Source organism: Lepidochelys kempii, chromosome 5, assembly GCF_965140285.1.
Source record: "Lepidochelys kempii isolate rLepKem1 chromosome 5, rLepKem1.hap1, whole genome shotgun sequence".
NCBI classification, from domain to species: domain Eukaryota; kingdom Metazoa; phylum Chordata; order Testudines; family Cheloniidae; genus Lepidochelys; species Lepidochelys kempii.
Genome location: NC_136384.1, coordinates 133,071,536 through 133,204,915, shown reverse-complemented (window position 1 = coordinate 133,204,915; position 133,380 = coordinate 133,071,536). Strand labels below are relative to the sequence as shown.

Below are 133,380 nucleotides of genomic sequence, written 5' to 3'. Positions count from 1 at the left end.
TTTACATAGCCATTTGTTTCCACTTAATTTCTCTTGATTTATTTTGTAATCCTAAAAAAATGTAACCCTCATTTGAAATATAAAGGAGAGCAAGAACATCTTTAAACTGGAGTCTGTTTGAACACACCACACTTCGAGTGATGAGTTCCAAAGAATCTGTGCCTTTGACTACACTCTCCTGATTTGTTTTATTGCAACAATAGCAGTGAAGATACAATACGCTCATTCAAAGTGTCCCAGATTGTTTTACTGCAGAATGTGGACATTCATCCTGTAAAACAGTATAACCGTATAAAATAGTTTGTATGTTATGCGTCAGTTCATAATGTAGGCGGCAACAATCCCTTTTCTCTTAAATATGAACTTTCTGCATTCCTGGTTGCAATCTACTCTGCTGTACAGAAAAGTTCACATGCCACTGTTAGGAAATGGTGTTATCACTGACGTTCCATTGTACAGTGATTAGTTCAGTTGATTGGTTCAGTATTACATACCCTCCTATTCTGTCAGCCAATCTGTCACTCCTACACAGAAAAAAATTAACCCTATTTTGACCAAAACCTGGAACTCTCTTGAAGCTAGCGGGCCAGGGCTTTAGCTGGTACAAATCAGAGTAGATCTTCTGAAGTCATTTTACACTAATTTACACCATCTGAGGACACAGCCTATTAGTGGGAACATGAAACAGATTTAGAAACACATCATAATTGTAACTGTTACAGAGCGATCTGCACATGCCGCTTTCTCTCATTCCATGTGTTCTTCAGGTATTTCATCTCCTTAATTATGATGCCCTTTAGAACGGGACTTTGTATTTTAAATTGTATATGCGCATTATATCTTTATGAAGGCTAAAGAATGATAAAGCTATGTATCTTGTAGTTAGAACGAAGACTGATAATACAACTATGGGTTTAAAAATAAATGCAGTACTTAACACTTCTGTGCACAACTTCTTAAAGGTTACTCTGAATCTGTAGATCCATTGTGCCCATAATCACTGATAACAAGGGTTATCAACCGTCTTTTTCCCAAACAGTGCAAAACCAAATAATAAAAGTCAGTGGAGTTTAAAAATCAAATCTGCTTTTTGCTGGAGCTAGAGGGAATCCAGGAGTTCAAACAGCAGGCCACTGGAGGGCAACACCTAAGCTCAATCAGGAGCCTTAGGCTAAAGTTTATATTGCCTTATTTTTTATGAGTTACCAGTAAAACCAAATCCCAGGAAGGGGGACAGTTTGGGGTCCAAATGGCCTGGGTCAAAGCCCACTGAAGGCAAAGGGAGTCTTGTAATTGATTTCATTGGGCTTTTGATCAGTCCCCGACTCAGGGTCTGAATGCTTTGTCTAAATTCAAGCACAAACCATCAGATGCATGTGCCTTCGCCAGTGCCGGATTAAGGTATAAGCTAACTAAACTACAGCTTAGGTCATCGCAATAGGAGGGGCCTCTAAAACAGAAAAAACAGAATCCATTAAAAATTTTATCAAGATCAGTTGATAAAGGCGATATGGGGAAAAAAAGATTCTCTCTAAATATAGACATTTTCATTCAAATCTGACAAAAATATACACATCTGGCTACACAAATACCCTTACCCTACCCTTACCCTTCACTAATTGTTCATTATTGACAGGCGGGAGGCCAGGGCTGAGGGGAAAAAAACGACAATTGCACTTGTAAAATTAGTATTTCTACAAGTAAGTCTGTTAGCAGTCTCCTAAGGCAGTGTTTTGTTGGCCAGCTGCTACTGGTAAAATTATGACCGTGCCCTCACAGTTTATTTAAATAAATAAATAATCTCACTGCTGATAAAATCGGGAAAAATGTGAAGTCAGAGATGGCAGTGTCGTGAAGCCGTCCTGCATAGCTCATACTTGTATGTTAGCGTGTTCTTTCTCCTTTTGACCTGTACATACGGACAATAGTGTATTTTAGTGCGCACGCCACTTTCTGCGTCATGCGCTATCCATGCTTCACATGGACTTGGGTCGAGTGGATCTTGAGGAGGATACATTTTTGTTGGCTCCCCTCCGTCAGTTTTGGGAACCTTCACAGTAAATATCAGAGAGTGCTGACGAGGGGATAAATAGAGGGTTTTGAGAGAAGTGAAGGAAGACAAAGCCCTGGCTGGGATGATTTAGCTGGGGTTGGTCCTGCTTTGAGTAAGTGGTTGGACTAGATGACCTCCTGAGGTCTCTTCCAATCCTAATCTTCTATAATTCTCTGATTCTAAGATATACATATATATCAAAATATTTTGAGTACTTGGTGAGCAAGTTATTTGAAACTATGTGCATATGTGATTTATAGGCTATTAAAGCTTATAATATTCATTATATTTGCTTGAATATAGGCTAGTGTTTCTCACTTTCTCAATGCCTGTCTCGAGATTACCAGTCTTTTTTCTGGTAAATTCTTTCTTTCTCTTTCGCACATACAGCCTGTTGTCACTCTGTTTGTCTGAGGTTTTTACTCGAGATTATTAGTGGTCTTGGGGGAGACAGAGGATAGAGAAGAGAACATGAAGAGAGATGTCTGCCTAGAGAAAAGACTGGGATTTTCTGCTCGGGGGGTTTGGAGCGCACAAGATAATATTTTATTATTGGTAGTATGCTCTGTAAAAATTCTTATATAGACTTATAAATTACATATCATATGCATAATACATTGTATTTTTATATTATGGCAAAAGAAAAATCCCAACAATTCATTGTTTCGTAGCGAAAATTAAATCAGAATAAATATTTGTAAATATATTTTATATATAGTCTGGATACACTTTGTATTTCCCTAACAAAATTAATCAAATGTTTTTTCATTTATTCAAAGAAGGATAATTTTCCTTATTCATGGTGTAAAAAAAATTATATATCCTCTCTTGTTTTCATGTGAGAACATAGACAAAATAGCACTAACTTTCACAGAAATATCCTGGTAAAATAACACAGGTTTTCGGCATATATATATGAATAAAAATATTATTTGTTGTATAGATATATACATCTCAATATTTATAATATACAATTATTTTTTATTGGTTTCAATAAAAACTTTCTGCTACTAATTTTAATATCAATATTAGGTATTTAAGCACAACCTCCTATAAAAACAAAACAAATCAATTTGTTGGAACAATACAACCCGCATACAATTTACTGATGGTTTGCTTATTGCCTGGGTGTAATTCATATCAATATAAGTAATAGTTGAGCTTTAAGCTTGTGGGTGATCTGCATCCTATATCCTCTATTGCCTCTTAGACAGAGGATAGAAGATGTCAATAGAGGATACAAGAGTGTCATTGCGTATTCAGACAAGGAATTCCACAATTTAGATGCCCCAACAGAAAAGAAAAATTTCCTGAGAACTATTCTAGTAAATTGTATTATTTCCTATATTATTTTTATTTTTTATAGTGTATTGTTTACTTCCACTTTACTTACATGCGCAATTAGTTCAAAGAATGTGTCTAAAATTTATTTCTCTCATGATGCCATTGTTACAGAGAGGGCTGCTGAAAATGAAGATTATTATTCTATTTTTACAGTTTCGCTTTTGTATATACACAAATATAAAGCTTTCATGTTTATATATTCAGTGTCCTTTTTGTGAAAATAATAAATACTTTCTTTTTATGGTGTGGGGCCTCTTACACTTGACATAGTTTAGGGCCTCACAATGTCATAATCCAGCCCTTGCCTTCCCACTTCAAAATTATGCTCAAGGTGAGGATTAAACTGTATACCTTTATGGGGAGCTTAGAGCCTTTTATAGGTGTTATATACATAAATCAGTGGTGGGCAACCTGCGGCTCGCGGGCTGCATGTGGCCCATCAAGGTATTCCACTGGCTGGCCATCAGACAGTTTGTATACATTTGCATGGCCACCCGCAGCTCCCAGTGGCCACGGTTCGCTATTCCCAGCCAATGAGAGCTGTGGGAAGCAGCGCGGACCGCAGGGACGTGCTGGCTGCCACTTCCCACAGCTCCCATTGGCCTGTAATGGCAAACCGTGGCCACTGGGAGCTGTGGGCGGCCATGCAAAAGTAAACAAACTGTCTGGCAGCCTGCCAGCGGAATACCCTGATGGGCTGCATGGGATGGCCGCAGGTTGCCCACTACTGACATAAATCTAAAAGATAAATACTTGACAGGTAAACTTCCAGGTCATGTTTCCAGTATTGTGCCTATTCTCTTTTTTTCACAGTGACAAATTAGAAATCTGAAAAAAAAAGATTAGGGGCTGGGGAGAAAAAGTCTTTCAACAGCTCTGCTCTGCTCTGATCTTCCGAGAAGAGCCAGAGATGGCATGCTAAAGGAGTATACACTGCATATGGATCAAAACTCTCTGCATTTCCATTTTCTGCAAAAGTGCGCTCTCTCTCACCATCAGGAACAATTTGAAAAACTTCATAGTAACTATTGAAGCTGATTTCAAATGAGAATAGAATGAAATAAGATCTCTGAAAAAGGTGGACACTGAAAGAAAACAAGAAAGATCAATATTGCTTTAGAATTCTGTCGTATAAGAGAGTCTGGTTTGGATAATCAATCTAAAGTATGAGAGGGGACACGGACAAAGAAAATGGTTTTCAAACTTTTTGGTGTCGGGTATTCCATAATACATATTTTTCATTCTCTAATTTCATATGAAATCCCCACTGTACCAGGGAATGTGGGCCCTTTATAGGCACAGCCAGGCCTGTTCCACTGCTACGAGTTATCAGCCCCTTAAGTTCAAAACGAGGCATTCAGGGTGGTGTGGTACTGAGAAGGAGCCCCTGACTGGACCCAGAGTAAGACATAAAAGCTCCCTGCCTCAGTCTGAGGATGGGAGAGCCAGCTGTTGGGCTTCTGGATGTGAGTGTAACTAGGGTGTAGGTAGGCCTGGTGTTGAGCAGCTGACGGAGAGAGAGATGGCAAAGGGGTCATGGTGGGAAGTAGCCTGTGGAAGCTAGAACAGGTAGCTGCTCCTCTGTATGCAGAGTCTAGGGGCTTGTTCCTGGTCTAGAGTGAAGGACTGGGCTTCCCTATATCTCAGCTGCACATTATGGTGAGTGGCAATCAGGTTAAGCAGAAGCCACCTGTGAGTACGTGAAAGAATTCAGAGCTGGTTTATCTGCAAACTTGCACTGAACTAATTACTTCTGTTTTATTATTGTGTTATTGTAGTGCCTAGGAGCCCTAACCATGAACCAGGAGCCCATTGTGCTAGGTGCTGTACAAACACAGAACAAAAGACAACCCCTGCCCCAAAGGGCTTGCTTGAATCCACACCTCTTGTTCTTTCCGTGTAAGTCTTTGTGTGAACACTTAGGGCGTGTCTCTATGGAGACTTAAGGCAGGTTTACACTACAAATTTACAGATTGTAGCGTATCTAGTGGAGATCCTGTAAGCCAGTAGTTTTCAAACTTTTTTTCTGGTGATCCAGTTGAAGAAAATTGTTGATGCTTGTAATCCAATGGAGATGGGGATGAGAGGTTTGGGGTATGGGAGGGGCTCAGGGCTGGGGCAAAGGGTTGGTATGTGGGGGTGAAGGCTGCGGGGTGGGGCCGGGAATGAGGGGTTCAGGGTGTGGGAGGGGGCTCTGAGCTGGGGCAGTGGTGCAGGAGGGAGTCAGGGCTCTGGGCTGGGGGTGCAGATTCTGGGGTGGGGCCAGGGATAAGAGGTTTGGGGTGCATGAAGGGGCTCAGGCTTTGGGGGGGCTCAGGGATGGGGCAGGAGATTGGGGCACAGGCTTACCTCAGGTGGCTCCCAGACAATAGCGCAGTGGGGGTGCAGAGGCAGGCCTCCTGCCTGTCCTGACACCACAGACCACGCTGGACCCCGGAAGCAGCCAGCAGCAGGTCCAGCTCCTAGATGGAGGTATGCAAGTCACTCTGCGTGGCTCTCACCCGCAGGCACCGCCCCCTCCCCAGCTCCCATTGGCCAGTTCCCAGCCAATGGGAGTGTGCAGCTGGTGCTCGGGGCAGCACACAGAACCCCGTAGCCCTCCTGCCTAGGAGCCGGACCTGCTGCTGGCCGCTTCCTGGGCACAGTGCGGTGTCGGAACATGTAGGGACTAGCCTGCCTTAGCCAGGCAGCACCACCGATGGGACTTTTAATGGCCTGGTCAGCAATGCTGACCAGAGCCGCCATGACCCAGTCCCTTCCATTCCATGGTTTGAAAACCACTGCTCTAAGCCAATGGGAGAGAGCTGTCCTGTCGGTTTAATAACTCCACCTGCCTGAAAGGCGGTAGCTATGTCAGCTCGAGAAGCTCTCCTGTCAACATAGCACTATCTACACAAGGGGGTTAAGGTTGGTATAACTACATTACTCAGGGATGTCAATTTTTCACACCCCTGAGAGACTTAGTTATACTGAAGTAAGTTTGTAGTGTAGACCAAGCCGTAGTGGTTTGAGCATTTGCTTGCTAAACCCAGGGTTGTGAGTTCAATCCTTGAGGGGGCTGTTTAGGGATCTAGGGCAAAAATTGGGGATTGGTCCTGCTTTGAGCAGGGAGTTGGACTAGATGACCTCCTGAGGTCCCTTCCAACCCTGATATTCTATGATTGATTCTGTGATTAGAAATTCCACAGTGTGCTTTGACCTTCTGCTGTTTTCAGTATGTCAGGGCTCACTAGGAAAGTTTTAGGTTTCAGAGTAACAGCCGTGTTAGTCTGTATTTGCAAAAAGAAAAGGAGTACTTGTGGCACCTTAGAGACTAACCAATTTATTTGACCATATGCTCAAATAAATTGGTTAGTCTCTAAGGTGCCACAAGTACTCATTTTCTTTTTAGGAAAGTTTTAGTTTGCAGTAGTAGAGCCCACATGACCAGCTTATGCTTGGTAGGCTAGTTCGCTCTACAGTCACACCCTGGCTTGCTGCTCACTAAGTTTCCCTAGAGACAAGCCCTTATTTTGAAATAAAGTGTCTTATTTTGGTGTAGTTTATTAAAAAAACCCAGTCAGCTTAACCAAAATTGAAATCAGATCCCTTGCTACAAAAGGGGAGCATCCACACAGACTTGCACCCATTGTGCAACAAAGGCGTGAATTAAAACAAACTTGCACCCATTGTGACAAAGCTCTGTCCTTGCCTCCATGGGTCCCATGTTTCCTGGCGGATTTTGCTAGCCTCAGAGGCTCACTGTGACCCTCCACATAACCCTTCTTTCTCTAGAGACAAGGGTCACAGTCTACTGAGCCATTTTCATCATAAGCCAGCGAGGGAGGTGAGGAGAAGTTATCCTTCCTTGCACAGAATCTGTTGTCTCCCAGTCTTAGTGATTAATCAGGGGGCAAAGGTGCGGGGAGGCACCCAGGCCCACCCTCTACTCCGGGCTCCAGCCCAGGGACCCTAATAGTATCAGCTATGGTAGCTGACCTTTTAGAAACATGACACGTACAATTCCCTGGGGTACTTCCCCCACAGCAGCCCTCACTTCCTCAAGCTCCACTTCACCCTTACCTCAGGGCCTCCTTCCTTGTGCCTGATATGGTGTGTACTACTCAGCCTCTCCAACAGCGCAACTTCCTCCCACAGCTCCTGACATGCACACTCACCTGACTGACGTTTCAGCCAGCCCCTGATTGGCTTCAGGTGTCCCAATCAACCTAGCCTTCTCCCTGGCTTCTGGAAAGTTCTTAATTGGCCCCAGGTGTCTTAATTGACCTGGAGCATCTTCCATTTCACTTAACCTGGTACCAGGGATTTGTTTAGACTGGAGCTAATATATCTATCTCCCACTACTTTTCTATAGCCATCCAGCCTTGCCCCGTCACACCATATAACTATGTCTGTCCAGCCAAGGCCTTACTGACCAAGAGCTTTTATGATTGGTGCTCTTTCTTTGAGCAGAGTCAAAAACACCAGAGCACCTACCAGTCCATGGACTACTGGGAAATGGTGCCAGTGATGCTTCTGGGTGTTGGAGAGGTAGGTGACATCCACACACCTCACTGAGTAGGGAATGCCACAGAGCCTGGCAACATCAAAAAAACAGATAGGGCCAGCCCTTAACAATTAATGTGTGTGTGTGTGTGGGGGGGGGGGACATGAGGCTTGGTAAGGCAAATGGCTTATTGCACACAGTTTTTATTGAATAAAGACCAGGTCTAGAAGGCTGTTCATTTATATGGTTTTAAAATAACAGACTGGATCCACTCACACAGGCAAGAATGAACTGTTTTATGACAATATTGACCACCTTTAAGTATGAGACACAGGATACCCAGTAGGTTGCACAGTATACATGGTGCCCAAATCTCCTCGTGGAAGGAGAGTGAAGGAAGGGGGAAGTTCCAGAACAGCCTTTTGATTAGTCTTAAATTAATCTATCTCCTTCTGGCATTCTGCTTGAGGAAAAGGCAGTGTGATGTTTTCTCAGGTCATCTATAAAGCTATCCAGAGATTGTCCTGGGTGAGCTGAGAGTTAGGGATAGTAGTGCTCACACATCGCTAGATTAAATTACCACTTCTGCTGTGACAACTACCAAGCAGGTGACTAAGCATGGTGTGCTGTCACTACTGCTTATGATAATAAACCAGCAAATTTGATTATTTCACGACTATATTGTCCTCCCTTTCTCTTTGTTGTATCCACTTCTTGTCTCTCTCAGATGCTAAATTTGTAAGCTCTTTGGGGCATACCTCTCAACTGGATGCAATGTGTAACAAAGACCAAAATGAGGGACAGAGGAAAGAGTCATATCCCATACTGAAAAGACTGTGGAATTCACTCCGATAATGGGATGTGCACTGGGGCACAGGTTTTTAAAAGTATTTAGTCATTGCTGTGTTCAGTGTTGCAACCTCTAGCTGATTTAGACCCCTAAATATCATTTTCAAATGGGATTTAGGCACTTAGGAGCCTAAATCCCATTGACAATCAACAAAGACTTGTTTAAACTTTAGAGGAAACAATTTTTAAACACACAAACATGCGTCCTAGTTACTATGTATGCAACCCAAATCTTGCATCATTAGGCAACTGTTGGAGAGGCTCAGAAGGAAATTGACTAGAAAGTGACGCAAGCACCAAAAAACAGTAATAACCCAAAGTGGTTTGTGTGCGCCAGTGATATAGCTAAGGAATTCTCTCTCTCAGGATAGAGGCTATCTTCAAATCCAGCTGTGTCCCCTCGACTGCTTTGAAAATCAACACGATTTTTAAACCTACCACTTCTTTTAGACGGAGAAGTTCATATTGGAACAAGCTGACCTATGCTGAAAAAAATACTTCTGAATCTAGTTTCCTTGGCATTGAAGGCTTCGCCTTAAGCCATGTAGCCCAGCAGAGCAGTCACTTCTCATTTTAAAACAACATTTTGAAATGCCCTGCAGCCAGGAGCAGAAACAGGAGAAAAGAAGGGGAGAAGAGACACAAATAGGGGAGGAGAGAGAAAAGCAGGGGAGAGACAAGGAGATAACAGGGCAGTGAGAGAAGGGAGAGGAGCTTTGCCTCAGAGAAGCAAGGACTTCTGGGAAGGATTTTTTTAAAAAGGTTATAAATTACATTTAAATCGACAATGGGGGAGGAGCAGGTAGGAAAAGATGAGCGCAAACATGGGCCCTGATCCTGTGCAGGCAGACATCTCTGCAGAGATTTACCAGCAGGGAGCTGCTTGCTAAATAGAAAAGGAGGACTTGTGGCACCTTAGAGACTAACCAATTTATTTGAGCATAAGCTTTTGTGAGCTACAGCTCACTTCATTGGATGCATAACTTGGAAAATACAGTGAGGATGTTTTTATACACACAGACCATGTATTACCAGCAGGAGAGTGGGGTGGGGGGAGAGAAAGCCTTTTGTAGTGATAAACACCCATTTTTTCATGGTCTGTGTGTATAAAAACATCTTCACTGTATTTTCCACTTTATGAATCCGATGAAGTGAGCTGTAGCTCACGAAAGCTTATGCTCAAATAAATTGGTTAGTCTCTAAGGTGCCACAAGTCCTCCTTTTCTTTTTGCAAATACAGACTAACACGGCTGTTACTCTGAAGCTTGCAAAATAGAGACCATGGTTAGTAATCCATATTGTTTTTTAAAAAACATAGACATTTGATTTTTTTAGAAAAATGCATTGTATACATGGCTGTGTTTTCCGCTGATTAGAAATCAAGGAATGTTACAAAGTCGCTATTAATAAACAATAGCAATCTGCATATCTCTATCTCTTTATCCAAGGCTCTCTAAACATTTCACAAACGGAACCCTGCATCTTCAATGCCCAATTGCTGCTGAAGGGGCACTGCTTTTATCTGACTTAATTCAGTACCAAACTGGTTGTGCCTGCTGGTGGTTAACCAGGATATTAGGCTGTGGCTATTGAACCAATGAGAATGCAGGCTTTCCTAAAGCCATTTCTTAATGAGGATTATCCACTGTCCTGTTAATAGGCTCAAGACATTCTAATCCTGGTCTTGTGCTGCAGACTGTTTTGTTACCCTCGTCAAAAAAAGTGAGAATGGACATTTATTTGCATTATGCACGTCGGTCGCTATTCTGTCTGCAGCTGATCTATTGAATCAGAGTCTTTCAAATATAACAACAAAGATTTTTGAGGCCTGGCTTACCTGAACCCATTACCTTTAACTGGTGAAGGTGGTTGAGCTTTAGTAACTCAGATTATTGCAAAAGCTCAGCAGATGGCACTGTAGAACCACAGGCCTGAAGAGTAGGATGATGCAGATGGGTTAATGTATGTAGAATACGCCCAATATACAAGTGCTGTAACTTCAAAGCTTCTTATGTGCCCTCTGTTTAGTACAGCAAGCAGTGAAGCCTCACTTATTGAGTTATAGGCTGGGGCCTGAAAACTTACTGGGAACACAATTGTCACATGGGTGGTATGGAGACCGGGGATCGGACATGGGATTCCGATAGGCTAACGGGGCCATATTCCTGTTAGAGAGCAGTTGATGGTTGTGAAAGAACGAATCTGGCCCACGGAGAAGGCTTGGAACAGCAAACCATAGCAAACATAACAATGTCCTACACTGTTAATGCCCAGCAGAAATAAATACAACAAGCTGCATACAGACATAGCTGAAAGACAAAACAGGCCAGATGCTTGGCTGGTGTAAATTGACAAGACTCCATTAATGGAGCTACCCAGATTTACACCAGATGATGATTGAGCCAGAGGGTGGCTCTCTCAAAGGAAGTCCCCAGTACAAAGATTACAATTCTGCCCAAAAGAGACGTGCCCAAAGACGGGATTTTGCAAGAGCCCCTGCTCTGTTGCAGTGTGCATGCCCTTGCCTGTATGCTTACAGACCTCAGAACGCAAGGAACTGGCTGGCTTGCTGCTAATGAAGCACAGACATTCATTGCTTGCAGCACCAACCATTCGACCTGCTGGCTAGCTGAGTGCATAGGAGACTGGCAATTTGGGGAGCTGTTTTAACCCCATCCCTGCCAGAGCTCATAGGGGTGTCCCTTCCACCGAGCACAGCAAAATGCACAGGGAAATGCAGCCAACCAGAGCCACAGGGAGTTTATGTGAGAAGTCTGTAAGAGGTTGGAGATGAGATGAAAACTGACTGAGTAACCTCCGGTAACTTAGCGACACCAAAGCTGTGGATAACCCTGCCACTGGGGTGGACTTCAGGGCTTGAGCTATTGTCTGAAATGGGAACCACTGACTCTTACTGAAGAGTCACTGTCCTAAGTATTGTACTGAATATCTGAGAAAACAACATGGTTTTTACCTCTGCCAAACGGTGGGAAGAGAATGAGGAACCCTGGTTCCCCTAACCTCTACCCAGAATCGCCAATTGGGGCACATGGAAGAAAAAGCTGCTCCATAGAAAAGGGTGAAGTCACTTGCTCCCCTAAGCAAGAGGGCAGCAAGGGAGGAATTGTGAGTTTGTGTCACAACTTTGTCCTGGGGCAGCGCAGTTCACACACTGCCCCTTCTTGGCTCACAATCATAAAATACAAATACTCGCTCTTATCCAAAATGTGTCTCTGTCTAATCGCAGGCAACTGTGTATCCCGGCTGAGCCTGCAAAACTCCAGTTTTATTGAATGTTTTGGGGGTCCCCTTAGACTTTCAGAAAAATAAAGGTTCACCTGTTGCAAAGCCAACCACACAAGGAAGCATTTGTTAATTGCACCATTCTATAGACTGAGTAGACAACATAGAGAACACCAGCTTTGTCGGTCCTGGATACCAGTGCCTTCATTATAGCCACACAACCCATCAGTTGTGAATGAAGGGGTTCCGCTTATCAGGGGAATACACATTTTTTGTCCTTGGCATAATTATACCCTATACCCTGTACTTTAAACTATAAGGAAAATGTATCTCTAAAAATAGGAATCGCCTGGCACAGGGCAAATGAACAAACTTGTGCTTGTCCTTTAGCTAATTTTGCAAATGTACAACAAACAATTTTAATGGTTATCAGGTTTACCCCAGAATTCAGACTATGCCCATCACTGTGATAAAGGAGTGCCTTCCACAGCATGGTAGTCTGAACTTATGAGCATGTCCCTTTGGTTCTCTCCTGTGTTACAATAACTCCTTTTGTTCTCCAATTGTTTCACTATCTCATCTCATTCCTACTCACCAGAAATCGTTAGTGCCATTCTTTGCCTCCAAATCTCTTTGTGGAAAGTCCAGCAGAGGGTGCTGTGAGATCACTGCAGTAACAGCTGCTTCGGTATACACAGTTGGCTCATGTGCTTTTGAGGACATCTGCCTAACAGTGGCAAATTTAAGAGACTGTGATTTTTCATCTTGGTGGGTCACACTCTGGCCCCTGAAGCTCCTTTATACTATCTGACCCAAAAAAGTGACATGAAAAAAATGCATTTTTTTCCATCAGGAAAATGAAATAGTCTCCATATGTAAATGTCATTGTACAACACTGGGTCTCAAGACTTGTCTTTGCAGCCTTCCTAACCAGACTCCATGTGTCTGTTCCCTCCCCACTGTATATTCCTTTAACAGGATTTTGGAAGCTGCTTCTGGAGCCTGAGAAATCCCACAAAAAACCTGAGTCTGAGGCCAAATGCCTGAGGTGAGGCAGGTATGTTTGTGTGGCTCCCCTTCTCCACAAAACACTGAGTCTGTTGCCAGCAAGATGTGGCCCTTCAGTGCTATTAGAGCGTTTGTATGATGCGCAGCAGAAATCAAGATGTCAGCTCAGTGTATATTGCCAGATTGGAATGTACTGGAGAATCTCCATTAAACTTCCTTTCTAGTTTAAAAAAAGAAAAAAGGTGAGGGGGGGCTCAGGTTGTCAGTGCACCTGTTTAGAGAAGGCAGAGGCAGTGCCAACGTGTGGCTTAGCACACAGAAAAGTAATTTTTTTGGACCTCTTTAGGGTCTGATCCTGCGAGAGGCCAGGGCTGACTCAGGAGCCATTCAGCTGAAGGACTGAGCCTTTAACTTGCTATATCCTTAGATAGCATGATGCACAAACAAAAGCGGAGCTCAACAGCAGAAGAAAGCAGGGTACAAGATAAACACTTGGACACACTGACTCCTGGGTTTCCGTAGAAGTGTGGTGATGGAGAACTCTTTAATGGACTATCAGAAATGTTTTAGATTGAATCTAATTCATGCATAAAGGGGACAGATAGCCTAGATCTGGAAGGCTAACTTCTTGCCGCGTCTTGGAGCACAATAATCGGCATGTTAATTTAGGTAACCAGAGGGGAAATGACATAGGCAAGGACAGAAACAGGGGCCAGGTCATGTCCCAGCAAAGCCATCGAGGGGACAGTGGTGCTTTCTCGCCTGATTTTGGGCTAAGCCAGTCAAAGACAAGCTTCTTATCTGCTAACATGGTTTGCAGCTCTCATAGGCCCTGGCACATCTGGCATGGGGATCAGGTCAGGCGCCCGGACCACAGGCAGTGGGAAACAAATATTGACAATCTGACCCTTTTGAGATGGGAGGGGGGAATAGGGCCAGTTAATGATTTCAGGGATTTACTGTGCAGGAAATTTAAAAAATAGAAACTTGATTGTGACAAACTGGAACCTAAATCTTGGCGTTGAGCATTCCAGGTGACACTGCAATGCAGCAAGCTTACCTAACTGCATCGTCCAGGGGTCCCACGCGTGGCTTTAGAACAATGGAGCAGGTGCTGAAATAATGGTATCAGCGGCACAGGGGGTTAGCAGTGGTGCTGGCAAAGAAGGACCGCACCATCCCTCCTTTCCAACCCCAGCGGGTGCTCTGGGAAGTTTTTGCTCTTTTCAGGGCACCCTCTGCCAGCAATGGTGCTGTAATACATGAGTGCTGGCAGCGAGTCTCACGAGTGTTTAAATTTAGTTTGGGGGCTTATGACTTAACACTGCCAGCAGGGTGGAATCAGGAACTGGTTCTGGAGAAAGCCTACTGGTGGCAGCTCTCCAGAAGCAGCTGCTATTCCACTCCCCTTGGTGGTTTGTTTAGCACCTGGAGTACACCCAGGAATAAGAGGAGGAATTTCTTTTTTAAAGGAAAACTCAGTGAGGAAAAATATCAGGCAACTGCCTAACAATGTATTAGTCTAGAGAATAGTATCTCAGCGTTCTGTGACTTCCCTTATTGCTTGGGAGGTTCAAAACTGGATTGGACAAAACACTGAGATGTACTGTAGGAACAATCTTGTAATGCCAGGAGGATGAATTAGGCACCCTGACAGCTCTCTCATCACTAATGAGATCCAACAGCACCGGGAACCCCTATTCACTGCATGTCTTAAAGTAATCAGACAACAGTGACATTTTGGTCCTGATTCCGCAGTTAGCTCGAGATAGTTAATTTCCCAGTGGAGTCCGTGTGGCTCTGTAGGGGTTTCCGACCATGCACAGCTCTTTGCAGAATCAGGGCATTAAACATATGTCATTGGGTTTCAGAGTGAACATCCACGGTAAGAACTGGATGCTGTTGACTCCTCCCCTTGTAGTTTCAGACTCAGTAAGGCCACCAGCGCAGCCAATGCGCTCATGTAGATGGGGCCCAGCCATGTCCTTATGATCATGTTAAAACCCAGCTCAGTCCAAGGCTTTCGGCTGGCTATGGGGGCCAGTTAGGTCTGGTCTATCCTGAAGCTGTAAACCAGTTGTAACGGGGTCTGCGGAGAACTGTAGTTAGGGTGTCCTGACTTACTAGTTGGAATGTGTGTGAGGTCTAAGGTGGTGTTGCCTTAGTGAATGTTGGAAAGGTATCTCCACCGTGGCCAGAGTTAGACACAGAATTATAAAAAAGAAACCTCAGTGTCTGCAGAAATGAATGGATCACTTCTGCACCGGCGCGGGACCGAGAAGAGGTACAGCTCTCCTTGTCGTGAAGGGGTTTCCAGTAGAGGCAGGGTTTACACTTTGGTTCAGTGGCTCTCAGCACCTCTACTATAAAAATTGTTCCAGCCCCCCTGCACTTGAGAAGCATTGGAAAAGTCATCTCTGTCTGTCCCTTCAAATCCCCGTGGCTACTTGCACTGTATCTCCACTATCAGTATTCAGTCTTTCCTGGCTGGTATCTAAAGCCCCGTCTTGTGCTAGGAAACAGAACCGTGCCTGAGAAGTGCTGAATTGCTACTGGAGACAATTTGTGCTCGTGCAGACAGGACAAACCCATTGAAATGGACCCCAGCAAGTCCAGCAATTAGAAAATTCCTAACTCCTAGTTATTAAAAAAAAAAACCCCATGATGAAAATAATTGCAACGGAGTAATTTGAAGGCTTTTCAGTTGGTGACAATATTTAACATTACTCCCATTAATCAGCTAGTGTAACTCCTTGTTTTATTTGAATTCTTTTTTTAATTCACTTAATTATGAGATTTTGTGCATAGGCCTTGAGCTGGCTCTCTGAACAGGGATAAATTTCACTCAGTGCATTCCGTTATAGGCAAAGTTAGCAGAGATTCTTGTAGGTAAGGTTGCATAACACTAGAGCTGGGCTAATATCGTTTTTTTAGTTTTCTTGCAAATTTTAAAAAGTCAGAAAAATTTTGTTTGGGGTTGAACTAAACATTTCTTTTGACTTGAAATATTTTGATTTCAAACTTTTACTTTTAAAATTAAAACTGAACAAAATTTTGAAGTAGTTATTTTGAACTGAAAATTAAAAACATTTTGTTTCGACATTTTCAAAACAAAAAACTTTTGACTCTATCAGAATATAATGGGTTTTTTTGGCGGGGGGCGGGGAGGGGCAGAGGAGAATTTGACCAAAACAATTCAGCAAATTTGACATGAATTAACTAAGTATTTTGGCTAACCCAAATCTGAACTTTTTGACAAAAGAAATTTCAGTAAAAATAAAGTATTTCCCAGCTTTACCTAGTACATTCCATTAGCAGTCCCTTGTCTCAACTGTCCAGAACTCTGCCAGAGTGTTAGGCAGGCAGGCAGCTAGAATCCATGCCAGATATCTACCTCAGGATGATGTTGGAAAGTTCTGGCAAAAACGGTTCAGCTGCTTCCACGATGAAGGAAAAGGATGTTATTTTGGCTTTGTTAAATTCTGGCAACCGTTTTGCTGAGATGCTCTAATGCCTCTAATGCTTCAGAGCAAGGAATTGACATTTGACAGGACAGGTGGATCACCATGGTTCCAAAAGGTTGCCCCTTGTCACCTCTGTGAAAGTCTACCCAAGTCTGGCAGAATGAAAGGCCTCTGAAAAATGCCATTTGTACACACGCAGTAGGGGCTTAGTAGAATCTGGCAGCTAGTCTCCAAATAGTCCGTGTACACTGAGATGCTCCACCTACACATCTCCTACATGCCGACAGTACTGAGCATGTTCCAGCTCCTGGCTGCAGGGCATGAGCAGGATTTTCTCTGTAATTTCTCATTTCAACTCCAGGAAGTAATCCTGGGGGGAGGGGGACTAATTAGTATGGGATCATGTAATTAAAGACTATATGATAATGCACGCACACCTTAATTCCGGCACTTCCTAACTTGAGTGGTTGACTTTGCAACCTTAATATTCTTTTGACATAGGGTTCGAAGTCAATACATTAAACATCCATATCTATCCGTCTGGTCACAGCCATTCAGATTTGAGTCACTTCAAAGCTTTTTGTGATACTCTGTTCAAGGGGCAGTGTTCAGACTTCTCCCATCTCAGAGTCACCCCCTTGTGGCAAGACCTGCTGTTGCAGCAACTCGTCCCCATTTCTCCTCTGGACTCCAGTGGCCTGCACAGTGGCCCTCCAGCTAGGTCACACTGTGGTTCTGCCCCTTCTGAGGTACTCCAAAGTCCAAAATAAACCCCAACAAATAAAAGTGGGCTTAGTTCTTTCTGGCTTCCTTACAGAGCACTGCCTCTCACGGCTATCTCCCTAGTCATCTGGCTCTTCCTCCAGCCAGGTGGCCATGGGGTTTCTCCCTGAAGTCCCATCCTCAGGTTGGAGCCTTTTCCCAGTCTCCCCCCAGGCTGTCTGCCTTAGGGCTTGGCCTTCTCCTGGACCTTCTCTCCCGATAGGAGAGCCTTTCCTCTTACTGCAGGCTCCCTTCAGAGCCGTTAGCCTACAACTCTCTATCTCCCTTGTATCACCCTGCACTCCTTCCTTTAGGAACCAACCAGTCTGATCCTCCCTTGTTGCAGCCAATCCTTCATTACCTGTCTCCCGTCCAGGTACCACAGAATGGGCTATTTGAGCTCTCCAGCTCCCTTTAACCCTGTCACTGCCAGCGTAGGGTTTATACTTCCCAGCACAGACAGTCTGCGTAGTACCCCACAAACATTTGTTGTTGTTGTTGACTCTCATTTGGGCAGGATCAGCTAATCTAAAATTGGGAAAACCCTACTCGTATTCTTCCCACAAACAAGTGTTTAAAGCCACATTGATTTTTTTTACCTGAGCCCCCATGAAAACATTAATTTACACTAGTGGGTCGGGATGCATCGTGGCGCCTGATGCTGCAGACCTCAGTCAGACAAAACTCTTCCTCCTATCAGTCACGTCAGTGGGAGTTTTGCCGGAGTAAGGGAAGGAGACCGCTGCCCATCAGGCATATAGATTGTGATGTTAATGATGTGGGGCACCCAGCTGCTACATTAACAGGGCCATGGAAACTCTTGTATAAGTAAATAAGGGTGCATCCGCTGTGGATGCAAACATTAGTGTGTGTCCATATTCCCTCTGCATGTCTCTGCACAAAGGTCCAGCAGAGACAGCACACACATGCATAACGTGAAACTCTAGTGAAGCCAAGGGGACTAGGAGCGTATTTGAGTGCCTTGCGGATTGATGTTAAATTGAGTAAATGCCCTGCCAAGGTAGTTGAGAGACAACATTGCTTCTTTATAAGCACGGCCATTTCCTTCACACCGATAATCTGGGCCACAAGGAAAATGAATTACTAGTGTGTGTTAACTGTTGTTTAGATGAACACATGGTCCATATGTTAGGAAACATGGATTTGGTGCTTAGGGGTGTTTCTGCGATGCTATGCTGGAGCCAGGCTCAGTAGTTCAGAAACCTTTTCAGAATGGCACTTTATCGTAGCACCAATTTTATTTCTCAATTGCCCTTGCTAGCCAAAGGCTATTTATTTCACGGCCAAGTTGCAAAGCAGTGGCTGGCTAATTGGCTATTTAGTTGGAATATTTTTAATTCCTGCCAGGTTTTTTATGATCATTGCATGTTGTGATTACAGGAGCAAGGAAATGATAATAGATGAAGCGGCAAAGCTCTAGAAACACAATGCTGTACGTCCCTCGTCATGGGCTTTGCCCTCAGGCTGACACACGCTGGCAGTACATAGGTTGCAGGATGGAGACTGGAGCTGGTATTTTGTACGGACAATTAACCGTCTCACTCAGCAAAGGGGAGGGCTGTTTTTCTAAATAAACCACAGACTATTTCACTGCAAGATATTTGTCACTGCTACCCCCAAGACTCTGCTAGCTTTTCTAACTAGACACGTACAGTCGAGAGCTTAACTTGCTTGTGTAATTCCACATGTAACTTTGTATTAGCTGCACTAGTGCAGTAATTGTGTGCCCAATTTGCACACACATTTGTTCATGGATCTGGCATCAGTTCCCTTCTTTTCCAGCATTGGCTCTGGGTGTTGCAGGGCCTCTTGCAAGGTAAGACACCCAAGAGTCCTATCAGCACCGCTCCCATCACCTTAAATCTCTGTATTGCCCACAATTACTCTAGCCCCCTTCTTATATTGTTGTGTCATGTCTTGCTGCTTAGTGCCATTTCCATGTCCCCTACAGTCCCATCTGCAAAGGCTTATGCGTTCGAGCTGGTTAGAAAAGTGTGAACCCTGGAGATTGTGTAAACACCCTTTAACTTAGAATTCTTTGAGGTTGGCTGTTTTGCTTCTGCAAAGGAGCCTTTGGTCACTTCTTCCACCTCTCTTTCCTTTAAAGATGACCTGCAAAGTGAGGGTGTGGGCAGGGCCGGCTCTAGGTTTTTTGCTGTCCCAAGCAAAACATTTTTTGGCCGCCCCCCCCCCTTTTTTTGTGGCTTTTACACGTTTGCACGTTGCAGTTTTTTTTTGTTTTGTTTTTTTGACTGTTTAAAATTTAAAAAAAATTAAAACAGAAAATTTGTAGTTAGTGAAATAAAACAATTTCCTACTCGTGTACTCCTTTAATTTTAACAAAATCACAATTACAAACAATTTGGGTTCAACTATACACTGTCATGAAAAACATTAGCGTCTTTCAGTGCACCCAGTTTCTCATAAATTAAAAGAATTTATAACAACTGAATGTTTCTGGTTTTTATACTTGCGTCGTCTTTTAATAATTCAGTGAAATCTAAATTTTTTGCAATGGTCCTTTCAATTGAAATTCATGCGAGTCCTGACAAATGATTTTGAGACACGGTGGACTCATATAATTCTTTAGTAATTTCAGTTTTGAGAAACTCCGCTTACCAGAAGCCACTGATACTGGTAATGTTAAAAGAATGCATAATGCTAGAGCAGTGTTTAGAGTGAAAAAATCATTTCTTGCTATAAATTCTAATACTTTTAGGAGGAGAAAGTTTTAGGACTTATTAGCTCAGATAACGCTATTAATTTATCACACAATTCTACTCCATCAATGTCAGCAGCGTTATCAGTACTGAGTGCTCAATGCAGGTCTTGGCAGTGCTTCAGGTCATCTTTGGAAAACTGATTTTTAATATTTCCAATATCATATAAAAATTCAAAAGTTTCCCAATGACCATGCAACTGATAAAATCTTTCTTCAATGGATGTTACAGCTACATCCAAAATACAATAGAAACATTCAACTTTAACCCTTTCTTTTGGATCAAGAATAGGATCATCACGAGCCTCGTAACAAAACTGTCTTGGTTTTTTTTGAGGATGAATGAATTGTTGAGGTGCAAATGTCAGTTCAAAATCAAGATCCTCTGCTATTGTTGTTGCTTCTTTGACAGTTTCTTCAAATCCTTCATCTGAACGGTATTTTTTAAAATATTCCAGCATTTTATTCAAAATCATTTTTGCCTCGGATATGTCTATGGTTATGTTCTGCATAACTTTGCTAGTCAAATTAATTTGATTTAGAATATTATGCCAAAGAACTGTGCAACATGAAGATTGAAACTGCATCATTTTCTGAGCCAATGTTTCAGCTTCATGTCGAAATAAAGGATCATACGACAAGTCCTGGCTTATTTCCAATAGTGCATCGTAAATCTCTCCTGATGAATATTGGAATGGTCTAATAGCGTCTATCCTGCTTTCCCATCTAGTTTGACTTAGAGGTTTAAGTTTTTGTTCAAGATGCTTCTTCAAGACTGCCCAGCGGTGTGTGGAAGCACTAAAAAAGTTGTAAATTGCTTGCACTGTGGTAAAATATGAAACGGCATTTTTAGATGATTTGGCGGCATCACTGACAACCAGAGTGAGCGAATGCGCATGGCAAGGAACGAGAAAAGCTCAATTATTTAAACTTAATATTCTTTGCTGTACACCTGCATGTTGTCCTCACATGTTCGAGCTGTTTGACAAGCCAAACTCATGATCCTGGGGAGCTTGATCCATGATCGTGGACCACATGGAGCTGGCAATAGTGTAGATGTGAACAAAAAATGAAACAGTTTCTGCACAGTGTAACTATCACTTCCATTTTCAATCAGGGTTCACTTTCAAGTTGGCTGCAGTGTAAATCCAGATAATTCAGACCTGCATTTCTAGTATGGGTTTGCTTCTTTTTAAAACTGCAAAAAAGAAACACCCCCTTGTTATCATTTGTATAACCGTAGCGCTGAGAAGCCCCCATGATGGACCAGCACCTAGCTGCGCAGTGCTACTTTCCTTGTATTGCTGTCATCTGATGTATTTCATACTCTTCATTTGTCATCTAATTGTTCCTTGTTTACCTTGAATGCAATAAAATTTAAGAAAATACAATGTTGGGACAGATCTTTGAGCCCAGTACAGCTTTACATGCCCTAAATAAAGCATAAGGTAGACCCCTCTGGGTTGATTTATCCAGCCACCCGAACTGACAGTAATCAGGCAGGAGACAAATAAATGGTTGAACAGGTATTTCACACTAGAATGCCTTGGACATGAAATCACAGCCCTGAGTCAGCCACAATCCCAGAAATAATGACAAAAGGCCCTTCTGTTTAAATTACGTTTCTGACAGGTTTTAGACATCAGAGTCCCCACTTTAAATGCAAAGTCCTAGAGGAATAAAAACTCTGGGCAACAAAATGTATATTGGGTATTGATGTCAGCGATGGAAGTGGATGGGATGGGTCTGGTTGCTTCTCTCCAAATCTCAGGCTCAAATGTGGGTCCCAAGTCATGCTCTGGCTTTAATCTAAAGGCCTCCCAGTTAGAACATGGGAGACAGCAAGGATGGCCAGCAGACAGGGCACTACCCTGTGAATCAGCTCTTCTCCGCTCTGCCACAGACTTCCTGTATGGCCATGGACAAGTAACTTAGGCCCAGATCTGCAAAGGCACCTCACTCCCATGGCAATCAGTTGAGGCTCTGGGCCTTGGTCTCTCTGTGCCTCGTTTCCCCAGCACACAGGGGGATTGTGTAGATAAACACATTAAAAATTGTGAGGTGCTCAGGTATTACAGCAAAGAGAGACTCCTGAGCTAGAAAGAGAGGTAGACCTAAGGCTCTGTATAAACTCAAAGTGAGGGAAAAAAGCCTCCAGTTGACCTGGGTAGTCAAGGGATCAGACCCAGATTGCGCGGCTTGACTAGTCACTCTAGGAAAAAGAAAAGGTATCTCAGAGCCATGATGCTGGTTTGCTGCCAAGGCTGTTACACTGAATTTCACCAGGGTTTGTCTACAGGGAACAAGTTCTTTGTACGTCTGACTTTAGTAGAGAAAAGTGTTCACGGTTTTTTTTTCCGGGGGAACAATAGTCGCTGGGTATTTTCATTCTTAGGGTAGTTCATAAATCCCTGCTTTCTTTTAGAAGGTAAAACTATGGAGGTTTTTAAGAACAAGATAAACACCTGTCAAGGATGGTCTAAGTATACTTAATCTTCCCCAGCATACAGGCTGGACTAGATGACCTCTTGAGGTTTCCTCCAACCCTACATTTCTGTGACTTCTATTTTGTAATTATACTTTTGTCTTTCCTTTGATGCCTTGTCAGGGTACCAAATGCAACCCTGAGCACTACATGGACATTTAATGAGCTACTCTAGTGAGTCAAATATTTGTAGATTTTAAGACCAGAGGTACAGATTTGGTCTTGATATTGCCAAATCTGCAACATGCGTTTATCGGTAAAATCAATCGTCAGGATAAACTTTTTGCCCCATAGTCTCGACTTGTCAGTGCCAGAGCTGGTCCCATGTGGGTTGTTTTGCAGACAATGTGACCCAGGGTTAAACACTGATTATTGCACTTTGACGATCTTGACTGTGGAATTCTGTGTGTTCCAGAATGACGCAGTTGTGTGTGTTGTTGCTTTTTCATTTCTTGTGCTCTCCTCTCCTACCTTCTCCTACGTTTCACGTCTCTCTATTCCATACTCTCACTTTCCCTCCTGTTAATATTTTCCTGGTGCTCTCTCTTGGTTTTCCCTTACCCTCTTCTCATTCTTTCCCTAAACCATTTTCCTCTTCCTTGTACCTAATACCTCATCCATCTTCCTTCTCCTCTACTTCTGGTTCCTGTCCACCCTTCCATCTATTTCCCTGGGTTTCATCTTCTTAGTTCTATCCCGCTGGTTCCCATTCTCTTTGCATGCTCATCACAGGCTTCCCTCTGAGCCATCCCAGGTCAAGCTCCATTTCAGGTCTCCAAGCTTGTTCTCCCCTTCCAACCCCCATCCCCATTATCCCTGTCCAGATCTCCCCAGGCCCATCCTCTACGCCTTCCCTTTTCCTCTCCCCACAGAGGTGCAAGTCAATTTTGGTTCAGAAAAAAAAAGGAGTCAATGCTGCTCCCAAGGCAGCGCTGGGGGCCTCAGAGCAGCGATACCACAGAGGGAGTTGAGGCAGATGGGGAGCCGGCCTGTGACGGTCTCAGGGCCTTTTCCTGAAGTCTTTACACCTGCAAAGCTCAACAGGAGCCAGCTGAGTTCCGAATGACCTCAGTGTGAGCATGCAGTTCCATGCTGGTCCCAGGCCGTAACCACCATGAAGCCAAGCTGAGCAGCTTAATTGCTGACAAACTGTGAATGAGATACTCTGAGCCAAACGGACGTGGCCTTGGGGCACCATCAGAGACATTACAACGCACTGAGGCCCAAAGGCAAGCTAGGTCGCGTTGTGTGGAGTGGCAGGCAGGCAGAGCTGTCTCACCTGTCCGTAGAACACCTAGCACACGGTTGGTGCTCGCCAGCGCACGCACACACAGCATTATAACTGAGGATGTTTGGTCCCTTGGTGTCACTTTAAAATGGAATTTCCCAGTTAAAATGGACTAATTTAGGGGTAGTTAGTTCCACCACATGAGGCCCCATCTGTATGCAGGAGTCCAATGTTCTGATTGGCTGATCAGTCCTTTATGCCTCCTAATTGTATTTAGGGATTCTTCACAATGGCTTTAACGTCAAGGTTTGAGTTGGCAATAGCTTCCAGTTAAATTAAAGCCTCCGAAGCATTGCATTTGCAGGAAATAAAGGATAACGGGGAGAAAACACCGCTCTGCATGGCTTGTTATAGTCCATTGAGAAACCGGCAGTAACGAGAGGAAATTTATAGCTATCATGCGGGGAAAAAGGAGGGGAGCTCTCTGATCCCACTGAACTAGGCCGCAGTGAGGTGCTCAGATATGATCTCATAAGTTACCTTTTATAGAACATCTTTCATCTGATCTCAAATAACTTAAAGTGGGTGTCCCATTTACTACCCACTCATGTTCTGGGGGCAAGTAACATTACCCTATTTTACAGATGGGAAAAGGGAGGCACAGACTCACTCAAGGTCACATTGCAGGCTGCAGTAGAGAACGCAGGCCTCCTGAGTCCAGTTTCCTATCCACAGAAGTATGCTGCCTCTTTGCACTCCCATCCTTGCTCTGCTACTTGTCCTCTTGGGCTTTGATCCTGAAAGAGCTTAAAAATGTGCCATGAGACTCCAAGTTAAGCACATGTATAAAGCACTGAAGAACTGGGGCCTTAGATTGTAAAATCTTCAGAGTGGGGACCATGTCTTTGTCCGTGTACAGCACCTAACACAATGGAATACCGATCTTTTGAGCTCTAGGTACTACTGTTGGTAGTAATGAGGTATTACTATGAGGAGCATGGTCTAATATTAGAGATGCCTTTTTAAGCCTGGGGGCATTAGAATAACATGCTCATGCATATTTGCTTGCAAACGTGTTATTTCAGATAGAGAGGAACTGGACAGACATCTGAACATATTTGTTTCCTGCTTATATAAGGAAAAAAAGGTGTGCATATAAGAAACATGATGGCTAACACATTTTAATATCCAAGTGGGGATAGACCACATTGTAGTTCTTTATTACATATACCATCAGGGGAAGTTTAATCTAGAGCCAAAATCTGCCCATCAAGCCCAGTCCCGCTCTCTACTAAGCCACCCTGTAAGGGACAGCATCTTATGAGCCAACAGAATAGACACAAAAGTCTTTCCTATAAAACTTTATTCTGATACATAAAAAAATTCTATACATTTGTTAGACTAAAATACAGTTTGCATCAGTATTCTGCCACAGTCAGTTTACACAGAAAATCTAATATTAGATCAGAACTGTTAATTTCCCTTCCCTCCACCATTTACAATTTTCATTACAACACATTTCAGGTTCTCAGACAACAATAAACAGCATCACGTTAACTAGTTTTATTCCAAAAGGAGGTGGCATTCCATTGGAAAGAAGCGCACTTCTTAGTAAATGGACCAGCAAGATTCAACATTAATTGTTAATACACTCCATGGGTTTGATCCCCTTATTAGAAGTATGCGTGATCTGGATGAAAAGCCTGCACCAGGATGAAGTAGTGGTAAAGACTGTAACAACGCCATCTGCAAGTACTTAAGCCATGTTTGGTCTGTAAAACCAGTATTTCCAAACAGATTTTGACTCCCTGCTTTTTTGGTATCAAATATAGTAACTCTCTGTGATACAATCCAAACAGTACAAAAATAATGCCAATCTGCTGGTAGACGGCTGCACCTTCCTTATTGCCTACTTGCTAAGAGACCATAAAAGAGGAAAACCAACACTTGCCAAACTGCAAGAGTATATATATATATGCTTTCTGAGACACTAAGAAGGGTCTGACCTCTTTATGCCTATGAAACTCAGCTGTGAAGGGCTCCAGGAAACTTTTGTCAATGCCTATCTGGTCTGCAGAAGTAAGTAAAATCCTGTTGACTGGTTTGTTTAGGTAGCAGGGAAGGATTAAGGCAGGCCCCTTGCAATACTGGGGGTGGGCACCAAGGAGTTAGTGGACAGCAAGCAGCAGAGCACTCATCTAATGGCTGCCATCTACTGCCAGTGTAGGATTCCTAGACACATGCTGGGTCCAGTCTGCCCCCTTGGGGCCCACAACTATGGAAGGGAAGGTGGACACAGGAAGGGGCTGGATGCTGTGAAACCCCAGTTTAGCCAGGGTGCATGGCACACACTACTCAGGCTTTGAGGAAGGAAACTGGAGGCTATTTTGGAGAGGAAGGAGGTAGCTAAGTTGTGGATCTGGGCCATGTGTCATTCTAATCCACTGCTGTTCTGGAGACATGTCCCTTCCCAGCTACCGACTTTCTACCATCACTCTCTGCTCCTGGATCACAGACATGCTTGTTTTAATCACAGTGAAGCCAGGAGGGCAACACCTGCAGCCTACATGTTGAGTGTGGGAGTGGACAGCGCTGTGGGCCAGATCCTCAGCTGCTGTACATCAGTGAAACACCATTGTCTTGAGAGCAACATTTACACCAGCTGCAGATCTGACCCTGTAAGAATGAGCGTTAGCAAATGTAAGTGCAGTACTATTTCGCAGAGAGCCTCCCCTTCCCCTATTTTCTCCCAGACCTCGCCTCACCCCTAAAATTAAACATGTACCAGTCATCTTGTTTCCTTACCTGTTAAAAATCAAGGTCATTACCTACAGCCCTGTTGAAGCAAGATGTATTCCCTACTTTACTGTGGCCAAAGAGCTGTGGTTGAGACCCATCTCAGACCCTGAGCAGTTCAGCGAGGTCCACCAGCCAGCTAGTGATTCCCAATCTTCTTGGTGCAGGAGGGGATCACTTGTGACATAACTGTGCTCGGGTGTATCTACGTTTTACCATCCGTTCTCTCAGCTCATCTCTTCTAGGGCTTCCAGCTTGTAAAATAGATAAGCATTTGAAGTCTAACTCATTGCCATGTTTGGGGTTGGGAAGGAATTGTTCCCCAGGTCAGATTGGCAGAGACCCCTTCCTTGGCAGCACAGGGCACTTGTGTTTGAACTACAGTAAATGGTGGATTCTCTATAATGTGAAGTCTTTAAATTGTGATTTGAGGACTTCAGTAACTCAGCCAAAGCCTTGGTCTAATGAGTCTATTACAAAGAGAACTTCCTTCAAAATGGCAGGAAGGAAACTAGAGTTCTTGTAAACCAAGCACCACTCAGATTTGCTTTACAATGTACCACTCACCCAGGAGACAGCATGTGGTGGAGTAAGAGCCTGGTCTGCTCACACTACATTTAAGGGTGAAACTCCCATTCTTTCCCCCTCTCTTTGCACAGATGTTCCAGGGAAGGAGGGTTGGAGGCTTCTTTTTATTCTGCTCATGTTAACTTGCATTGCTTTGTTAGAAATATATTACTCCGCAGCAAAGAGACCTTGCTGACTGCCTCTCTGGCCTTTTTCTGCTGAGTAGATCCCCTACCTTACACCTGGGCTCTCACTCTCCTGGTAAAGATCTACCCAATCCCAACATTATAGTAAGTGAAGTATTTTTGCATTAGGAGCAAAGGAGGCGTGGAACTCCCTCTATCAACAGGAATTGCGTTCCTAAACTCTTCTGAAAATCCCAGCAACACACATTTTTACCTGCCAAGAGAAGCACTGTCTCATCTTGTGCAAGTTAATACCTGTACTGCAGGCATTGCTGTTCTAGGGGTCGGTGCTGCCTTTAACTGCTGCAGAGAAAACAACCTTAAGGTAGTTTTAAATTGTTTGCTGCTTGTAATTTAATCTACCTATGTCTTCCGTCAAATATTTCAGAGACCAAAGCATTCTTTGAATTTATTTAAAGCACTGCAGTTCAGTTTTCAAGACTGGTGGTGGTTCTGCTTTAAAACCTTGCAGCAGTCTTAGTTCCCTGTTAAGGTATATCCACATTTCTACAAAATCTACCAAAGGATCAAATCCTGCCTGGCTTATTTGAACATCAGTTGGAACCAATTTCAGCAGTAAGACAAAACAGGTTTTGATCCCATAGTACTTGGTCATTTGTTTTTTTTTAATAGAATTTCTACCAACAATTTTTATAGGATTTTCGCTGATTCACTATGGAAATTCCAGACAACCATCTGTTCTAATTCCTCTGAAATTTCCTGTAGAGAACAGGTATAGTCAGAGCATTATAATTTGCATGTTTTCCCCTTTGGGGCGAAAACTTGCCCAAAGAGTTTTAATTGTTCAAAAGCTATTTCTTTCTTTAAAGAGAATGTTAGGTGGCTAAATCCATTGAAAAAATAAATGGAGTCAAATAGCTTAATGTGAATAGGAAAGTATTTTCATGATTTTAGAAAGTCACTGAAAATCATTTTGGCTTGGTTGCATTCTCTTGCTACATTGAAGTTAAACTTTGCAGCACTATGGTACACTAACAGTTGTCAATGTTTTCCATAACACATCCCAGGCTACAAACAAAACAGTTGAGACCCCAGCCCTCTCTAATCTATCCATAAAGGAAAGTAGCTTGAGAATACAGGTGGCTAGACAGCATATGAAACATAGAAACTTACTAGTCTCTGCCCATAGGCAATAAGAAACAGCAAGTGTCCACAAAGACATTGTTTAAAAAATACATTTAAAAGTGACTTAACCGAATGTCTTTGTTATCAGAGTGTGCACAATGTTTCAGACACATCTGTTAGTTTTAGAGCTGGGTTTGGGAATATTAAATTGAAAAACTACAGGCTTTGTTCAGCCATAATGTAGCTCAGGACCTATTACTAATAAACACTTTATGAAACTGATGCTTAGATTAGGAAAATAGTGACTGTATAAGCACAGGCCAAGACTTTCAAAACTGGGCGCTTAAAGTTAGACACCCACTCTTAGATCTGGTCCACAGTACTTCTTAAATGACTATTACTTAACACAATGTGTAATATGCATGAAGACCAAAATGATCACTGTTTGGTGATTATATACTATACAAAAGTCTGCTAGATGCATCTTACTCTGAATCCACAACATACATTCATAGAATACATTTTAACTGCTCAGAGCAAGCCATTAAAGTGCATGTCATGAGGGCACGTTAGAAAGAAACTCAAATCCTGGCAGATCAGTTGGTCGAACTTTTGACTCAGCTGGGACTCTCGTCTCTACCATTCTAGACTGGGAGAGCCACCAGCCAGTGTGCTCAGCAATAGGGGGCGTCTTGCTGCAAGGGAGTTGCTTATTGCGGGGAAAGCCCTTTCAAAAGGCAGCTATCACCAGCAGAGGGAGTTATACAGAAACTACTGGAGAAGCCCTGGAGAAGCACTAGATTAGTTGTGAGTAAATGGGGCCCATAACTGGATTTTCCAGGTTGAGTGAGTCCCACTTAGGTGCCTCTCTTCTTGGTCACACACTAACAACAAGACTCTCTTGAGCTACAGAGCCAAATGAAAGCTGTACATAAGACAGACCTGCCAACAGGCACACTTGGGGTTGAATGCAACCCCAGGAATCAAACTAAGAACAGGGGCTGGGGATGCATCTTGAGTTGTTCGCATCGCATGCTTAGAGGCTAGCTGTGGAGCAGTGCTGAGATCTCCCAGGTGGCGGTATGTCCTCCCAAACATGGCAAGTGCAATGACTGCAACTGCTGTGAGGAAGAGGGGATGGTCTCAGCAGGAGATAAGTGGCTCAGAACAAAGCGGTGGGGAAGCACCTTAAATCACCCAGTCAGTCCAGGTGATCTCCTGAATCACTGCCTTGGGGAGGCGAGGATGCCCTTGTCACATGCTGAGGTCAGTGGGGCAAAGGGGACCTGGCGCACAGCTGCTTGGTGCCCCTATGCTGAAAGAGAAATATAGAAATGAGAGCTTTTCCGCAGGTAGGTGTGTTCTCCCTGTGGCCAGCACATTGTCCTTAAAGAGGAGGGTGAGGCAGGAAGGGCCGGACACTGCTCGGCCTCCACCTGAAGTGTAGCGGACAAGTCTTCTGATCTTTCAAGCCCACGTGACCAAAGCTAGGAGTATGTTGCATAACGTGCTACAATCCAAATGTGCTGTCATTCACCCAGGCTAGGATTTTAAATCCAAGTTGACCTGGTTGAATCGCTAATCCTGCTTGCTTACGCAGAGTTTTTAAGCATCAGGGGCATCCTAAGGAGATGGCTTCTCCAACTTTATCCTTCTCAGCCACCCCCTCGCCAGTAAGAGTCACCCAGTGCAGGAGGGAATGGTAGCACTGACACTAGCTTTGATAACCAGACAGGAAGAAATGTCTAAATCCTTTATCACTGTCAGTGCCCAGTGTCTCAGCTGCCACGTGTAGATATTACTGCAGGAGAAATCACATTCCCACTACCCTCATTATCAGGATAGGCAATGAGCGTCTAAAACTTGCTCTGCAAGCAACTTTCTCTAGAGACTTGTTTTCCGCCTCTCTCCCCACACACAAAGGAGGGACTAGGAAGGAAGAGGACAGCTTGTAGTCTGCTGCAAAAGTAAGTTTCAAAGAGCATCCAAAACACTGAAGTGCCGCTACAAGCCTGCGTGGGAAAGGAATGCTTCTGAACAGCCAGGGCATTTGTGATCGTTCAGTAAGGCATGACCCTACTCTGTAACTGAAAAGCATGCTGTACACACACTAAGGAATGGTACACTTGAATTGATTGAGAACTTCATAATGATAGATAACTTGAAAATTACAGCTACCCATACAAAAGTGTTGTCCATAACGTCTACACACTGTGATAATAAAACCAATTTATTTGTAAAACAGGCCCTGTTATAAAAATGGTGCACAGGCAAGTTATACAAAAATACAAAATTTGTTTCTGATTACAGTTCCAGTTGTAAGTTAACTGAAAAGCACCCCCTCCCCCCACAGCTTCCAGGGAGCAGAGAACCCAAAGTTGTGGAACTTTTCATGGCGGGAATCTGATGTTAGGTCATCAAAGTGAGCAGAATCCAAGGCTTCCGTCAGAGCACGTCAAATGACGTCTTCAGAAACAGGGTGTAAGCTGCAGTCCCTGTGGAGTAGCTAGGTATATGACAAATCCTTTTCTTAGCTTTGGAATCCAGTTTCTATGATCCTGCTGAGCCAGTATTTAACTTGCTGCCAAACCCCACTGATCTATGCAAGTATTGAGTGTCCAAACTCCAGAGCTGCAGCTGAGCTATTGCACTTTTGGCCGTTGATGTAGCAGAAACTCCTTCCGTGCACAAATGAAGGCTGCTCTAACGTCTTCCAAACGTCCTGACAGATTCATGTAATTTACACTGAGAGACCTACCCAGTGCTCCAATTAAAATCCCAGACTAAAGCCCTGATCCAGTTAATGCTTACACAGGTGCATAGCTTTACTTACACGAGCAGTCCTGTTGAAGCCAATGGAACTAATTCCTTGAATAAAGCTACACAGTTGCGTAAGTGTTTGCAGGATCAGAGCCTAAGCCAGTTTTTTGCCCTCAGACAGCTACAGTTTATTTATATTCATACTGTTTGGTTTGTGTTATGAAAGGGGTAAATCCTTTTTATTAATCCTGATCTTTATTGCAAGAAGTCTGAAAAAATTGAAGTATCAAATGACTTATAGAAACAGAAGTAGTTAGCTACCACTGGAACTGTTAAGAGCACTCATTAATTAAAAAAATACAGGATGCCTTTTACCTTCAGCAGCAGTTTAAAGGTCCGATCCTTTGAAAGGAAGCACATAAGCAAACAGTTGCTGATAAAACCCTGGTGGCATTAATCGTATGCTTCTCCACACATCCCTCTTTAATCCATTGCAAAGCTTAGCTGGAAGGGCTGCTCTCCTTCAAAAGATTTTCTTGTATGGAGTGAACAAACCATTGAGGCATTATTTATTCTTACAGAGCTCGTATTTAGTGCAATAAGTTTAAAAATTCTGCTCTGAAATATTAACTTTACATTAACAAAAATAGTTTTCTTAAAAAATTGTAACAAAAAGGAGTATATAGCATGAACAGATCGTGAGTTCTTAGCAAATACACTAAGCATTTACCATTACAATAAGCTGAACAACGGAGTATTAGCATTCATATCTGGTAAGCTTCAGGAATGAAAATTTTTAAACACTTAAGAATTAAAATGAACAAGTTCTCTTATGGTCAGTGGATAACTTTAGATACCATGGCAGTGTCATTTCCAAAGAAATGCTTACCTACCCTTTCCTGTTTTACCCACCTGCTACAGTACATACTAATATGAATGAGAAAACAGCCCAGGCCTGGCCATTTACATTTACACTTCCCAAATCTCTCTGGAGTTAAATAAAAACAACTTACAATACTCTTTGTACAGTTCGTTTCTCTCCCCGTGTCCAGCATCCTTATATCTAGTCATGAATGAATCATGAGGACTATGGCTAAGGCTGAGTTTTAATGATCAGTTTGTTCGACTGCTCGTTTGGAGAATCCATACTCTTCCAAGGAGCCTTATGAAGTGCAAAGGAGGCTACTGAACTCAAAGGGAAAAATAAAGTAAAATGGAAAACAGTTGCATATAAAACTCATCCTTCCCATTTTCTGGTTTCTCTTTCATAGAAATGCAGGGGCTCCCACAACATCTAAATACCTGAGGAGTTGGTTATTTTGATATCTGAAATTTATAAACAAAACAATGTGTAACCCCACTAGGCCCCATTAGGGTTGGTGGGTCAAATGACTGACTACAAATGAGTTATATTTATGACTCTCATTGAAACCCTTTTAAAAATACCTACAATTTTAATTGTTTTTTAAATCTGAAGCATTTCCCCAGAAGTCACTGATGCATTTGAGTTTAAATATAAAATCCTAAAGGAGCCGATTTAAACATAATTCTCGGTTACATTGCAATTTTGAGGGACACCTGATAAATCTGATACTCTACCCAATAGTTTTGATTTAATTTTTTTTAAAATAACTGATTCCTCCTCTAGATTGTATCTTAATCAGATAAGAATCTTAACATTTCCATGACCACAATGATTAAAAAAGGAACAATGATAAAGTTGCTTGTAAAAGCCACCCGTATGAAAAGAGTACATGTTTCACAAAAATAATCATTAAAAAAAGTATTAAATCCCTGTTCCTTTTCTGATTTTGGCTGTTTAGTTATATATAGTGTTTTGGAATGTCAATGGGTTCCATAATGGCTGGCTAGTTTCAAGATGAACTTGCTCCAGGGGCCTAGAAAACAAAGTCATATAGTATAGTCTTAGACACATGGCAATGGACAACTGAAGAAATTGATCCAAAAGGATCACTACAAATAGTAAAGTTTGAAATGACTTGTTCTTGAACCTACACAGTCTCTTTGGATATGACAACTCCTAAATGTTTCCACTCAGATTTTTAAGAAGTGTAATTCTAGGTAGCCATTTAAATTTCTGAACTGATCCTTCACACTCTTGAGAGAAGAAAAGGAGTACTTGATGCATCCGATGAAGTGAGCTGTAGCTCACGAAAGCTTATGCTCTAATAAATTTGTTAGTCTCTAACGTGCCACAAGTACTCCTTTTCTTTTTACGGATACAGACTAACACGGCTGCGACTCTGAAACTCTTGAGAGAGATTCCCTCTACTTTATAAATGAGGGAACTGAGGCAAAGCAGTGAAGGCCCAAACTCCCAAAAGTGGCCTTTAATTTTTGGGGACTCCACTTTAGGAACAGAGGAAATGCTGGACCAGATCAGAGCTATGGGTCCATCTTATCCAGTACCCTCTCTGATAATGGTCTTCAGAGAAAGATGCAATGAATTTCACAGTAGGCAGATGTGTGATAATCTGCCCCGCCCCATGAAGGTTTTATCCTAATCTCTAATAGTTAGAGATGGGCTTCAACCCTGAAGCATGAGGTTTTAGATCCTTTCCAAAAGGTCAGCATTAACTATTAGAGCTCTGGATGTTCTCATTATCCATATTAGTGGTCAATTCCTGCTTTTCTGGACTCCATGCAGCTGAAATTAGGCACCCCAAAATTGGAAGCCACTTCAGAAAATATGGCCTGATGATTTGTGCAAGACAATCAAGTTAGTATCAGAACTGGAAATACAATGTAGGAGTTCCTGCCTTCCTGTCCCACGCTCACACCATCTCTCTAGCAATCCTCTGTAAGGAACTAAAAGATAAATTTCAAAACCTGAGTGGCCTAAAGGTAGGCTCCTAAACAAGAGGCCTCACTTCCAAGGGTGTTGAGCATGCAAAGCTCCCTCTGAAGGCTGTGGGACGTGCAGTCTCTCTTTTCACAGGGTCTACCGATGGAGGTAGGAACCGAGCTTAAACAACCAAGTCTGAAAGTGCTGGACCAACAGCTTTTAGTGTCTTTAGCAGTGTGCACTAGCTAGAAGGTGGACGTTATTAGGACACTACTTGATATAAACCAGTACTCTGAATTGGGAGTGGAGTAAAAAGCTTTAGGTTAGGACTTTCAACGCTGCTTAGAAGATTTGGACACCTAATTCCCACTAATTTTAATGGGAGCTGTGCATACCCTTAGATAGATTTGAAAATCCCAGCAGTTGCTTCTAATGTTCACTTAGTTGGAATTACTCCTTGAAGAAAATGGTAGATCATACATATGAAAACTTTCTTGTTCTATAGTTAGATATACAACAGCACTTATGCTTTAACAAATACTTTAAGGTGGAGAAAGGCCAGTCATGGCTAAAACGTTGGCCCTCCAGAAGACTGTGCAAGGGGAAGTTTGAACTAAACCACACATGAGTGAGCCAAACCACTGTCACTGGACTAAGTGTCTATACGCTGTGGAAGTTGTGCATTGGAATTACTCTGCACAATTCTAAAGACGACAACAGTAACCAACTCTTGGCACCCATAATAATGAAAGACCATTTCTAATCTAGGTTGGTATGCTAGAACTGACTGTATAAATAACGTAGCGTAACACGCCTCACAGCTACAGAGTTGATCAGAGAGCAGGGACTCAATCTTCCTAGGTCCAAATGCTGGCACAGCATGGCATTATATATGCCATATTAAAAAGGAATTTTCTACTATAAGGAAATGTATTTTGATTTCATTACTTTTTATGATTTAAAAGAGTTACTACCTACTGTTGGAGGAATCAACATAAACCCCACTATACCCCATGGCAGGTACTGACGTAATAGGAAACGCTGTTCTAGCATCAGTATTAACAGGATCATCTCTAACTAGTTCAGTCAGACCTGCCCATCTCTTATTACACAGAAAGCCTGGCTCCCAGTTCTCCAAGTCCCAAGCTCACCTTGCAAGATGGATAACTCCATTATCTGTATTAGTTACAGATGTTCCTTATTACAGGATACTTAAACATGCAATGCCTTTCAAATAGGCACAGCGTGAGTGAAAACAGCTGGTGGTTAAGACTTCAGAAGCATAAGTGATGCATTGTCCCTGTATCTGACAATGTGAGATGGAAAGAGAGAGCGCAAGAGACAGCAACATAAATAGTTAGCAATAAAAAACAAACAACTGGGAGAAATGTTATTTTAAGCAGGTTGAAAGGAATCGCTGTATCCAATCCCTCGCCACATTTTAAAATCATTTGGTGTGACCCTGACGTGCATGGCCCCATTGTTTTAGGAGTCAGCTCCTAAGCGTCCTTCAGGCTTTTATATTGAATGCAAAATTCAGAATTTAGTTCACCAATGGAAAGAGGATTAAGTTGGGCTATGCTAGTAATTAATCATACACCCTGCCCCACAGATCTTACAAAATAAGACGACTGTCTTCTGTGTGCACCAACTAGCGTGTAATGGGCACTGCTGCAATCCTGATCCTAATTCAACTGATTCTTCCACTGTAGTTCTATTTCACAAGATACAGTTCCTTTCAGCTTACTTTTACAGGAGATGGTCTCAGCTGTGACAAAAACTCTGCCATCCAGGTGATAGGCAAGCTCACAAACAGAAAAAGCAGAACATCTTGAGTGATACAAAGAACAAAAACTTCCCCTGAAGAAGTGCAGTCAGTAAAGACAGAGAGGGAGAGGAAGTAAAAGTGAAATTCTTGGAGGATGGCCACCTCCTCATCTGCACCTACCATTGGTTTTAGCTCTCTGCCTTCAGCTCCACCTCCCCTGCCAGATTCTTTCATTGATTTTCTACTGTTCTCCACAAACTCCTGCAAAATAAATCAAGTGGCTTAATCTTTCTTCCGCTGGTTGTATACTGAAGTACAGCCAGGGAATGTGCAAGCTGATGGCTCACATATAAAATTCCCTGACAACGTCACAAAAAGTAATCTGTTCTGCCCCAAGAAGTGAACAAGAAACAAGAGATACCACCTCCCTCTGTCTCTTACCCCTTTGGCACTCAGATTTCCCACATAGGATCAAGAGATTCTTCAGACAGTATTAACCATCCTGCCTGTACAAACTATCACATTTACCATGTCCCCACCCATCCCTGGCATCCACATTCTGATGATGGCACAAAATAAATACAGACCCCAGCCATTATATTCTGTCCAGTTAAAGTAGTATGTAGTGTTACAACTCTATCAAGCTGTTGTAACAGAAAAAAATACACTGGGATTTCATTTTTACTTCTAGCAATGCCTTCCTAGTTTTCTCTAATCCCTCAGAACACAATTTCTCAAAACTTTTCCACATCCAGGGTCTCATCTTGTGAGATTTCCTTGCCCCCATGGACACTGCCTTTTCCATTTGTTATATCATCAAATGGAAGCAGCCAGGCATTACACCCTGCTATTAAAGATATCAGCAGATATACTATAGCTCTGTAGTATTTCAATACTTCTTTCTATTGTAAAGGTGCAAGCATCACGTAGGAAGTTCCATGCCACTAGTACTTTGATATCTATCGCATAGATGGGGTGGGATCTGAGTTATTACAGCAAATTCTTTCCTGGATACCAGGCTGGTGAATCTTGCCCATATGCTCAGGGTTCAGCTGATCACCATATTTGGGGTTGGGAAGGAATTTTCCTCCAGGGCAGATTGGAAGAGGCCCTGGGGGTTTTTCGCCTTCCTCTGCAGCATGGGGCACGGGTCACTTGTTGGAGGATTCTCTGCTCCTTGAAGTCTTTAAACTATGATTTGAGGACTTCAATAGCTCAGACATAGGTGAGAGGTTTATTGCAGGAGTGGGTGGGTGAGATTCTGTGGCCTGCATTGTGCAGGAGGTCGGACTAGATGATCATAATGGTCCCTTCTGACCTTAATATCTATGAATCCCTTTGTTGTTTACAATTCTGCGGCCAATCTGAACATTGATTCTCTGCACACACGCACACGCCCGTGCACACAGAGTGATCTTTCTAAATTTCATGTGCTAGATTATATATAGTGATCTTACTAAATTACCTGTGCTACGTGAGTGTAAGGTATTTTCAATTATTATTCTATATTTGATATCAATGGAATCAGCTAGTATTACTTACTATACAACCTATGGCACTACACAACAGAGGTTTAGGGTTACAATCCTGACACACTTCCCAACAAGTATTCAGAAATCAGAATGTTAAGAATAATTGGGATTTGAGTCTCTCTCTAGTTTAGGCATGAGAAAACATTTCATGCGAAGTGAGAAATGGACTCCATGGTTACTTATAGCAGATAGAGAAATAGGAGCAAGGAAATTCTCTCTGAATTCAGTCTAATGTTGGCTTTAAGAGGGTTTTTACTTCCCCATTTCTAGTATATCAGATGTACGTGGGGGGAGGGGGAGGGACATTTAAATAAAGAAACTAAGACCATGTCTACACTACCACTTATGTCAGCAGAACATATGTCACTCGGGGTGTGAAAAAAACGCGATGCTTGCGAGCATCTTTGCGAGCAAGCTGGCTAACCTAGTGAGGAGGGCTTTAAACTAGGTTCACCGGGGGAAGGAGACCAAAGCCCTGAGGTAGGTGGGGAAGCGGGATACTGGGAGGAAGCACAAGCAGGAGCATGTGAGAGGGGAGGGCTCCTGCCTCATACTGAGAATGAGGGGCGATCAGCAGGTTATCTCAAGTGCCTATATACAAATGCACAAAGCCTGGGAAACAAGCAGGGAGAACTGGAGGTCCTGGCAAAGTCAGGGAATTATGATGTGATTGGAATAACAGAGACTTGGTGGGATAACTCACATGACTGGAGTACTGTCATGGATGGGTATAAACTGTTCAGGAAGGACAGGGAGGCCAGAAAAGGGGGGGGGGAGGGGAGTTTCATTGTATGTAAGGGAGCAGTGTGACTGCTCAGAGCTCCGGTATGAAACTGCAGAAAAACCTGATTAAGTTTAGAAGCCTGAGCAACAAGGGTGATGTCATGGTGGGAGTCGCTATAGACCACCAGACCAGGGGGATGAGGTGGACGAGGCTTTCTTCCGCCAACTCACAGAAGCTACTAGATCGCAGGCCCTGGTTCTCCTGGGAGACTTCAATCTCCCTGATATCTGCTGGGAGAGCAATACAACGGTGCGCAGACAATCCAGGAAGTTTTTGGAAAGTGTAGGGGACAATTTCCTGGTGCAAGTGCTGGAGGAACCAACTAGGGGCGGAGGTCTTCTTGACCTGCTGCTCACAAACCGGGAAGAATTAGTAGGGGAAGCAAAAGTGGATGGGAACCTGGGAGGCAGTGACCATGAGATGGTCGAGTTCAGGATCCTGACACAAGGAAGAAAGGAAAGCAGCAGAATACGGACCCTGGACTTCAGAAAAGCAGACTTTGACTCCCTCAGGGAACTGATGGGCAGGATCCCCTGGGAGAATAACATGAGGGGGAAAGGAGTCCAGGACAGCTGGCTGTATTTTAAAGAATCCTTATTGTGGTTACAAGGACAAACCATCCCGATGTATAGAAAGAATAGTAAATATGGCAGGCGACCAGCTTGGCTTAACAGTGAAATCCTTGCTGATCTTAAACACAAAAAAGAGGCTTACAAGAAGTGGAAGATTGGACAAATGACCAGGGATGAGTATAAAAATATTGTTCGGGCATGTAGGAATGAAATCAGGAAGGCTAAATCACACCTGGAGTTGCAGCTAGCGAGAGATGTTAAGAGTAACAAGAAGGGGTTCCTCAGGTATGTTGGCAACAAAAAGAAAGCCAAGGAAAGTGTGGGCCCCTCACTGAATGAGGGAGGCAACCTAGTGACAGAGGATGTGGAAAAAGCTAATGTACTCAATGCTTTTTTTGCCTCTGTCTTCATGAACAAGGTCAGCTCCCAGACTACTGCACTGGGCAGCACAGCATGGGGTGGTGGCCAGCCCTCTGTGGAGAAAGAAGTGGTTCGGGATCATTTAGAAAAGCTGGACATGCACAAGTCCATGAGGCCAGATGCGTTGCATCCGAGAGTGCTAAAGGAATTGGCGGATGTGATTGCAGAGCCATTGGCCATTATTTTTGAAAACTCACGGCGATCGGGGGAAGTCCCGGAAGACTGAAAAAGGCTAATGTAGTGCCAATCTTTAAAAAAAGGGAATGAAGAGGATCCTGGGAACTACAGGCCAGTCAGCCTCACCTCAGTCCCCGGAAAAATCATGGAGCATGTCCTCAAGGAATCAATTCTGAAGCACTTAGATGAGAGGAAAGTGATCAGGAACAGTCAGCATGGATTCACCAAGGGAAAGTCATGCCTGACTCATCTAATTGCCTTCTGTGATGAGATAACTGGTTCTGTGGATGAAGGGAAAGCAGTGGACGTGTTATTCCTTGACTTTAGCAAAGCTTTTGACATGGTCTTCCACAGTATTCTTGTCAGCAAGTTAAAGAAGTATGGGCTGGATGAATGGACGATAAGGTGGATAGAAAGCTGGCTAGATTGTCGGGCTCAACGGGTAGCGATCAATGGCTCCATGTCTAGCTGGCAGCCAGTATCAAGTGGAGTGCCCCAAGGGTCGGTCCTGGGGTTGGTTTTGTTCAATATCTTCATTAATGATCTGGAGGATGGTGTGGATTGCACCCTCAGCAAGTTTGCGGATGACACTAAACTGGGAGGAGTGGTTGATTCACTGGAGGGTAGGGATAGGATATAAAGCGACCTAGACAAATTGGAGGATTGGGCCAAAAGAAATCTGATGAGGTTCAACAAGGACAAGTGCAGAGTCCTGCACTTAGGACGGAAGAATCCAATGCACCGCTACAGACTAGGGACCGAATGGCTAGGCAGCAGTTCTGCAGAGAAGGACCTAGGAGTTACAGTGGACGAGAAGCTGGATATGAGTCAACAGTGTGCCCTTGTTGCCAAGAAGGCCAATGGCGTTTTGGGCTGTATAAGTGGGGGCATTGCCAGCAGATCGAGGGACATGATCATTCCCCTGTATTCGACATTGGTGAGGCCTCATCTGGAGTACTGTGTCCAGTTTTGGGCCCCACACTACAAGAAGGATGTGGAGAAATTGGAGAGAGTCCAGCGAAGGGCAACAAAAATGATTAGGGGTCTGGAACGCATGACTTATGAGGAAAGGCTGAGGGAACTGGGATTGTTTAGTCTACGGAAGAGAAGAATGAGGGGGGATTTGATAGCTGCTTTTAACTACCTGAAAGGTGGATCCAAAGAGGATGGATCTAGACTATTCTCGGTGATAGCAGAAGACAGGATAAAGAGTAATGGTCTCAAGTTGCAGTGGGGGAGGTTTAGGTTGGATATTAGGAAACACTTTTTCACTAGGAGGGTGGTGAAACACTGGAATGCGTTACCTAGGGAGGTGGTGGAATCCCCTTCCATAGAAGTTTTTAAAGTCAGGCTTGACAAAGCCCTGGCTGGGATGATTTAGTTGGGGATTGGTCCTGCTCTGGGCAGGGGATTGGACTAGATGAGCTCCAGAGGTCCCTTCCCACTCTTATATTCTATGATTCTATGACATATGTTTCGCCAGCTTAAGTGATAGTGTGCACAGCTTCTCCCGCAGACATAGTTATCACCACTCATTGGGGGTGGTTTAATTATGTCGACGGATAAGCTTTCACCTGTTGGCATAGATCTGTGATGTAGCCGCTCTTATAGTGGCACAGCTGCATTGGTACAGCTGTGCCACTGTAAGGTCTCTAATGTAGACATCTAGTGTAACTGCAACATGGCCTACTTTGTCCCTGTCAGATGAGGGCAACTTGGGCTCAGAGACATACTCCAGGGAGGGGCTGTAAGTGCCGCTATTTGAGGACTCAGAGAGATACTGTCTGAGCAAAGGCTGGTTTGTCGGTCTGGGTAAGAAACACCAACCTGGGCACTATTGACGTGAGTCATATTTTCCTCTGTAGCCAAGAGAAAGGTCTCTAAAAAAGGCTGACCCTGGGGTTTTTGTGCTGAATGGCATCAGAAGCTTGCACTAAATTCTTTATAGATAGTAGAGTTCCTTTGACTCAAGGCAGAGGGGAGGAAAACTAACGTACCATGAGAATTTTATCCATGTAGAATTCTCTACCAGGGCTTCCATCGTTGTATTTTGTATCAATGGCAAAACATAAGAAGAGGACATCCACGACCATTTCATAAATTGACAGGAAGCAGTGAGCAACCAGGAAAGCAAAGAGGCAGACAATGATGAGAGGCAGCACCCACACTGTGTAATCCCGCTGGTAGTTCAGCAACATAACCCCTGCCAAGCCTGTGCTGCAAACGATCAGGACCTGAAGCAAAGAAAACAAAAAGACAAGAATGATTGCAGAAGCCGTTGGATTATTTTTCATGTACGTGTGCACAGACTTTAATCTCACAGGTGTAGGAGAACTGGATGCTACAGTGTCACTGACTCCACCACAAGACACTAAATATGACTAAAACCCAGGTGCCGCTGGATCCAGCCAGAGCTGTTTTCAATGCTGTGCCTGCGCAGAGGAGAATACCATCTCTTCAAAGCCCTAAAAGCTAATTCACATGAGTAAATACAAAGCTGTCACTTACCCATTGTTTTTTGGGGGGGGGAAGAGGAGAAGATACCCTAGTAAGACAGAACCTTACTCTGCTGTTTTGTCAGTTTATTCAAATGATAAACTCCTCGGGTCAGGGATCAGTTCTAGGTCTGTACTTTTTACAGAATATAAAAATTAGTATACCCAGATCCATCAACTAATATGCTTTATAATAATTTTGCTTGCAAACACACATTTTGACAAAATATTCCTTCAGCTTGTTCCTGTCCCTCCTATTTGCAACAGGAAGGCTGCTAAGAATTACCTTGTGTATTAGGTCCCCACTGTAAAATAAGCCTTATTTCTCACACTAATTTTAACAGTGTAAGGCATTTCTACATCTCTTTCAGGTAGTTTCTCAAAAATTAGCATGAGTGGCCCTATGAAACGTCATATTGGGTGTCAATGTAGTTTTTATGAACAATACACCATATCTCTGCATTTAAAAAAATCAAACACTGCAAAATAGGTCAGTTTCCACTGTATTATTCAGATATTGCATTAAGCTGAAAGAAGAACGGGGCTGGTCAGGCAGCACCATGGAGCTAACACTGTTGTTTGGTAGTCCGCACCGCTTATTTAAGCATTACTGCCACCCTTCTGTTCACCCAATGATCTGAAAGCCATTTTTTGATGGAGACATTTCCTGTCATGTTAGAGTACTCCAGGGAACTGCACTGCTCACTTCAATACCCCCAAGGCACCTGTATCTTCATTATGTGCTCATTCCCATCACTCTGTATTGATTTGTTTATTTACTGGATTAGAAAACCACACTTAAGAGTTCAGCCCGCTGTAATCTGATTTAATACATGGAGAGGAGCATACAGAGGACAGACAGTTCTTTCCATGAAGGGCCCCAATGCTGATGCGTACTTGTGGGGCTACATCTGAGGCGGCTGGACTAGTATTTAGTAAATACAAACACAAAAAGTCAGCCCAGATGGAACAGTAACGTACTGGGTTCTGGTTTTTCCTGAAGAAATAGAAAATGGAGCTGCAACAGCAGTTCTTAGTAATCTTTCTACCTTGGAATATACTTGATCCCAACTCTTTCCTCTTTACTCCCACAATGGGCAACTCCCAGCTGCCAATACAAGGTCCTGCTGCCTCCCATTCCACCCCTACTACAAGGGCTGGTTGAAAAGGGGTAACTTCTTTCTGAAGGAAAACTGAGGTTTGATGAAACAAGTTGTTAGGGGAATTGTCGGCTTTCCTTACATTTTAGATTTTTCAATGGAAAACCAAAAACTTCTGGTCAGACTTTTTTCAGCTGTCCATTGTCAAAGGAATTTTCAGCTGAACCCCTGCAACGCGCACTGTCTGACCAGTCTTACCCACCACCATCCGGAGAGTCTTTTACACTTCCCTTTCCTGCTCACGGCCCTCTAAATCATGTTCCTGACTGGAAACAGCAGGATGGAATGGGTCCCAGCAGTGGGCAGTGGGAAAACAAGCTCTCAGAGGCACAGTGTAGCTGCAGCTACAATGTACAGGGAAGGTTTCCGACAGCAAGCAGGCTTGTTCCAGGTCTGTAACAGTACACCCCTGAGGCATACCTTTCCCAGGAACAGCATGAAGTCTCCCACTGTGTTTATGGCAGCCACTCGCAGAGCATTCTCCACTAGAATGACAAAGGCATCCTTTGCTGAGGTGCAGAAGTTGGTGCTGTTGATAGCTGTGGCTGTATATGCATTCTGGGGGAAAGCAAAATGAAGAATTAGTCACAGACACACTGTCTCTTTTCCTTCAACATTCCCCAGAGCTCGTGTTCCCAATATCTATCTACCTGCCAAGAAATCATCTGCTACGGCAACAAGACTTTCTCCTTCCATCCCCTTCCACAACAGGGAACACAATGTCATGAGACACTTAATTTAATAAGAGATCTTTAAAGGTACAAATCTAATCAATAAATAATGAGGACTCAGTAACATGACACTCACTTTCAAGACAACCAGCTCCATCCCAGAATTAGGGAGGAAAGGAACTGTGTAATGAAAAATCCAGTCAGTGCTCACTGCTGATTTCATAAACAAAAAAGGCAAGGATTTGTGCTGGCTTTTGAGCCAGTCACGGCTCACCTTGAAGCTGCGAAACCAAGTCCCCCCAGGGCAGTAGTTGACTCAATAGACAGAGAACAACAGAGGAAGGAATAACCATTTTTCCACCTGCCTTGCTTATTCTTGCCATATATATCAGTTTCACAGCAAAATGCTAGTGGAAAAATCATTTGGAATCTCGCTGCAGGAGTAGGAGATGAGCAATGACATTACTACCTAGTTAAGCAGCTGGACAAAAAAGCTCTCTCAGGACATACAATAGTTTGAGGGTCATGTGTTTCAGAGAAGTTGCTTTCTAGATGTTGGAAAAGAAAGCATTTTTAGTTCTGTCCAGCATCACTGACTAGGTAAGGCATAGGTAACAAAGACAATTTCCAATAATTACACACTTCACTAACAATCTTCATCAAGACAATTCAAAAACAAGGCCTGGTGAGGGCAGGCCAGGACTATGCCCACGCTAGAACTTTATGGTATGCTATAAGGTTTTGTCTGGTAGTTTCATCACAACTCTGAAAACCAAGCTTTGAATAAGGCAGCTTCCAAAAACGTATCTTGTGGTTCTACAAGGAGTACAAGTTCTGAACGACTTTAATCTGACCCAAGGGGAAAGTGAGCTCGCTTACAAAGGTAGCTGGGTTCACAATCATATAGTTTGCGAAATCAAAGAGGGAGGAGCTCCATCATACAAAACGTTTGTCTCAAATTTGAGAAACAAATCGAATAGTAAAAAAGAAATTTATATTAACAGACTATAGCACAACTCTCCCACAAGGAAACAGATATGACTAAACAACCCATCACAATTCACAGTTGTTCTCCTTCTTTAGATAATGCTACACTGAAGCTGGGAGGTATAATTCAGGTCGATGTACCCGTGACAGCTCTGCTCAAGTTAGCATGCTAAAAATAGCAGCGTGGCAGCTGAGGTGGCACCTTGGGCTAGCCACCCGAGTACATACTCGGGATCTCAGACGTGGTTAGACTCTGACACTAGCCCGACCTGCCATAGCTACCCTACTATTTTTAGCACACGAGCTCAAGCAGAACTAGTATGTATACATCTACCTGAGATAGGAACTGCACCTCCCATCTGCTGTGTCGACATAGCCTTAAAGGAAGAGACTTAAAAGAAACACATTTTCTCAAATATGTGATGCTCAAATATTAAAAAGGAGAAAAGCTCCACACTCTGTTATGATAAATACACTTTCAGACTTAAATGTACCTGGGGAGAACGGGTGCCGGGGGTGTTGTACTCAGCCATTAAACTAATGCTATATTGCTTAGACACGATTAGTCATTTTTAAAGGACAAAATGTCTTTTCCAGAAAGAGAAATGTGGACAATTTTTCACACAGGCGCTGTAAATGAGGACTAATGTAATGAGCCTCAGTGAGATCACAATGTACTTTAATTTCAGTAATGGGGACATGACTGAGGTACATAGGTTCAATCAAGTTCCAAAGTACAATTTAACATGTGTCAACTTCAGGAAAAAATTACTCCATCTTCTGGTTTAAGACTATCCTTCCTCAAACACATAAATTGTCAGCCTTTATATAAAAAGTCATAGTATATAAAATCTTACCTGATTTAAGTAAGTCAGGCACTTTTCTAGACACCAAAGGCAGCAGATGCAAGCTTTCAGCATACATCGAGCACAGGCATTTTCCTAGCATGGCAACAGGGGAAAAAAACCCAAATACATTAAAAAACCCCCAAAGGACAAAGAACATGAATGACCATTACATTTAAATGCATGGGCTATACTTTAAGGGCTGAATATTCTGAAATCAGCCCGTAAGTTTCATGAACACACTTACTTTTTTGGTCAGAACTTAGGATCAAATTTCAAGCATTTGGAACCCAGTATTTTAATAAGAAGTAGGTTTCCCTTACTTTTCCTTTGAGTTGGGAATGAATATACATAAGGATCATTCGTGGAATCTTCACTAATGTGATAATGAAAGAACCTTTTGCCACTGTTCCTAGGTGGTAACAGACAAGGCGATTTACTGATGCCAGAATAGGAGTAAATGGCAGATTCCGTTTCTCCCTGTGGAAAATCAGCAGAGAAATAAAATAAAGCAGTATCATCAATATGGACTTCAGATGAGAAAAAACACCTACAGACAAATTTGGACTGAGTTCATAGGTGAAAAGCAATTTGGTGGTCTCATTCTAGTCTTCAGTGGACACTGCTGATACACTGAGAAGCAGGGTATAGAACAGTATTAGCTTTAATGTAATAACAGGAAGAGGATGAGTCATCAGCTGAGCTGTGCGGGGATACTGGCCTGCACTATAGTTATACCTAACCAATCAATATTTTAAGCTCTACACTTTTATGAATGTCTAATTCAACATTTTTAAGTCTTTCCCTCCTCTCCCCCAAATTTATTTTAGGATTTTCCCTATTTTATATATTGGAAAAAGCATATATACATTCATTACACAAAAGCTGTTTTCAGACCATTTGTATTTCTGAATATACCTATCCACAAAGCCAGGGAATCAAGTATTAAAACAAAATACAGTGCTGTAACCAAGTATTTATTGGGATGTATTTATAAGGGGAAATAGGGATGTATTTATAAGATGAGCTGAATGCACATTCAGTCTTCTGATATAGCTTTTAAGAAATGTATTCTTATCATTCGTATTTGTTTCCTCTAAAGCAAGCCATCACTATTTCCCTCTCTACAGCAGGTCCATTCAGCATTTAGTGAAAGAGCGCCCGATAAGTATTAAAAAAAAACAACTCAGTGATACAAGTATCATAGGATTAATGTTAATGAAGTGCCAATGTTCCAATAATAAAATGCCTCCCCTGAATTTAGGAAAACCTATTCTTAAGGTTTCAGAGTAGCAGCCGTGTTAGTCTGTATTCGCAAAAAGAAAAGGAGTACTTGTGGCACCTTAGAGACTAACCAATTTATTTGAGCATAAGCTTTCGTGAGCTACAGCTCACTGCATCCGATGAAGTGAGCTGTAGCTCACGAAAGCTCATGCTCAAATAAATTGGTTAGTCTCTAAGGTGCCACAAGTCCTCCTTTTCTATTCTTAAGGGTGGTTTCACTTGAAAAATATAAAAAAGTGGCACCTTCTAATTCCACAGACCTGCTCCCTGCATGTACTGATTCATGCTGACTTCAGTGAGGAAAAAATGTTTTTACACTTTTTGGCTCCTGTTAGCATTCTGAAGTCAGTTTTCAGTGAGCTGGATTCTATTTCTTCTTGCAAAAAACAGTTTACCTAGTTCCAACCAGTTATATCTGTGCAAATGAAAGAAGGCAATTGGCTTGTACAAGTGTAACCGAGGGCCTAACCTGGCCAACAGAACCTTATGACGAGGCTTGGAAGCATACGTTTTTACCAGTAGATGTTGATAAATGTCAATTTCACCACATGCATACACACACACACACAATGGCAGAGTAAGCAAAATGCTCCTTGAGTTTGATTTCAGGATGCTTGCCTTGTATATTTTGACAGAGGATGTTGGCAACTTGTGTTTTAACAGTCATAAAAGTTTTAAATTTCTGATTCTCATTGTCTACGGTCATTAAATAATTCTGACCTTTCTCCATCATTCCCCTCAACTGTGAAAATTTAAATAAATATTGAATGAAATGCTTGAAACGAACATTGATATTATCCATCAAAATAATAAAAAAAAAACCCAAATGCTGCCAAGACTATTTATGACTGGTAGCATTACATGAAATGCAAAGAGCCCGTCTTGGCTTTCAGATCCTTAGGTGAGAGTTCAGGGCTGGCAGTTAAACAAAAATCTTTCTGTATGCAAATTATGTACATCTGATCTAGAAATCATTAACAACAATGTGGAACCCCAGTATACCATTTTCACAGTCACTTTTCAGACTAGAACCACACTTTAATATGCAAGAAAACGAAGTAGTAGAGGGAAATGGATATTTAATAACTCAAAATTCCCATTAAGGGATGATGGACAGGGAGCAGGTAAGAGCAAACTCATTTACCTTCAGGTAAAATACAGTTAATAAACTCACAGATGTTGAGGATGCAAAAGATCTCTTAAATCATCTAGCCCACTTCCATGCCGCAGCAGGACTATTCCTGCCTACTGTGTATTTCCTAGTTATGTACAATTTTTGAAAACCGTACATTTGTAAAAACAGCACAGCAGGGACATCAATGAAATGAATGGTTGCCGGATATCAATGAAAATAAATTACGGTAAGGTATCTTTCATATGAGAGAACATTTAAACCAAAGTCCTGGTCTGCTCTGCTCTGCATGGACACTGATGACCCTATGGCAATTTTAATAAGGCATAAAGGCTTTGTCATGGGTTGACATTTTCCTCCCTTACTCCACCACTCTTGCTGTGCATCACCGCTGATGCCCTCTGCTTCAGAAGTAGCTGCGTTTTTCCAGAGGTGCTGTATCTCTATTGTTTGCATACTACTTTGAGACCATTTGGAATGGGAAGTGTAACTTAAATTATCAGATTGTTGAGCACAGAGATTTCTTTTTTTAAACAAATATATAGTGAACTATAAAATATCACGGTTACATTTTGAGAAATTTCACTTTAGAAAGATATACTTTAAAAAAAAGAAGAGGTGAATAAGTTCAATAAGATCATCATTTCTTTCCTTAATCAAAAATGTTGCCAACAGTTGTATGTTAGCGAAAGCACTGGATATCACTTCAGTATTCCTCATTCTCACAAAATTATTGCAAGACTCGTGATAGAATTTTTCTTAAAGCCTTATCTCCTAGCTCTGTGATTGAAGAACCTCCACTTCCATTTAAAAAAAATTAAAAATTTCTAGTCCTTATTGTGTAGAAAAAAGCTTAAAAACATGATTTCGGTGCACCTAGAGACTAAAAAAAACCAAATTAAAAAAAGCTCAGATTTATTTATTTTTAATTCTCATTATTTTTGAACACTGCAATACTACCAATTAGGAGTTATTATTCTAAAAACATGGGATGCATCCCTGTCTTGCATTTGAGATACATGTGCATTAGCTGATATGAGTATAGCATGATTTACAAATTTAGGACTCATGCACAGTGATAGTACACGGAGATTTAATATATACATTTTGCTTCACATGAATATTAGTATATAATCTTGCCTAAATTCATATGAAAATGATGGCTCTAATGGGACTTTCTGTAATCTTAGAAAACAGACAAATGAGTGGGTGTAAAGAATTGAAGGACTGTATTTTTCAATTAAGTAATCCCAGTCAATTAGTGCCAATCCTCTTAATTTAAATGGAGCTTATCGGCGTTATTACTGACAACAGATGAACGTCAAAGTGCTTTTTACTTTTTTTTTAAAAAAAAATGAATCATCTAGGTCTTAATTGTGTATATGGGACGTAGGGGCAAACAAGACTGCAGTGCTTAACATCTTTAAATTGAACAAAACCAGCTAAACATATTATTTATTTTAGGAGTTTGCTTTTGCTTTTCAGCTTTCAGGCAGAACACATCTGCTCATTTCACCACAAGCTCTGGCCCCAGCTATTTTTGATGATTCAGTTACTAGGTCTCTCAAGAAAAAGCTGTCTGAAAAGTTCTCACCTTGTGAAATAGTATGTCACAACAGCCCCAGCTACAGTCATCTGTTGACATGCTAGAATAAATTCACTGATCCAGATCAGCCCTACCACATGGTACCACCACATGTATCGTAGAGGGCCCAAAACCCGGAATTCCACAAACCCTTGTTCATTTAGGACAGGGCTACCTAGAAACAAATCAGAGAAAGAAGGCAGATAGCCAATATCAACTTAGAAAGAAGGAACCATTTGTAATTCAGCTAATAACTCTCAATCATTTGAAGAGTGATAGCTCTGTCTACTAATAAAGCGTTAACACCTGTGTAGCTGGACAGTTGATAATGGAGATAATATTGCTGGGTCAGCCTGCAGAATTATTAATTACTCTTAATAATTATGCAGAGAAAGGATTTTAAAATTCTCCAGAGCACATTCAACATCCAAGTTAAAAAAAAAAAATTGTTAGCCATGTGGCAATTTGGAAAAAAATAATAAAGCAGAATGATTTCTTATTCCAAAATGTAAAGGAAGGAAACCTAAGTCATTCTGAATTTTCTGCCACCCTCTCTTCATATCCATAGTTTGCAAAAATTGCAGAAATTTATTTAAAGATCATAATTTGTATTTTTTAGTTAGGATCAAACAACATTAATGGTCACCTCTATTTCTTGATGGTGCAAGTGTTTATATGTGTGTTTTGTCTATATTTGAATAACAAAATCTATTTGCGAGAATACTAGCAGCATTTGAGAAGAGAAGATTTTTCCCAAAGAATTTTATACATATTTTAAAACCCAATAGACTTGTCTGATCCAAGTAGCACTTTCACATAAGCTCACTGACATTGTGTCAGGATTTCCTCAGGCGATGGATGCTCTATTTCAAAAAGCATTAGCATTCACTGTGGAGGTCCATCTCACCCATCAGAATGATGTGAACAGCAGAAGAGGTTCAGGAAAATACAGAGGATGGACATAACAGGTGCATAAAACAGATCCAACTTGAAAGCCATTCGTGTTTTCACTTAGGTTTGCACTAAATCTGTTATGTGAGTGGTTTCAGATTTGTATGAACCTTGGAAGACAAACACCAATACCAAAATAATTTTGTTCTAGTAAATTACTATTTGGAAAAGCAAGTTTCTTCTGACTCATTTTTAGAAATGTTATACATTTTGGCTTTTAGTAGTTTGGGAAATATTGATATATAGTATGTATGGCCTTGTTTCTGCAAAGGACTTCAATATTTGTTTAACTTTAATGCAAAACATTTTATCCCATTGACATCAATGGGACAACTCACAGTGCATAAAATTAGGCACGTGCAGGACCAGGGCTGAGGTTACCAACAGTTAAAACGGAGCAAAGCTTTTTATTATTAAAGCCCAAACTTTGGCCCTGATGATGCAACTGGGTCCATTGGGTGCAGGGGTCTGTCTACCTGCACAGCTCAAAATGCAGAATTGGGACCATAACCATTTTCAGGCACAAGAAAAATAGTGTGACTCATTGTTCCCCAGATAACAAACATCACATCTCATAATTAAAATTAAACTTATAGCAGTAAAACAAACAAAACCAAGAACAAATTCTGTTATCTCTGTCCCTTGTTAAAAACAGGGCCCCAAAATCCCAAATATTTTCCCGTAGTTAGGCCGAAACAGTTTTACGATCTAAAAAGTGTTAAAATTACTATAATGTATTAGAGCATCTGTGAAGTAGTGAACCCACTATTTCAAGTTCCATTTAACCCTCTTCCCCCATATGCTTATAACTTTCTGAAAAATACACATTTCCCATTTTGAAAAGTTACTGCCACCGTTTTGTACAGAACTAACTAAAATCAGCTAAACATTTAGGCCCCAATCCTACAAACTCCTCTATTCAGGCAAACCCTTGTACCTCTACTGAACCCCAGCAACTTCTATGGTGAATCTCTAGGCCTTTATCTTGAAACTGGGTGTGTAAAGTCCTCTTTGCTGAGGAGCATGTCCACTGCCAAGGCTACGTCTACACTTAAAATGCTACAGCACACAGCTTAGCACTTCAGTGTAGATACTTCCTACAGCGATTTCTGTAATAAATTCACCTCCCCAAGAGGCAGCAGGTAAGTCGATGGAAGCGCTGTCTACACAGGGACTTAGGTTGGCTTAATTATGTCGCTCAGGCATGTGGATTTTTCACACCCATGAGCAAGGTAGCTGGGTGGATCTAACTATCTAGTGTAGACCAGCCCTAAGCCTGCCACAAACACCAGAAAATTGGCTACTGTGCATTTGCGTTTTGAACGATGCTCTGTGCATGCATGTGTCCTTTTAGAAATGTGCATTTATCAGTTTACGTAGTGGCTAAATGGCTTGTGCTGCCATAAGTCCTTAGAGGAGCGTCTCTGGGTTTTTTAACCCTTTGCTCTACAATGAAAGGGAGGAAAATTAAATGCAAAAACCTGTTAATGTAATGTTCATGTCACAGGAGATATATTTAAAAAGTCAAGAAATGCAGAGTTATGGCCCCTACAGTAACATTAGCATATTCATATTGCACGTCTCTAGCATTTTCTATTCCTTTTACTTTTGTTAAATACATTGCATATATGTTGAATATTATGGCAAGTGACTATATTAATATTTCTGCAGGAACCTTAAAAAGGATACCATCAACCTGAAAATTACATTTATCTGCATGCGATTGTTATAAGTAATCCCTAAAATCACCATAACAGAGAGACGACAGAATACTTTCCCTCTATTATTGTTTGTTTAGTTTGTGTATTTGACAGCACCTTATCAGGTTGCTGATGTTGCACCAGCCCTGGCTGGGGACTGTTTACTGGTAACAGCTGCAGCAGAGCTGAAAATGAATAGATTACAAGCAGCAGGTGGCTGGTTGTGTGCACAGAGAAGCGGGAAGAAGGACCAGGGACAGACCTGAGCATGGCTGGTGGTGTCTATCTCAGGTCCAGCCAAAATACCCTCTAAACACAGAAAGGAACAGAAATAACAGAACATTATTTCAAAAGATGTGCTGAGTTTAATTTTTGAAGATAAAACCAGATTGATGGATTCCGCTGAAGTTGTACATTTCCTGACTTTTAAAAAACATGTATGTCTTTACTGATGTATTGACATGCTTTTTTTGTATTTAATTTCTGCAACTCTGCAAATCAATGAGACAGCCAAAAATGAGAGACTATCCAGTCTGAAAGCTACCCTAACAGGATAGCTAAGTATTCCTCTGGCATGGGGAAATCTATGAGTGGCATAAAGCTGGCATCATAAACTCTCCACCTTCCTTTCCTAGGCCCCGCTACCGTATATGGAATATGCCATAACCAGAACACACTGTGTTCGAACAGGTCCCAGCTAGCGTGACAGTCCCTTGGAGACTTACTGCTTGCATGTTACAGCAGCCCTGCAGCTGCTCTTCCTCACATCAAAGGGGGGCAAAATAGTGGTAGAAAGCCATTTCCCGGGCACCAAACAATGGGTAACTTCACACCTGATGATGAATACAGATGTGCACAAGAACACAGCAATCTCTTTCAGCTCTAAAGTACTCTCTGTGCTCATTCAAAGTATTCAAAGTCAAAGGGATATACCAGAGCACAACAATTCTTATTTTCAAATTTTAACTACATCTAAAGTCTGAACAAGAAAGTACTAGTGTTTACTTAAAAGAAGCAATGTACCCACATACCTGTAGTGCCAAGGAAAAGCAGGACCATGATCCAGTAGCTCCAAAACAGGATGAGGGCAAAGAAAGTCCAAAAGGGCTGGAAGACTAGCAGTGGCAGGTGAATGAAAACTTTGCCAGCCACGTGGAACAAGGCAATGGTGAGAGCTACTCGCTTGCGCATAATTAACATTATCAAGAACAAGATAACCTGAGGAGAGAAGTTTCCAACTGACATTTTAGGTGATGAAAAGCAGACCATCAGGTGCAGTAAACAACACAGGCTCTTCAAGTAGAGCAAACTAATCACACTTCCAACACAGTTTATGTAAACCCTGCAAGCTTACATGACTTAATCCTACATCAAATATTTCGAGATTGATTTATCAATGCAAACTATTCTTAGTGACTCCTGCTATCTTTTAAATTACATTTCTGAACTGACACTCAGACTGACAAGACTATAGAACAAATTCTATCACTCAGTTGCATTGTGCAACCCAGTGAAAGCAACGAGATGGCACAGGTGTAGCTGAGGGCAGAATCTGCCCTATATTTTGAAAAAGATCCTGGAGAACTTGTCAGATAAGTTTATAAAAAGGTTTAATTACAGTGCATGCCTGTATCAAGATTACTAACTAAAATGAAATTATGAGGTATCATCTCAGCATTGCATGTTTGATTTATCTGACAAACAGGATCCAAGTGCAAGTGAACATACAAATTAAGGGTCCAATCCTGAAGCTGCTCTGTGCAAGGAAGTCCCAGCTGACTTCTGAGAGTGGCCCAGACCAGCTGTGGGTTCAGGCCCTACAATACACTCTCCCCTGGCATCAGAAGAATAGGTCTACCAGAACAGTGCCTAATAGTAGAAAGTGAAACAACAAAACATAGAGGGATATTGTTTCTGAAGCGTTTTCAATCTTTCCTGCACACATTACAAAACCTGCATTGACAAGCCAAAGAACATGGCGAGAATGACAGAAAAAAGGAATACAATTTTGTCAGTGACAAAGCACTTACCGTGAAGACAGTAGCTGAAATGGCATAGACCAGGAGGGCCTGAAGATTGTCTTTGGCTACTTGAAGCTGATCAGCAGTAAGAGTTTCATTGACAAAGTTTCTTTGCTTAGCATACAGCCACCACAGGACTCCTGTGCCTCCTATGGTTTGAATTAAAAACAGGACAAATACTATATTTCCCTCTACAGAACAGAGGCACAAAGAATGGAATCAGCCAAACACAGCATAGTCTAAACTGACAGAAAATATCCAAGTGGGCGGATGCTACTCTGAAAGGAAGGATTTTGAAGGGGGAGTGCTCTGGCTTCCCACTTGCCTGCTAATCAAACAGGTACTCTCCCTGCACTGCTCCTACCCTGCTAGGTCCACCCGAAAATCATGCACCCTTGGATCAGTACTCCTCATTTCATGGGTTTTAGAGAGAACAGGGTGAAGCCACTAGTCAGGGGAGGCATGGTAAGGACAGATACTGCTCTGATATGACAGGCATTAGAGGACTGGAAGGGGGTAGGGAAGGACAGGAACGGATGATGATGTGGTAGGATGTGTATGGGATATTAAAATAGAAGAACTGAGTGAGGGAGCCCCAGAGAGGATGTAGAGAAACAAGAAGAGCAAAGAAAGGTGGATAAGTGAAAGGGTAAACACTTCAGAGAGAAGTGCCACCAGGAAAGAGGAAAGGAAGCAACCAGGAGACAGAGAGAGGAAAGGGGAGAAAATCCATGACACCGGAAACAGCACCTCAAATAAATCACAGATAGGTGTTCCTGCCTGAAGAAGAGCTGATGCAGGCACTGGAAGTGCAGGAGTGATAGGGAAAAGCCAGCTCACCTCACGTGAGGTGGGAAAATGAAAAATAAAAATAAAAGGCTAAGAAGAGAGGGAAGCATCTCCCGTTAAACTCTCTGGTGGAAATCCCAGCCCTACTGAAGTCAATGGGAGTGGCAAAACTCCCATTGACTTTAATAGGGCCAGAATTTCACTCTCTGGCTCTAGCCATTTTTCCAAGACAGAACCTTCCCTTTGATCTGGGATTCCACACCTCCAACGAATTAACCTTTTTCTTTTGATATTTCTTTTCTCTCTCCAATTCTCCTCTCCTTTCCTCAAGGTTTGAGACTCAGCTGCGGTGTGCCTATCTAAAGTGCCAAAATCTTAGCTGATGGATTCTATTCGTTTCAAAAGATAGGTGTAGGACTCAGGAAATTCCACATTTGCTACCGACCATATGGGGCTTTCAAAAACAATGAACTAATGTAAACAAAGCAGCGTGTCTCACAAAACATAACTTTTAAGGTCTTTGCACTTGGTGCTGTGTTTCAGCATGTAATAAGATGTCAGTGGGGCAGTTCAGAAAAGCTAAGTGATCTTGAAAGTATTTTTACCGGCCCACTGAAATTTTTCTAACTCTGGCAGGTCACAGGACCTTAAATCATGGCTGTCACCTAATTTAACCTCCTGCCCATACCCAATATTTTGGCTGCATTATTGAAGATCAACAATATAAAACTTCAGTTCCACAAAATTTGAAGTTAATGGGGTAGATCAAAGCTGCCAGAAAGCAGCCCTAATGGGACAACTGGGAATTCACATTATGTAGAGGAATCTCTGGCATCTTAAAGCCAGCGTGTCTAACTCATCTCACAGCTTCAGGCTACTGTTACTTGCTCTGGGGGCCTAACTAGCCCCCTGCTCCCCCAGTAGTCCCCAGGATTGGAAGAGGTATGCAAAGAGGAGGAAAAGTGATGGAAAACCACCGATGTTCCCCTCTGCTTAAATGTACAGAGCAGAGCTCAGGCACCCCCTAAGGGCCTCTCCTAAATGTGAATGGGGCTGCTCTGCCCCACAGGGCTCTATACTGCAGTTGAAGGATTCTGAATAGATTCCTGGTGTCTCATTCTCCAGGTTGTCACGGGCTGTGTGTACTCATCCGCCAAGCAGGAGGTGCAGTAATTATCTGGCTGGGTAAAGAGCAGCAATGACTTAATCTAATCCAGTCCTCCTCAGCCAGAAGGATAGCAGTTTCCCCATGGAACCTTGAGACAGGTCAACGTAAAGCAGAAAAAAAGAAGTGGCTCTGAGTAGGACGCTGATTAACCTCGCGATTGTGGGAGAGAGATCAGAACTTGGTTCTCAAAAACAAGGAAATGAACAAGACTTACCAAGCGATCCCAAAATGACAAGAATTGTTAAGATCCAAACCAGTACTCTTGAAATGTACCTGATTATCACCATCAAAATCATGGACAGCACTGCAAAAGAGAAAAATATAATAAGCAGAGCAATTATTTCAAACAGGAACATGCTACAAAGGTGTTGTTTTTCGCGAGCAAGGGGGAGGAAATTCAATTGAACTCACTACACTAAAGATAATATTATCATCTTAATAATAATCTTATTGCATATTAATAGAATATTTTATAAAAGGAAGTGTCCCCCCCCATCCATGGCTTTCAAACTTATTATACAAATACACAAGGAAAGTCAGGTAGCCTCTACAATTCCTGCTTCTGCTAAGTAACAAGAGCATGTGTGCATTTACATAGTACACTATATATCGAACATAATTTACCCACACAGATGTATTCAGACAGTGACAAAACAAACAAGAGGACATGACAGAAGTGTGAGTTTAATATTATGAGTTGGGAAAACACTGCACAACTCTGAGCAGCAGAGGAGAACTCGCATGCAAACACACATGCTAAACAAGTGCAGATATTATGATGTATGTAATTTAAGATGTCATGTTTGTTACAAGGAAAAAATTACTGCTTTGTTCTTTATCTTTATAATTCACATTGGGTACTTTAATGAGTTTTATTGATTCTGCAATAATTTTTTACTTGCAATTTTCACATTTCCTCCTCCAATCTTTATTATTTTCCCATTTCTCATCTCTTAAATCCCCATTTTTGTGCACTTGGCATTATGGCATTATATGCAACATGCCACTTCAAAGTTCATTCATTTGGATTGGTACATAAATATTTCTGCATCTGTTTTCATAGTGCACCTATCATTTGGGAAGCTACTTCCCTCACAGAGAGCCAGCATGGGCATTGTATTAGTCCCACCGACATACAGACACAGCATGCTAAAATCCTCCTTAAATTGTCACTCACTAACATGTATTGTGTGTGCACTAGCTACATTTTGAAGGGAAAGGCATTGTGGTCGTCTTTGTGAACTAAACGATCTAACATTCTGATTTTTTTTAATTAAGGGGGCATAAAAATTGATCTGAAAGCAATCACATTTTTTATCCTCCTTTAACCTAAAGGACTAAATTAATTTTACATTATTTATTGAAAAATTTTATATAAAGTAAAATTTGGCAGTAATCCAAATATAGTGTTGCTAATAGACAGGGCCCTTTCAAATTCACGGCCATGAGAAACGTGCCATAGACTGTGAAATCTGGTCTCCTGCCATGAAATCTGGTCTTGTGTGTGCTTTTATCTTATACTATACAGATTTTATAGGGGAGACCAGTGTTTCTTAAATTGGGGGTCTTGACCCAAAAGGAAGTTGCGGGAGGGAGGTCACAAGGTTATTTTAGGGGGGCTGTGGTATTGCCACCCTTACTTCTGTGCAGCTACCCAGAGCTGGGTGGCTGGAGAGTGGCGGCTGCTGACTGAGCACCCAACTCTGCAGGCAGCAGCGCAGAAGGGTGGCAATACCCTATCCTGCCATCCTGACTTCTGCACTGCTGCTGGTGGCGGCTCTGCCTTCAGAACTGGGCTCCTGAGCAGCCGCCGCTCTCCAGCTGCCCAGCTCTGAAGGCAGCATCGCTGCTAGCAGCAGCGCAGAAGTAGGGTTAGCAGTACCGCAAAAAAAACAAAAACAAAAAAAATCTTTACAATAACATTGCGACCCCCCCGCTCCCCCCAACTCCTTTTTGGGTCAGGACCCCTACAATTACAAGACTGTGAAATTTCAGATTTAAACAGCTGAAATCATGAAATTTACAATTTTTAAAATCCTATGACTGTGAAATTGACCAAAATGGACCATAAATTTGGTAGGGCCCTACTAATAGAGCTACAAGTTTGCAAATTCTTAATTTTCTTTTTACCGTTAGATCAAATTATTACAGGTCCGCTATTATTACCACGGAGTGCAATGGAAGAAATAGTTCTGTGGGTTTCTTTGCAGCTGGTTCCAAGAAGTGATTTTGCGTTTTATTTTTTTTCAGTCAAGATCTCTCTCTCTCTCTACTACAGAGACAGATCGGCTATAGCAGAATCTTGCTGCTGTAGACTCTGTGGCACCCTACAGTCAGTCGTCATTTCTTTTTCTTTAACCACACACTCTTGACAGATGGCTGTAACAGCAGGGGTTGGCATTTTTAAGAGGTTAAGGGCCTCACACTAAGAATCCAATGAAGTCAGCTGATCAGAAATGTAATAAAATTGTGTGCATCCAAATTTACCCTCATTTATAGAGTCTGTTTAAAACAAACAATCACTTCACTTTGGTGTGATATCAGTGATCGACAAGAAACCTAAGGCCCAGAATTGGGAATTTCCCAGCTTTTAATAACACACTTGCAACATTTACATTCATAGAAACCAAGGTTAGGAGGTTCAAAGGAGCCAAACACAATTGCTTCTTTTCGCTCCTTTGAAAATCCCAGCCCAAATAGCTAAGCCATACACACAAAAAGAAGCCTAAGTCCCAGGTTTCTGAGAGCATAATGCCATGCATTGCTCTCATTTTTAGAAGGAGGTGCAGGGAGTGGGCAAAACTGTGAGTGAAAGGGCCAAATGAGCATTAGAAAGTACAGCTGCCTCTCCTTGACTTAAACAGCTGTGGCAAGAGCACTGAAGAATGTCCAACCCCTCCCCCCCATCTTAAATAAAAACTAAATGTGCATGTATATTTCTTTTGAAACAGTTATTTGGCTACTGAGTAAAAAGCATTTGAACAGTTTCCTGAGGGCTTATTACTGTATAGGTTTTATGTTCATGTTGTGGCTAGAGGATGTTAAAAGTCTCCTATCGCAGTACTATGAAACAGCTAATAATGAGAAAAACAATTACCTAGTGATAACAAGCAAAGTCCCATTATAATCTCTTTGCTGGTCATAACTCCACTAATCAGCCTGTGTAAGACACTACTGTCACTGACAAAGGTGATCAGGGCCTCTGCAAACTTGGCATAGCAGGAAATGTTCACAGGAGCACAGCGATGGAAGAATGGAATAGGTGCACTGGTGACACAAGAAAAAAAAAATCAGAAAAAAAATTACTCCTACTTAATATAAATGCCACATCAACACACAAATGAAAGGTGAATTGATGCAATACTCTCCACCCTCATAACACCATAACAAGGAGCTGTGAGTTTAATGCAGAGGTGCTGCTAGAATGACAATGGTCACAATGAGGAGTGATGCAATTTTTACAAGTATTTCTGTAAAGAAGGCAGCATGCATATTCCAATAGAATATTACCCTCCGCCTCTCAAAAGAGGGTTTTCTTAATTCAGCTTAAACATCTGTCATTCAAGTGTCATGTGGTACACCAGCTCAAACAATGCCCTTCACTGACTTCAAAATGGAATACTGACCCACTTTTGTAGCAAAAAAGTCATCTAAAAATGATTGTACTATAGTTGCAAAAATATACATTAGTCTAAAACATGTCACCATTTACAAGTGTTGCCAAGCAGCCATGTTAAAGATATCTTATTCGTTCCCTTTCTTATGTTTATTCTGGTCATAGGATAGGAAAATTACAGTAATTACTTACATTACCTCAGCTAAATAAGTCTTTAAATGTTTTATAAAAAATGCAACAAAGAGGCCTGTAATTGTTTAATTATTCATTTTACCCTGAATGGTATTAAGAGTCCTTCTCAAGGGGTACTGACATTTTGCATTACACACCGGACCCTCAATAGAACGCACGTCTATATAGCGCGAATTCACACAGAACATGGTCATGGCCCTGGATCCCAAATGTAATTACTTTAATTGCAATTCATTTTAACGTGGTCCCCACGTTAATGCGGTACTGCACATGGATCCTAAATCCTGCGTTCTCGCGAGGGTTCGGTGTACTTCTCACCCCAGTAAACAGACATTGGGATGCAGTTCACCAGCAGATAATACAGGAGAGCACAAACGTGAGACATTATTTTCCCAATGCTGCCCACTGGGGAGTTGCATCTTCTTGTACCCTAAACTAGATCAGACTATCAAGGTTGTTTATTTTATTTTTTAATTATTCTTTTCCATTTTATTAGCAATATTCTCTTGCTTGTAATTGAATCCAATGAATAAAATATATTTTTACATTAAATTGAAGAATTTTCTTTTAACCTCCAGATTCTTTCCTTCCTCTCCATCAGTTCCTACTGACTTATTTGCAAGATTTCAGTATAATGAAGCACCAGTGCACACTATCCCTTTGGGATTCTCCTATTTTAGTAGTGATTTTGAAGCCTGAGGTTTCCTGTACCAGATACCTCTTTTTAAATTGTGAGTCTTACCAAAATTTTAACCCTCACTTCTAATGTGAAGGGTTAGACTCATCTACTTTAAGAATATCCCCTCTATGCATTATTATTTTGGGGAGGTGGAGGAGACGAGGGAGATAATATACTAAAAAAGCAATTGTCTAATTATTCAGTGCAGAATTGGGAGGAGTTTATGGTCACCCTCATAACTAGATAATTAACAGATTCCCATGCTTTTGTGAAACTGACAGACATTTCTAAATAAAAAGAAATGTTATTTTTTAAGGTTTTAAGTCAACTGTGCTGACTAAGTAAATGCGTTGCAGATGCTTATGCTGATACCCTGCTTTCAGTGAGTGGTAAAGCCAGCAGTTAAGCAGAACAGTTACACATTTAGTCAGAGCTGTTAAAAATCAAATTAAACCCATAGTAATGGCCTTCCCATTTAGAGAGCAGCCTATATATTCCCTCAACTTTTTTATAAGATGGAGCCAGTTTTGGAATGTGTTAGCATCTCGCAGGTCTCCACAGAATGTATGCAATGAAATTTGAAAAACTTGAAATTAGAGGGCTTTGCATTTAACTTTTAATTCGTGCACGTGGTCCAATTTTAAGAAAGCTTACAACGTTTCACAGGCTTATACCGAAAATTAGAGCTATCATTCTGACAAAGCTCAGTTTTTATCCTGAAACATTCAAAAAAAAAAATCAATTTTTTACATCTTGACAAGAAAACAGACATTCTGAAAAAAGCCATTAGAAGCAATATGTCCTGGAGGAGAAATATATACTCTTTATCTTTATCACACAGCATTCCTGTATTAATCTCCTCATATCCCTCTTGCTTGTAGCAATTATACTGTACATATTAAGTTACCTGTTTTTATGTGTAATAGTTAAATAGAAACTGTTATAATTAATAAAAAATAAGGTCAGTGGTTATTACAACCTTTTTTTGAATAAATGAGACTCTTGAGAATGCAGCACGAGACCTGTTTCCATTTCAGTGGTTCTGACTCAATGAGCATGTGATGTGCCTTGTTTAACAAAAAATGAAATAATAAATCTAGTCATAGTGACCTCTGCTATTGATAAGACCCCTTGCTTATACCTTGAGACATTACATACTTAAATGAAATTATAAGCTTCTAAGAATAATCTGCTGCTTAATCATCATGATCAACATCGGCAGAATCTGCCTAGTAGGGGATGAGAAATAAATAAAAAAGCACAAATATGACAGTTGCATTGAAATTATATTAAGAGTCCAGTTTAATTGGATACAGACGAGGAAATGAATGCAGAGTTAAGAACAGAGCAGTTCTCTATTAGGTGGGCCTCAAAACAAGGGTGGATGTGAGATATTTAGAGTCCCCATAACTGATATATACCAACTCATGTAGAGGAGACTAAGCCAACAGAATGGAGCGTTCTGATGCTGTGATATGCTCTCCTTTTCTCTCCAAACTCAATGGAAGCTCCTCTGCAGGGCTGTGCAGAGCTGGAACAGGTAGAGGCAGGAAGGAAGTGGAAAACTGGCTAGAGGCCCTGCTCCAAAACCACCTTCATGCAGTGAAACTGCTCTCTAGCACAGGGAAGAGTTCCAGGAGGCACTACTGGAGGGCGTGCTTATCTCTGGCAGTGCTGTGAGGAAGCCAAAACGAGTAAGGACAGAGTTCCAAAGTTGAAATGTCAGAGTCCCCCAAGATCTCTGGGTTCCTCTGCAGGTCATGAGGAACACTTTACCTCCAAAACGATCAACTGGGAAACTGCAGGGGACAGTTCTCAGCTGACGTAAGTTGCCATAGCTCCACTGACTTTAACGGAGCTATTCCATTGACTTCAATAGAATGATATAATTTACACCAGCTGATGAGCTGCTTCCAGGAAGGGAACAACAGGGAGTTTTCCTCCTCAACACCCTTCTTCCTGAAGTTTATTTTATTTTTCCATCCTTCTGACCGTTTCATTTCTTCTTCACAATGTGCTTGTTCTCTCCAATAACTGCACGAGCACAAAGAAAAGGAGTACTTGTGGCACCTTATCTAGAACACAATGTGAGTTAAAGGCAAACTATTGGGCATTTCCTTTCATTTTTGGGGGGGGGGGGGGTTAAGTCAAACTTTGGGAAACTTTAAAATTTAATGAATGTTTTTATTTTTATTTTAACTTATAACTGTAGAATAAAATGGAGAAACCCTCCACTGACATAACAGCTCCTTCTGACTATTTTAAAAAGCATTTTTGCCAGGAATTTGCACTGTATTATAAAGTGACATGACACTCCATTCTACCTGCGTGCTTGCTTATTAAGCAAAATTCAATCCAATTGAATGACATGGGAATGTTTAGGAAGAAAAGTACATACAATTCTGGCAAAAATTAAAACTGACAAGCCATTTGAGTATGCAAAACAACACTGGAATTTGTATTTATTTTAGTTAGGTAGTGCAGCATCTATGCCTAGGTCTGTTGCATAGGCTACAGATCTGCAGTAAAAAAAAAACACAAATAAAGATTCAGAAAAAGTATGTTATTGTCAGCATTTGAGTTGCTGCTTATCGTAGTCAATTTAAAAACTTGGGTAAGTTATGGAGGTCAACAAAAGACATTTAAAACAACAGGTCCTAAAATGGATACAACATATCCTCTCCAGAACTTTTCTCTGTTTTTCCTTTACAAACACTCATGTCCATGCAGAGAATGTATGGCCTGACCGTGAACAGATATAATCAGACTGAGGTTCTTTAAGAAGTAAGACCTATGACTGGTCGCAACTGTTTGCATTGTCAAGCCCCTTCAATTTCAGCTAAAACACAGAAGACCAAAGCCGCAAACACCCCTGTAGAAATCTTGTTAAAGACAGCGGGACTACTCACAGAAGTGTTTGCAGGACTGAGCCCTAAAATAATCGCACTGCTGAACAACTCAAAATTTGCTGTATAGCTGAAGTGCTGACTGCCCTTTTACTTCTGGGCAGCACTCTAATCTTCAAACACACAGCTGGGCTCCCCATGCCAGCAGCATCCTCTTTGTTACAATCGCTACCGTGTACTTTACCAAAAACAGCCAAGGCAGCTCTTGGTTGAAATTTTAAGCATTAAAACTAGAGCAAACGTAGTAATACGTGAACAGGAGTGCCTTCAGGTATTTGGGCTTTTTCTCTTCTTTCTGCCGTTTAAGCATCCCAGTGCTGGAAACTTAGACACAACAGAGAACCAGCAAATGAAACAGACCCACCGAGTTTAACTGGCTGAGTAAAGTGCAAGAAGCAAACACCATAAATGACAAACGTAATATTTTATGTGCATATATCACCTTTTATTTCGAAGCCCTTCATAACGCTGTGTACAAACAGCACCGCTAAAATGCAGCCAGCCCTCAGCGTGGCAAACACATTGCAGCACATTGCACAACACTGAGTATAGAACATCAAATAGTAGTTTGAATATTCCAGTTTTAATAGCACTAGTAACACAGTAGGTTGTGGGTTTTTTTGTTTTTTTTTAGTGTTATGTTGACAGAGTCTCTTTAAAGATGAGCTTTGTACCAACAGAGTTAACATGCTAAAAACAAACACAGGTATGTTACAGAGAGACCTAAACTGTGGTTTGTGAGGTTTTTGTGAAATCTTTTTCAAACAAATGAACAATTAGACAAGAAGCCATTAAAACTTACCTCTCTGGAACCGGGAGCTTAGGACAAAGCTTAGAGGCCTGTGGATCAGTAGTGTACTCAGATGACTGTAGTTCATAGCTACATAAATTTGATCCTGTTGAAAGAAAAAAAATGTTACAAGATCAAAAATCTAATATTCCTGTTCCTGTCCAGCAAATCATCTTAAAATGGACAGGTTTCAGAGTAGCAGCCGTGTTAGTCTGTATCCGCAAAAAGAAAAGGAGGACTTGTGGCACCTTAAAGACTTTAACGTGCCACAAGTCCTCCTTTTCTTTTTATGAAATGGATAATAGTCCTGATTCTCCACTCCATTACATTACTTTCCCACTACTAAAACTCCATTGACTTCAGAGTTACAAAAGACTAGAGAAAATGTTTTGTAATAGAACGTTGAATCAAGCCCACCGTACGCTGCATTAGATGGGCACTTTTCTCCATGGTTGGGTCATCTTCCTACCACCTTTGATCATGCAAGAGAGAAAGGCTAAATTCATAGTCCATTTTTAAAGGAAGGAGGACATAAATCACTGGACTCCTTGAAATAAGTCTCCCCCACCCCCAACTGTTTCTTAATGCATCAAAATTGCATAGAGACAACATCCATGATTAGGCATCAAAGGAACAGATTTTTATTGGTAAACATAAATTTCACTGTACACCCACAAATTGAAAAAAATAATTCCATCGATAGCAGGCCAAACTTACAGATGGGCAAAGTGAGAAAATGCTGCCTGACAACTCAGCTTGATTTAAGAATATTTACTTTGTATATGTTGACGTGATGGTGATGATTTGAGTTTAATGGTTAGAAAGTTTTAACTTTTTGAATCGCCTACTGTCAGTAACTAATTATAGTCTGAGCCGCTCCTTCCCCTAGTTTCCCCACAACTGTGAAAAGTTAAAATTGCTAAACACTGGGAAAAAAACTGCTTAAATACAAACAGATATTATCCATCAAAATTATACAAAAAAAAAAAAATCAAATTCTGCCAAACCTATCCACGATGAAAAGAAATTATTCAGTTTTCTTTTTAAACTACAATTCATGTGCTTTACAGGGAGTAAAGAGAGGACCAACTATTGAGGTTAAAGAGTGAGTTAGCTGAAGATCTGTACGGAGAAGTGCTCTCATGTTTATATTGTCAAACTCTATGGATGCTCAGCAGCTCTAACAAAGCTGAATCCCTCTCCACGTGCTGGCCAGTTAAACCGTATTGGAGACCAGGTTGGCTACAATCAAGTTCAAACCATGTGTAAGCACAGTTTTTAAAACTGCTGAGCCAGCATCAACTGGGCTTAATGGTGCTGCACCACACAGTAGCATTTCCTCCCATTTGCTACCCCTGCAGAAAGGAGTCCTCTAATTGTACAGAGAAGGGGCACAGCCTGGGAGTACCAGTGCAAAGTATCCCATGCAGTCTCAAGAGCCTCAATTGTATGGATTAGATTTTTCAGGAAGAGATGAACATCTCTGTATTTAGCAGATCATTAAAGAAAGACAGGTGGCTGAAAGAGGCAATCAAGAATCAGGAGTTCTTGTTCCAGTTCTGCCATTTAGATAAATACTCCGGAGGGTATTCTGCGCCAAAAAATAAAAAATTCTGCATACAATATTTTAAAATTCTGCAAATTTTATTTGTCAAATAAATGTGGATGCTCTAGCATGGAATTGGGGAGCACAGGCCACTGGCTGCACAGAGGTGGGAGATAGCTGTGAAGCTCCCTCTGGGACACGTACTTAGCGGTGAGGCTGCACCAAACCCTGACATAGTGGAAAGACCGGGCCTGGCCTAGAAACACCCTGGCTCAGCAAGGCAGGATCCAAGCATGGAGGGGCTTAGCGTGGAGGGATCCAGGTGGGGGTTGAGAGGGTTCTGTGTGGGGCAATCTGGGTGCGGGCAGCTCAGTGGCGGATCCAAGTGCAGGAGTAGGGAGATCTGGATGCACAGGGGCTTGTTGGGGGGTTCTAGGTGCAAGAGTAATGGGACTCTGCAGGGGGGTCCACGTGAAGGTGGTTGGGGCTCAGCAGGGGGAGGGGTCCGACTGTGGAGGGGGACAGAGCTTTGCAGGGGGTCTGGTGTGGGGATCTCGGTGGGCGGGTCCAGATGCTAGGGGACTGGAGCTCATCGGGGGGGTGAGGCTCGGTGGGAGGGTCTGGGTATAAGGGGGTCTGGGTGCACAGGGGCGGGGGGAAGAGGGAGCTTGCAGAGCTTCCTGCAGCTGGGGGAGAAATCTGGCAGTGGGTCTGACTCGGCCTTGAATGCTGTGCAGGAAAAAGGAAGTCCTGTCCTCCCCAGCCCAGCCGGGACTAGCAGCTGAGCCCAGCTCAGGGTAGGAGCCACTAGCCGGGTCCTCCCCAGTCTTGCCCCCAGTTGTTTACCTCTTTGGTGGCTGCCCTGGGTACCTGAAACATACTGCTGGGAAGGGTTGCATGACCGCTCTTGTGGCTTCCCTTTGCTTTCCTGTCAGAAAGTCATTTTTCTGCAGGCAAGCAAAGAAATCTGCGGGGAACATAAATTCTTCGCATTTCTAGAGGCGCAAAATTGCCCCAGGAGTAAAAGTGAAGCACTATGCCTCATCTTACCTATCTGAAAAGTGGCTATAATACACCTGCCTACCTCACAGAGGTGTTGCAAAACTTATTTGTAATGCACTTGGAGCTCTCTGGATGAAAGGTTCTGTAATAGTGCAAAGCTATCTAATCTGAACATCTGTACTGAAATATAAAAATTCTGAATTAAACGTGAGCATGAACAGTCATAGACATGCCAAAGAGGGCTAGCAGTGGGAAAAGGAGCCATCAACATGCCCAGCACACTTTGTAAATAAAAGAAGAAACATTTTTTCAGTTCAGATATCATGAACCTTTTAAAGGATGCCAAAGTCAGCACATGAGGGTCGGGGAAGGGAGTAAGGAGAATCATTTGCTGATTTATGATGTAGTTATCCGAGCAAGCCTAGAAGTCTAATAATTTTGTTTCCCTCTGTTACTCATTTTTAGCAATGATCTATAAGATATTTGTATTAACAGAAGGCCCAACCCCACGTTCTCATATCTAAAGGCCCAAACCATGTCCCCTTCCCTTTGTCTGCAGAGCACCCTGCCGTCAATGGCCTAGATCTCACAGCGAAAGTGGATGACAGCAGATCTAGTGAGCACAGCCAGTGTGGGCTGAACCCCTTGCACATAAACTCATATCTGCAGGGCCTCTGTCCATATCCCTGCGCATGAACATTTAAGGCTAATGAGGAGTGGAGGTGGAGCCAACACTTGTCCTTGCCAACACTTGTCCTTGCAAGATGGAAACACAGACAGAACCACCAGCCAGAGGGTTCCAGTAGTGGCCATGCACTTTGTGGCTTGAAGGAGGAGGAAGAAAGGAGATTATTCTTTTTGCCTTCCTCTCCCCAGTCCCACAAGCAGCTACACTGGATGCTATTCTGGTGGCTGTTTTCTGAACATCTTGGGGATTCAGCTACTGTATGAGCTTCCAAGTCTGCAAGAGATAAAAGCTCTCTAGACCTAATCAGCCTTACTTGGAATAACACATTGACCAGAAACACCATTAATTCCAACTGGTTTAGGAACATTTCTGCTGGAATCCAAATAGCCAACTGAAAAATAATCAAGGGCAGCAAAATGCATTATTTCCTACACAAGGGGGTGTGCTACATTTGGAGATGTAATCAGGAGCGTGCCAACAAACTGTATCTTGTAGAAGATGGACTCGAGAGCTCTGCTTGTTCTGAGGCTTATGAAAATACTCTCTTATGCTGTAGTCCCGGGTTCTTGCTAGTGGTCCACAGGACTATGGGTCACGGTGCTGTCTTTTCTCCTTGCTACTAAATTATATTCTGAAGATATAGCATTTATTTTTAGCTCCTTTCCTAATATTAAGAAAAGGAGTACTTGTGGCACCTTAGAGACTAACCAATTTATTTGAGCATAAGCTTTCGTGAGCTACAGCTCACTTCATTGGATGCATACTGTGGAAAATACAGAAGATGTTTTTATACACAGAGACCATGAGAAAATGGATGTACCATGTACATTGTAAGGAGAGTGATCACTTTAGATAAGCTATTACCAGCAGGAGAGCGGGGGGGGGGGGGGGGGAGAAGAGAAAACCTTCTGTAGTGATAAACATCCATTTTTTCATGGTCTGTGTGTATAAAAACATCATCTGTATTTTCCACAGTATGCATCCAATGAAGCGAGCTGTAGCTCACGAAAGCTTATGCTCAAATAAATTGGTTAGTCTCTAAGGTGCCAAAAGTCCTCCTTTTCTTTTTGCGAATACAGACTAACACAGCTGTTACTCTGAAACCTTTCCTAACATTACTTTTCTTCATAAACACGTGGTCCAGTCACCAGAGAGCTATGATGTGACCATGATCAGGAGGGGAAGTGACCCAGGAGACAAGCTTTCCCTTTTACTGTGGCCCACAGCTGGAAAAACTGAGAACGCCAGCTTTGAACTCTGATTTGGAAAGCAAACATTTCTTCCTTTGAAATCCTGCCTTCTGTTTTGCTTGGGATTGATCATTCAAGTACTAAGCAGTTATTAACCCCGGTACTCTTAAAAATGCTGCCACAATTAACATGAATTGCATAAAGATGCTGGAAAAGCTTGAGGACAAGGGGAACATTTGTGCCGAAAAGCCTCTCTCCAGTGGAGAATGCAAAATATTGAAGACCTTGTAAACTTTGGAGGAAGCTGCACCTAAATTATGTGACATGGCCATCTGCCTTCTATGATGCTGCAGCAGACTGAAATGAGAAATGAAATTAAGAAATGAAGATGTGTTTCAGTACAGTACTCCTTGGGGCATTTATTTTTATACAAAATGCAAACAAGGTCTTCCCATTTTTTTCTGGGAACATGTAACACCACTGAGAGTTATAGGAATAAAGCCAGTGGGGAAAATAATGCTGCTATCCACTTGGAGGACCACAGTATACTTTGCTGATGAGTTATACAACTATCTGTGAGATGATAGCAAAATGTTGAGTATATCAGCATTGTTCCTGGCTCTGGAAACAGTATTGTTTAGTGGTGGTCTGGACAGACTAGTGGAATGTAAGGATATCCCTGTTTGCATTGTCTGCAAGAACTGAATCTGGGACCTCTGGATCTAAAACCCCAAGTCCCTAATTCACACAGTAAAGGGCCATAACCATGAGCATGGAGGAAATAGCAGATTCATGACCTTCCATATATGGTTTCTTCTCTAGAGGGAGACAGAACCACACTGGTAGACTGGGTTACATGAAGTCATTTGGCCCAGTTCTTCTGAAAGGTAGTGTGGCAAAGAGGAAAAGATTTATAACTGTCATATTAGAGAGTGGGGTTCTATTCCTAGCTCTCTCTGAAGTGAGACTCAGAGGGCACACAGTCACTCATCCATAAAACAAATGACTGACAGTTGCCTCTAAAAAGGTCTATGAGACCTTGGTTAATAATGGTTATAAGTATGCAGAAATATTAACAGTACGTCAGAAGGTGAAGTGGAATACATCTGATTGTCTCCAGACAAGCAGCTCAGTGCCCACTTCCTTGAGTACAGACTATTTTGTGGGGGAGTTTGTCTCTCATCAAAATCACGACAGATCTTGTAACTGCAAGAATAAATCTCAAGATGGATGATACTTGACAGGTCTTCACAGTACAGGTTGGTGGAGGGAGCTGAAGGCATTAACAGATGGATAGTGGCAACCTGGGCTTTTGGTACCCAGGATGGGTAGGCCTGGAGGCTCTTGTAAATTTTGGGCAGGGTTTAATTCATTTGATCGTCCCAGCAGGTATTTACAGCTACCACCTTCCACATCCACACATTTGCCCCATATTCATGTGCCCAGCTAAATCTAGTCAATGTGTCTACTAAAATGATCAGCAGTGAACAGTTAACCAGGGTGCCATTTGCATTGTCATTAGGTTTCAGAGTCAATAGCCAATTAAGAAAAATGGGATCAGTTCCCTGCTCTAGCTATACAAGTGCTAGTAACATTACTTTAAAAAGAAATGAAACCTCAGATACTAGAGCACAGTTCTGCAGTAAATTATGGCTACGGAATCTGCCCCAGACTTCACCAAATCAGAAACGTGCATGAGCGCTTATTTCACATGGTAAGGTATGTTCCACTGCCAACCACTCTCTGTATAAAGGAGACAGGTTTGTAGGACAAGGAGAAGATCATCATGTGATTAAGACAAATTATTCCTATGGAGGACGAGCACAAGGGCTGTTCTCACAAAGACGACTTTTTTGAGCCCTTGCAAGTGCACAAAGTTTAAGAACGTCAGAAAAAGAAACATATTGAGACTGACCAGCTCTTCTTCATTCTGTGTCTGCTGGACCTGACAGTTTGCAATAATACTCAGTCAAATGCTAAACTGCTACAGGGAACAAATTTACCTGAATGTATGCGCTAAGAACACACATAATTTAGACCTCCTATGCCAGAGATTCCTATTTGTGTGTGTGTTTTTAAGAGGAGGCAGGAAAGCAGTTTGACTTTCCACTCCTAGAAAGAGAAGCCACAGGTTTTAATGCTCCGTCATGGGATCAAGAGGTGCTGGGCCAGATGGGGGAGGAGTCCAGTAATAAGATACAGAGACTTTCACTTCCAGGTCACTGGTAATCAGGAGTTCTCACCTAACATTAATTCAGGGGCCTATGTGAACTGAGGAATGGTGCACACATGAGAATATCACAGACCTCACCAGCATAAATGATACTCTTTACTGGCAACATTAAAGAGGATAACCATCAAATAGCCACGGCCACTGAACTATCTTTTCACTACAGCTGGTTCCAGCTGGTAGTGATTGAAGCCACAGACAAGGTGGAATAAGACAGACTGTACTGCTTACTATGCTCTACTGATACAGTGGACTTCATTCTCCAGCACTGCCACTTGGCATCTTTCAGAAACATTAAATACACTTTTAAAGGGAGGGAGAACAGGTGCAGTTGGATATTCAGAGTTTCTTGAACTCCTAATTGTCTCATAGGAACATAGTAGGCGCCAGTAAAGAGGAAGCATCAGAGGAAGGGAGAAATTAAAGCTCTCTATTAAATAGTTCTGGGATTCAAATAAAGAAGGGAGTATTCTCTAGAGCCTACAAGAGAGTTCTAAGGAACGAGACATTATTTACATCTTCATAAAAGGTATATAAATAATATCTATAAGACTGCAAAGGAGGAATAGCGGAGATATCCAATCATGGTTGCCACAGCAACTAACTGGATTCAAAAATGAGATTAAGAAATATTTATCTATCCTACAGTGAGTCAGAGAAGCCTTAAAGATGTATTTTTATATTCAGCTGCAATCCTTTATTTAAAAAAAGGCAGAATGCTGCCCAAGACCTTTTGTCTTTTCTGCTCTCCATTCTTTATCAGTAGATAGAAGCTTGAAAGAAAATATTACTGATTTCCTTGCCCCCTGGTACACAGCAATTCTCTCTCCTCCCACAGATTTTAATGGAGCTTAAAAATGAGTGTGGCTTTTTAGCTTACTTTCTTTGCAATACAGAGTCATTGATGCAAGCACAATCCGGGGAGAGAGGTTCACTGGTTATACTCCCATTCCCAGGAGCAGAATACAAATATGTTTTGTGATTTTTTTTTAAAGACTTGTTTGTTTTCAGTATAAGTGTACCAGACAGTGCTGACAGATGCAGACAGTTCTAGGCTACTGTGGAGGAGTGCCCCCAAGACCTCCGTGCAGTATTACTCAACCATAAATAATCAAACCAAAACATCAGTTGTATCTGTTACAGCCATTCAAAATTGTACTTATATTCAAATAATGGCTTTAGGCTATATGAGGTCTGGCAGAAACCAAGAGGTGTAAAATCAGTTTCTCCTTGGCAACATGCCTTTAACTAGGAAACCTAACAGCACAACCAGGAGCTTCAGTAATAATTATTCCTTGGCTACGATTTTCTTAACGGTTCTCAGGAGTGAAAACCAACATTTTCTAACCTTTGCGCATTTCCACAAAATATGGAAAAAATGTACAGTTCACTCCACATTATCTCCAACACATCTGTTTTTAGGGCAGGTACCAGTGATGTGCTTCAAAGCAGTGCTTTGATTATTACGTGTACAGAAGAAGAAGCCATTATAGCTCAGACCAGAGACCACTGAGGCAATAGTTTCCCCTATCTACAGCTGCTTCCAATTTCTTCACAATAGCTGTGTGCATTTTACTTTCAGACCCATCCCAAAGAAATCTCTACGAAGTCAGCAGATTAGGCCTTCTGAACCCAACTCTGATAAGACGACTAATTCAGTGTCTCTTTCCATTTCAGTTCAATTTTCAACCTACTGGTGTAATATAAACAGTGTGTGGTGGCTCTTGGCTTGTGCTCAAATCTGCAATACCCTCAGCCTCAACTCAGAAAGATGCCTGAATGTGACCTAATCAGCTTGATTTTCTTTAATATTTTCATTCGGGTCAGCCCCTACAGCAGACTTTTCTCCTTTAGTCTTTTACTTCAGTAACTGCCCCAGGAGTAGCATCCACCTGGACCTCTGCTGGATTGGCCTGGCTACAGACCTCTGCAAGTGAGATCCAGGCCAAGATGTTTAAAAATAGAAGCCTAATTCTAGGCTCTTAAATCCACATTTAGTCATTAGTGGCCTAATTTTAAGTGCTGAACAGCCAGCAGTTCCCACCAAGGTTAATGCTAGATGCCACACATTCAGCACTTTTGACAAATCAGACCACTTGTTTAGATGCATGTGGCTAATTTTAGGTTCCTACTTTCAGAAATTTTGACCCGAGATTTCATAGCACATGCATATATAAAGGCACTTTTTGGTGACCAGGGTTAAATACACACTATGGGACATGATGAGGAAGAAAATGAAAAAAAAATCTAATTGTCTTAAAAAATTATTTTAATTCAATCTGGCCAACAAGCACTATGTTCATCCCTGGTAACTGTACGATTACTGCATGGAGTCACTACAGGGCAGAGTTCAGGTTGTTTGGGTCCTTTAACTGTGCATTTTCACACATTAGTGTGTTTGGATTTTCAATTTAATCTGAAAAGTTATAAATCCAAGAAATTGAGAGTTGGTTTGGGGATAGTTACGATATCCCTGTAATGTTTTTTATCTTAACGTACATATACGTACTCCAACGTTCCTCCACCTTAATCTAATTCTTTTCTGGGAATATTATACAACCCTAACTAAATACAAGAGTCATTAATTTAGCTTAATTACAATCCAGTTATTCAGATGTAGCCTGTGCACAAGATTTCAATGGAGTTCAAAAAATGCAGAAAGTTTGAAGAATGTGTGATTCCATTATGAAGATCATCTGAGACATTACAAGGTCTGACACCAAAGAAACACAATTTCTTAAAGGCCCCATTCCGAATTAATTTCAATCTAGGTTAGTTAATGGATTTACTTTCAAATTCTCAGAAATATCCTGAATTCGGTGGATGCCATAATGTTGGCATGGACACACTATTCTTCATACTTAAGAAAAAGGTTGAATCTGCTTTAACCCAGACTCAACTCAACCTTAACTATGGAGCTGTAACCAGCACTATCATAACATTTAGAATGCAGGCAGTAAATTTCCCGCAAGTAACAAGTTTAACTGAATCAAGCTTTGGATCCTAAACAGTTGATATAATTTAAACAGAAGTACCAGCAGGGGATGACAAGATTTCATAACTATTCTCACCATCTTGCATAGTGTTCATCAGTGATCTTGTACTCTGGTTACATTTTTTTTGTGGGTGCTAATTTATTTACAACATGAAAGCTCAGTTTCGATTCATCATCTACTTCAGTTAGAATGTTAATAATACAGAACTTCAAAATAACTTCACAACGCCCCTCTACCATGTACATTGGCCAAACCGGACAGTCTCTACATAAAAGAATAAATGGACACAGATCAGACATCAAGAATTATAACATTCAAAAACCAGTCAGAGAACACTTCAATCTCTCTGGTCACTCGATTACAGACCTAAAAGTCGCAATATTACAACAAAAAAACTTCAAAAACAGACTCCAGCGAGAGACTGCTGAATTGGAATTAATTTGCAAACTGGACACCATTAAATTAGTCTTGAATAAAGACTGGGAGTCGATGTGTCATTATATGAAGTAAAACTATTTCCCCTTGTTTATTTTCCCCCCTACTGTTCCTCACACGTTCTTGTCAACTGCTGGAAATGGCCCATCTTGATTATCACTACAAAAGGTTTTTTTTCTCTCCTGTGGTAATAGCTCACCTTAACTGATCACTCTCATTATAGTGTGTATGGTAACACCCATTGTTTCATGTTGTCTGTGTATATAAAATTGTCCTACTGTATTTTCCACTGCATGCATCTGATGAAGTGGGCTGTAGCCCACGAAAGTTTATGCTCAAATAAATTTGTTAGTCTCTAAGATGCCACAGGTACTCCTGTTCTTTTTGCAGATACAGACTAACACGGCTGCTACTCTGAAACTTCAAAATAGTTTACCTCAAACCTAAATGACTGGCCCAAGGTCACACTGAGCGAATATGGATTAGAAAACAGGGATCAAAGCCCTTGAGTACTTTTGGCTGACACTTCCCTGCAATAAGTGCTAGACTTCAGATACCCTGGCCTAAGTTTACAAGAACCAAGGCAATTCCGTTTAATGCCAATTTTAAAACATTTCACAAGCATTTGTTTTTTATACAGCAAGTGCCAAGGAGTTTTGGTTAGCCTGGATGACCTTTAGCACAAGATGCAGTACATTTTAGCAAATCGTGTAGCCTTTGGTTCAGTTCAACAAAGACAGTCATGCTGAATATACTGTAGTTATCACAGGATAATAAAGGAATTTTGATTTCCCAGCACAAGTTAGACTTACACAGAAAAACAACACCAGTCATGCACAGACAAGAGAAAGACACTAGGCTTAAGTGGCCACGTTTAAATATTTCAAGAGGCTCTGATGAAGAAATTTCTCCTACTGAATCCTTCACTTTAGTTGCACTAGAAGGCCACTGTACATCAAAAATGAGAGGTAGCCAAAATTAATACAATAAAATAAAGCCACCCTCAGATACTTGAAATTGAAGAGTTAATGGAAGTCAGCACCTCCAGGCCTTCACCAAAAGGGGCTCCAGGCAAACAATTCTCTGCTTTGTGCTCAAAACAGTAACACTGTCACTATTAGCTAATGAGCAGAAGTGTTCTGCCATGAGATGCAAAAAGATCAAGTGCCCAGGTTTAAGGGGAAAAAACCACTAACCATAGTAATGACAGCTGAATAACAGAACAACGAGAAGGGATTTTTGCCAAATATTTACATTTGGCTTCCTCACCTTTTAAAGTCCCAAAGTTGGTCACTTATCAGAGGGCTTTTCTAACACTGCTGCTTAACTCTGTTATAATTATTCCAGAATGCCTTAAGGTGGTGATATTGGTGGTCTCCCACAGTATTCTTGTCAGCAAGTTAAAGAAGTATGGGCTGGATGAATGCACTATAAGGAGGGTAGAAAGTTGGCTAGATTGTCGGGCTCAACAGTAGTGATCAATGGCTCCATGTCTAGTTGGCAGCCAGTGTCAAGTGGAGTGCCCTAGGGGTCGGTCCTGGGGCCGGTTTTGTTCAATATCTTCATAAATGATCTGGAGGATGGTGTGGATTGCACTCTCAGCAAATTTGCAGATGATACTAAACTGGGAGGAGTGGTAGATACGCTGGAGGGCAGGGATAGGATACAGAGGGACCTAGACAAATTAGAGGATTGGGCCAAAAGAAATCTGATGAGGTTCAATAAGGATAAGTGCAGGGTCCTGCACTTAGGACGGAAGAACCCAATGCACAGCTACAGACTAGGGACCGAATGGCGAGGCAGCAGTTCCGCGGACAAGGACCTAGGGGTGACAGTGGACGAGAAGCTGGATATGAGTCAGCAGTGTGCCCTTGTTGCCAAGAAGGCCAATGGCATTTTGGGATGTATAAGTAGGGGCATAGCGAGCAGATTGAGGGACGTGATTGTCCCCCTCTATTCGACATTGGTGAGGCATCATCTGGAGTACTGTGTCCAGTTTTGGGCCCTACACTACAAGAAGGATGTGGATAAATTGGAAAGAGTCCAGCGAAGGGCAACAAAAATGATTAGGGGTCTGGAACACATGAGTTATGAGGAGAGGCTGAGGGAACTGGGATTGTTTAGTCTGCAGAAGAGAAGAATGAGGTGGGATTTGATAGCTGCTTTCAACTACCTGAAAGGGGGTTCCAGAGAGGATGGTTCTAGACTATTCTCAGTGGTGGAAGAGGACAGGACAAGGAGTAATGGTCTCAAGTTGCAGTGGGGGAGGTTTAGGTTGGATATTAGGAAAAACTTTTTCATTAGGAGGGTGGTGAAACACTGGAATGCGTTGCCTAGGGAGGTGGTGGAATCTCCTTCCTTAGAAGTTTTTAAGGTCAGGCTTGCTAAAGCCCTGGCTGGGATGATTTAATTGGGGATGGGTCCTGCTTTTGAGCAGGGGGTTGGACTAGATGACCTCCTGAGGTCCCTTCCAACCCTGATATTCTATGATTCTATATCACCATGGATAACAAAGCAGCACAGTTCTGAGGGGGTGGGGGGAAGGGGAGAGAGGAGGGAATTGAGTCAGTTTCATTCAACAGTATAGTTTCTCTTATGCTTACCTTACACAAAATACAATAAGAATGTTGAAAAACAGGGAATTGCACTGCAGTACTAAATGAAAACAGGATTATTACCCACTCATTGGCAGACACTATGCTCCAGTGCAGTTCAATAGCGGTACTGATCTCACCAATCCAATACTTGCAAGGAAGACTCAGCAGCGTAGGAAGGCTACCTGAAGCAGTAGCTTGCAGCAGCTTCCAGAATGCAGGGCCAGAGGTCCATTCAATGTAAAACCCCTTTGGTCAAGTTCCTGTTAGGTCTTGCCTTTTTTCCTTCTTTTAGAAAATGAACTTTAAAAAGGACCTTCATGTAGATAACAGGGCAAGGAGAAATGGCTACTGTTAGTTTTAGTTTTATAAGAATACTAGAAATTATTCCCTTTGGTATTTCCCATCATGTTTTGTCAATTCAGTTTTAGTTCTGCTAAGTCTAAGACACCTTTATCTTTCCTATATCTATGAATACTAAACAAACGTATTTGGCTCCAGAGGAAAAAACGGATGTGCTTTCCTCATACCATTAGTTTCTGCAAATTTCTGAACATCAGCCAAAGTTTTTAGCTCTTTCCTTGGGCAAGCTGCTACACACAGAGCAATGGATTTGATCTTCCGATGTACCAGGTCTACATTGCATGGATCCAAAAAGAACACATACCTACAACAGGAAAAAAAACAAACAAGTGGCTGAATTATTTATATTGTAAATGACAAACTAAAATTTGTTTCTAGCAGAAAAATTCTACCAAGACATCAACAAATAATGTCAACCATAACAATAATTTCAGGATTCCTTATTTTAGGGCAATGCGACATAAGCACATACAGAAAGAAACTATCAGAGGTTGAATGTATGCACTGTAGGGATCCTTGAATGTACAGTCTGATATTGTACAATGGGAATACTCTAATACATTTGATCAGACTTCAGTACATTCAAGTGGCATTGTTTGTACAGCCTCAGCACTTCTATTATAAATGAGCTTCCACAGTTATAAACAGGTTGTGAACATTAACTCCTGCTTGAAACTTAACTTGAAAATCTCCAATCTTGTCCCCTGAAATACAAAGTGGAAAAACCCCCACAAAGGTTGTATGTATACCATAAAAAGAAATGAAAAGAAAAGAAAGCTCAAGATGCTTTAATCAATGTACGTAACTCAAATAACTCAAGCTTTTTGTTTCAGATTGATTTTTCACACCACTAGTCCATAATATTGAATAGATCATTTTGGTATTTATTTAGAAGCATAAAAATTGTTCAGCTATTTCAGGTAAATCTATCTACCGTGTAAGTGCAGTATTTTAAAATACCTCCTTTCCATGAACTCCATCATGATTTAAAAAACACCCAAAGTTGTGAAATGTGCATTGTTTATCAACTCCCTAGCAAACATCTCCTTCCTATATAGGTCTTATCTCAAAACCTAACTCTGGAGCTGGTCTCATTCATTCAAAACGTTAAGAACATGAACTCTTTCTATTAAAAACATCGATGAAAAATCTCTTCTGATTTCAGAAAGCCTATTTCATCTCACAGTACACTTGGAGACAGTTATAAATTGTTTTGTAACAGGTACACGATGAAGTACCCTAGCAAAAACATTTTTCAGTTGATCCAACTGTTGAAATGCTTCTCAGCCCAGTGCACTAGCAAAAATACCATTACAGACCATTTAAACAGTTTTACTGGTTTTGATAGTTTGAGATTAATTTGGGGGGGGGAGGGGACAATAAAAAGCACTTTTTGCTGAAAGTGAAGAGGGACTGAAAATTGTCAGATCCTCAGTAAATTTTACACCACACTCCTTAAGGAAATACTTCTGAAACTACAGTACTAATAATAGACCTCTATGGGAAATGCAAAGATGTCCACATGTATGTTTATTGTTAAATAATCAGAACAGGCTACGTCTAATTCATAGTGTCAGATAGTGGGGACAGAAAATACCACAGGTCATACAATCTGACCCTTTGCATATAGGCTTTCTACTGTTCCTGGCTTTTCTCACATCATTTTGACTATATGCAGTGATGGTGCCTCACTCTGGGTAGTCGGTTCTATTATCCAATTTCAACGTACAAAAGTTATTACTATTTAGCCTCAATTTCTCAGTTTCTAGTTTCACGTCCTACCTTCTGAAATGGAATCAATCCCTGTCATCATTTACATTAACTTGAATGTATTTATAAACTGCTCATGTTCTCCCCTGAATGTTCTTTTTCCTAGTGAAACTGTAGTGCTTTCAGTCTCCCTAGGTATTAGCCTCCACTCCTTGGATCATTTTTTAATTTCTGTCTCCCCCGCATACTATATCCATCCAATACTCTACAAACATTAGGGGCTGTGACACAACTGGAAACTGTGAACTTCACATTCTATCTGGCAGCTGTTTTCAAAGGTAACTACACATAGTAATACACGTGTATTAAGCCTTTGATTCCCCATTTCTCTCAGCAAAAGCACAATCTCCACGATTTAAAACACTTTTGAGTAGCTAGAATTGAAGATACTAATATTTAAAAAAAAAAAAAACTAGAAAAGTAAAATATACAAGACAGGTGGTAATCCTAGTCTTATTCCCAGAAGTGGATAGCTTTCACTCAGATCTATACCATGAATAATAATACAATAACAGCACAACTGAATCAGGAATCCTTTGGCAAGAGCAAGTTAGGAGAGACAGTCCACTCTTTTTGTTTACTTGAGTTCTTGCTATTAGTAGAGAGGTATAATTTCAGTGGAAGGGGAAAATTACACAGATTATTTTATGAGGAAAATCATGTAATTTTGAGCTTGGTCCTGTAATTTACAGGTATAGCATAGCTCTATGGTGTCATCTACATTCCTGACAGAAGCATTTTGTTAATGTATCATTAAATAGACACATATAACCTAAACACTAAAGTACTCCTTGGTTTAGAGTACATTTGACAGGCAAAGTTTTCAGTGCAGCTTCAGAATGAAACTGGAAGCTATGGTGGAGCCTACAACCTTAAATCATACTTTTTGAGAGTTACTGAGTGCTTCTTGTGAGGTGCTGAACACCCTTCAGCTCCCACTGACTTAAGTGAGTCATACTCAGCACCTCACACGATCAGGCCCTAAGTTAGAAAAGTTGACTCTGGAATTAGAAAAGCAACGTAAGTTCACTATGCTGTTTAACACTGTCACTTCTTGGGTTCCTGAGATAGGGGGACTCTTGGACTTCTGTAGGAAACCTACCTGAAGTAAAATACTTCTGTCTTCCTCTAAGAGGGACCCCAGTTCATGAACGGACATGGCTTGTGTCCAGAAGAGCAACTTATTCAAGCGTTGCCTCTCTGACTGGTGTTTCATAAGACTTGTCTGGTCCTAGCAGAGTGAAACAACTGGCAATTCTCATACTACTGGAAGTTGCAATTGTGACAAAATATTTGAAGTCACTTTGTGTTCCTGGATGAGACTGGTTAGGGATGATTTTATTCAGTTGTTCAAGTGCTTTTTTGGGTGATGCAACCAAATAGTTTAACATCAAAAGGGAACGCATAGATTGTTTCTGGAGGCACATCCCAGAACTCTGACACATACTGTTGGCAGGCTATGGTGGCTGCAGAATAGGGATCCAGACCAGAAGATAGTATTTCACAGGCTCTTGTACAGGAAAGCCAGAGTTAATTTAATGGATCTGAGCTGCTTGGAATTCCTGTCTGTACTCTTGAAGAGTCTCTTGGATGAAACATGGAGTAGGGTGACTGAGAGGGCTCTACGTGCTGATATTATGAATTTAACCATTGCCCTTAATGTAATGGGGAAAGATTTGGAGCCACTTTTAAAAGAGCTCTTTATCTTCTAGTCTAAAAAATCATCTGGAGACCCTGCTCCCTTCCCTGTGATCCCAGTTTTCCTGTGGCCAGGAGTAATCTCGGCTGAAATGAACAAAGAAGGCGTCAGTTCTGAGAACTTGAGTCTGATAACTTGACCAATCAACTTAAACATGTTTCAGAGTAACAGCCGTGTTAGTCTGTATTCGCAAAAAGAAAAGGAGTACTTGTGGCACCTTAGAGACCAACCAATTTATTTGAGCATAAGCTTTCGTGAGCTACAGCTCACTTCATCGGATGCATACTGTGGAAACTGCAGAAGACATTATATATACGCAGAGACCATGAAACAATACCTCCTCCCATCCCACTCTCCTGCTGGTAATAGCTTATCTAAAGTGATCACTCTGGTAATACCAGCAGGCGAGTGAGTTTGTGTGTGGGCGGCGGAGGGTGAGAAAACCTGGATTTGTGCTGGAAATGGCCCAACTTGATCATCATATACATTGTAAGGAGAGTGATCACTTTAGATAAGCTATTACCAGCAGGAGAGTGGGATGGGAGGAGGTATTGTTTCATGGTCTCTGTGTATATATAATGTGTTCTGCAGTTTCCACAGTATGCATCCGATGAAGTGAGCTGTAGCTCACGAAAGCTCATGCTCAAATAAACTGGTTAGTCTCTAAGGTGCCACAAGTCCTCCTTTTCTTTTTGCAACTTAAACATGTCACAGCTTTGAGTGGATCTTGACAGACTTCTTCCTCTTTACACTGAGCCATCACAAGAGATTCTCCTATTAAGAACACTGGGCAGGGCGACACTGGAAACTTCAAAGCGCTCTCGCGGGAGCGCTCCTAAGGCAGCGCCTTGAAGTGAGAGTGTGATCGCGTGCGAGCACTGGGAGAGAGCTCTCCCAGCGTTCCTGGGACTCCACGAGGGGCTTAGCTCCGAGTGCTGGGAGCCTGTTTACACTAGCACTTTAAAGAGCTCTGACTTGCTGCACTCAGGGGGGTGATTTTTCACCCCCCTGAGGCAGCAAGTTAGAGCGCTATAAAATGTAAGTGTACACAAGCCCACTGTTGTGTTCTGTTAATGCTTCATATCATGGAGGTCTTGAGCTAGAGAGAGTTGGTAGGAAGGGTCTGCTATTTTTAATGGCTAAGTAGAATCAGGTCAGTGAGCTCATTAACATTGCCCTGTAAACGATTACCTGAATCCAACTGACTGTTCCCAATGCAGATCGGGAGAGTTCATTCACCTCTAATTATTTAAATGACCACTTATGGCAGCTAGTTGACTGAGCACAAAGCTGGTTTCAGTTTTGTTTTCTTCATGGCTTTTCCCTTTCTGAGGTGAGGTTTGGCTACAGTGTTGGAAAGGCTCGGTGAAAGATGTCAGAAGAAATCTAAAGCATCCAGGGACCTTTGGCACCAATAAAGATCCATGATAAGTCACTACAGAACCCATTTCAGTTCTGCCTAAAGAACTGTGAAATTATAGTTCCAAACATGCAGGATACAAGTAATCCAAAGTACACTAGTTAAGTCAGCCACGCAAACAAAGGTAATTATTTATCTTACTTGGGCTGGTTCAACTTACTTCAAGATTACACTACAGGAATAGGAAAATAATTAATCGTACCATAATAAACCTATACATACTAGATGTGTAAATTTTTAGTTGGTAGCACTGTACCTATGCTTTAAAACAGCCAACATACTGGATTAATGAAATTACAAGATCTTTGTCAAGTGTTTTCATAATCCAAAACATATTTTTTTCTATTGATTCTTAAAACATGTTTTGGATTATGAAAAGAGGGAGGAGAATTACTTAGAGAGGCAAAAATACTTGATTAAATTGATGTAATTGTGGACATGCCCAGTTTTTGGCCAACCCCAGTAACTATCTGGAATTTTAAACTCTTCATCGGTAGTGCCTATGCCTACATCTATAATTTTTCTTAAATTTCATTCAAAAGGTAAATTGCAATATCAAAGCTACAGGTTTAAATATTCAGAAATCAGAATATGAAAGTTCAAGTTCACAGCGAAGTTAACTGCTGAAGCGCATATCTTGTGGCATACATTTAAGAAGTTTAAATGTAGACAGGTTTCCGAGGGGTAGCTGTGTTAGTCTGTATCAGCAAAAACAACGAGGAGTCCCTGTGGTACCTTACAGACTAACAAATTTATTTGGGCATAAACTTTCGTGGGCTAAAACCCACTTCATCAGACGCAAGGACAGAGTCTCTCAGACCTTAGAAGACAGGTCAGTCCTTGCTTACAGACAGCCTCCAACCTGAAGCAAATACTCACCAGCAACTACACACCACACAACAAAAATACTAACCCAGGAACCAACCCCTGCAACAGACCCCCTGGCCAACTCTGTCCACATATCTAATTAAGGGACACCATCATAGGACCTAATTACATCAGCCACACTATCAGAGGCTCGTTCACCTGCACATCTACCAATGTGATATATGCTGTCATGTGCCAGCAATGCCCCTCTGCCATGTACATTGGCCAAACAGGACAGTCTCTATGCAAAAGAATAAATGGACACAAATCAGCCATCAAGAAGTAGAACATTCAAAAACCAGTAGGAGAACACTTCAATCTCCCTGGACACTCAACAACCGACTTAAAAGTGGCAGTTCTTCAACAAAAAAACTTCAAAAACAGACTCCAAAAAGAAACTGCAGAACTAGAACTGATTTGCCAACTGGACACCATCAAATTAGGCCTGAATAAAGACTGGGAGTGGACGGGTTGCTACAAAAACTAATTTCCCCTGCTGACGCTCTCACCTTCTTGTCAACTGTTTGAATTGGGCCACCTTGATTACGTTGGCCTCATTTGCGCTACAAAAGTGATTTTTCCTCCCTTTGTAGTCACCCCTTCTTGTCAACCGTTGAGAATAGCCCACTTCCACCTTAATTGAATTGGCTCGTTAGCACTGACCCCACACTTAGAATCACAGAATATCAGGGTTGGAAGGGACCTCAGGAGGTCATCTAGTCCAACCCCCTGCTCAAAGCAGGACCAATCCCCAATTTTTGCCCCAGATCCCTAAATGGCCCCCTCAGGGATTGAACTCACAACCCTGGGTTTAGCAGGCCAATACTCAAACCACTAAGCTATCCCTCCCCCCAAAAGAAAATATGGAACGCTTCACGAATTTGCATGTCATCCTTGCGCAGGGGCCATGCTAATCTTCTCTGTATGGTTCCAATTTTAGTATATGTGCTACTGAAGCAAGCACACACTTGGTAAGGCAACTCCCATTTTTATATGTGTTGTGTATTATACCGGCCTCTATTTTCCACTCCATGCATCTGATGAAGTGGGTTTTGAAGTTTACATCATAATAACATTGATTTTTTTTTTTTTGGCTGGGGGTGGGTGGGTAGGTGTGTGTGTATTTTAGTGTCTTACTTTAAAAAAAAAAAAGAATCTGAGCTGCTACCATAATATATGTTTTTAAATTAAGATGAAGTCACACAAGGAAAGAAATGGAGAGCAAATCAACCATTCCTTCACATGACCAATAGGCTTACTGGGCAAATGCCCGATTCTTTTTCACCATGACTGAACAGGCATGGATGGCATAGTTAACAGAAGTTAAATATAAAAGTGAGAAGAGGCAAAGATATTGTTTTGCATTCCAAGTATCCTGTGTTCTTCTATTTTAAAACCACAAACAGTTAACCTTTACCTGTGCAGCAAGCTAGCACAATATACAAGTCTGTCTTGGCTTAGAGCATTTTGTATGTTCCTAACTTTGTAGATTTCATTGATTTCCTGTCATCTCTCAAGACATCTCTAGACATTTAAATGAGCACTGTGCAGAACCACTGTTCACTGCAATCGACAAGCATCTCATTGCAATAATGGAGAGATGAATTAAAAAGTTCACCCAATTCATACCAATTCTGGGTGGGGCATATAGAATTTAGCTCATGTATTTTCTCTGCATGTACGCTGCAAACTTCGCATTTGTCCATTTGCTACCTGCATGCACTGAGTAAAGAGCCCATTAAAGTCTTTGCTTCTGGGGGATCATGAGAATTTGCTAGCATTTGAAAGTCACTGGATGACAATTCTCTGAAGCAGGGTATTTCTTCTTGTAGTTTTTTAGAAGGATATATAGTACCTTCATTCTGCCCAAGCAGCAAGACTGAGCAGGTCAAATACCAGTTAGGACTGGCATTTGAACAACTTGTACCTTGTCAATGTGTTCCTAATTTTGTTTGCCAATTACTCTAGCACATCAAGATAATTTTAACCCCATAATCCTGGCAAAGCTCTAAAAGGCAATGAACCTCTTCAGAGTAGGCAGATGGGTCTGGAACTGGCTGTCAGATCCTCACTGCACTCCAAGGGTTTGTCTCCCAGCGCAAAGCATATTGAAACTATGCTGTGTTCTTTTTGTAATCAAGAAAAGGCAAAGTCAATTTCTGAGGCAAAGATGTGGCTGTGAAAACCCTACAAAACTTAAGTCAGGATACTCTTTCAGACTCTGATGTGTACTCAGCTAATCATTCCACTCAGAGGACCCCTCACCCCCACAAACACATATTATAGCTCAAGTTTTCCCAAATAGTGTCAATTTCACTTCCTCATTACATTCCCTACATGTTACTATGATTTAGCAGGAAGAGATAATGCTATTTTACAGATAATTTAACACGTCTGCTTCTGATTGGAGGCTAAAGATAAAATTACTCTATAAGAGGAGGCAAATGGAAATATCTTCAGGGATCCCCTGGAAGTTTAGAGCAAGAAACTCTTTCTTCAAGGCTTAGTTTATGATAGAGAGGCTAGGAAGAAAAAGCTTATTTTCTCCAGACTGTAAAAAGCATTACTATAAAATTTAGATGAGCGTATGAAGTAATCCCGTGCATTGTACCTCTGACACTACAAGAACTCAGTCAGATAGAAACAGATGGTGATCAGATGGGGCCCTTTTTGAAACAATTTCAAGACAGTGAAAAACAAGGCGGGGGGAGGGGGAGGCAGGGGAAATCACTTGCTAATATATAGGAATTGCCATACTAGACCAGACTAGAGCTCTATCTAGAATAGTGTGCCAGACAGTATCACATGCTTCAGAGGACTGTGCAAGAAACTCTATCATGTGCAGATATGGAATAATCTGGCCATAAGGAAAATTTCTTCTTATCCCCAGGCAGGTAGTAGTGGTCTTATGCTCTAAAAAAAAAAATAAATTATGATTTATACCACTTAATTTTTTTTAACCATGTGACATAATCGGATGTTCTTGTTAGCCATACAAGAGTAATCCTTTTCCTGATTATTCACATTAAATTACTCTTCCAAATGAAGTTGCCAAGAAAACTCCAATACTACCTCCAAATAATCAAACCTTCAGTCAAGCGTCCTTACAAAACAATCTGCATGTATTGAGTGGTTTGTTAGCGTGAAGACAGGTGAACCAAGACTATTCCAGAAGTTAATAAGGTCTTTTAGTTTTTCATTATCCTTTGCTGCAGTCTTATTTCAGACTTCATTAATTATCGTCTCGATACAGTGTAGTAGTGTTGATTTCCAAGCTAAAGGATATTTTGCTTTCTAAAGTCCTCTGAATTGTTCAGAGAGGTTTCTTGGCTTTCCTCATTCATCCCTGGAACATTTGAAAATGTTGGTCAGTCTGTAAAGCCCCAATGATCAACTGTACCAAACGGCTGGACACAACTACATAATGAGATGCCAAGAAGAAAGCGATACTCCAGATTACCTTGTTTATACGCACATTACAAATTCCACAATGCACATTCACAAATGCAGGCTACTGGTTGTTAGAGAAGGTTTTAAGCAAGAGAAATTCAGACAAGGACTAGATAGGAAAAATTAAACACATTAACTAAAAGAGTCAGAATATCCTCCCCACCCCCAATCAGGTTATTGCAATCTACTTCCAACTGAGAACAGACTCTGGTTCAATCAACCACTAGTTTGGAAAAGGCATATACTCACTTCTTTTGTGTGAGGTCTAAACCACTATTGACTATTCCATCCACCTTTACATTCTTCTGCCCACAGATATTTCCATAACTGTCATATCCTGAAACCAATCTTGCAGCTGCTCCAGTAGCTATTGAAAAGCCACAAATAAAACCCTGGGAAAAAAAACAGATAAAAGGTTCAATGGCAACTGTGTCAGAAACACAGTTTAACAATGCTCTCCTTGGAGCTGGTCATGAGGGAAGAGTCAGCTGTAATTCATCTATTTCAGAGGAAAGCAGTCCAATTTCTTGCACCCTTCTTTGAAATGCCTTCCATTTAAAAGGGAAAAGTCTAAGTCAATCAAGAAAGAACCACTGTGGGGAATAACAGACAGTTGTGAATTTAAATGCAAACACTAATTAAAAATATGATTCAGATGTGCTAAAAGTTATTTATTAGCTGAACAGGCTCAACAGTGTGCTAGGTGCTTTTACAAGACAGGCATAAAACAAAGTTCCTGAGGTGAACTGCTCACAATCTAGGCAGATAGCACACAACTGTAAAGGAGAGGGGGGCAGGGAAGGAGCGCAACAAATGCAGCATGACTAGTGAAGTTTGGGTTGCAGCTCGTTAATTTCCAGATAGTTAGGGTATTTTTGTTTGTAAGATTTTTCAAACATCTTGTTAACACTTCTGAGGGAAAGAAGGCCTATTTGGAGTAAGTGCATTTTAAGCAGAAGGGGAGGCAGGGCAGACCAGGCCAGGAAAGACATTTCAGGTATGGGGGACACATGGAAGAAAAAGAAACAGAAACAACAGTGGAAGCACACAAAAGGAGCACGTGGTGGAGCAAAGAGGGAAAAGGGGCCTTACAGAAGAGAGACCCAGGTCTCACTGGGCTATTGACTAACTTTTCAAAGAGCTTAAATCGGATATTAAAGGGGAAGTTTGGGGGTGGAGGGGAAATGCAGAGAGGCCAGCGTAAGGAGGTCATGCCTGAAAGCATCAATTATCTCTTTACAACTAATTAGGCTGGCAAGATCCTGAGCAGAGAAAGATAGTCCTTATGCTGTCTCTCTAAGTGTCCAGTGATGCCAGAGGAAGAAGATAAGAGGGGTAAGCCAAAGTTTGAGATTGGTGGGAGAATGAGTTAGTGGCGGGTGGCAAAGGAAACAAGTGCAGAAGAGCGTCTGAAGTTACAAGTGGACCCAACAGAATCAACTGAGAAGGAAAAGGCAATTGGAAGGAGGGTGTGGAGAAGTCAAACATTGACAGCTTTAAAGCCTTAGGAGGGGGAGACAACGCAGTGCTAAGGAGGGACCAATACGGAAGGAGACAAGTTGATTAGAGAGAAATTCCAAATGAAGTGCAGGTCACTGTTTTATAGTGAATTAGCTTATTCATAAACTTAACATTGGATATCAAAGCAAAGAAGGAGTAAAAGGTCATCGCTAGTAATAATTAAGCTGATTTGCAGCTCCTACTGTCAATTTCTTGAATCCATCACCACTCATGTAAAAGCTCTAGTTCCTTTTAAGCAATAGAATTTTATGTAGGATAATGCTCAGGTTCTTAACGGTTTCCACACTGTGACTCTACACTACAGCAGAGAAGTTTCAGGATCCTCCTCCATCTATTTTAGTATTCTACTCCCATCTAGCCACAAAGTGAGGGAAGGTGGATGTAACCGCCTGAACTTATTTGCAACTCCCCAAGGCAGTGATGATATGACAATTGCTCTGCACAGTGTATTGGTGTGACAAGAAAGCTGTAGGATAGTACACCATACAAAAGGAAAAATTCGCAGTTGTAGGTGTGTATGGAGTTGTATCAGCAGGACACTGCCAACAACAGACCGGGTAACAGCAAAGGGTGAAACGTAACACAATCTGGGATCTAATTTTCAAAGAGGGGCATATGCAACTGTGTGTACCTAATTTGTATGGTCTAATACCCCAAATAAATATATAGAACTAGGCATTTCTGGATTAAACAGTCAGTTATATGCACTGGAGTTAAAAATCAAACTTGTCAATGGATCGCAAAAATACCAAAGGGGTGCTAAGTGAAGAGCAAGTTAGCTATGAGCTTGCAGTGCACCAGGGTTGTAAAATAAAGACATTAAAAAAGTTTGAGATGCACAGGCAGAGAGCATCATCCCACAAACCAGGGATGTGAAAGGGAGAGTTATTCTCTAATTGGCGGTGGGTTGGACCTAGAATAATGTAAGCAATCCTCCCTAATTCCATACAAAAAAGGCAAAAAACACGATACAGAATTTTCACTAGGCTGCAATTATTTTTTTGTAATTTAACAACATCTAACTGCATCCAAGCACTTGTCAGGAGGAAGCCAAGTGTTCTGGCACCTGGGTAAAACACAGTAAGGCTTTGGCACCTGGGGCAGCTTGGGAAGAAGGTTTGGATTGTGGAATAAGCGTATTAACTGGATGGCTCTGCTAAAGTTATCAGCAGGGATATCAACAATTTTGAGGTTTACATTGCCATTTTTGTTTCAGTTTCAGAACTAGCAGCCTATTGAGATTAAGGTAACAGTTCCCTATGCTCAAAGCTATTTTTTCAAGACATCTACAGGTTTAGGATGATAGCCTTTAAAAAAAAAAATAGGCCAAGTTTAGAGTGACTTCTTCACAACCACGAGGGCTAGAAACTTATTTTAAAAGTAGCTTAGATTCCGATGCACACAATTCTGTGGCAAGACAGAGTCCATAGCAAATTATGAGACCCTGTGAAAGTACTAGATCTGTGCATAGTGACACTGCCTTACAAAAACGTATCAAAATCAAGCAAGTTCTTGTTCCGTAACTGATACTTGCCATGCTAAAGTACACTAGACACTGACTGAAGTTACCAAATTTCTAATCTCAAAATCTGATTTCTTCACGAGTGAAAACTGTCTGTGCCTATGTAACATTTAAAATCTTTCTTATTTTACTCACCATTCCAACACAAAAGAGGATGAACAGCAACAGCCATGGTATATCTGTGCAGCTGCGATCCTCCAGAGGCTTCCATTCTCGTTTGGAGCTCTTGGGTGAGAAAAAGGGATAAAGACAATGGTTACGAAGTCAATTCAATAAAATATGTTCTGCTAATAATAAAGCGCTTCAAAAAGTAGTTTTTAGGGCACTGATATTCATCTGGGTTTATCTTTTGATACTCAGCCCTGGTCTACACGGAGGGGAGGGGAAATCAATCTAAGTTACACAACTTCAGCTACATGAATAATGTAGTTGAAGTCAACGTACTTAGATCGACTTACCGTGGTGTCTTCACTGCAGTGAGTTGACTGCTGCTGCTCCCCTGTCGACTCCACCTGCGCCTCTCATGGAGCTGGAGTACAGGAGTCGACGGGAGAGCGCTCAGGGATCGATTTATCGTGTCTAGACTAGACACGATAAATCGATCCCTGCTGAATCGATCGCTGCCCGCCGATCTGGCGGGTAGTGAAGACATACCCTTAAATTACTTCATCTATACTGTAAAATGTACAATAATTATTTAAACTACAGTGAGGCTAATGGAACCATTCAATAGAAAGTCAAGGTAATGTGTCCAAGGGTAAGTGCAATAAGAATCTGCAAAAGAGAGTGGATAAGAGCAATGCTGAATTCAGAAAGCATTTCACTTATTCATATTTCTGGCTCTAGCAGAAGAGGGGAAATAAGCATCGTCACTCAAGAGATCTACAATACTAGTTACTGTACCCTTCCACAGCTACCGTATGTACAGTAATCTGCTTTCCAAGAAGGATAAAAGGATAAGCTTTTCACAAACTCGTCAGCTTTAAACACCTCCATGGCAGGATTAACAGCACAGTACAGACAGAAAGAACGTAAAATATAGCTGTCTGAGGAACAGTTTTTTAAATCTGCCTAGAAAAGGCAGCTGTGGAGTTCTGCAATTCAGGCAAGTAGTGTCAACTTATTAAAAGGAAGGAGTCTGGAGTTAAGTTAAAACTCTCAAGAAAGAGACTCTGCTGCTGTTTCAGATGACAGAAATACCTCAATGGATAAAAGGCTGGACTTAACCGTCTGCACTATAAAAATGGCTACCTGCTGCCCACAAGTGTACATTTCATAAAGTCTGTTCTACTTATAGTGGCTCATTATAATTAAAAAATTATGAAGAGGTGTTTAAGCTACGTTTCTTCCCTAGGACAGCTAGGGGAAGAATGCATATTGACTACAAAGCAAAATTAAGTATAGCACTAGAATTTTGTTCACAGATCAAAATTTTGATTTAGATCCAAGGTTGAAAGAAGTACACCTCACTTTAAAAATAATAAAGTTGCAGAGACAACAAAGCTCTTTCAGTACGTTTCCAGGAAACTACTGCTTGTAGCATCTCCCTACCAAAAGTTTAGGCATTTAAAAGGATCTTTGGGAGAGCTATTCTTCCATTCAGTAAAGGCATGGATCACAGAACACAGACTGTAGTCCAGAAGAGGTGTAGAATGGCCTTCTATACCTTTATGGGAGAGCACAAACTGGGATATAAAGAAACAACTGAAGATTCCAACCTCTTGTGTAGGAAGGGCAACCTGCCAAAACCTTAAATTTTCATTACTGGAGTTTGTTGGAGTTTCAGATGAGAATCAGAACAGGAAACTGAACTGCCAAAGCCGAGCTATTGTAAACTTTGCTGACATTTGCCATCTCCAGCACCTAGCTTTGCAGCCTGATCAAAAGCAGAAAGTCTGTCGCACATGGCTGTTGTATCACTAGCGGAAATGTGTTAGTAAGATGGTTTGGGGTATTCAAGACTCATCTTTAGCTCGATTTGCAAACACAAATACCCTTTACAAATACCCTTTACAAATACCCTTTACAAATAAAGTTATTAGAAAACTACAAACTAGATACAATGAAAGAAAAACCGCATCTTCCTCATCCTCTGCATTCGAACTACAGACCCCGTTTGAAATGAAGTTTCATTACAATGGTATCTGTTAATATTTTTAAAGTCTTTCTGCATTTGTCCAGGCTGTGCCTGAGTCCTCTAATCAGTGGCTGTTGACACGAAAATAAAGTAACAGCTCTTGGAGAATCACTGCCTTCCATGAGAGGAGCTGGCTGGGTGACCCCACTCAGTCTGGGCTGGCATAGAGGGACCTGGAAGAAATTTCAGTTTCCAGATAAGAACTCCAGCAGACCCAGACTCTGGGAACTGCAACCTCTGGAATTTGACTCCAGACCAGGAACCAGAAAGGTACCTTATAAAGGACATCCTGCAGCATGGACTTGCCTTTTGAAGTTAGCATCCACAGAGGCTGCCCACATCAACTCTAGTGCCATGAAACTGTAAGGATACCCATCTCTCTCTGCTGAAAAGGTAGAGGCTGCTCTTGTGGAGTGAGCCATGAACCTCTTTACTCCAAACACTACCTTCTCCTTCTTCATATAATGTCACTCCCAATGACACAAAGCCTTAAAAGGCAAGCTGGGGAACCCCACAAGAATAAAATCTGCCTTCTAGTTTCTAGAGTTTTATTCAATTATGCAAAGCCCTCTTCCCACTGAGCAGTAAGTTTCTCTTTATTCTGTGGGACTGGAAGGAATGAGGAGAGACATTCCCACCTAAGTGGACAGATGAAACACGCTGAAGGACACAGGAGAGACTGAATTACTGCAGAAGTTCTGACCTGACTAAGAAGCCACCTAGCAATCTGTGAACAATGAGCAAAGTTCCCAATATCATGGTCAAACAGATTGCCAATAAAAAGGAAGTTTTAAATGTGAGAAATCTCTCCTAAGATTTTCTTTAAGTGTTCATAAAACATGCCTATGAGGTGTTTAGCTGGGTAAGACTTCACTGTCAACTGTTTGAAAGAGATATTCTTACCACTTCCAGATGGCAAGTCAGAAATGCTCTCCAGTACTTTGCCTATATATTATTTATTTCAATTTATAACAATATACACAGAAGTGCCTACCCTCAGCTCTAGGTGCCTCTGCCAAAATTTAAAAATACAATCAGCAAAACGAAAGCCAACAGCTGTTAAATATCTCCAAGCCACCATAACTCCCCAATCTCAATAAAAAACAATCCGATCAACACTCTCCCTCTCCCCAAAAACAGCTTCTATTGTGCCCCTCTCCCCTCAATAGCCTGGGTAACTGATAATGGTCCCTACAATATGAGATTTGGGTTTTCATACCAGGGAGGTGGGAGAGAATAGATTACAAAGTTGAGGGCCTCTAATGGGAAAACACTCTGCAAACAGCTCCTTCTCTTTTGTACTGAATGGACTCCAGCACAAGTGCCTCTGCCAACTGCAACCATGGCAGTAAGACATGGAGCAAGAGTCAGTCTTTCAAGCACTTTGTGGTTCTCTCCCTAAAAAAATGGCTTTGAGTGTGTGGGGTTCCTTGTTAACTGCCTCATTGACTTTTGTATAAAGTCAGCTCTGTTTGCAAATACGCTGCATTTCCTAGGAGTATGTCTCTGCTACGGGGACTCTTCCAGCACAGCTATGTTGGCACAGCCCTGAAAAGTACACGTAGCATACACCGACAAAGGTTTTTTCCATTGGTGTAGGAACACCGCCTCCCCAAACAACTAAGCTACATTGATGGAAGCGCCACCAACATAGCTGCGTCTATACTGGGGGTTATGTTGGCATAGCTATGTCAGTTGGGAGTGTGGGGGGTTTTCACACCCCTGACCAATTTAGCTATACAGACATAGATTTGGTCTACACAGGAAAGTTATCTGCCAACCACACAAACTCACTCTGGGCTCTGAGAGTGTCTACACTGCAATTAGACACCTGTGGCTGCGCCCATACCAACTGACTCGGGCCGCAGGGCTGTTTAATAGTACTGTAGACTTCCAGGTTTGGGCTAGGATCCTGAGAGGTAGGAGGGTCATGGGCTAGCTGCAGGTAGACGTGCCCCGACAGTCAAGCTGGGTTCTTTTCATCTCTCTCATTATCACCACTACAAGAGGTGCTTGCAGGCCAAATGATGCCCTCAGCTACACCCATGCAAACCAACCGTCTTCAAATGATGCAACCCTTACACTTAAAACAACATCTGCAGTGAGATTTTCGCATTAAGTCATATTTGCACAAATTAAGTTCATGTAATGTCATGCTCAATGTCTTTAAAGCTCTCTCCAGGGATCTTTTCTGGCTTTGCTAAATCTCACAATATTTTTTATTTACCGGTAGTGCTAACAGAAAGAGAAGAAGCTGATGAGTTTCAAATGAAATCTTGTAATACAATTTTTTAAAAGCCATTGGATGTACTTTGGAAGAGCGTTGACAAGAATTTGGAATTACTCACAGCTACCACAGGTAATCCATTTCATTTGCTAAGTTACTGGACAGCCCCAAAGCCTTCCAGGACAACAGATGCAAAAGCTGCAGACACAAATCTCCACTGCTACAATGATCAAACACACACTTCCCACAACACAACTTTCAAGATCCATGGGTCCTACGCATGCCTATCACAACATGCGGTGTACCTCACCCAGTGCACTAAATGCCCCAACAACAACCACGTGAGTGAACCCAGACAGTCCTTACGCTCTCAGGAGAGCTCACAGGAAAACAGTAAGACAAAAAGCACGATATCACCTGTGGATAAACACTTTTCACAAAATGATCACCCTACATCTGACCTCTCAGTCCACATCCTCAAAGGAAACCTACACAACACTTTCTAAAGACAAGCCTGGGAGCTTAAATTCATAACTTTGCCAGACCCTAAAAAACATGGACTGAAAAAAAAAGACATTGGATTAATGGCTTATTATAACAATCTATAGTTAAAGCTGTGAGTTTGTCATGGATTCTGTGATTTTCTGGGACCTCTGTGATTTCTGCAGCAGCTGGTCTGGAGGCTGCCTGAACCGCTCCTGGGCCAGCCATCCTGGCCGTTGCTGGGGCAGACTCGGGCCACTGTGCCCTCCTTCTCCAGCAGCAGCAGGAGTTTGGGAGGGGGCTCAAGGCTGGGAGCTGGGGAGCAGGAGGCCGTGAGAGCTCTGGGCAGCACTTACCTCAGGGGGCTCCCCGGAAGCGGCGACATGTCTCTCCCTCCGCTCCTAGGCAGAGAAGCCGCCAGACAGATCTGAGCATTGCCTTCACCCGGAGGCACTGCTCCCGCAGCTCCCATTGGCCACAGTTCCTGATCAATAGGAGCTGGGGAGCCGATGCTTGGGGCGGAAGCAGCACGCAGAGCTACCTGGCCGTACCTCCGCCTAGGAGCTGAGGGAGAGACATGTCGCCGCCTCTGGGGAGCCGTGCGGAGCCAGGTAGGAGAGCCTGCCAGCCCCTCCAACCCCCACCCCCACCCCAGCCAGCCCCTCCCAAGCACCCATAGTGCCCCCTGGGTCACCACACACAGCCCCGAGCACCGGTGGCACCCCTGGACTGCCCTACCCCCAAGATTTAGTCAGGGGTATATAGTACAAGTCATGGACAGGTCACAGTCCATGAATTTTTGTTTACTGCCTGTGACCTGTCTATGACTTTTACTGAAAAACCCATAACTAAAATGCAGCCTTATCTATAATCCACAAATACCCCTCCCCCACCCCACCCAGCTGTTCTCCAACCCCTTTTACTCCCTATTAGTGAAGGAGTGTTAACGGGCCAATTCACCTTGAATGGTCTCTTGAAATGTGTTAACAACTTATGCCGAACAATTGTTCCGCCTTGTATTTAAGCTGTGACGCTCTAAAAGTGGTTCTACGAACACATTTTTTGGTGGCCACACTGACCCTTTCCCCTAAAATACTTAATTCACTTTAAGAACAACAAGTAAATATGCACAGATACATATATAAATTACAAAGATTTGGATGTGTAGGGTTTTTTTTGCCAGATTCAATAATAAAAATAATGCTGTGAAAAGTGGTGTGTGTATATTTGTTAATATCACTTTTCACAGCAAACTTAGTAGCTATCTGGGAGGCTGTGAAAAGTGATATTAACCAACATACAAGCATCACTTTTTACAGCCTTCCAGACAGCTAGTATTGGGGGCGGGGGGAGAGAAGGGTTGAAAGGGGAGGCAACTGGGGCCAGAAGCAATGGTGGGATGGATGTGAGGCCAGGAAGGCAGCAGTGTCCTGGGACGATGGGGGGCAGGATGGATATAGGGCCGTAGGAGGTGGCGGGGGGCCAGGGAGGTGGGTGATGAGCCCTGCTGTCGCATGGCCGGAGCCAGGGATTGGAGCCCACTGATGTACAGCTGGAGCTGTAGGTCAGCGCCTGGGGCCACAGCCTGCTGCCATACAGCCAGAGCCTGGAGCCGGGAGTCAGTGCCCGCCGATGTGTGGCTGAAGCCAGCACTCGCTGCTGTGTGGCTAAGGCCAGGGGTCAGTTCCCACCACCACATGGCTGGAGCCCGGGACCAGAGCTGTGGGTCGGGCTGGGGTGGCTGGGGCAGGGTATCAGCGCCTAAGGGCTGGGGCCGTGCGGCCGGAGATGGGGGTCAGCACCTGTCAACGCACGGCTGGAAACAGGGATCAAAGCCCGAAACCTCGCAGTCGGAGCCTGCTGCCACACACCCAGGACTGGGGTTCGGCACCTGGGACCAGCGTGCGCCACTGCACAGCCAGAGTCCGGGGCCAGCACCTGCCACCACAAGGCCAGAACTGGGGGCCAGAGACTGAAGCCCTGCAGCTGGAACCTGGGGTTGGCGCCTGAAGCCCTGAGGTTGGAGCCTGCTGCCAGCACCCGCCACCACATGGCTGGACTCAGGGACAAGAGTCAGGGGCCAGCACCTGCTGCCACACAGCCAGAACCAGAGGCTGAAGCCCCGCAGCTGGAGCCCAGGACCACGTGGCCGGAGGGGTCAGTATCCACCGCCCCGGGGTCGGAGCCCGGGGCTGCATGGGCAGGCTCCCACAGTCCTGCCACTGGAGCCTACAGACCCACCTTGGCGGGGAGGGGATTTGGGAAGAACTCACCTTGCTCCTGCAGCGCTGTGCCCCATCTGTCTCCAGAGGTGGTGCAGGGCAGCACATCCAGAAGCAACAGGGAAGGAGGGAGGGGGAAGGGTGAAAGCCTGATGATGAAAGGGATGAAAGCCTGATGATGGGGGTGGGGGGCAAAGCACGCCCCCACGAAAAGTCCCTGGCAGTCGCATTTGAGAAACATTGCTCTAAGTACATTTCCCAGACCTGAAGAAGAGCTCTGTGTAAGCTTGAAAGCTTGTCTTTCTCATCAACAGAAGTTGGTACAATAAAAGATATTATCTTACCAACCTTGTCTTTCTAAAAGGAAATATGAAAGCCATGATTTTAACAGGCATTTAAAAGGTTACATGGATGAATTAAGTCTGTTTTCATATCTTTACTTACATCCTGAATTGTGCTAAATCAGGTTTACAGCTCCACAAAAGCAAAGTGTCAAGCAAGACTTCTCAATACGAACACTCCATGTATGTGACAATTAACGACCTGATTTTCAACTCCCAAAAATATCAAGATGATGTCATACACATTCAGATCATGTATTTATCTTGAAAAGTGTATCTTATTCTATGCAAATGATTACTAGCCTTAGTGACTTATGTTCAAGTGTCCAAAATATTTACTTTATGGTCATCACGAGGTTTAACACAAATGTTGAGATTGTGTTTCCTCTGCAGTAGGCCTCCACTTTTTGCCTACATTATAACTGAAGCACCATCAAAATTGCAGTGACAAGCTTTGCCTGCAGCCCTCAATCCACATTTCTACTGATTTCAGCCTTCTGAATGGACAGATTAAAATTTCTTCAGCATTTGCTGATGCAAGAAGCATAGAGACAAGATAAGCAAAAACTGATATTTTTCCTTGCCATTTGCCCCACTGTAACAGTTTCCTGTTAAAATGATAGCATGATGTTATTTTTGTTCTGCTAGCTTACAGAAGGTATTGCCCCTGAACAAAGCATGTAACTTGAAGAAGAGCTCTGTGTAAACTAGAAAGCTTGGTCTTCTTCATCTATGTAAGGTGGGAGCTTTGTTGAGAACTGCTGGTAGATTAGCTGCTAGGTTTGCTATTTGATTAACTGTTCTTTTAATGCATAGCAGAAGTGCCTAGAGCATGAGATAGATACAGTCATACCTCAGAATTCAAAATAGGAATACAGTTTTCTTTGTACAGATGCTTTTCTTGTATTAGCCCCACTTGCAGAATCAAGTAGTGGACCTACAAATTAGGTCCATTCAGTGCACACTCAGGACATAGTGCCAATTTTTTTTAAAGGAGTAAAAAAAAATGACCCAGGTAACTACAGGCTTCAGTCTGACATCAATCCCAGGAAAGATAAGGGAATGGGCAATGGACTCGATTAATAAAGAATTAAAGGAAGGTAATATAATTAACACAAATCAACATTTGGTTGATAAGGTAATAGTGTTGATGTAGTATACGTAGACTTCTGGAAGGTGTTTGACTTTTACTGCATGACATTTTGATTAAAAAACTAGATTGATATAAAATTAACATGGGACACATTAAATGGATTAAAAACTGGCTAACTGATAGGTCTCAAAATGTAACTGTAAACAGGGAATCATCATCAAGCAGGTGTGTTTCCAGTGTGGTCCCACAGGGACCTATGCTATTTAACAGCTTTATCAAGGACCTGGAAAAAACCAAAATAATCACTGACGAAGTTTGCTGATGACACAAAAATTAAGGGAGTGGCAAATATTGAAGAGGAGAGGTCACTCATTCAGAGTTATCAAGGTTGCTTGGTAAAAACTGGACACAAACAAACAATATCCATTTTTGTATGTCTAACTGTAAATGTACACATCTAGGAACAAAGGATGTAGACCATACTTACAGGATGGGGAGCAGTGACTCTGAAAAAGATTTGAGGGTTGTGGTGGATAATTGGTTGAACATGAGCTCTGTATATGATGCTGTGGCCGAAAGAGCTAATGCGAGCCTGGGATGCATCAACAGGGTATTTTGGTTGGGAGAGGTTATTTTACCTCTTTATTTGGCACTGATGCGATCTCTGCTGGAATACTATGTCCAGTCCTGGTGCTCACAATACAAGAAGGTTGTTGATAAACTGGAGAGGATTTGGAGAAGAGCCACAAGAGCGATTAAAGGATTAGAAAACATGCCTTACACTGATAACTTCAAGGAGCTCAATCTAGCTTAACAAAGAGCAGGTTAAGGGGCAACATGATTACGGTCTGTAAGGACCTACACGGGGAATAAGCATTTAATAATGGGCTCTTCAGTATAACAGAGAAAGGTATAACATGATCCAATGGCTGGAAGTTGAAGCCAGACAAATTCAGACTGGAAATCAGCATAATTTTTTAATGGTGAGAGATATTAACCACTAAAACAATTTACCAAGTGTCGTGGCGCATTCTCCAACACCAACAATTTTTAAATCAAGATTGGCTGTTTTTCTAAAAGGTCTGCTCTAGGAATTATATATTGGGGAAGTTCTCTCTTTTAGAAGAGGTCACACGAGATGTCAAAGATTCCAAAGCCAGGACAGACCAATTAATCATTTCTTCAAATTGTTTATTTCGTGCTACATTGACAAGAAAGTTGCCACCCCCATTTGTTAACATCCTGTTCAAGTTTTAATTATTTCTATTGCAGTAGCATCTTCAGGCTCTAGCCCCTATTGTTCTAGGCACCATCCAAATCTAACAGATCCAAGCGTAAGACCATAAAAAACAGATAAATACGATACAAATGGGCAAGATGGCCTAAGACTGAAATGACATGCATTTGTCACAGCACACCAACTTCTCAGACACGGTCAAGTGTTTTGTAAGCAAACTGACAGAGGTGAGATCTGAAGAAGGACAACACTGACTTTGCAGATTTTTTTACAGGTCGTTTCTCTCATGAAGAAGTGGAGACACGAGAGAGAGTGAAAGTGCTGGTTAGAAAAATCTGACAAATAAGCAATATAGGTTGGTATCGCTCTTGGAATGTAAACAGGGATCAATGTCTCAATTACAGCTGGCTGATTTGGGTTTGTCAGAAGTTCTAGTCTTTTCAAATTTGCTTTGAATTGCAGCAGTGTCTGGAATGAAAATAACTGGGGCAGAGATCCCATTTATCAGAGAGGAGAAAGTTGCAGTATCTGAGACATGAATTGATGAGGGCCTGGCTGAGAGTTTTCAAAATGTGGAAGGTCAGATCACAGAAATGTTGTGCCTGAAGCAGCAGGGAGATTCTGACACTGCCTGGATAGGTGTATCTAGAGAGAGGACGGAGTCAAAAAGACACAGGTTTATGGGCCTGAGCAATAGAGAGGATGGTAGTTACTGACCACAGCAACTAAGAGAGGAGGGAGGTGGAGAGCTGGGAAGAAAAGCTTAAGCACTTTGTTTTGGCCACACTGAGTTTAAACTAGCAGCTGGACATCCATAAGGAAATGAAGTGGGGAAGGCAACATTTTCAGATGACAATTATGGTCGTATATGAGAAAGGCAGCTCACCAGTCAAGGAGAAAAGTCTTTGCCTTTTAGTTGTTTTTTGTGTGGTATAATTACCAGATAATCTGGGTGCACGCGCGTGCGTGAGAAAGATTTACAGAGACTACTACTGAATGAAGGTGATGTTCAAGTGCTTCTGGAAGGCCTAGAACAGGGACTTCATGATCCTCATAGCTACATGTCAATGATAATGGCAATGCTTTACTTGACTTACCATATTTAACAGTGATTCAGTTGTACTTCAGTAGACAACAATTACTCTAGGACCACACATTACCCTGCAGATACCATGAGTCAGTCCCTAAAAAACCCATACACTTTTATGTGGAAAGTGCTACAGGGGAAAGGTGCAGCTCAGGTTAACTATTTAAGTGTATGAGTACACAGTATTCACAGTGCAAGGATTTAAGATTTCAGTGCTCAAAGCAACGGCCTGAAATGGTGAAAGCCAAATCACCATTCATGTGATGATTCACCAAATCATCCATCAGCCCTTACCTTGAACTTACATAGTGCTTTGTGTTTTTAAAGCACTGTACAAACATGCATTAATTAAACCTCCTGATACCCACCTATATCACAAAGGTATGACATATTAGCCCAAGTTGCTAGATAACAAAGACAGGTTACACTGACTTGCCCTAGGCCATACAGTGGCTATCAAAACTGAGATCAGAACTAAGAGGTTACTGGCTTCTGGGCCCTCTCTTGGGTCCAGGCTATATTACAAAAGGTTGGCCAGTATAATTATAAACGGCAGACAACCCACCTAGGGTAGATGCAATTTCTACTAGCAAAAAATGTTCTCCTGCTGCTACAGCTTATACTGGTTTCCTGGACAAAAAAACAAGCAAGCAACAAACAACTGGTATAACTGCATCTACACAGAGCTTCGGCTGGTATAAAAACATCATTAAAAAAGCACCCCTAACTGACATATCGGCAAGAGTTTTTAGTGTAGATCTGGCCTCAGACAACATTCCACCCTGCCCCTCTGATTTCCCCCGCCCCAATTTACTAAGACATTTCATTACATTGCAATGACGAATAAATATTGGCTGTCCTATCAGCCCCACCCAAAACAGCATACCCCATTACATGTGGTCAGTTATTTCAGCAGGTTAGAAAGTAACTTTTAGTATGTGAATAAGACGATACATGTTTTTTATCAAAAGTCATTACTGAGCCCTGGTCTACACTACAGGGTTAGGTCGAATTTAGCCGTGTTAGGTTGATTTTATAACAAATGTGTCTACACAAGCAACCCCGTTCCATCAACCTAAAGGGCTCTTAAAATTGACTTCTGTACTCCTCCCTGGCGAGGGGAGTAGCGCTAAAATCAACCTTGCTGGGTCGAATTTGGGAGAGTGCAGATGCAAACTGACATTATTAGCCTCCGGAAGCTATCCCGCCAACGTGACCTCTCTGGACAGCACTTTCAACTCCGACACACTAGCCAGGTACACAGGAAAAGCCCCGGGAACTTTTTAATTTCATTTCCTGTTTGGTCAGCGCGGCGAGCTCAGCAGCACAGGTGACCAAGCAGTCCCCCTAGAATCACAAACGAGCTCCAGCATGGAGCGAACAGGAGACACTGGATCTGATTGCTGTATGGGGAGACGAATCTGTGCAGGCAAAACTCCGATCAAAAAGAAGAAATGCTAATATATATGCCAAAATCGCACAGGGCATGATGGACAGAGGCTACAACAGGGACACACAGCAGTGCTGTGTGAAAGTCAAGTTGCTCAGGCAAGCCTACCAAAAGACAATGGAGGCAAATGGTCACTCTGGGTCAAAGCCCTCATACATGCCACTTCTATGATCAGCTGCATGGCATTCTAGGGGGGATCCTACCACTACCCCACCACTGTCCATAGACACCTGCAAGGGGGGAGTCTCACGCAACACAGAGAAGGATTTTGTGGATGAGGAAGAGGAGGAGGAGGAGGAGGAGAATGCTTGCCTACTGTGCAGTGAATCCGTTCTCCCCGGCAGCCAGGATCTTTTCATCACCCTGGAGCCAATACCCGCCCAAGGCGGGATCCCCGATCCTGAAGGTGGGGAAGGCACCTCTGGTGAGTGCACATTTGTAACTACAGTACAGGGTTTAAAAGCAATAGTGTTTAATGTTTGATTTTCTCTGAAGACTTGGGATGCATTCGCGGCCAGTACAGCTACTGGAAAAGTCTGTTAACGTGTCTGGGGATGGACACACCTTATCAGTTATCTCCCCTTTTTTTTTTTAAATTAATAAAGAAAGAATGCGTGGTTTCAAAACAATAGTGACTTTATTTCCGTTGCCAGCTGTGATTGAAGGGGGGGGAGGGTGGTTGGCTTACAGGGAATTAAAATCAACGAAGGGGGCGAGTTTGCATCAAGGAGAAACACACACAGTTGTCACACCTTAGCCTGGCCAGTCATGAAACTGGTTTTCAAAGCCTCTCTGATGTGCAACGCGCCTACCTGTGCTCTTCTAATCGCCCTGGTGTCTGGCTGTTCAAAGCCGGCAACCAGGCGATTTGCCTCAACCTCCCACCCCGCCGTAAACGTCTCCCCCTTACTCTCACAGATATTATGGAGCACACAGCAAGCAGCAATAACAATGGGAATATTGTTGTTGCGCTGAGGTCTAACCTAGTCAGCAAACAGCAACAGTGAGCTTTTAAACCTCCAAGGGCACATTCTACCACCATTCTACACTTGTTCAGCCTATAGTTGAACTGCTCCTTACTACTGTCCAGGCTGCGTGTGTACTGCTTCATAAGCCATGCGAGCAAGGGGTAGGCTGGGTCCCCAAGGATAACTATTGGCATTTCAACATCCCCAACAGTAACTTTCTGGTCTGGGAAGTAAGTCCCTTCTTGCAACTGTTCAAACAGTCCAGAGTTCCTAAAAATGCGAGCGTCATGCACCTTTCCCAGCCATCCCACGCTGATGTTGGTGAAATATCCCTTGTGGTCCAACAGTGCTTGCAGCACCACTGAAAAGTACCCCTTGCAGTTTATGTACTGGTTGGCAAAGTGGTCCGGTGCCAAGATAGGGATATAGGTTCCGTCTGTCGCCCCATCACAGTTAGGGATACCCATTGCAGCAAAGCCATCCACTATGACCTGCACATTTCCCAGAGTCACTGCCCTTGATAGTAGAATGTCAGTGATTGCATTGACTACTTGAATCACAGCAGTCCCCACAGTAGATTTGCCCACTTCAAATTGATTCCCAACTGACCAGTAGCAGTCAGCCGTTGCAAGCTTCCACAGGGCTATTGCCACTTGCTTATCAACTGTCAGGGCAGCTCTCATCTTGGTATTCCCGTGCTTCAGGGCGGGGGAAAGCAACTCACAGAATTCCAGGAAAGTGGCCTTATGCATGCGAAAGTTTTGCAGCCACTGGGAATCATCCCATACATGCAAGGCTATGTGGTCCCACCAGTCTCTGCTTGTTTGTCGGGCCCAGAATCAGCATTCCACTGTATCATAGAATATCAGGGTTGGAAGGGACCTCAGGAGGTCCATCTAGTCCAACCCCCCGCTCAAAGCAGGACCAATCCCCAATTTTTGGCCCATATCCCTAAATGCCTCTCCCCCAAGGATTGAGCTCACAACCCTGGGTTTAGCAGGCTAATGCTCAAACCACTGAGCTATCCCTCCCCCTATCAACTAGCCCCACTGCTGCCATGATGTCCCAATTGCCACATCCCATGCTTTCAGGAATGCCTGTGTCCATGTCCTCCTCACAATCATCCTCGTGCTGCCGTCTCTTAGCCAGGTTCTGCACATACTGCAGTATAATGCACGAGGTGTTTACAATGCTCGCAACAGCAGCGGTGAGCTGAGCAGGCTCCATGCTTGCCGTGCTATGGCATCTGCATGGGTAACCCAGGAAAAAAGGTAGGAAATGATCGTCTGCAGTTGCTGGGAGGGAGGGAGGAGAGACTGACGACATGTACCCAAAACCACCCACGACAATGTTTTTGCCCCATCAGACATTGGGAGCATAACCCAGAATTCCAATGGGCAGCGGAGACTGTGGGAACTGTGGGATAGCTTCCCACAGTGTACTGCTCCGTGAGTCAGTGCTAGCCATGGTAGTGAGGATGCACTCTGACAACTTAATGTGCTTAGTGGGGACATACACAATTGACTGCATAAAATCACTTTCTAAAAATCAACTTCTATAAAATCGACCTAATTTCGTAGTGTAGACATACAATAAACACTTAATGATATTTCTTAGGGTAACTTTGTTGTGTCTGTAGATTAGCAAAGAATTCTCATGAGCTTTTTTACAAGTTATTCTCTTACTATTATAGGGTCCTTATTATTTGAGCACAGGGTCTCCTGTGAGCTTGGGTCTGTACCCGAAGGACTTTCACATCCTGAGGCAATACCTCAGAAGACAAAGCCAGTCTGGAAGAGTCACTGGGGTATGTCTACACGGCAATAAGACATCCATGGCTGGCCTATGTCAGCTGACTAGGGCTCGCAGGGCTTGGCCTGTGCAGCTATGAAGTTGCAGTGTAGATGTTCTGGCTCAGTCAGGAGCCTGGGCTCTGGGACCCTCCCTGGGTCCCAGAGTCTAGGCTCCTACCTGAGCCCAAACATCTACACTGCAATTTTATAGCCCCACAAGCCTGGGTCAGCTAACATAGGACTGCTGAAGATGTTTTATTGCAGTGTAGACATACCCACTAGGTGACCATACTTCTCTCTTCCTTCTATAAGACCTTCTATACTGCATATGTGCATCTGTTCTGCATGCTCACACAACTCAACACTTCTGGTAGGAAGGGAAGGAGCAGTCTTGATTGTACAGCACTACAAAACTATTCTCAGTAATGGAGGGGAATGAATGTCTTGCATTCTGTTCTTCTTCAGGCACTAATGCAATGATCCCACACCTACTACTTCATGAAGTGGTCCCCTACTTCTTACACCGTATTTGCAAATTTTCAACATAATTTAAGTGCAATTTAGAGTGCATGAATTGACACTTGAATTAATATATTATCGATGAGGCAATATGAAACTGACAATCTTGAAAAAGTTTGTTTACAAACCATTTATGAATTGATCAATGCCATAGGATTACAATTAAGTCATCTTTGCAGTCAGTTGATTCTAAGACTCATTGATTACTTTGTTTTCACAGGATTAGACAGGTACCTTCACTGCAGCCATGACAACATACAAAGCCATTACATATCTTGAAACCTAATAGAACTGGCAAATCGGTAACAGGTATAGCAGCATACCTGTTGATATCGGACAGCTTCAAATATAGACCTATTATGGGAGAAAAATCCATACCTTTAACCACCACTGAAAGTGTTTTAATTAAAGTGCTTCCAAACACCTATTTGAAAATAGCAGGCATTTGGCTAGAAAACAGAACTATCCATCATAAGTAAGGATACTCCACATGACATGTAAATCATTTGTGTTTAAAATCTATCCGAATATCAATACTGAGATGCTTTTTCTCTTTTTCAATAGTTCTCAAATCACAATCTCTAATACTGACCTATTCACACCAAAGAAAACACCCTATTTTCAGAGTAGTTTTCTCTGTAGCTGAAATAATATAAATTATTTCATTCACATTTTTGTATAATCAGCAGTAAATACAATCTACTTCACAGACTCCTTGAATTCCACTGCAGCTCTGAAATCACAAGACCTAAATAATAGAATATTCTGAAGTCTTATTAGAACAGTATTAGATTATATCTTTAACAGTTATCTGCAAGTTAGTTCCAATTAATTTATTTTTAGCTTCATCAAAATGTGAAATTAGGGTGAGGGAAAAAAGCAAGACAGAACCATCAAATTAGAGACCTTAGGACAATTCCACAGAGGAAGCTGCCCCTCCTCCTATGCGTTCCCCTAGAGTCTGATGAGTAGCTGTCTCAAATGAAAGAAATTTTTCCTCCTTTTACAGTTTCTAAAGTTAGAACTTGAGGACATGAAACATCACAGCTATTGCAAGACCTCAACCTGCACAGTGCTGCTGTAAGAAATAATGATCTTGCCATCCACCATCGACACTTATAGCAATTTGCTAAGTAATTGCTTAAAGGGTGTCCTTCACTCAAACTGGTTTGTCAACGGGAAATTGCATTTAATAAAATCTGACGATTTATGAGTGGACTTTGAAGTTCAACATAGTGAAAAGAACAAGCCATTTCACATTTCTAGCAGAAAAAAACGACAAGGGAACAGTTCTAAGGAGTTTCGTGGAACCTTGACAGCAGCATTCTAAGGGGGAAAACATACAGTTTGCATTTTCTATTATTTCCAATACAATTTTGGCATAAACTCATTTTAGATTTTTTTAAAAATCTGTTTTCATTGGTTTGATCTTGGTGATACAGGAACATACAGACACCACAGCAAGACTATATATCCAACATTAGAAACTATCTTGCATTTTCCCCCACCTAATAAACAATTTATAAACCAAATTCTTTAGAAGCTTCACCAATGCATCTTAAAGATAAACAAATCCAGTCTTGAAAACCTACACAAAGGCAACTTTAAAGTCTTTTTCTTTCTATACTGCCTTTGCAGTTATTTCAGAACAGCTCTTTCCCTCACAAACAAAGATGAGCTTCTCTACCTGGTGATCCTACTGTGAAGTTGTAATCTTGCATAAGCATGTGGTAAGACAAATATTGTCCTGGAAATGAATGTACTATCACAAATTCAACACCATGAACCAAATCCTGCTTGCCTTAGCCACGTGCATTGTTCCATATAACTGCATATGGAAGCAGGGAGAAAAGCTTGGTGAAAGCCTTGTATGAATACCAAAATCTGAGTGACAGCAAACAACATTGCAAAAGAAAAAAGAAGGCACAAGTTTGCACATTTCCTGTAATAGGGATATAGGCTGGGTGGATGTGGGGGTTATACTACTAATTTGCATTTATTTGCAAAAAGAAAAGAAAAGGAGGACTTGTGGCACCTTAGAGACTAACCAATTTATTAGAGCATAAGCTTTCGTGAGCTACAGCTGAGGAATCTGAGGAAGTGAGCTGTAGCTCACGAAAGCTTATGCTCTAATAAATTGGTTAGTCTCTAAGGTGCCACAAGTACTCCTTTTCTTTTCTTTTTGCGAATACAGACTAACATGGCTGTTACTCTGAAACCTTGCATTTATTTGAATACAGGAGGTATTTTTTCATGCTTTGTGTGTATATAATAAGATCTTCTACACTTTCCACAGTATGCATCCGATGAAGTGAGCTGTAGTTCACGAAAGCTTATGCTCAAATAAATTGGTTAGTCTCTAAGGTGCCACAAGTCCTCCTTTTCTTTTTGCGAATACAGACTAACACGGCTGGTACTCTGAAACATCTCAGAAACAAGTATTACTGGAAAGCTGGGCTTCTTAACTTACCAGTGCTACACAGCATTCAGCAAATCACCAGCCCGTAATATCAGTACGTTCTGAATACCAGGTTAGCTCACATGCCCCCTACCCCTTATTTTAGCAGCTATCATCTTTAGCTACAGTTAGGAAATACCATATGAAAAGCAGCTTGGAATCCCAGCTTCAAAATACTGCAAAGGATAAATCTCCAGCTCTAGTACTACATAGGGTATGGTCTGTTGAAACTGTGTTTGCTTTTTTCCCTACTTGCAATCTTTAAAAATTTAAAGATGGTCTTCAAAAACAAAGGCGTTAAGATTTGTGTCCTTTTTGCTCCATTATGATGTACACAGACAGCCTGAAAAGGATCCGTAAGAAGTTCTGCCTTTTTTTTTTTTTAAATGTCAAAAATTCAGTGTCTCTCGAATACTCCCAGGATGGCTGGAGGTTTGATACAATAACATCAAATGCAATGGAAGAGAACTGCTTCATAAAATCACGGATATTAAAAATGGATTGGATGAACTAATAGGACTTCTTCATTCCTCCCCCAATATAGAATTGTGCCCTACAGTATGTGGTGAACCAGTACAATTAAACTTTTCCAAGCACTGACTATGAACTGGTAGTTCGAATAAAAATTCAGATCAATAGGCAAAGGACACATGGCAGCACACTTCGTAAAAATTGGCTTCCAGGAGCAGAGGTTGGAAAGAATGAAAGCCTTTTCCACCAGCTTCTCCAAGTGGAAGAAATTCAAAGAAGAAAAGATGTGTGATGCACAGTTGCACTCAAGTTAGCTTGCAAAAGATAATTAGGTCAGTCAAAAAAGTACTGGTAACCCCTGAAATGCATTTAATTGAAAGTGTATTTTGCCCTTTTGGCTAATTATACAAGTATAGCTATAGTAAGTGAGAAGACTTCCTCAGAAGAAAGGAATAAAAGTAGAAAGACAGCTGACATCTTCACCGCACCATGATCCATTAACATAAGCTTGCCCTCTTTTCGTAAGGGGCAAACCAAAGTGGACAATTTCAGGGTACAGCACCTGCACTGAGAAACCACCACCAAGCTTAAAATCTACAGGTTGACACAATGTTTTTACACACAAGGTAGGTTGGGAACAGCATATTATAGATTTTTATTCCAGCGTTTGTGGTTATTGTTGCAAGACTATCTTTTCTAGTTTGCATAATTTCCAGCAAAATTCTCATTTGAAGGTAAGACTTTCCAAGACTGGTCTCAATACACAGATTGCGTTTTAAAGTCTGAAGACAGCCTCCTCAGATAACTCAAAGGCTAAAAGGTTAAAAAAAAATTAACACTGCAAAGATTTCTGATACAGATAATTCAGACATGGTTTGAATGCCGTAACGTCAAACTTCACGTAGGGCTAGACCTCAGTGAGAAATGGTCACAATGGGGGGGGGGGGGAGAGCCACCATTAAAAACGTTCCTTTGCATTCAGAACTAAAAAGTTACTTGCATACGTTGTATAACTGCATGCAGCAGGACTTAGGGGGAAAAAAGTTACCCGATACTTACTAACCAGAGGTAGATACATGAGGAAAAGAAGCAGAATGTCCTGGTGAGAAGACCAGCCAATATTACCTATAGTCTAAGAAAACAAACAGCACTGGGATTTCTAGCAAGGTCCCTGGTCCACTGTCCCTGGACCCTGCTTGGAGGCACCATCTTTTATATTATCAGACACCTACTAGTCAGAGGCTAAGTTTCAAGCACCATCTCCCCTCTATCTGTTGAAAGGGAGACTAAACTTTCTGAATACTATGAAGAGAGTCTGCTATTCTTCTCAATTCTCAGGATCCATTTGAGTCCCCATCCTCCAAGACGTAGTGCCCACCTCTGCTGCTTCTCATAGCTTTCTCAAGCATGAGCATAAAACTGACTGCTGACAGTTTCACTGGGTATGTCAACACAGAAAATCTCTGAGCCTAGGTCTACAGACTCAGTTCTGCTATGGTGCTAAAAATAGCCATGTAGATGTCTGGGTTTGAGATGGAGCTTGGGCTCTGAAGCCTGGGGAGGAGGGTGGGTTACACAACCTGAGCCCCAATCAGAGCCCAAATATCTAAACTGCCATTTTTAGTGCCATAGAGAGAGCTCTGAGAGACGGAGTCTGTAGACCTGGATTTTAAGACTTATTGCTGCATAAGGTTTTTGTTCTTGCCATTACTATTACCCCAGCTTACTGAATTGCAGTGAAAATAGTCATTAATTTTGTTCTGCTGCAGAAGAAGTGAGCAGCAGCGGCGGCTCTGTGGTTGTGTGGTTTGCAGACTCTGGAGGACATCACTGCACTACTTTACATTTAAAAGGCTGGAGACTTACTTTAATCAAAATTTACATTCCACAGAATTTTATGGGATAAGTCCCCAAACTCATGAGGGAAAACTTCCCATTTACTACTGACTAATGGGCATAATTTTTCAAGCCCACGTATGCAGGGCAGTTGAGATGCACACACACACAAAAGGGTAATTAGAATGCCATGGATCATTATTTGCCGTATGTATTAAGCGGCTGAAAATAAAACTTGCTGAGTTCCAGATGCCAGTTATACAATGCCACGCTTAAAAGGATCATGCCCCATTCTGTCTCAAAAGGGGAGACTACATATAATTGACTTAAATCTGAAATCTTAAGACTAACAGCACAAATGCTTCAAATCCATTATTCAACAATACATTGCAGCTACGACTATACTTCATGTTCCACTTGCTGAGTATTGTATTGTGCTGTGTGTATAACCACTATGCCTTCACACTGACTGCTGCTTAAGGAAGGGACCTGTTACTTGTTGTCACAGCGCATCAACTGTAAGGTCCATGTACTATACTAAACAGAAAGCAAGGAACTGAAGATCAACAATAATTCAGCCACAGTGTAAGTCTGTAGTCTTTTTTATTACAATTTAGGCTGTTAAATGTATACATTAGCAGCCAGTATGTACACAGTGGGCAAGTTAACACTACAATAAGAACTTTAGTATTTTTATTTTATGATGCATGTACATTTTAATTTGCAATTTTAATTACTACATTAAGTTTAGTTTTCTGTATTTAATAAGTTAAGATGAAACAATTCTGTGTTTAATTATAAACTGGTGAATTAACTGATAAAAGATCAATGGAACACAAATATACCTGCTGTACTATTTTTAACATTTCAGACAAGTATAACTGCAAAATATCTCACCACTGTGTGGTAACTAAGGTCAACGTTGTATAGAGTAACTCCCTATGCAGCATTCCATCTGGTAAGTAACAGATCATCCATATATTCAGAGATATATTAGGAAAACCAAGTTTTATCAACAGGACTATGAAAATAATTGCTTTGAGATTAACTCCAAGCGTTTTATTTTGAAACACCTTGCATGTGAGAGTTGAGGGGGCTGGGAAGTTGTTGCATAGCCTGTCATCACTGGCCTTTGCAGCAATGTATTCTTTTATCTGTAAAGCCAAGGGCACAACTAGAAGTATATAGAATAAAATGTTCTTTGTTTATCCCACTCATGGCACTATACTGCCTGAAAGATTCCAAGCCCTTCTCACACAAATCTTAAACTAATGCAATGAAAAGATATAAGGAAAAGAGTACATTTCCAACCTTCCTAGTTGCAGTGTATATATTAAAAAGAAAAGGAGGACTTGTGGCACCTTAGACTCTAACCAATTTATTTGAGCATAAGCTTTTGTGAGCTACAGCTCACTTCATCGGATGCTGTGAGCTACAGCTCACTTCATCTATGCATCCAATGAAGTGAGCTGTAGCTCACGAAAGCTTATGCTCAAATAAATTGGTTAGTGTCTAAGGTGACACAAGTCCTCCTTTTCTTTTTGCGAATACAGACTAACACGGCTGCTACTCTGAAACCTGTATATATTAAGACTCTGATATATTGCTTTCTTTCTGATAATGTTGTGAGGAAACACTTCCCATAGTTCTGATCAGCCAGTTTACAAGTACAGAATTATGTCAACAATTCAGTCAGTAACAAACAAAACTATTAATGGGTGGAAAGAAATAATGTGGTATCTCCAATACCAGAGAGTCAAAAAGGGAGCTGTTGATTCAACGGCAAATTCTGCTTTTCTCCCTGATTAAGGTAAAGAACTTCATAATAAAACAACACAAAACCCACATTTTCCTTCAGCTTAAGCTTGGGCTTTCTTGGATAAACCCCAAGACCATTTTAACAGAGAACAGCAGAAATTGTTATGGCACCACTACTACCCCAGTGAAGCTACACAAAACTCTGCTATACTTTCATGTAGTCTGAACATAGAGCTACTTTTTCACAACTGTTATGAAGTGTTTTTTCCCACAGCCAAGTGCCTTTCTTACCACCTTCCCCCTTCACAGTGCCCACCAAAAAAAAAAAAAAAAATCACAAGTCTGGCCCATGGCTTTGTTAAAGTTTCACCTAGCACTCACAATATGCTAGGTACTTTCCCCTGAGAAGCTCAGACTCTACAGACAAATAAATAAAAGGTAAAAATTAGTATAGTGGTCAAGGTGGGGATGGGCCACAGCATAACAATTAAGAGGTTTTCTGTAAATAAAAAAGCTATACTAATTAATCCTCTTTACATCTCATCACCCCCCTCGGCATCATAAGTTAGTGTCCCCAATGGCATCATAACTGTAGCTGGTCTTTAGAAGAAACCTTGTGCATAGATGTAAGCACAGGAGACAGCATAGATACATTTGTATGAGAAGCTGATAAATGGGCCAATGAAGTTGGCATTGATGGGGCAGCAAAGGTGGTGGGCTGATGAGAAATGAGACAAGGGCAGAGCAGTTATGCAAAGACTTCAGTGACCATTTCAAACCTTAGGTGGATGGAGCATCAGTGGAGGGATGACACGGTCTGAACAACAGACAAGGAAGCCTATGTTAGCAGCAACTTTTGGATGAATTGAAGAGGGGTGATGTGAGTGTCAGGAAGATCAGAAAGAAGAACATTTCAGTAATGAAGTCAGTCAATCATGAGGGCCCAAATGAGATATTTAGCTGAAGGGATAGAAAACAAAAGGACAGATCAGAGAAATACTGTGGTTGAAGAAGCAACAGTATTTGCATATAGCTTAAGTGTGTGAGGTAAGGAAGGAGAAATAAAAAATACTTCCCAAATTAAAGTCTTGAGTGACAGGGAAGATGTTGGTGTTTTCTACAGAGACAGCTAGGGGCAGTTGAGAAGGTGTGAAAGAAAACAGAAGGAGCTTAGTACTAGTCATGTTAAACTTAAACTGATGGTGAGGCATGCAAGGACAGATGATATCAGAGATGCATGCAGTAGTGCAGGATTAGATAGAGCAGGGGTTCTCAAACGGGGGGTCGGGACCCTTCAAGGGGTCACGAGGTTATTACGTGGGAGGTCATGAGCTGTCAGCCTCCACCCTAAACGCTGCTTCACCTCCAGCATTTATAATAGTCTTAAAAATAAAAAAAAGGCGTTTTTAATTCATAATGTGGGTATACTCAGAGGTCTTCTGCGTGAAAGGGGTCATCAGTACAAAAGTTTCAGAACCACTGAGATAGAAGGAGATAAAACAAGCTGTAAAGTAAAAAAAAAAAATAAAGAGGAAGGGGCTCACAAGTAATTCCAGAGACAGTGGTGGTGGACAGAACGAAGAGAACAATCAGAGAGATAGGAGAATAATCACAGGACAGATGATATATGCCATCATGTGCCAGCAATGCCCCTCTGCCACGTACATTGGTTAAACTGGACAGTTTCTACGTAAAAGAATAAATGGACACAAATCAGATGTCAAGAATTATAACATTCATAAACCAGTTGGAGAACACTTCAATCTCTCTGGTCACTCGATTTCTGACCTAAAAGTGACTATTCTTCAACAAAAAAAACGTCAAAAACAGAGTCCAACGAGAGACTGCTGAATTGGAATTAATTTGCAAATCGGATACAATTAACTTACACTTGAATAGAAACTGGGAGCGGTTGAGTCATTATACAAAGTAAAAGTATTTCCCCTTGTTTATTCCTCCTCCCTCCCCCCCACCCCCCCAAACTGTTCCTCAGTCGTTCTTGTTAACTCCTGGAAATGTGCTGGAAATGGCCCACCTTGATTATCACTTCAAAAGGTTCTCTCTCCCCCCCACCCCACTCTCCTGCTGGTAATAGCTCATCTTAAGTTATCACTCTCCTTACAATGTGTATGATAAACACACATTTTTTCATGGTCTGTGTCTATATAAATCTCCTCACTGTATTTTCGACTTTATGCATCCGATGAAGTGAGCTGTAGCTCACGAAAGCTTATGCTCAAATAAACTGGTTAGTCCCTAAGGTGCCACAAGTCCTCCTTTTCTTTTTGCGAATACAGACTAACACGGCTGCTACTCTGAAACCAATCACAGGACAGTTCTGCAGAATTCCAGGGAGAGTGCTCAGGATGATTGACATCTGCTGCTTTTGATATTATCAAAGAGGGTAGGAATGGAATAGAAGTCTTGAGACTTGACCGGGAACAGATCTTTAGAACTGCTAGCAGTTTCAGAGGAGAGAGAGTGGAAGCTAGATTGGAAGAATTTAAAAATTACTAGGACATATTAGAGGTCTTAAAGAGGTCACCAGGGCCTGATGAAATACATCCTAGAATACTGAAGGAGCTGACTGAGGAGATATCTCAAACATTAGCGATTATCTCTAAGAAGTCATGGAAGACAGGAGAGATTCCAGAAGACTGGAAAAGGGCAAATATAGTGCCCATCTATAAAAAAAGGGAAATAAGGACAACCTGGGGAATTACAGACCAGTCAGCTTAACTTCTGTACCCAGAAAGGTAATAGAGCAAATAATTAAGCAATCAATTTGCAAACATCTAGAAGATAATAAGGTGATAAGTAACAGTCAGCATGGATTTGTCAAAAACAAATGGAGTCAAACCAACCTGATAGCTTTCTTTGACAACAAGAACAAGCCTTGCGGGGGGGGGGGGGGGGGGGGGGGGGGGGGGGGAGAGAGGAGGTAGACTTGGTATATCTTGACTTTAGTAAAGCTTTTGATACGGTCTCACATGACCGTCTCATAAACAAACTTGGAAAATACAACGTAGATGGAGCTATTATAAGGTGGGTACATAACTGGTTGGAAAATTGTTCCCAGAGAGTAGTTATTAGTGGTTCACAGTCATGCTGGAAGGGCACAACAAGTGGGATCCCGCAGGGATCGGTTCTGGGTCCGGTTCTGTTCAATATCATCAATGATTTAGATAATGGCATAGAGAGAACGCTTATAAAGTTTTGCAGATGATACCAAGCTGGGAGGAGTTGCAAGTGCTTTGGAGGATAGGATTAAAATTCAAAATGATCTGGACAAACTGGAGAAATGATCTGAAGTAAATAGGACGAAATTCAATAAGGACAAATGCAAAGTACTCCTCTACCCCGATAGAACGCTGTCCTCGGGAGCCAAAAAATCTTACCACAATATAGGTGAAACTGCATTATATCGAACTTGCTTTGATCCACCGGAGCATGTAGCCCCGCTCCGCCAGAGCGCTGCTTTACCGCGTTATATCCGAATTCGCGTTATATCGGGGTAGAGGTGTACTACATTTAGGAAGGAACAATCAGTTGCACACGTACAAAATGGGAAATGACTGCCTAGGAAGGACTACTGCGGAAAGGGATCTGGGGGCCTTAGTGGACCACAAGCTAAATATGAGTCAACAGTGTGATGCTGTTACAAAAAAAGAGAACATCATTCTGGGATGTATTAGCAGGAGTGTTGTAAGCAAGACACGACAAGTAATTCTTCTGCCCTACTCTGCTCTGATTAGGCCTCAGGTGGAGTATTGTGTCCAATTCTGGGCGCCACATTTCAGGAAAGATATAGACAAACTAGAGAAAGTCCCGAGAAGAGCGACAAAAATTATCAGAAGTCTAGAAAACATGAACTATAAGGGAAGATTGAAAAAATTGGGTTTGTTTAGTCTGGAAAAGAGAAGACCGAGAGAGGACAAGGTAACAGTTTTCAAGTATGTAAAAGGTTGTAACAAAAAGGAGGAAGAAAAAATTTTTATTTAACCTCTGAGGCTAGGACAAGAAGCAATGGGCTTAAATTGCAGCAAGGGAGGTTTAGGTTGGACATTAGGAAAAACTTCCTAACTGTGAGGGTGGTTAAGCACTGGAATAAATTGCCTAGGGAGGTTGTGGAATCTCCATCACTGGAGATTTTTAAGAGCAGGTTAGACAAACACCTGTTAGAAATGGTCAAGAAATCCCTGTTGAGGTTACAGGGACAAACCATCCCGATGTGTCGAAAGAATAGTAAATATGGCAGACGACCAGCTTGGCTTAACGGTGAAATCCTAGTGGATCTTAAACATAAAAAAGCTTACAAGAAATGGAAGGTTGGACATATGACCAGGGAAGAGTATAAAAATATTGCTCGGCCATGTAGGAATGAAATCAGGAGGGCCAAATCGCACCTGGAGCTGCAGCTAGCGAGAGATGTTAAGAGTAACAAGAAGGGTTTCTTCAGGTATGTTGGCAACAAGAAGAAAGCCAAGGAAAGTGTGGGCTCCTTAATGAATGAGGGAGGCAACCTAGTGACAGAGGATGTGGAAAAAGCTAATGTACTCAATGCTTTTTTAGCCTCTGTCTTCACGAACAAGGTCAGCTCCCAGACTGCTGTGCTGGGCATCACAACATGGGGAATAGATGGCCAGCCCTCTGTGGAGAAAGAGGTGGTTAGGGACTATTTAGAAAAGCTGGACGTGCACAAGTCCATGGGGCCGGACGAGTTGCATCCGAGAGTGCTAAAGGAACTGGCGGCTGTGATTGCAGAGCCATTGGCCATTGTCTTTGAAAACTCGTGGCGAACGGGGGAGGTCCCGGATGACTGGAAAAAGGCTAATGTAGTGCCCATCTTTAAAAAAGGGAAGGAGGAGGATCCTAGGAACTACAGGCCAGTCAGCCTCACTTCAGTCCCCGGAAAAATCATGGAGCAGGTCCTCAAAGAATCAATCCTGAAGCACTTACATGAGAGGAAAGTGATCAGGAACAGTCAGCATGGATTCACCAAGGGAAGGTCATGCCTGACTAATCTAATCGCCTTCTATGATGAGATTACTGGTTCTGTGGATGAAGGGAAAGCAGTGGATGTATTGTATCTTGACTTTAGCAAAGCTTTTGACACGGTCTTCCACAGTATTCTTGTCAGCAAGTTAAAGAAGTATGGGCTGGATGAATGCACTATAAGGTGGGTAGAAAGTTGGCTAGATTGTCGGGCTCAACGGGTAGTGATCAATGGCTCCATGTCTAGTTGGCTGCCAGTGTCAAGTGGAGTGCCCCAGGGGTCAGTCCTGGGGCCGGTTTTGTTCAATATCTTCATAAATGATCTGGAGGATGGTGTGGATTGCACTCTCAGCAAATTTACAGATGATACTAAACTGGAAGGAGTGGTAGATACGCTGGAGGGCAGGGATAGGATACAGAGGGACCTAGACAAACTGGAGGATTGGGCCAAAAGAAAATCTGATGAGGTTCAATAAGGATAAGTGCAGGGTCCTGCACTTAGGACGGAAGAACCCAATGCACAGCTACAGACTAGGGACCGAATGGCTAAGCAGCAGTTATGCGGAAAAGGACCTAGGGGTGACAGTGGACGAGAAGCTGGATATGAGTCAGCAGTGTGCCCTTGTTGCCAAGAAGGCCAATGGCATTTTGGGATGTATAAGTAGGGGCATAGCGAGCAGATCGAGGGACGTGATCGTCCCCCTCTATTCGACATTGGTGAGGCCTCATCTGGAGTACTGTGTCCAGTTTTGGGCCCCACACTACAAGAAGGATGTGGATAAATTGGAGAGAGTCCAGCGAAGGGCAACAAAAATGATTAGGGGTCTGGAACACGTGACTTCTGAGGAGAGGCTGAGGGAACTGGGATTGTTTAGTCTGTGGAAGAGAAGAATGAGGGGGGATTTGATAGCTGCTTTCAACTACCTGAGAGGTGGTTCCAGAGAGGATGATTCTAGACTATTCTCAGTGGTGGAAGAAGACAGGACAAGGAGTAATGGTCTCAAGTTGCAGTGGGGGAGGTTTAGGTTGGATATTAGGAAAAACTTTTTCACTAGGAGGGTGGGGAAACACTGGAATGCGTTACCTAGGGAGGTGGTGGAATCTCCTTCCTTAGAAGTTTTTACGGTCAGGCTTGACAAAGCCCTGCCTGGGATGATTTAGTTGGGGATTGGTCCTGCTTTTGGGCAGGGGGTTGGACTAGATGACCTCCTGAGGTCCCTTCCAACCCTGATATTCTATGATTCTAAGATAATTAGTCCTCCCACAAGTGCAAGGGACTGGACTAGATGACCTCTCAAGGTCCCTGCCAGTTCTATGAATCTAGAATGAAGATGAAGGAGAGAATTCAAGGCAATTGTTGTAAACTGCATATTCAATGAGTTTGAAGGTAGTGTAGGTAGAGAGGCAAGCAGGGGTTAATGGTTAGTTTTGAAGATAGAGGAGATTAGACCATAATTGTATTGGGAGGGAAAAGAAAGAGGACAGCAATGGACTGAAGGAAAGAATGCAGGGGGCTAGAATGGTTAAGAGGATTGGGATACTGGGCAGATGGACGAGCTGGAGATGGAGAGAGCTGACAGAACACATACAGAAAGGGGTGTTGTCAGGGTTCCTTCCCCACTCTGAACTCTAGGGTACAGACGTGGGGACCCGCATGAAAGACCCCCTAAGCTTATTCTTATCAGCTTAGGTTAAAAACTTCCCCAAGGTACAAACTTTGCCTTGGCCTTGAACAGTATGCTGCCACCACCAAGCGTGTTAAACGAAGAACAGGGAAAGAGCCCACTTGGAGACGTCTTTCCCCAAAATATCCCCCCAAGACCTACACCCCCTTTCCTGGGGAAGACTTGATAATAATCCTCACCAATTTGTACAGGTGAACACAGACCCGAATCCTTGGATCTTAAGAACAATGTAAAATCAATCAGGTTCTTAAAAGAAGAATTTTAATTAAAGAAAAGGTACAGGAATCACCTCTGTAAAATCAGGATGGAAAATACTTTACAGGGTATTCAGATTCAAAACACAGAGGATCCCCCTCTGGGAAAAACCTTAAAGTTACAGAAAACAGGAATAAACCTCCCTCTTAACACAGGGAAAATTCACATAAAACAAAAGATAAACTAATCCGCCTTGCCTGGCTTTCCCATACTGGTTGCAATATTGGAGACTTGGATTAGAATGGGTTGGAGAAGATGGATTTCTGTCTGGCCTCTCTCTGTCCCAAGAGAGAGGAAACACAGTAAACAAAGGTTTCAGAGGAACAGCCGTGTTAGTCTGTATTCGCAAAAAGAAAAGGAGTACTTGTGGCACCTTAGAGACTAACCAATTTATTTGAGCATGAGCTTTCGTGAGCTACAGCTCACTTCATCAGATGTTTACCGTGGAAACTGCAGCAGACTTTATATACACACAGAAATCATGAATTTGAGCATGAGCTTTCGTGAGCTACAGCTCACTTCATCAGATGTTTACCGTGGAAACTGCAGCAGACTTTATATACACACAGAAATCATGTGTGTATATGATTTATATACACACAGATTTCTGTGTGTATATAAAGTCTGCTGCAGTTTCCACGGTAAACATCTGATGAAGTGAGCTGTAGCTCACGAAAGCTCATGCTCAAATAAATTGGTTAGTCTCTAAGGTGCCACAAGTACTCCTTTTCTTTTTACAGTAAACAAAGGGCACAAACCAAAGCCTTCCCCCCCCCGCCAAGATTTGAAAGTATCTTGTTCCCTTATTGGTCATTTGGGTCAGGTGCCAGCCAGGTTAGCTGAGCTTCTTAACCCTTTACAGGTAATAGGATGTTGCCTCTGGCCAGGAGGGATTTTATAGCACTGTATACAGAAAGGTGGTTACCCTTCCCTTTATATTTATGACAGGCGTTGAGTAGAGAAAGGTAAAATGAAGGTAAGGATTTTATCAATTTAGCCTTTGAAGTCAGCAAATTCCTGTATGGAGAGGGATATGGCATAGAGAGAGGAGTGTTTAAGGACAGAGTCAAAGACTGCATATAAGCAAAAGGGATTATGAAATGCATGACTGTTTGACCAGAAAGATGGCAGAGCTGAAGAAGAAGAAAGAAACACTGCAATGAAATAAGTCCACGTGGCCAAGGAACTCTCTCCAGAGATGTGTCTGCATAGAACCAGGAGCAGAGGAAACAAATGGTGGAAGAGCAAAATCAATGCTGGAGGGAGAGCATGGACATCTTGAAAGGGACGGAGGTCACATCAGGCACAGGTGGAGCCTGAGGAAGGGGGCAAGTGATCTACGTTAAAAGAGATGAAGTGGCTATTAGAAAGAGGGAACTTGCATAATGAGAGCTCAGAGATGAAGAGATAGCTGGTGAAGTCAGTGTCAAGTGACCAGCTTTTCTACTGAATGGATGATTTGATCCACTGCTGAAGATCAAATGAATGAAGGCAAGGATTTGTGTAGTTAATGAATCCAATGAGACATCAACTCAGAAGTTGAAGTCACCAAGAATAAGTGTGGGAGGTTGTGATGAGAGGAAAAAGGAGTCACATGTCAAATCTGAGAGAAAGCAGGCTGGGGAAGAGTCAAGGGGCAATAGATGACAGCAACATGGAGTAGCAAGAGCGTCTGATGGAGCTTTGCTCAAACAAGGAGATGGAGTAGAAATGCAGGAATGATTTACAGAAGCAGCAGGAAAGGGAAAAGAGGAACCCAAGACCGGCACTAAGTATTGAGGTAGGGTGGTAGAGACAGAGGCACCACTAAATTTCTAGTATCCTACCCAACAACCAACAGATTAAGTAAAACAGCAGCTGCTAAAATATTCAGACACTTTCTTTTGGATTATCTGAAGAGATCCACCAGGACCCTGGTTAAGGAATTTGAGAGTCAACTGTTCTTGAGATTTTTATGAATATAAAAGGACACACAAAACTCATTTACCACACAACTTGCCAGTCATAAGGAAATCCAGTTGAAAGATTCAACAGAATAGTATTAACAGTCTCCTGAACCCTGATTTACAAATACAAGTCCAGCTGGAAAATTTAAACAGTGCAAACCTATAACTGTACCAAGCATGAAACAATTAGTTATTCTCTACTTCTCCTTCTTTATGAAAGGTCTCCAAGGTGATACATAGATAACCTTTTTGATTTTGAACAGAACAAAGAGGGTAATAATGATGCCAGGTACACAGACTAGATGCTGAATGGATGATTTGATCCACGGCTAAGAAAAATGCAAAGGAGAGCCTGTGAAATAGTTATGAAAGCAGTTTGGAAAAGGGGAAGCCTAGTGCAACTGGAAAGCTCCGAGCAGTGTTTTTAGAGTCCTAGTAAGAAAGCTTTCTGAATGTGGCAGGACACGAACACTCAGTTCATACCATTGATGAGTCATTAGGAGCAGAAGAAATGGATATTCAGACACACACACCTTCCCCTTTTGTGACTGTCAACTCGAGACAGATGAAATCACCAAGGAAATTTACATTTATGACTACAGTGCTTGGGAGCCACCCACACTACCATTCATGTTGCCTTCAAACAGGGGCAGTAGCTGTAAAACCCTACAATCAATGACCTAACATCTAGCAGGTCAGACTTTTGCCTGCTGATGGGAAATACCAAAGGCATAGGAAGACTAGAGTTATTAGCACTTCAACTAAAGTATCGCAATTGCCCCATGTAATCATGATTTTAAAATCTATTAATTGAATGTAGTTTTAAAGAGGGGAGAGATGCAGGGCTGTGGAAAAGTAAGGCTATAGTTTGGTACCGGTGTTTATGTAGGACATAGCAACATTTCTATCCTGGAAACATGTTATTACTCTGAGCATTGTGCTCAAAGGGAATGTTAAAATGGGAGACAGAGCTGCAAACTGGAGCATGGGGTGGAGCTATTCATTGTGGCTCCCATCTAGGAGACTGGCAGCACCACCCTGGGGAGGAAGAAAGAGGCAGCAAGGGCAAAAAAGACCAAACTGGGGCAGAGTGAGGAAAGAAGCTACAGGGCTCAGTGAGGCTATGGGGAGAGGACCTGGCCCTGCAGCCTGACTGGAGCCCTTCCCCTGGCTGCTGGGGAACCTGATGGCTGGCCAGGCCCACTGCAGAGTGGGGCCAGGGGTGGGGATGCTCTGCCCAGAGGAGAGCCCTGCCCTAGGAAGCGAAAAAGGAGAAGTTATTCAGAACAGATGGCGCTACTCCCAAGGTGATGAAGTTGTGTCCCCCAGTCCCCACCTTCCGCCCACCCAGGGGGCGAGCCGGCGGGGTGTGAAGCAGGGCAACAGGGACGGGGGTGTCCTATGAGCTGGGGCACCATGGGGAAAGGGGTGCCGTATCGGGGGGCTAGGTCCCAGTGGGTGAGGAGATGGGGGGCACCGCGTGGAGGAGGGTCGCCTGGGTCCCCGAGAGGAGAGGGAATGGGGGGCGCCCGGCAATCCGGGATGGGGGCACCGGGAGGGGAGGGGCGCCCCGCAACCCGCGGGGGAGGAGGGGGGGAGCGCCTTGCAAGGGGGGATCTGGGAAGAAGGTGGCGCCGTACGGGGGGGACCGTGTCCCCCAGGTCCCCGCACGGGGGAGGGCCGGGTCCCCGCACGGGGGAGCAGTGCGGGGGAGGGGGGGAGCTCTGTGCGGGGGGGGGGGGGTCCCGCTCACGTGTGCGGCCGAGCTGCAGCATCCCATGGCGGGCGCGGGTCTCTGTCCCGGGGGAGCCGGGCCGGGGGTCCCCGCTAGGCACCGGGCATCCAACCGCCGCGATCACCCGCCCCAGGGCAGTGGGGGCGCCGCTCCGGCCTCGCCCGGCTCCTCCGCGCAGGCGGGCGGGTCGCTCGGTCGGTCGGTCGGTCACTGGAGCGCGGCTGCGGCTCGAGTCCCTCGGCAGCGCCGCCCCGCGCTCCTCATCCTCCCCCGGCGGCGGCGCGACGCGGCGGCGGCGGCGGCGGCGGCTCAGGAGAAAGGGGCGGGGCCTGCTCCGCTCACCAACCCGCCGGCCGCGCCGAGACCGCAAAGTGCGGCGGGCGCCGAGTGCCGGCTCAGCGCGCCCGCCCGGACACAGATTGGCGCGCGCCGCGGCCATTTCCGCCCTCCGTGAGGGAAGATAGGGCGTGTGCGCTGCTGTCCGCCGCAGAAAGGGCTCGGTCCACTTCCGGCCCGAGGGGGGCTCCGCGCTTGCCTGCTGTCCACCCAGGCAGGTGTCCGTGTCCTGCCCTGGGGCAGCTGTGGGCGTCTCCCCCGTGCCTGGGGGCCCGTCTGTCTGCCCCCCCCTCAGCGTCGGCCTGTCTCTGGCCCCTCCCTCGTGCCTGCCACCCGTTTCGGCCTCCCCCCTGCTTTGCCCCCCCCGACGCCCCCCAAATCCCACACCTGCCTGACCCCCCAGTCCGTGCTTCGGTCGCGTGCCCCCCGCCTCTCAGTGTTGCCGGGCCCGCCGAGTCAGGCCCCCAGCTGGCCCAGGACTTTTAAAAAATAATGAATTTTATTCAACAAATTGCCTCCTGGCCACTAAAGCTCCCTATTTTCCAGCTTTTCCACAAGACGTGGACTAGAAACTTCTATTTTTAAATGAAAGCTGAGCTTCTTGGGTAGATCACGGGACTTCAGTATAGGGGAGACCCAGGAAAATCAGCCCTCCGGGGGCTTTTATAAAAGCAAAAGAGTTGCCAACACTGCCTTGTGAAGAAGATATATAGGGCCTGATCATAGAATCATAGAATATCAGGGTTGGAAGGGACCCCAGAAGGTCATCTAGTCCAACCCCCTGCTCAAAGCAGGACCAATTCCCAGTTAAATCATCCCGGCCAGGGCTTTGTCAAGCCTGACCTTAAAAACCTCTAAGGAAGGAGATTCTACCACCTCCCTAGGTAACGCATTCCAGTGTTTCACCACCCTCTTAGTGAAAAAGTTTTTCCTAATATCCAACCTAAACCTCCCACACTGCAACTTGAGACCATTACTCCTCGTTCTGTCATCTGCTACCATTGAGAACAGTCTAGAGCCATCCTCTTTGGAACCCCCTTTCAGGTAGTTGAAAGCAGCTATCAAATCCCCCCTCATTCTTCTCTTCTGCAGGCTAAACAATCCCAGCTCCCTCAGCCTCTCCTCATAACTCATGTGTTCCAGTCCCCTAATCATTTTTGTTGCCCTTCGCTGGACTCTCTCCAATTTATCCACATCCTTCTTGAAGTGTGGGGCCCAAAACTGGACACAGTACTCCAGATGAGGCCTCACCAATGTCGAATAGAGGGGAACGATCACGTCCCTCGATCTGCTCGCTATGCCCCTACTTATACATCCCAAAATGCCATTGGCCAAAGGTGCCATTCACCAAAGGTGCTGGGCGTCCTCCGATCCTATTCACTTCAGCTGGAGTGCACACCCTCTCTGAATGGCAGGTCCATGGTGTATTTTGTGAGGAAACATGTACTAAACATGTATAGGCATGGAACGATTAGATTTTTATTGGCAAATGTTAGTAAATATCACCATCACTCTAGAGCAGGGTCAGCAACCTTGCAGAAGTGGTGTGCCGAGTCTTCATTTGTTTATTCTAATTTAAGGGTTTGTGTGCCAGTAATACATTTTAAGGTTTTTAGAAGGTCTCTTTCTATAAATCTATAATAGACAACTAAACTATTGTTGTACGTACAGTAAATAAGGTTTTAAAAATGTTTAAGAAGCTTCATTTAAAATTAAATTAAAATGCAGAGCCCCCCCACCCGATCGGTGGCCAGGACCCAGGCAGTGTGAGTGCCACAGAAAATCAGTTTGCATGCCATAGGTTGCCTACCCCTGCTCTAGAGGCACAAACTGATGGAAAACATAGTTCCATTGATAAAGTTTACAGATAAGCAAAGAAAGAAAAAAGAACCATACTTTGTGTATTTTGACATGTGATGACAATTTGTGTTGTAACAGTTATAAAGCTTTATCTTTTTGAATCACAGCATCTACTTCATTAAATAATTATCCTGGCCTCTCCTTGTCTGATCCATCCAGCCCATAATTTCCTGCAACTGTGAAAATTTAGATACAAATAAAAAAAGTGCTTAAAACAAAGATCCATCAAAATTATATGAACAAATAAAAAACCAAGTTTTGACAACCCTCACTGTATATGCGCTCCTGTCCCCATTATTCCAATCTAGTCTCTCCTCTGTAACTGAGATAAAATGTGACTGAATGTTCTCCTTGTTAATACAGCTCTTGTCTGTGTGATGCTGATTTGGGGGGGGGGAGAAGGGGGGAAGCGGGTGGAAGTTTTTCCATAAGGTTCTCTGGGAGAGATTTTCCTCATACCACCTACTAAAGGCATCTACTCTAAACCACACCCTTCACTGGAAGAAAACTGCATGGTGTGGCTGCTTTGAAAACTATATACATATGTGCATGCATGCATGCATACCCTGGCTCCTGCAGGTTCATCCACATGAAGAGATCCCTGTAGCTGCACACAGCCCCCTCAGAGTCAATGAGGCCTAAATGAATGTACCACCAACTGTTACTCCATTTACATTGGTCAAACTGGACAGTCTCTACGTAAAAGAATAAATGGACACAAATCAGATGTCAAGAATTATTCATAAACCAGTCGGAGAATACTTCAATCTCTCTGGTCACGCAATCACAGACATGAAGGTCGCTATCTTAAAACAAAAAAACTTCAAATCCAGACTCCAGCGAGAAACTGCTGAATTGGAATTCATTTGCAAATTGGATACTATTAATTTAGGCTTAAATAGAGACTGGGAGTGGCTAAGTCATTATGCAAGGTAGCCTATTTCCCCTTGTTTTTTCCTACCCCCCCTCACAGACGTTCTGGTTAAACTTGGATTTAAACTTGGAGAGTGGTCAGTTTGGATGAGCTATTGCCAGCAGGAGAGTGAGTTTGTGTGTGTGTGTGTGTGTCCCTGGGGGGAAAAAAAAGGGGGGGGGTGAGAAAGCCTGGATTTGTGCTGGAAATGGCTCACCTGGATTACCATGCACATTGTAGGGAGAGTGGTCACTTTGGATGAGCTATTACCAGCAGGAGAGTGAGTTTGTGTGTGTGGTTTTTGGAGGGGGGTGAGGGGGTGAGAGAACCTGGATTTGTGCAGGAAATGGCCCACCTTGATTATCATACACATTGTGAAGAGAGTGGTCACTTTGGATGGGCTATTACCAGCAGGAGAGTGAGTTTGTGTGTGGGGGGGTGGAGGGTGAGAAAACCTGGATTTGTGCTGGAAATGGCCCAACTTGATGATCACTTTAGATAAGCTATTACCAGCAGGACAGTGGGGTGGGAGGAGGTATTGTTTCATGATCTCTGTGTGTATATAAAGTCTGCTGCAGTTTCCACGGTATGCATCCGATGAAGTGAGCTGTAGCTCACGAAAGCTCATGCTCAAATAAATTGGTTAGTCTCTAAGGTGCCACAAGTCCTCCTTTTCTATCCTCCTAGCGCTACGTAGTCTCTGCAGCTGGTGAAATCTGCAGTTGCTGGCTGTGCTGAAGTGGCTCTTCTAATGACAGTTACTCAAGGGGCACTGTTAGAGCTGCAGTGCCAATTCAGGCGAGCCAGGGAACAGACAGACCAGTCTCAACTTGCTATTGAGACAAGGTCAGAGCAGGCAGCAAGATATAAGATGAAGGATTTAAAACCAAAAGTTAAGCTCGATGCTGGGAAAAATATGGATTTCTAGTAATTGTCTAATACTATCAGTGAAAGTAATTGAGACAGACTAAAGCATCTGGGTATGTAGAATATACTAAACAACAACAACAGCAGGGGGAAGGGTTTATAGCCTTTACATTTCAAACCTCCCCCGCGTCCCCCCCACCCCTAATGTATGTACCTGAAAGTTCAAGGATATGGGGGCACAGTTGAGAAAATACTTTTCTTCCACCCAGAACATCACTGAGGATATTGCTGGCCCCCTTGACATAGTTTATTTGGGCAAATAGACCCACTTCCACAAGCTGCGTAGACCAGGGTTAGCATCACACTTTAGATTTTTGTGTATGTGTTTTAATTCAGGGCAAGAAGAATTCAATTATCACCCTTTCGCTGGGATCCTTCCCAGAGTAACTACATCTGTGCCAGGAAGCCATTTGGGTTCTGAGAGAAGCTATGTCTACACTAGAGATCTGAGCTACTCATAGCTGAGCCTTTAGGATTGCAGCAATGTAAGTTTCAGCGTAACTGCATCTTTGACCCCCCTCTACAGTCATCTCAAGGAATCCCCTCGGAGATCTCAGGCCGCTAGCCATCCCTCTCCTTCCTGACAGGAGGTTTAGGCTACAGCTACGCTGCATCTCACTGCAATTATCCCACGCAGAGCTGACTAGCGTTCAGCCCCTGTCATTTTCACTTTTTCTCCAGGGACAATGACAGTGGTTTACCAGTGACTGGACAACTCTTCCAAAGCAAGGTACATATATTTAAGGAACAAAAGCACCCAGAAAAAAATATAAAAAACAATACAATGGTCTAAATACCCACTAAATGTACCAGAAGTCGTCCATCTATCCTATGGGGACCCTGGTAGGTTCCAGTCTTTCCAACCTTCACCAGGGTGGGGTCCTCCCTTAGGCAAAACATCATGTCCATTTGTTAAATCAAAAAGAAGGCCTCTCTGTCATATCAAGCTTGCTCTTTTTACCTCATGTTTGTTTTTGGTCTCCTGCATCTCTTGAAAACCTGGCTTGAACTATATGCAAACTACACTGGGGGAGATACTTCGCTGAGCAGTTTGCGCTCCCAAGGACTGCAGTAATTAGCCACCACTGTTTTCAGTTCCTGAAGGAGCTGTGATAACGCACCCCCATGGAGTAGAATGCAATCCTTAGCCCACAACAATTCATTAACATTCATAAAGTTAAATACAATAAGTTGTTAGATGTTTGGCTGAGTATGTGTGTTCTCCCTGTGTGCTACCCCAGCTCTGTGCAGACAGCCAACACAGCAGACCTTGAGCGAACTGCCCAATGACCACAAGATCCATTAGGGTACGAAGGCACCAGGCCAGGTACTCCCTCTAAAATAAATCTTTATACTCTAATACAAACAAATTACATACTGCCTCTGACAGTTACTGTCCCCTGACGTGGTTAGTTATCACCCATCACCTTGTACATATTGATTCAATCAAAACATTTCTATTACATACTGTCATCCTGACCTTATCTCTTAAAAGGTGTCTGTGTTCCTGTTATCCTTGGGAAATGTTTTTGTACCATCCTTGATATTGGGATGTTCTGGTACCACTTGATATCAGAATGTGTTTGAATAAGTACTTTGTGCTTAGCACTTCTTAAAAATATGTATTCCTGCAATATTAGCCCTATTCTTGCTAGATTCTGTAAGCAGGTCCTGCCTCATACCAGGCCTTTAATACAAGGGCTTATGTCTCAGGCTCTCTTCCTACTACACAACAGTCTCAAGATTTACTTGTATTTGTCACATCGGTCACAGTAAGCACCTACAATGTAGTGAATCCAGTTTTGCCCCATGTCCATACCAATTCTGTAATACACTATTGTAGTTGCACCGGACGTTAGATATTCACCCAGCACAGCTCCCTGAAACACTGGCTTCTGGGAGCCCAATGGGATTGTGAGAGAAAAGAGGTCAAACCCATGTAATTTCAAACACCTCTAAATGGAGGTGAGGATGAACGTTCAGTGCTGGGTCCTTGCTCATCAAGAAAGATTTATGGAGCTTTTGAAAAAACAGTTCTGAGGTGTCTATGGTGAAGTGGGAGAGGGTTTTCTGGCAGTACCCGTGAAGAGCCAGTAACTGAGGCCAGCACTTGATGGAGCTTGCCAGAATCTCGTGTGGCAATTCCTATGTTTACATGCAGCCCTGCCCCTGTGCTATGATCTTGGAAACCTTATAAATTCTGATAAATATGATGAAGCTGTTGCTGTAAAAACTGCTGTATCACGAATGCCTCACTGTCTACATATATTCAGTAAAGGCTTGTCACCAATAACCATGTAACTTTCACACCAGCTACAATGGAGGGTCATTAGAACTCAACACTGGCCTATACAGAGTGAAATTCCTTGGGCCACTGGGTTTGCTGAAGCTAGATGAAGATTCCTCCCTCCCTTCAGGCATGAGGAGAAAGTAAGGACCAAGGGACAGAAGTGACAAGACAAGAGATTATAAAAAGACTCACAGGGGGAAGGTGCAGAGAATCACACCGGAAGTTTGAGCAGGAGGAGGAAAGGGGAGGACCAGCCAAGGGCAGAGCAGACAAAGTTGGGGAGAAGACTCCATGTTTTAGAACCCAAGCCATGCACTGAAATGAATCATAGAATCATAGAATATCAGGGTTGGAAGGGACCCCAGAAGGTCATCTAGTCCAACCCCCTGCTCAAAGCAGGACCAATTCCCAGTTAAATCATCCCAGCCAGGGCTTTGTCAAGCCTGACCTTAAAAACCTCTAAGGAAGGAGATTCTACCACCTCCCTAGGTAACACATTCCAGTGTTTCACCACCCTCTTAGTGAAAAAGTTTTTCCTAATATCCAATCTAAACCTCCCCCACTGCAACTTGAATGGAAAGACCCTGGATGGCGCCAGAGGACCCTGACTTCTGTCAGCCAAAGTATGCCTTGAAGTGGTGAGGAAACTGAGGCAGGGAAATGCATGTAGGGTTTATTATTTTTGTATAGCTCTCTGTATTTCTTGTGCTAGTAAAGAAAGAGCAGTTGTGAGTTAAATCCTGTGCAAAATGTCTGTGCATTTTATGTTGCCCCTACCATGTAGCCCCTTGAAGAGGTAAACCAGAAGGCTAAGCAAGGAAGAGACTCTAAGGTCTCCGCAGTGGTTCCAGAGACAGAGCTGTGACCGTGCTGCCCATCACCCACAGGACAGGGTGCCAACATAAGAACTGCACCCTGAGTGTGTTCCCAGAGGCCCTGAGATAGGAACAGTTCCTGGACTCCAATGCAGACTCTGGAGGTATAAAACATATGGTTGGTGGAACCAAGTTGTTCTTGAGGCCTGGAATGAGCAGCAGATACCACACAACTAAAGAAAGAGAAAGGAAGCTTTGTGACTCCATGGCAAGCTGGCTCTGACATTGTTGTGTCAGACCACAAGGGCAAGAGCCCCCCTCTGCATGGAGGGGAGTGCTCTGGGGAAGCCAGCTGCCCCAGAAGGGTTAGGTCTACTCTTGACTTTTAGTTGTGTTTTAACATGTGTTAAATATATTTAAAGTGACAACTGTAAATGTGAGAGTAGCCAAAACACTAACATTTGCTGCTAGTCATGTTTAATGCTGACTCCACGGCAGCTTGAATTCAATCCATGCAATAGGAATGCACTTGGTCAGAAAACACCGCAGTGACATTTGGGTTAATGGCACTTTGCACCTTCTCCCTGTGAGTCTTTTTATAATCTCTTGCCTTGTCACTTCTGTCCCTTGGTCCTTCTTGGGGAATTTCCACTCTCCCTTCCTTCCTCCTCTTGTCTGAAGGGCAGGAGGAATCTTCTTCCAGCTTCAGCAAACCCATTGGCCCAAGGAGTTTCACTCTGAATAGGCCGGTGTTGAGTTCTAATGACTCACCATTGTAGCTGGTGTGAAAGCTCCATGGTCACTGGTGACAAGCCTTTAGTGAATAAAAAGAGGCCAGATGACTAGACCGAGACACATTTTACAACCACCCTACACACAACAAAAGTTGGCATATGGAAAATGGATCCTGAGCAAGGCTAAGATTTTGTCACGGTTATTTTTAGTAAAAGTCACAAACAGATCAGAGGCAAACAAACAAAAATTCACAGAGCCTCTGACTTTTACTAAAAATAACCGTACAAGCTGTGGCAGAGGCACACATCCCCAGCTGCAGTCCCCACCAGGGGCCAGAGGTGCACAGCTCCAGCAGCGGCCCCCCCACGGGGCCATCTGGGGATCATAGCCCCGGCTCCAGCCCCAGCCATGGCTCCAGCCACCGCTTCAGTGGCTGACAGCTGAAGTAGTCACAGAGGTCCAGTAAAGTCGCAGAATCCGTGACTGCCATGACCTCCGTGTCTAAATCATAACTTTAATCATGAGTCACAAATCTTAGCTGTTCTTAGTTTAATAGTAAGTGGTATCACTTCTCCCTAGTTATCCAGGTCTCCTCCTCAGAAGGAGGAATTCTTATTTTCTGTCTGATGCTTACAAAAGTCTCTTCGCTACTTATATACATCCTCATTGATTCTTTATTTCATTTCATCTAAGTATTTACATCGATCATGGTCATGAGTTTACTATCACAGTTACTTTCACAATTGAGTTATTAGAGGAGTCCTCTAGCAGGAAGTATAATTTTGTGGTTAACACTGCACTGGTTTCATGGTTGACACTAGACTGCATATCAAGAAACCTAGAATCAATTCTTGTCTGACTTTGGGCAAGGCACTTATCCTCTTTTTGCCCCAATTTCCCACTATGAAATAGGAACAACACTTTCTTTTTCCCAACCTTTAGGACTCTTGCCTATTTAGAGAGTGAGATGTTATTTTCACATTATACACAGAAGTTAGATAAAAATATAAACAAATCTTTCTGGAAGGTTGCAAGATAGCACTAGATTTCTTAGAATTCAGCACAGGAACCAAAAACACAAAGAGAAGAAAGCAGGCTGCTCCCTAAGGCAGACAGGCACAACCCACCTGCTGGCGCTAGGTTGGCTCTTTGTAGACTTACTGCACAAGATTCAGATTGCATACTTCCCTCAAGGAGGACAAGAAAACCCCTTATAATATAATTATAGCTTGTAATTTGACCACAGTTTTTAATACACTACATAAGAACAGCCACCCTGGGTCAGACCAATGGTCTAGCTAACCAGGTATCCTGTCCTTCAACAGTGGCTAATGCCAGGTACTTCAGAGGGAATGAACAGACCAAGCAATCATCAAGCGATCCATGCCCTGTTTGCTCCCAGCTTCTGGAAATCAGAGGCTAGGAAAACCCAGAGCATGGGGTTGCAGCCTTGACCATCTTGGCTAATAGCCATGGAAGGACCCATCTTCCAGGAACTTATTTAGTTCTTTTTTGAAGACAGTTAGTTGTATTAGCTAGTTTTGACCTTCACAACAGCCCCTAGCAATGAGTGCCATAGCTTGTCTGTGCGTTGTGTGAAGAAGTACTTCCTTTTTTTGTTTTAAATCTGCTGCCTACTAATTTCATTGGGTGGCTCGTGGTTCTTGTGTTATATGAAGGCGTAAACAACACTTCCCTATTCACTTTCTCCCCACCAGTCACGATTTTATAGACCTCTATCATATCTCCCCACCCCTTTAGTCATCTCTTCTCCATGCTGAAAAGTCCCAGTGTTTTGAAACCCTCTTTTCACAGGGCACATCACTCACTGCTAGTTGGCACCTCCTGCTGGTGGCTCTGGGGATTAGCACCTGAGGTAGATATCCCCTTCCTAAGTGTACATGCTGTTACTCTGTCTCTCCTTCTGGTCTGCAGCTCCATGAGCCTCAGTGTCTCCTTTGTGACTTAGCCCTCTGACTAGGTCACTCAGAGATCCCCCTTCTGGGGTACAGTCCATCAGCAATCCTAGGCAGCCTTCCCATTCACTGCCTCAGTTCTATGCCATGCCCTTGGTGGCTGATAGGGGAACCCAGGCCCATCATCTTTTCCAGATTCCAGACAGGGACCCTCAGCTCAGCAGTTCTGGGCTCCCTCTCTCTGCCCTCACTGTTCCTTCCCTGGACTGCTTCCTACCACTCTGGTTCCCCTACTCTCTCTGGATGTACCAGATCCAAGAACCCTTCTCCCAGCGAGTAACTGCAGACTATCTCCGGCAGCCCCCAAACAGGCCTCCCTCTTCCCAGGGAGTAACTTCTGCGGCCTGCCTTCCTGTGGCCTTTTCCAGTAGCCCTGTCAGCAACCAGCTACCTGGCTTTATAGGCCCTGCCTGTTCCTGCACAAGTGAGCCTCTCTCCAATTAGCTGCCTGCAGCCTAAAGCTCCCTGGTTTGCAGCCTAATTAGTTGACTGGGTCCACCTGGCTCAATTCAGCTCTTGCAGGGCTAGTGGGGGGAGCTCACCCCATCACAGCTCCTCACACCAAAGTTGTTCCATACTCTTAAGCATACACCACATAAGAGACATTCAGAGACAGTGTAGAGTTGTATCTGACCAAGTACAGTCCTATTGCATGGATTGACTTCAGGCTGCTGTGGAGTTAGGATTAAACATGACTAGCAGCAAATATTTCTGTTCTGGCTAGTCTCTGTATGTCATATGACATACCCCACATAAGAGGAAGTCCCTGCCCACAGAGAAGTTACAGTGTGTCTGCAACAATACCCAGGGTACAATCTGGACTGATGGGCAGCTGTGTCCCCTCAACTCTCCAAACGGGGGTGTCTTTTACACTGCTTCACTGTGAGAACTACTGCTCCTTCTCTGTTCACACACAGCCTCCAGCGTACAAAATCACTGCCAGCTGAATGATGAGTGCTTCTAGCCAGCCACTCCTGAATTATATTTCAGAGTGACACCAGCAAACTCCCAGTCAAAGACTTGCCCCCAGAAACATGCATTTTGTATTGCCCATCCCCCTAATCAATACAAGCTCATAGAAAGTCCATCATTTCATTAATAGAAAATAATGTACACGAACCCTGTTATTTCAAATGGAGGTGCCAAAATACTTCAATCCAAAAACATTGGCTTAGATAAACAATAAAACAAGTTTATTAACCACAGCAAGATAGATTTTAAGCGATTACAAGTAATGAGGCATAAAAGTCAGAATTGGTTACAAAGAAATAAAGTCAAACTAATACTTAACAAGCTAAATGAATTCAAAGAAAAGGTTTTTATCACCACACACTTTTATTGGCTGAACTCCTTCAGTCAGGACCTCTCCTCCCTTTCAGTGTTCCTTCAGGTGCCACTGATGCTGTAAACAGAGAGAAAGGGAGGAGGGTTTGGGGGGCTTCTCTTCTCATCT

At 42.6% G+C, this 133,380-nt stretch overlaps 1 protein-coding gene and 1 non-coding gene across 3 annotated transcripts; both read right to left on the bottom strand.

The window, feature by feature from the left end:
- Positions 1-30,505: 30,505 nt before the first annotated feature.
- On the bottom strand, positions 30,506-122,453 carry SLC44A1 (solute carrier family 44 member 1). 2 transcript variants are annotated; one of them, XM_073345963.2, is made up of 16 exons: positions 122,094-122,449; positions 89,515-89,604; positions 86,586-86,728; positions 77,298-77,434; positions 64,099-64,192; positions 59,001-59,170; positions 56,118-56,207; positions 53,956-54,095; positions 52,957-53,143; positions 49,284-49,449; positions 45,597-45,753; positions 45,286-45,369; positions 43,191-43,328; positions 41,113-41,349; positions 35,811-35,891; positions 30,506-32,954 (listed from the first exon to the last, which is right to left on the bottom strand). In XM_073345963.2, exons 1-16 carry the CDS (start codon positions 122,118-122,120, stop codon positions 32,931-32,933), a joined length of 1,965 nt encoding a protein of 654 aa, XP_073202064.1. In that variant the 5' UTR covers positions 122,121-122,449; the 3' UTR covers positions 30,506-32,930. The 2 variants fall into 2 exon arrangements, with proteins under 2 accessions (XP_073202064.1, XP_073202063.1); XM_073345962.2 differs by lacking the exon at positions 30,506-32,954 and having other exon boundaries at positions 32,961-35,891; positions 122,094-122,453.
- Positions 83,744-83,850, bottom strand: LOC140912161 (U6 spliceosomal RNA). The gene has a single exon (XR_012159239.1). It is a non-coding gene; the product is annotated as a U6 spliceosomal RNA (small nuclear RNA).
- Positions 122,454-133,380: the final 10,927 nt, after the last annotated feature.

Excerpts from the sequence above, each read along its gene's own strand:
- SLC44A1 (XM_073345962.2), bottom strand. The coding sequence starts at position 122,120 with ATGGGATGCTGCAGCTCGGCCGCACAC. Across the intron at positions 54,096-56,117 it reads TGTCATTTTGGGATCGCTTG|GAGGCACAGGAGTCCTGTGG; the intron begins GTAAGTCTTGTT and ends TTCAAACCATAG. Across the intron at positions 43,329-45,285 it reads GCCTGACTTACTTAAATCAG|AATGCATATACAGCCACAGC; the intron begins GTAAGATTTTAT and ends GCTTTCCCCCAG.